General features: G+C 42.2%; 9 protein-coding genes and 6 non-coding genes across 26 annotated transcripts in view; 7 read left to right on the forward strand and 8 right to left on the reverse strand.

The window, feature by feature from the left end:
• LOC131475475 (uncharacterized) overlaps positions 1–11,979 on the reverse strand; it is a 12,177-nt gene extending 198 nt beyond the window's left edge. The window contains exons 1-15 of one of the 2 annotated variants that reach the window (XM_058653637.1): positions 11,811–11,979; positions 6,646–6,723; positions 5,319–5,762; positions 4,863–4,960; positions 4,669–4,775; positions 4,520–4,585; positions 4,273–4,430; positions 3,741–4,186; positions 3,149–3,470; positions 2,263–3,031; positions 1,968–2,180; positions 1,556–1,872; positions 1,001–1,254; positions 613–864; positions 1–480 (exon numbers count right to left, since the gene is read on the reverse strand). The exon at positions 1–480 is cut by the window's left edge and continues 198 nt beyond it. In XM_058653637.1, coding sequence (XP_058509620.1) covers positions 1–480; positions 613–864; positions 1,001–1,254; positions 1,556–1,872; positions 1,968–2,180; positions 2,263–3,031; positions 3,149–3,470; positions 3,741–4,186; positions 4,273–4,430; positions 4,520–4,585; positions 4,669–4,775; positions 4,863–4,960; positions 5,319–5,759 — 3,923 coding nt within the window. In that variant the 5' untranslated portion in view covers positions 5,760–5,762; positions 6,646–6,723; positions 11,811–11,979. Of the gene's footprint in view, positions 481–612; positions 865–1,000; positions 1,255–1,555; positions 1,873–1,967; positions 2,181–2,262; positions 3,032–3,148; positions 3,471–3,740; positions 4,187–4,272; positions 4,431–4,519; positions 4,586–4,668; positions 4,776–4,862; positions 4,961–5,318; positions 6,724–11,810 lie in introns of those variants that run through there. The other variant, XM_058653646.1, reaches the window with a different exon arrangement.
• Positions 8,409–8,479, reverse strand: trnag-gcc (transfer RNA glycine (anticodon GCC)). Its single transcript has one exon. It is a non-coding gene; the product is annotated as a tRNA-Gly (tRNA).
• A 7,435-nt stretch (positions 11,980–19,414) lies between the features above and the next one.
• On the forward strand, positions 19,415–23,247 carry LOC131476751 (uncharacterized). 5 transcript variants are annotated; one of them, XR_009243146.1, is made up of 6 exons: positions 19,415–19,809; positions 19,911–19,982; positions 20,078–20,769; positions 20,949–21,020; positions 21,147–22,155; positions 22,283–23,247. XR_009243146.1 is itself a non-coding variant. In XM_058654782.1 (6 exons), the coding sequence occupies exons 5-6, from the start codon at positions 22,119–22,121 to the stop codon at positions 23,047–23,049; spliced, it is 804 nt and encodes a 267-aa protein (XP_058510765.1). In that variant the 5' UTR covers positions 19,415–19,809; positions 19,911–19,982; positions 20,078–20,178; positions 20,949–21,020; positions 21,147–22,118; the 3' UTR covers positions 23,050–23,247. The 5 variants fall into 5 exon arrangements, 2 of the variants coding, with proteins under 2 accessions (XP_058510765.1, XP_058510764.1); XR_009243152.1 differs by having other exon boundaries at positions 20,148–20,178; positions 20,703–21,020; XM_058654782.1 differs by having other exon boundaries at positions 20,078–20,178.
• Positions 23,248–23,981: 734 nt separating this feature from the next.
• trnad-guc (transfer RNA aspartic acid (anticodon GUC)) lies at positions 23,982–24,053 on the forward strand. Its single transcript has one exon. It is a non-coding gene; the product is annotated as a tRNA-Asp (tRNA).
• A 1,246-nt stretch (positions 24,054–25,299) lies between these two features.
• On the reverse strand, positions 25,300–33,621 carry LOC131451719 (uncharacterized). Of its 4 annotated transcripts, XM_058622322.1 has the most exons (14): positions 33,535–33,621; positions 33,267–33,332; positions 32,345–32,428; positions 31,060–31,698; positions 30,850–30,912; positions 30,687–30,749; positions 30,458–30,580; positions 30,066–30,134; positions 28,908–29,003; positions 28,669–28,722; positions 28,458–28,526; positions 27,893–28,333; positions 26,584–27,725; positions 25,300–26,479 (listed from the first exon to the last, which is right to left on the reverse strand). In XM_058622322.1, exons 12-14 carry the CDS (start codon positions 28,048–28,050, stop codon positions 25,410–25,412), a joined length of 2,370 nt encoding a protein of 789 aa, XP_058478305.1. In that variant the 5' UTR covers positions 28,051–28,333; positions 28,458–28,526; positions 28,669–28,722; positions 28,908–29,003; positions 30,066–30,134; positions 30,458–30,580; positions 30,687–30,749; positions 30,850–30,912; positions 31,060–31,698; positions 32,345–32,428; positions 33,267–33,332; positions 33,535–33,621; the 3' UTR covers positions 25,300–25,409. The 4 variants fall into 4 exon arrangements, with proteins under 4 accessions (XP_058478305.1, XP_058478308.1, XP_058478304.1 ...); XM_058622325.1 differs by lacking the exon at positions 28,669–28,722; XM_058622321.1 differs by having other exon boundaries at positions 28,669–29,003.
• On the forward strand, positions 32,654–32,724 carry trnag-gcc (transfer RNA glycine (anticodon GCC)). The gene has a single exon. It is a non-coding gene; the product is annotated as a tRNA-Gly (tRNA).
• Positions 33,622–34,998: 1,377 nt separating the features above from the next.
• On the reverse strand, positions 34,999–35,070 carry trnad-guc (transfer RNA aspartic acid (anticodon GUC)). The gene has a single exon. It is a non-coding gene; the product is annotated as a tRNA-Asp (tRNA).
• Positions 35,071–35,695: 625 nt separating this feature from the next.
• On the reverse strand, positions 35,696–39,227 carry LOC131451766 (uncharacterized). Of its 2 annotated transcripts, none has more exons than XM_058622326.1 (7): positions 39,122–39,227; positions 38,961–39,032; positions 38,765–38,865; positions 38,174–38,240; positions 37,923–37,994; positions 36,785–37,795; positions 35,696–36,658 (listed from the first exon to the last, which is right to left on the reverse strand). In XM_058622326.1, exons 3-7 carry the CDS (start codon positions 38,819–38,821, stop codon positions 35,892–35,894), a joined length of 1,974 nt encoding a protein of 657 aa, XP_058478309.1. In that variant the 5' UTR covers positions 38,822–38,865; positions 38,961–39,032; positions 39,122–39,227; the 3' UTR covers positions 35,696–35,891. The 2 variants fall into 2 exon arrangements, with proteins under 2 accessions (XP_058478309.1, XP_058478310.1); XM_058622327.1 differs by having other exon boundaries at positions 38,765–38,795; positions 39,122–39,223.
• A 3,708-nt stretch (positions 39,228–42,935) lies between these two features.
• trnag-gcc (transfer RNA glycine (anticodon GCC)) lies at positions 42,936–43,006 on the forward strand. The gene has a single exon. It is a non-coding gene; the product is annotated as a tRNA-Gly (tRNA).
• Positions 43,007–48,630: 5,624 nt separating this feature from the next.
• On the forward strand, positions 48,631–48,736 carry LOC131455680 (U6 spliceosomal RNA). Its single transcript, XR_009239829.1, has one exon. It is a non-coding gene; the product is annotated as a U6 spliceosomal RNA (small nuclear RNA).
• Positions 48,737–54,118: 5,382 nt separating this feature from the next.
• gemin8 (gem (nuclear organelle) associated protein 8) lies at positions 54,119–57,927 on the forward strand. 2 transcript variants are annotated; one of them, XM_058653479.1, is made up of 4 exons: positions 54,119–54,209; positions 54,410–54,475; positions 55,939–56,272; positions 56,450–57,927. In XM_058653479.1, exons 2-4 carry the CDS (start codon positions 54,473–54,475, stop codon positions 56,701–56,703), a joined length of 591 nt encoding a protein of 196 aa, XP_058509462.1. In that variant the 5' UTR covers positions 54,119–54,209; positions 54,410–54,472; the 3' UTR covers positions 56,704–57,927. The 2 variants fall into 2 exon arrangements, with proteins under 2 accessions (XP_058509462.1, XP_058509468.1); XM_058653485.1 differs by lacking the exon at positions 54,119–54,209 and adding an exon at positions 54,239–54,257.
• Positions 57,928–58,607: 680 nt separating this feature from the next.
• LOC131450049 (neuronal membrane glycoprotein M6-b-like) lies at positions 58,608–92,229 on the forward strand. Of its 2 annotated transcripts, none has more exons than XM_058622179.1 (7): positions 58,608–58,738; positions 83,179–83,365; positions 84,328–84,487; positions 85,687–85,873; positions 87,192–87,265; positions 87,371–87,436; positions 89,425–92,229. In XM_058622179.1, exons 1-7 carry the CDS (start codon positions 58,735–58,737, stop codon positions 89,575–89,577), a joined length of 831 nt encoding a protein of 276 aa, XP_058478162.1. In that variant the 5' UTR covers positions 58,608–58,734; the 3' UTR covers positions 89,578–92,229. The 2 variants fall into 2 exon arrangements, with proteins under 2 accessions (XP_058478162.1, XP_058478161.1); XM_058622178.1 differs by lacking the exon at positions 58,608–58,738 and adding an exon at positions 67,512–67,881.
• Positions 92,230–95,703: 3,474 nt separating this feature from the next.
• LOC131455467 (ras-related protein Rab-9A-like) lies at positions 95,704–105,265 on the reverse strand. The gene is made up of 3 exons (XM_058623114.1): positions 105,171–105,265; positions 100,577–100,743; positions 95,704–97,164 (listed from the first exon to the last, which is right to left on the reverse strand). The coding sequence occupies exon 3, from the start codon at positions 97,122–97,124 to the stop codon at positions 96,522–96,524; it is 603 nt and encodes a 200-aa protein (XP_058479097.1). The 5' UTR covers positions 97,125–97,164; positions 100,577–100,743; positions 105,171–105,265; the 3' UTR covers positions 95,704–96,521.
• LOC131455466 (transcription elongation factor A N-terminal and central domain-containing protein) lies at positions 100,740–105,151 on the reverse strand. The gene has a single exon (XM_058623112.1). The coding sequence runs from the start codon at positions 105,008–105,010 to the stop codon at positions 104,024–104,026; it is 987 nt and encodes a 328-aa protein (XP_058479095.1). The 5' UTR covers positions 105,011–105,151; the 3' UTR covers positions 100,740–104,023.
• A 35,141-nt stretch (positions 105,266–140,406) lies between the features above and the next one.
• LOC131455660 (thymosin beta-12) overlaps positions 140,407–142,323 on the reverse strand; it is a 2,114-nt gene continuing 197 nt past the window's right edge. The window contains exons 2-3 of the mRNA XM_058623468.1: positions 141,356–141,464; positions 140,407–141,276 (exon numbers count right to left, since the gene is read on the reverse strand). Of these exons, the coding sequence (XP_058479451.1) occupies positions 141,251–141,276; positions 141,356–141,455 (126 nt within the window). The 5' untranslated portion in view covers positions 141,456–141,464 and the 3' untranslated portion in view covers positions 140,407–141,250. The remainder of the gene's footprint in view (positions 141,277–141,355; positions 141,465–142,323) is intronic.

A 142,323-nucleotide genomic window follows, 5' to 3' on the forward strand; every position in this document is an offset into this window, starting at 1 on the left:
CGCCTGCACATGAACTGGGGAACCTTCTTGTAGGGCTTTGCAAAGTTCCCTAGCTCCTGGGCACGACGCTCCATCTCAGCATGTACCCGGCGCCTCCAGGCAGTAGAGCGGGGAATGGCTGGAGCGATGGTGGCTGGAGCGACAGTTGGAGCAGTGGCTTTTGTCGAAGCTGTGGAGGTGGTGGTGGTGGTGTCCGCTGAGGAGGAGGAGGTGGTGGTGGCTGACGCTGAGGAGGTGGTGGCACTCTGGTGGTCGACAATGAGGTCAAACAGTTCCGGGGCCAGCGGCCCTCTGATAGTGACAGCCAGGCCCGAGGCATCTGCGGGCACGTGGTGCTCAAGGGGCTGGTCTGGCTGTTGGGGGTCCTGCAGCGGAGCCCGTGGGGCAGGCAGGCGCTCCGCTGCAGCCTGGGGAGCGCTGGGCCCCGGAACTGCGAGGGCGATGGTGTCCCTCATCAGCGCCTTGCTCCTCTCATTGTGCCTTACAAGAAATAAAAAACAGACAAGAAACAATGCGTGATTTGTCATGACAAAGATATTAATCACGACAACAAACAAACACACACACACACACACACACATCAGTGCTGCGAGCCAAAGCATATTGACTTACCACATGGACAGGGTCCGTTGATTGACATCAAACAGCTGGATGCGGGTGCACGCCATGAGGGCAGGACAGTTGACCACGTTGTGCCGGATCTGCTTATAGTCCCTCATGATGCCAGCCCAGCGGTTGATGCGGACCCCGGCGATCGTCCTGGTGTCCTGGGTGTGAATGCGGCACAGCTCCAGCATGATGGCTTCAACAAGCCTGCTGACTTTAGGAGACTGTGCCGCTCCTGCGCCCTGACCCAGGGCAACACTGCAGAGAGAGAGAGAGAGAGAGAGAGAGAGGGAGGGAGGGAGGGAGGGAGGGAGGGAGGAGAATGTGTTAGTTACTGACTATAGCAGGCTGTAAAAAAAAAAAAAAAAAATAACTTAATGCAGTGACTTTGTACCGCTTCACACTCTCCACTCCTGGCGTGTGAGCGTGCTGGTTGCTGGTCTTGAATCGACCTTTGACCAGCCTGTCCTGGTGGTGGCGGGGGAAGGTCACCGGAGCCTTGTCCCTCTCAGTCAGCTTCTCCCAGAGAGCGACAACCTCCCTGGACTGACGAGCGGTGACAAAGGCGTGGTGACGCAGCTCCACGAGGCCGTGGGCCAGGGCCACCACGTGATGGTAACCGGGGTGACCGTCTGGCCCAACGACGTCCTGAAAAAAAGCACAACACACAGACACTGCACATGATGCGACGCTGCAAGTTTCTTGAGAAAATCAGCTAAGTTTTGATCTCGGTACATCAGCTATTGTTACAGCAAAAATGGGAGTGCAGCACACTTAATGTTGGATCAATACAAAAGCAGTTTACATTTATGAAGATATAAGAAACACAGTATATTTATAAGAATATAGATTATTATTATTATTGTTATTATTAACTTGATTGTCGTTATTTTTAGACTGATTTTCCTCTTCATGAATATGAAACGTTAACAGGCAACTGTCCACTCACTTCATCCTCCTCCGCAGCCTGCTGCACCTCCATCCTGTCGTCCTCGGGGGGTACGGGGGGTGGTGGAGTTCCCAACTGGGATGACGAGGCCTCACGCACAGGCACACTGTGGGGCTCCTGGAGGAGGAGAGCGTCGTGATGGGCCAGGAGACGGATCTCCTCCGGCTCCTCCTCCTCAAAGCCCTCGTCGGTCAGTGTGCCGCCGTCGACGGTGTCGTCCTCGTCCTCGTCCTCGTCGGTCCCTTCCGGAGCGTTGGGAAACTGCTGCAGCACAGCGCCCGACTGGGAGTACAAATACTCTACCCCCAAGAGTTCCCCTGCAGAGAGAGCGAGCGACAGACACACACAAACACACATGAGCAGATGCTATGAGACAACAGCAACAAACGCTCTGTCGCTGATCTCTCTGTACCTGTGTACTCCCTGGGCTGGGTGTAGTCGACAACCGGCTCGAGCCCCTTGAGCCGATGGGCCAGCCGGTTGAACACGCTCTGCTGCTGGGCACTGTAGCACTGCAGCGCCGATCGCTGACCTCCCTGGACTGCCGCTCGTCCGCGGTTTTCATTCCACCGCATCAGGCCCTCCAGCAGGTACACCTGGAAGTGTAAGTCACTCGCAGATGTACCTGTGAAGGAAGAGAGCAAAGTGTAAGTGAGAAGCAATGTATAAAAAAATGTCTATGTAAATAAAAATGTAAAATGAATGACCTGGAATGAAGCGGCACCGGTGCAGGTGGAAGGACTTGAGGGAAGTGGAGCCACGTGCGCACCGGTAGACGGGGAGCTTAACACCGCCCTTGGTGAGCTCACCTGTCTGGGCGTACAGCTCCAGCCCCTCCGGGTCCTGGATGCAGTGGAGGTGGCAGCGCTGTGTGCTCCAGATCTCCTCCATGCGGTCGCGGTCGATCAACGGGACGCCCATGCTGTCCGTCAAGTCCCAGAAGGCGTCCAGCACCTCCCGGAGGAGCCGCTCTGTCTCCGCCGCACCCCTCGTACGGCGTCGACAATGCCGAGCGAGCTCCTTGGCGGACAACTTGATGTGGGCGTCCTTCCCCTCCACGGACTGCTTGGCCTCTCTCAGGCGGGCGACGTCTCCGGCGTCCCACTCGAAGATGGCAAAGGACAGCCTCGCCATGAAGAGGCCGTAGAGCTGGTGGCTGTCTGTGGTGACACCCCTCGCAAAGCGTCGCATGAGGTGCCAAACGTCGAGCCTGACCACCAGCTCGTGCCACTCGTGGTACATGTTGTGTACTGACGACGTACCCACGGCGGCACAGCAGTCCCGGTCCACGTACATGACCTTTGGAGGGGCCTTTCCGGCTTCGCGGTACCTCCGCATCAGGCCGGCCGCCATGTTGGCCAGTCCGTCCCCCTCGGCTGCCGTGAGGACGGACACGAGTACCTGCCCGTACTCGTTGCCAACGTTGGTCATCCAGGCGGCCGAGCCAGCGGCAGTGCCTGCAAGCTTTTTGGTGATCTGCGAGACAAATCACAAACACACATTTAGACACACGACGTCATACAGGGTGAAGGCACAGTGGAGAGAGGGAGGGAGGGTGAGTGAGTGAGTGAGTGAGTGAGAGAGAAATCTCACCTTCTTGGTGGAGTCCATCTTAAGTATGTCACCAAAAATGGACGTCACCTTAGCCTTGGTCGTGTCCAGCCTGGTCATGGCATCCAGGACGTACACCCACCCGAACCAGGCGAGTCCGGGCACCTTCATGAGCTCTGGGAGCGACCCCTCTTTTGGTGCCGCTCCAGGTGCCATAAGCTTGTCAAGCACGGAGAGGTACTTGATCGTCCGCGCCATCCACTCCCTGGAGTGATGCTCCACCAGGGAGGCACGGAGGCGAGCCACACCGTTGCCCAGGGTGCGCTCCTTCAACAGCCCGATCACCGCCATGTCACAGGACAACCTGGGGTGGAAACAGAGAGTGTACAGACAACGCAGACAAATATAGTTAACTACTACTACAACAACAACAACAACAAAAATAATAATGCATTGTCGAGGAAATAATAATAATTATAATAATAATAATAATAAATGTAATTAATAATGTAATAAAGAGCCTTTCAGGTCACTCAAGGACACTTTACAATGAATTAAAATCACACAATTACATAAAAACCAAAAGAGAAAACACATAAAATCAACAAATGTTGAATGCCTTAAAGTGACGTACTTGTACGTGAGAACAGCTGGAAACTCATTGCGGTGCGCGAGGTCCAGCTGGTCTAAGATGTCCCGTGACCAGCTCACAATCTTCTTGTGACAGGCGGGGCACTCAAGGTACTCTGTGGCCATGAAGTACCACCCGCTCATGTCCAAGACCCTCCGGACGGTCTTGTACAGTCCAGCGCCCATCAGTTTCCGCCCATCGGCAGGGCACTTCAGACGATATGCCCACATCCGATAGGGCATCCACAGAAAGAATGGGCGCTGGAAGAAGTCGTGAGCATTGGCGGGGAGCTGTGTGTAGAGGGGCCGGGGGCCAGGAGGGTGCCACCACAGTTTGAGCGGCGTGGTGAGGACCACCTTCCCGCTGCTGGGTTCCCTCTTGAACAGCGCCCGGCCCACCCACTCCTGCTGCTCTACTGGCAGCGTCTGCCTCCAGCTGACAGGAAGCAGCTGAAACACACACACAGCATACAGCAGAGACACAGTTAGTGAGAGTGCAGCAGACAGGCACACATTAACACACACGTCATACATACCTCTTTGCCAGAGGCAGGTTTCTTAGGCGCCATCGGTACTGGCCCTGGCCCTGGCTCTGGCCTTGGCCCTGGCCCTGGCTCTGGCCCTTCCAGTGGCTGCTCGGAGGAGGAGAGAGAGGAAGAGGGGACCACAGCTGTTGGGGTGTCCCTGGACGTGCCTGACAAACACATGTCAGTGTTAGGGCGATGCATTACAAGTGCATTACAAGTGGATTACAAGTGAATTCACATCAAAATGTACACTTACTGGGAGAGTCGACCTCGGCGACAACGGCAAGCATCTTAGCGTCAGATAGGTCACAGGAGGAGGTGCCTGGTGGCAAAGGACAACATAGATGAAGCACTGGTGTACTGTTGAAAGCACAGGCTGTTTTGTAGACAGTGCAGTGCAGTTACCTGGCTGTGGCTCTGATTTTTTGTCCCGGGCCAGCACATAGTTTTGGAAGGTATGCATCCTGGACCCAGCTCCTAGCTTCTTTTGCTTGCGTAACCAATCGACATAGCTGTAACAGAGCAAAGAAATACACACAAAATCAACACACAGACACACATGCAGTACATACACACACACACACACACACACTACTTACGTTCGACTCTCCCGGTCCCTCGCATTGTACAAGGACTTGTACGAACGGTGCGCGTGCTCACCAAACCCCAACAGCGTGTCATCCACCTCATTTGTACTCTGAAGAGATAAGATAGTCCTTTATTTGTCCCGCAGAGGAGAAATTTGCATTGTTATAGCAGCAAGACAGTAAAGATAAAGATGATAAGTAATAAACATGCATGACCAAAAAAAGAAAATTACAACATACAAACATGTTAACACTGACTGCAAAAAATATGTTAGAAATAGAATGTAGGACGTACTTTATAAACAGCACAATATACACAGTATGGACTTGATATTTGCAGTATGAATATGTATAGGTATATTGCAAATTGACAGTATATTGCACGTGGAAGCCTGGTTATATGTGGTCTACTGCGAGCAGTGTTTGTTGTACAGTCTAACAGCTGCAGGAAGGAGCGACCTGCCATACCTGCTTGGAGCTCTCGCCCAACCTACGCCTGGCAATGGCTGTCACCATGGGTGGGAAAAGCCCTGCGTAGGAGGCAAGAGCGTCCTTGTTTGCCATGAGGGGCGTTCTCATGGTCATCCCTTCCTCTCTCTCCTTCTTGTGGGACGCCAAGATGGAGACGGCGTACCCCACATCGTTTTCCAGCAGCCACCGAAAGGTTTGGCCGCAGTACTGGCCAAACTGGAGCTCAGTCTCAGCCAGCACCATTTCGTCAGAGCCGTCCCCCTTTTGACAGGCTCTAGCCCTCGCCTCAGCCTCAAGGACGTCAGGCCTCTGTGTCCTCCTCACAATGGCAGTGGTCTGCTGGCGGTGTTTTGTGGCCAGGGCCACCGCCGCAGCAGTAGGACGAAGGGTGAGATCATTGGAGGAGGGCTCGAAGTGGAAGGTGGGAGAAAAAAACATTTTCTGAAAGACAAGAAGCAGCTTAACAGTACATTATAATACACTTCACTGACTAATTGCACTGTTGTTACACACATGACCTGTCTACACCCCCCCAGGGTGTTAGAATAACACTGTTTATATCGATGGGGTAATGTCAGCATATCAGCAGCCCATTAGGAGTATTAGGGTAATACTGTCAACTTTAATCAGCATATCAGACATTACAAATTGACAATGGCTGGTCAGTGACCTACTGTCTCGCGCACACACACATACACACCGCGAAAGAATATTACTCGGAATATTTGTCAAATTATATCAAGAAATTCACAATAATTCGTTCCAGCATTTATACCACACTTAGCCAAGAGTCTATAGAATATAAAACCGTCGTCCGAACTCAGTATTTGCATGTCTCGCGCACACACACACACACACACACACACCGCAAAAGTATATTACGTCGGGATATTTGTCAAATTATATCAAGAAATGTACAACAATTCGTTCCAGCATTTATACCACACTTACCCGAGAGTCTATAGAATATAAAACCGTCGTCCGAACACAGTATTTGCATGTCTCGCACGCACACACACACACACCGCAAAGTATATTATTGGAATATTTGTCAAATTATATCAAGACATTCACAATAATTCGTTCCAGCATTTATACCACACTTACCCGAGAGTTTATAGAATATAAAACCGTCGTCCAAACACAGTATTTGCACGTCTCGCGCACGCACGCACGCACACACACACACACACCGCGAAAGTATATTACTCGGAATATTTGTCAAATTATTTCAAGACATGAGCAACAACAGTAAAGAAATAAAATCACACAGAACACTAATGCTGTATTGTGCTGTTATGAAGACAAAAACGGCATAACTTACGTGATGATGCTCAACGACTACTGAACTTCGCCTGCGACAAGTCCGTCTGGGGGAGGGTGAAACACAAACGGCTAATGCCTGTAGAGGAGTAAAATAGAACAGTCCAATGAAAACATGCATGGTTTGCACTCTGTGTACACATTATTTAGAACCTTCCAGTGAAAACACGATTGCGCTGCTGGGAGGCGAGACTTAAGGAATTAAGACATTTAGGACAGAGGAGGTCCTCAAAAATATATTACATCCGTAGTGGTTTAGCACTACCATAGAGAATGAATAGGAAACGTTTTAGGGCCGTTTAGCTAAATAACTATGGGCCCCATTCCCGGGCAATGCAACATTTATTTGCAACATTTATTAATATTTAAATGAATCAGAAACTACTTGTGGTCAAAAATATATTACATCCGTAGTGGTTTAGCACTACCATAGAGAATGAATAGGAAACGTTTTAGGGCCGTTTAGCTAAATAACTATGGGCCCCATTCCCGGGCAATGCAACATTTATTTGCAACATTTATTCATATTTAAATGATAAATAATCAGAAACGTTCATGCTGTGCCACCTCTTCTTTCCACTCAGAAAAGACCGTCTCCTTACTGTTCAGCCAAGCGGGAAACAGCGCCGCCAAAAACCTACTTGTGGTCAAAAAATATATTAAATCCGTAGTGGTTTAGCACTACCATAGAGAATGAATTGGAAACGGTTTACGGCCGTTTAGCCAAATAACTGTGGGCTGCAATGCACTGGCCCGGGTTCGATTCCCGGCTTATGCGACAATATTTATTTTTCCTTACGTATTCTGGCATTTGATATTGTAATATATACATGTAGAATAATAGATAATAGATAGATCGCTACCACTGCAATACCTATTACTAATAATATTCATATACTAGATATATTGAAATCTAAATACCACTGTAAAACCTATTAATAATATTTAAATAATAAATAATCAGAAACGTTCATGTTTCTGGACACTGACAACAATATCACCGAACAAACCTGGTACCAGTTGATATAAAACAGTCTTCATCCATGCGAATAAAAAGCATTAATTCCCTATTTGAACAAAAAAGCTTCCACTTAAAGTTAAAAACATGAATGAATGGCAAACGTTTCAGGGCCGTTGCAAAGCACATTGGCCGGGAATGGGGCCCATACTTATTGAGCTAAACGGCCATAAAACGTTTCCCATTCATTCTCTATGGTAGTGCTAAACCACTACGGATGTAATATATTTCTGACCACAAGTAGGTTTTTGGCGGCGCTGTTTCCCGCTTGGCTGAACAGTAAGGAGACGGTCCTTTCTGAGAGAAAAGAAGAGGTGGCACAGCCGCAGCGGAGAAACAGAAGACAGCGTCTTTTTTCTCGTTCCTCGACATGTTTTACGAACGTTTTGTACTTTTCAAAGTGGAAGCTTTTTTGTTCAAATAGTGAATTAATGCTCTTTATTCACGTGTATGAAGATTTTTTTATTATCTTTTATATGTTTTATAACTTTTTCCAATTCTTAAAGCGATAGACCACCTGGAATCTGTTTAGAGAGTCAAACGTCTCCCAGCTGGCTTTAAACTTGAACTCAACCTATAGTTTAAACCTATAAATCTATATGTCTGCTGTGCAGCTCTTTCTACAAGCCTTACATACAAACTATATTATCAAATAAAAGTTATGTGTTACGTAAATGAAAATAATAAATAACTGCAATGGTGAAAATCAAATGCCAGATACTTAAGGAAAAGAAAATCAAGATTGTTGCATTGGCCGGGAATCGAACCCGGGCCTCCCGCGTGGCAGGCGAGAATTCTACCACTGAACCACCAATGCTTGTTGTTCCAACCATGTGACCCATGATTTTCGATTGTCCAATGAGATGCGTCGTAACATTTGAGAATTGTGTGAAAATACCTGTCGTAGCATCACCTTCTCAATAATCTCAATATCTTCTCAATAATCCCTTCTGAAAGGGGCAACCAGAACAAGTATGGCGGGCATTACATTACATTACATGTCATTTAGCAGACGCTTTTAGCCAAAGCCACCAACAATAAGTGCATTTAAACATTTGGGTACAAACAAGAGCTAGAAGTAAGTAAGAGCTTCAAGTAAGCCAAACTATAAAGTGCTAGCTATCTATCTATGTCCCGGTGTCAATGGGGAGCTCGTTCCACCATTTGGGAGCTAGGACAGAGAACAGTCTCGAGTTCTGTGAATGCCTCTGCGATCCTCTCAGTGAGGGGCAGAGTGGGCGGGCTGGGGTGTAGGTTTTGATCATGTCCTGGATGTAGGCTGGACCGGATCCGTTTGTAGCATGGAAAGCAAGCACTAGAGTCTTGAAGCGGATGCGAGCAGCTACAGGAAGCCAGTGAAGGGAGCGGAGGAGCGGTGTAGTGTGGGAGAATTTGGGTAAGTTGAAGACCAGTCGAGCTGCTGCATTCTGGATGAGTTGCAGAGGTCGTATGGCACACGCAGGGAGACCAGCCAGGAGGGAGTTGCAGTAATCCAAGCGTGAGATGACAAGAGCCTGGACCAGAACCTGTGCCGCCTTCTGGGTTAGAAGAGTCCGTATCCTTCTGATGTTGTGCAACATGTATCTGCAAGATCGAGCTGTTGCAGCAATGTTGGCAGTGAGGGAGAGATGGTCATCAAGTGTCACACCCAGGTTCCTTGCAGTATGAGAAGGAGCTACCACAGCGTTGTCGAGGATGATGGACACATCTGTGGTGGGAGAGGCCTTTCCTGTGAGAAAAAGTAACTCGGTCTTGTCGAGATTGAGTTTCAGGTGATGGTCAGATATCCACTGAGAGATGTCAGTCAGACAAGCGGAGATCCCAGTAGCTAGAGGACAGGGTTCCGACACAGATCCTCTCCAGGTTACTCTGTATGTTCGGTTTTGAAGGTTGAGGATGAGAGTAGGGTAAGTGCAAAGCCTGAGACACCTAGTTCTTGAAGGGAGGAAGTAAGGATCTGGTGGTTAACTGTGTCAAACGCTGCAGAAAGGTCCAAGAGGATGAGAGAGAGGCAGCCCTGGCAGTGTGGAGTTGCTCAGTGACAGCAAGAAGTGCAGTTTCGAGAAGGTTGTTCCAGTGAAGGTAGGAAGAGAGTTGATTAAAGATAGCACGCTCCAGAGTTTTGGAAAGAAAAGGAAGAAGAGAGACAGGTCTGTAGTTATTTACTTCAGACGGGTCAAGGCTATTTCAGGGGGTCCACAGACTATGACAATGAATTTGTTTCTCGACCAATGAATTGCAATCTGAGTTTCTTAATGTTAAAATGTACATACTAAGCACACAGGAGATCAGATTTGTGTGTATAATTTGCAGTTTATTAACAATGTACAAAATGTAAAACACAACTTGGCAACAATTTTTCAATAATGACATCATTTTTACAAAAATGATGAAAATGCTCTCTCTGGTACTCACTCACAGTTACCCACTCACACACACACACACACACACACACTGGACACAGCTGGCTCCGGGTCTGGCTCACCAACATCTTCGTCAGAATCAGAGGTTTCTGTGTCCTCCTTCGATGGAACTGCATTGTATAAAAATATTAATATTAGAAATGCAACCGTTATTGAAAAAACAACCCACATCAGTAACCAACATTTCAAATATCTAAAACTTAACTTAAAATTACTGAACTGAGCATTTGATTGTGACTACGACTGCTTCTGTAGATGCTCTGACCTGGTGATGATGGGCTGTGTTGTGCCTCACATTCTCACTCCTGACTAGTCACAGGATGGAAGCTGCAAGGACTGCTGATCTCAGAGCTGAGTTCTTTCTGTCTGTCTGTCTGTCTCATCTTTGCCTGACTGTCAAGTATCTTGTCCCCCTGACTTTTCATTCTCAACTGACCCTATATTTTAGTTTCAGATTTATGTAATGTATACAAACATACCAGTAACGTATACCAACAGTATAGAGACATAACACAGGGCAAGACGTGAAGGATAAACAGAACATGAAACAGCTAGCTGGCTGATTGTCTGCTAGTTTCAGTCCTCTAAAATCATCGGATAAACATGTAAATGCATCCTAAGCAGCAACCCGAATTAAATGTAACGTTAGCCGTTGGAAGCTGACACTGGTCATCTGTAGACACCATGAGATGTAACTTAATGTTAACATTGTTAACTTTATACCCGTGGCTCCTAATGAGTCACTGTCAGTGCCTTATTACGACACCCCCGTAAAACTTACTTTAGAATGAGGATTTCACTGTCCATGAAGTCTATTTATCCTACCTCTCTTCTTCTTTTTCGTCGTGTCATGTGTTGATCCGCTGTCCTGTTCTCCTGGCTCAACACACTCCAGCAACGATAAACGGTTCTCTTCTTCTAATAAATGTGGATTACAACTCTTTGCGCCAACTAGTGTACAGGAGGGGCTTAGCAGTCAATAGGCGTCACTGATTTAAAAATGCAACTGGCTCCTTGCGACAAGACGTGCGGTAGCGTAATATGTCAATCATCTGGGGGGCGCACCTGGGGGGTCCAATCAGATTTCAGGGGGGTCCAGTGCTACCCCGGCCCCCCCTCTAGCTCGGCCTCTGACTGGCAGTTCCACAGGCCCCCTGCAACAAGATGGTGGATGTGTGTGGAGCGGGTGGGATAGATAAGTGAGGACAGATTACGGTGATGCTGTGAGTGAATGTGAGGTTTGTAATATCTGCGAGAAGAAAGAAAAAAAAAGTGCACATATATGAAAGGTAGAAAAACAATTGCAGGCAGGTACTTAGCCTCCTTGTTAGCCTCCTTGTTAGCCTCCTTGTTAGCCTCCTTGTTAGCCTCCGGTTTAGAGTCCTTTGTCTGCCACTGAAGCTGCCGCTTCAAAGTGAATGCTGCTTTTTTAAAAGACACCTGATTAGGGGCTGATTGGTTACAGCTGTGTTGGCCACTCCCCTGTAGCCAATGGAAATTCAATGAAGTTTTTTTTTAAATACTTAGCTTAATTCCAGTAGTCCTATGAGATACCCAGAACGTCCAAATGCACACTGAGAAATGCTGGTTTGGGTCTGGTTTAAATCTTACTCAGCTGTGTTGGCTACTCCCCAGACAAGTCAAAAGTCAAGCAACCCAGCTAGATACAATAGCAATTAATGAAAAAGCAACAAAATAAGAAAGACCTACAGAAGTGATACTTAGCTTAATTCCAGTAGTCCTATAAGATACCCAGAAAGTCCAAATGCACACTCGACTGTCTTTCTGAAGGTTTATTTCACACACACACACACACAGTTAGCGGAAGCTAGACAGCAGTTAAACAGCAGTGAGACTCGTCAGTTAGTCAGTAAAACCGACAAGTCGCACAGGTTCTGATGATAGTAGATTTACAAAGGCACATACGAAGGTTAATATACAACAAAGGGGCTTTGATAATGCACTTTAAAGGCAACAGTGCTTTGATACCAGTTATGTAGATTATTATTTGGATGCTGGCGTACACAGGCTGACCTTAGTCTTCTGTCAGAAAAACTGCAGCTACTCCAGAGGTTTATTTAACCCTTCTTTATTTCTCAAAATGGGAACAGTGTACAGGATGTGTTGTTGTGTGGTTTCCTGAGATATATAAATAAAGGGAACAGTAATGTATTAGTACATTATAATGTAACATAGTTGTGAACTAAACACACAAATAGTACTATACAACAAATGCAGTGAGAATGATGACAACAATGGTATTCTCTATTGGCCACACGGGGGCGCCTCAGACCGCATCATGACAATTTATCACCAGCAACTGTAATAAACATTAATTGTGTTCGATGTAGAACCCATCCGTGGTATAACACACACAATCAAACGGCGTTATGTGTCTAGGACACATATATAAGGTAATCTGAACATATTAACCAGCCTGTGTTAATATATCTTACATTATTATGTCGCGCGCGAGAGTAATAATCACAACATGGCGGCCGGTCCAGGCTCACGCCAGGTATAGCAGGAGACTGCGTACTACTTAACAGTGTGTATAAACTTACGTCTCACTCACGCACGATGAACACAATATAACGGTGGGGACAACTACAGATTCAACTCCATTCACTACCGTCACTGCCGTAGAATACGTGCACAGCACTCCGCGTAACTTCACTGACTTTGCTGGCTTCGGGGTCACTCGGGACTACTCGGGTCTTTCCGGTATCGTTCGGCGCCGTGACTGTGGCGTTCTGAACACGGCAGAGCAGGGAAGTTTGCACAGCCGCCCCCAAATTCCCCTGGTGAATTTGCAGTACTCCAAAGGTCCCTGCTGTTCCGTACAATCAGTCTCAGTCCTCTGGCATTGCTGGCAGGGGGATGAGTTTAGCCACAGGCCGTGTGTATGTAGATCCTTTGATGTTTATCTCAGCTGTACGTATCCTGCCGTCATCACTGGGGATCACTTTGGTGATTCTTCCTATTGGCCACCGAGCTCTTGGCAGCTGTGGGTCAATAATCATGACCACCTGATCGGGAGTGAGGTCCACCTTAGGACTATGCCACTTCCGACGGTGTTGAAGGTTGGGGAGATAATTCTTGGTGAACTGGAGCCAAAAGTGATCCGCGAGCACCTGACTGTGTTTCCAGCGGCGGCGTCCAAGCAGGTCACTATTGTGATACACAACTTGTGGTAGTGATGCATCCCGCCGCCCCATGAGTTGGAGATTTGGCGTTATGGGGTCAGGATCTGCGATGTCTGATGTAGCATAGCCAAGGGGCTTAGAGTTGAGAATTCCCTCGACTTCTATCAGGACCGTCCTGAGGACTTCCTCTGGGAGCACTTGGTCTTTCAGGACAACTTGCAGGGAAGCTTTAACGGATTTGATCTCTCTCTCCCAAACACCTCCGAAATGAGGTGCAAGTGGTGGATTAAATCTGAAGCTGATGCTCTGTTCAGCAAGCTGGTCCTGTAGTGCTGGTTCAAGTGTGGCGAAGGCTTCTTGCAGTTCTCTATCTCCTCCTCGGAAATTAGTGCCTCGGTCACAGAGAATCTCGAATGGCTTCCCTCTTCTTGCCACGAAGCGTCGTAAGGCAAGCAAAAAGGAGTCAGTGTCCATACTGCACAAAAGGTCCAGATGCACACAGCGAGTGGTGAGACATTTAAAGACAATACCCCACCTTTTCTCGCGTCTGCGGCCTATTTTGACGTTATACGGGCCAAAACAATCTACCCCAGTAGACCAGTATGGGGGTTGGTTGATGCGCAACCGTGCAGCTGGCAGGTCAGCCATCTGAGGAATGACAGGCTTGCTGCGCCATTTGTGGCACTCTGTGCAGCTATGCTGATGTTTTTTGACAGCTTGACGTCCACGAATGATCCAGTATGTCCTCCTTATTCCTGCAAATACACGGTCAGGACCTGCATGAAGCAACCGGTTGTCATAGTCCTGTATGAGCAACTTCGTGATATGATGGTTTGGCGCCAGGATGATAGGATGGATGGTGTCCTCTTCTAGAGTCTCTGCCTTTCGAAGGCGACCTCCGACCCTTATCAGCTCCACATCTTTGTCGTAGACAGGGGACAGAGACAGCAAGCTGCTATTAGAGCTGAGAGGTTTACCTGTTTGTAGGGCAGTGTACTCCGCTGGGAAACTCTCCTGCTGTGCTCTCTTTAGGATAGCAACTTCTGTGTTTACTCTGTCCGCTGCTGTCATAGGAGGGACTGCCGCCCCCTGTAGGGACTGGAACGTGGCATCTACCAGTTCTGACCAGGATTTGGACTGGGTTACATCTGAGACGGGAAGGCTGCTTGCTGTGATGTTTCCACAGAAGAAGGTATCACGGGTTTCTTCAGCTGGTGTAGATGTGGAACTTACAGCGGGATCAGTTGGCCACTGAGCTGGTGGCTGGAAAAGGAAACTTGGGCCACATGTCCAGCGGTTGGGCTTCACTAGATCCACCAGAGATTTTCCACGGGTGATATCATCAGCAGAATTGTCTTCTGAAGGTACATATCTCCAGTCGTCTGCTTCAACTAGCTCTTGGATCTCTGCTATCCGTGTCCCCACAAATACCTTGTACTGCCGAGATTCGGATTGGATCCAGTGCGAAACAGTCGTGGAATCTGTCCACAGTGTTGTTCTCTTTACTGGCAGAGTCAGCTCTGAGTGCAAGACCTTAGCCAATTGTGCACCTGACAGGGCCGCACACAGCTCCAGGCGAGGTATTGACAGTTGTTTCTTCGGCGCTACACGGGACCTTGCCATCACAAATGCTACCTGTACCTCTCCGTCACTATCTTCGACCCTCATGTATGCTACAGCACCGTAGGCTTTCTCTGAGGCATCGCAGAAGATGTGTAGTTCAACAGGGGTGTCAGCAGGAACATTGGCAGTGTAGCAACGTGGCAATGTGATGTGTTGAAGGTGTGAGAGTTCACCTTCCCATGCTTGCCATACAGGGAGGAGGCTGTCCAAAATGGGCTCATCCCATCCTCTCTCTTTTCTCCACAGGGCTTGAACAATGACCTTGGCACGTGTTGTATATGGAATGATGTAGCCAAGGGGATCATATTGACTGGCTAGAACCCGATATACATATCGCATGGTTGGTTCAGTCACTGGGATGGTTCGGTGTTTGTATCCAAGAGTGTCAAGTCTGCAGTGCCACAGGAGTCCAAGTGTTGACTCCTGTGGGTCGGTCTTATTCGCAGTCAGCCATAACTCGCATCCTGCTGATTTGGCTTCAGGAGGTAGATGGGCGATAACATCAGGCATGTTGCTGGACCACTGTCTCATATCAAAGCCTCCACTGGCAAAGAGAGCTCTCATCTTGTCGATGAGCTGTCTGGCTTGATCCTGAGACTGTACAGACTGGAGACAGTTGTCTACATAGAATGCCTGCAGCACAGATTGGACCACGTCTTCATTGCCCTCACTGTGTTCTTCCACATGACGCTGTAAAGCATAGGTTGCACAGCATGGGCTGCAGGAAGTCCCAAATGGCAAAACACGCCACTCATAGACATCTGGGATGTGCTCTCTCTCACCATCACGCCACAGGAAGCGGAGGAGTGGCTGGTCTTCAGGGAGGAGGCGCACCTGATGAAACATGCCGCGAATATCTCCACTGATGGCCACAGCATGTTCTCTGAATCGCAGTAGCACACCAAGCAGTGGTGCACTCAGGGTAGGACCAGGGAGTAGGTTGTTATTAAGGCAGGCTTGGTGATAGTTGAATGAGCAGTTGAATACTACTCTTGCTTTACCATTATGGTAAACAAGATGGTGAGGGAGAAACCATGATTCCTTTGTACTGTTCACCTCTTCAGCGTTGATCTTGACAACATATCCAGCTTTCTCCAATTTGTGTATCTCCTCATTATACACTGCAGATTGTTCTGGGTCAGTAGCAAGGCGGCGCTCTGTTGCTCGGAGGAGAGCCATCGTGGCCGTAGGTGGAGCATGGAGCGTGGGTGAGTTTGGTTTACGCAACAATGGAGTAGCATATCGGGACACACCGTCGACTGTGACTCTGATGGTCTTCTGCTCCAGTTGTTCTATAGCTGCTTTATCCTCACCAGAGCGTGTCACCTCCTTACTGTTCCTGAATGGCAACGTGTCCAACTTCCAGAGTCTTTCAACATTTTGATGTAGCTCTTCCGAAGAGGAGAGGAATGAAGAATGAAGGCAGCTGTTCTCACCTGATGAATGCTGCAGGAAGGTAGCAGGTCCCTGCACAGCCCATCCCAGAGCCGTGCACACAGCTACAGGTCCACCTATGGGGCCAGACCGGACTGGGAGTACTGGTGTTATCAGGTGAGGGTTGTCAGAACCGATGAGTAACATAGGCTTGGCCTTGTTGTAAGAGTGCAATGGAATGTCTCTCAGGTGTTGGTAGCTTCGTTTCAGGTTGTCAGCTACACATGATTGGTCAGCCAGATTCAGCTCTGCTGCTGTGAAGGCATGATGAATGTCGTATGTCGTACCTTTCTTCGTCAAGGATGACGCTTTGAGTGAGACTGTAGCTCCCTTTAACTGTACCTTGTCCTGTCTGATTGTTCTCAGGGACAGGGTTTCTTCTTTCCCCTTTAAACCAAGGTGATGTACAGCTGCCGGTAGGATGATTGTTCTTTCAGAGCCGTCGTCAAGGACAGCGTACGTATCGAGTGTTTTCTTCCCATTGTGCAGGCGTACTGGGACAACTTTCAGCATTACTCGACCTGAATGGCTGATTTGGTCCATGTAAACCATGCTGGGGGATGTACTCACAGTTAGGACAGTCTCTGTTTGAGCCACATCATGGAGCACAATGAGGTGTTGTTCTCCACAAGTGGAACAGGGCTTTTTTAAAGTGCAGTTGTCAGGGGTGTGTCCTCTTCCACACCTCCAGCATCTTTTCTTCTCTTTAATCCAGTCAGCCTTTGCATGGTTTGTAAGTTTAGCAAAATCACCGCAGACATTGAGGTAGTGTTCTTGATTGTTACAGTACGGGCAATAAGGCTTAAACCTGTCACGCTTCTTAGACTGTAGCGGGGTGTTGGATGCAGGAGCTGGATTAGGTTGCTGAGCCCCCTGGTGGTTACCAAGTAGAATGGTTGTAGACTTTACCCTTTGCTGTTTCGCTGATCTGCGCTCCCGGCTATCAGCATGTGTGGGTTCTGGTTGACATGCACTCATCCGACGGGACACTTGCAGAGTCTGGACTTTCCTCTCAAGCCATCCTGCCAGGTCAGGAAGAGTATATGTCCTGTCGCTGCCACTCTGGATAATTCCCCTATTGAAGCAGTATTCAGCGAAGGCATCTCTGAAGTTAGCAGGCAGTTTCGTAAGCAGTGTGTCAACATGAGAACCACACAGCAGTTCTGGAGATAAGGGACCTTGCATCGTGCTTAACATGCCCACAAGTGTTCCAACTGCTGCTGCAAAGTCTTCAATACCTTGATAGTCTCCAGCCTTCACCAGTGGAGGGTTCAATATGGCATTAAGTTCTCCCTGTACAAGCTGTCTAGGCTGACCATATCTCTGCATGAGGGCTTGCATGGCAGTAGTGTATGGCGTTGCACTGTTGATGAACCGCTTGGCTATTTGAAGTGCAGCAGGGAAACGGAGATGGTCGATAAGGACTTGGTACTTGTAGTCTTCGCTTAAGTGTCTGTGGGGCCCGAGGACACTGTCCAGGCCCTTTTTGAGCAGCAGGAAGTCACTCTCCCTCCCTGAGCTAAAAACGGTCAGTCTGGGCTTGGGAATGCCATATGATGAAGCAATAACCATCTCTAGAACTCCTGGTGCATTATCTGGAGGCCGCACCGGTGCAGTGGGATGCTGAGGATAATAGTGCTGGACAGGGGGAGCAAGATATTGTGCAGGAGGATAGGGATATTGTTGAGGGGGGGGCTGCCAATATCTCGACGTGCTGTATGCTGACTGTGCTGGGGCCGGTGCAGTCTGGATCGGCAGGGAAGGAACTGCGGAGACTGCAGGTGGCACCAGTGAGGTAGTGGGTGTTGGTCGTATCATGTTGCCTGGGGGCACAGGTTGTGCAGGCGTGGCCCATGATACAGGGTCGACCTGGTCAGCAGCAGCTGATGAAACAGAATCCTTACGTCTCGTCTGTGACATGGGAGCAGATTGTGTTGTCTCAGCCTCTGATGCTTGATCCACATCATCTGCCAGCGATGCGAAGGATGCTTTATCCGCTGCCTTGGTCAGTGTAGCAGAGGGTGCAACGCAAACCGATGAGGCCGTGGCTGTGTACTGATCTTGATAGAGGGGCACCGACTGAGCTGGAATGTGTGATGCAGACGTATACTGTGCCGTCCTAGCAGGACTGTGACACATGTCGATCCTCTCTAGATGGGGAAGGCTACTGTACCGAGACATATCCGCAGCATATCGATGTGGGCGATGTGTAGGGTGAGTATAGCCGACCTGCGGGTGAGGAGTCAGTCTTACATTGTCCATTTCAGCTTCCAGCTCTTTCATTTGGTGTCTTATAGTCTGCCAGCGTACCTCTAGATGCTGAAGTCTCTCATCAGGGCTCTCATGGGTTTGATATGTGGGCCCTGGATAGGGAAGGTTTCCTCCCATGTTGGGTGGTGCTACATATGTGGATGTCACCGGCGACACTGTCCCTGTCATAGTGGGATGAAGGGGTTGAAGCGGGTAGCTGAGCTCGTAGTCCTCCAGATGTCCGGGAATGCGTCGCACCCTGCTGGGACGGGGACTCGGTGGCTGCTGCCCATCATAATATCCTCTGCTTGTAGCCATGGTGCAACTTGTGTACATCCGGCTCGAAGGACCACTTGTAGATTATTATTTAGATGCTGGCGTACACAGGCTGACCTTAGTCTTCTGTCAGAAAAACTGCAGCTACTCCAGAGGTTTATTTAACCCTTCTTTATTTCTCAAAATGGGAACAGTGTACAGGATGTGTTGTTGTGTGGTTTCCTGAGATATATAAATAAAGGGAACAGTAATGTATTAGTACATTATAATGTAACATAGTTGTGAACTAAACACACAAATAGTACTATACAACAAATGCAGTGAGAATGATGACAACAATGGTATTCTCTATTGGCCACACGGGGGCGCCTCAGACCGCATCATGACAATTTATCACCAGCAACTGTAATAAACATTAATTGTGTTCGATGTAGAACCCATCCGTGGTATAACACACACAATCAAACGGCGTTATGTGTCTAGGACACATATATAAGGTAATCTGAACATATTAACCAGCCTGTGTTAATATATCTTACATTATTATGTCGCGCGCGAGAGTAATAATCACAACATGGCGGCCTGTCCAGGCTCACGCCAGGTATAGCAGGAGACTGCGTACTACTTAACAGTGTGTATAAACTTACGTCTCACTCACGCACGATGAACACAATATAACGGTGGGGACAACTACAGATTCAACTCCATTCACTACCGTCACTGCCGTAGAATACGTGCACAGCACTCCGCGTAACTTCACTGACTTTGCTGGCTTCGGGGTCACTCGGGACTACTCGGGTCCTTCCGTTATCGTTCGGCGCCGTGACTGTGGCGTTCCGAACACGGCAGAGCAGGGAAGTTTGCACAAGTTATAAAGCAAAATAGAATGAATTTTTATTCCACCTGCATTCATTAACATCCAACTACAACTCAGCCACGAAACATATGCTCATTTTAACCAAAATGTCACAGCACTAAGGAGCTACTAGAGTGTTGTAAGTCATTTTTTTTGCTTGGTTTTTCTATTGACTCAACATTCAAGATTGTTATTTAATGAGAGTCTGCTATACTAATGAATCTTTGTGCGTACTGCCAGCTGCTGCTGCTCCATTCTCCTCATCGTCGTCGTTGTCAGCTGAACTGGGTCGAGCCACGGCAACGAAAACAGGTATAGTGAAAGTCCACACCTGTTGGATTGAGCCACCATGAATTGCTCTCCAAAATCGAACCATGAATTTAACCGTTCTCTTTGTGTGTTTTCAGTGTTCCGGCCATGTTCTGGCCTTGTTATATAATATTGTGTTTGCATGATGGTGTTCCTACTAACCAATAGGGTTCGTGAATTGATTTCCTCAACGTTGAGGGTAAGTACCCATTTTTTTCTTCTTCATGCATGTTAGACAACATCAGAATTCATATTGCTTCCCCTGCTCAGACTAATACAGGCTAAATATTGTTATAACTGAGTATCAATCCATACACAAGTGTGTTTATGTGTGTATGAATAAACTCTAAAAAATAACTAACACAAACTAGGGGTAGTATAAGCATGAGGGCAAAAGAACAACAACAACAACAGCAAATCAACAAATCAATCATCAACAATAACGAATCGATCTCTATATATTAACAACTAACCTAACTCCATAATATTAAAAACAAACCAACAAAAACAGTGAGGGACTTTAGAAAAACAAAAGCACACCATCACACTCAAATGAAAATTATGACTCAGGGTCACAACAGTACCCCTTGAATTTGTAAGACTTAGCAGGTGAAGTAATGAGTATATATACAAGTATACGTATGAGTGATATTTGCGTGATTTCTGCCTTTAGCCAGACAAATTGTGTCACTTTTGTAACTGACATTTAAATGACTCCTTAAGTGCCTTCCTTCACTGTCAAGACCACCTGCTGACACTAAAGGGAAAGAAGACAAGACGCTAGTGGATGGTATTTGCTCTTGAATTTGTGCCTCCATCTTCAATGCTGTAATCCGTCAATCTATTACAAGTTGTACTTAAATGTTACAATTTGTCCTTTTATTACACAGTCTAAAATAAAAAGAATAAAAAGCACAAATGTTATGACATCTCACTAATCTTTTTCATTTTCCACCCTTGTTCTAACAGCTGGTCCTTCTGTTGTTGTGCCCCGACTGACACTCAGACCAACCGCTCATACTACACCTGAGCCGCCACCCAGTAAGATGTTACTAGTACTACTCTTAACTACTCTGGAGATGTTACTCTACCACCACATTGTGTCCAATAAAAATGATTGCATCTCACTTACTACTTTTTTTTTGTCTTTGGTTCTCCTTGCCACAGCCGAGCCCCCTGCCTTGGCTTCCCCACTGGCACAGATAGCAGATGAGGACATAAACAGTTGGAGCTGCTCGCATCATCAGAAGACTTGGATGAGGACAGAACTCCAGTCTCTGGGACTGTGGCCTGGGTTCCAACATATGCTCAAGCCAGGGCCCGCGCTTTCACTATGGCGTCTCCCCCCACAGCCTGAACTCATGGACACGGCGTCAACTCTCCAGTCCCGCAACCTCTTCCAGCTCCATCCGTTTTTTATCTGGAAACCTGAGAGCGGCATAATGGTGAGGCTGAGGGATAATTATGTACTCCCTTGCCTTCACGGTTGTCCAAAGCCAGACGTTGTCTCAGCCGGTGTGGGAAGGCCTCGAGTGATTGTCGGCACCAACAGACAATACTACATCTTTGCTTCGCGACTTTGCTGCAAGATGTGTAAGCGGATGTGATTTGCCGACAGTCCTCGGTGGCTGGACAAACTGCCAAAGCGCTTCACAAACATTGTGCCAGCATTCCTGACTTACAAGAAGGCCTTTTGTAAGTCTGTGCTTCATGAGCTGAGGCGCACTGGCAGGTCTGTTCTGACATGGCAAAGCAGGTGAAAAAACTGCTGCATCTCAAGTATGAACGAGCTCGACTGGCATACCTCTGCAGCATTCAGAACACCTGGGACGCCGAGGGTGGGGTTTGTGGGAAGGAAGACGCGCCACTGTCTTTTGGAGCCTATGATGACACGGATGGATGGTGTGGAGTCTCTGTCTCTGCCTCCTACTTATCAGACTGCCTCACTGATGAGTGCAAGCTCCTGCAGCGCACTTCTGGACAGGTCTTACGCTCTGACCACACCAGGAAGGATGACTCACTGGTTCCTGTGTCCCCCCCCCCGGCCCGACACCATCCGCAAACCTGACCCCGTCAACTCCTGCACCTGTGGCCCAGCTCCCCCAGCTTCAACCTGCTGAGAGCCATAATGTACAGCCGATGTCCAAAGGAAGCACGGGACATCCAGCTATAAAGGGTAAGTCAGTACCAGTTTCGAGCAACATTTCAAATGCCACTGTAAATGACTTTATGTACTTACCGACATCAGCTGAATAAACATGGGTAAAATAATAATGTTCTTAAAATGCTTTTCTTTGTTCCAGAAACCTCACCTCTGCCACTGGAGACACGGAAGCCGTGGCAAACTGGGGGAAGTGAGACTGTCCATGTCCCCGTTGTGGTGCTGCCACCAGCCACTGTCAATCCAGTCGATCCGGACCATGTGCCACCTGAAAAGCCATTGGCAGAGGACAAAGTACAGAAAATGTTACAGGACATATTGCAGCAGCAGCAGCAGTTTCAGCAACAGCTACAACAGGTACAGCTGCCGCGGCAGGAGCAGCAAGAAAAGCCACGGCAGACCAAAACATGTCGTGCGTGTGGGCAGCCGATGTCACGCCACCAAAATGATGGATCGTCGATCCATCATTTTTATCAACAAGGTCCTACACGCTACCACTACTGCTCCACAAAGGTCTTCCAGAGGTACTCTGCAGAGGGCCTGACAGACTCCAGGATGCCCTTTGAAGCGTTTGCTCAGACCGCATTCTTTCGGCGTGAGCTGCAGCTGACGAAGGGCAGAGTGGAGGAAAAGGCTGCCAAGAGGAGGAAACTGATGGAACCTGTGGCTCCTCAAACGCAGGGTAGAATGTGCCGCTTCTGCCATACGGCGCTGAAGCAGAGCCCCCACAGCAAACATATCCACACGGGGTTTCCTGGAGTGGCAGGTAAGTACATTTACTGCCCTCTGAAAGTCCTTAACCTCTACAGACCACAAGGTATGCTGAAAGAAATGACATGGAGGGAATTCCAGGCCTCACCCTTTTATGCCATGGAAAAGGAGAGGTGGACAGTGGAGAGAAAAAAATAGAACATGTTGGATGTAATCCTCTCACCATAACCCTAACCACAAACACAAGGAACAGATTTACAGACTTACATGTTCTGTACAGGTGGACTCTGTCATTGGTTGTGGGGAAGGAGTGTGTCAATTGTGTTGTGTGCTTGTGTTGTGTGCACAATGTTGTTATGTTTCATTTTTGAAGGATAAAAAAAAAGATTAAACTTGGACTTGAGTCTTATTTGTCCACAAAGAAATTCTAATCCAAATGTTCTGCTTATTTCTAATCTGAATAACAGGTCAAACTGGTAATTAATAATTTTTTTGGATGCAGCAGAATATCAGTCTTGATTTAAAAAATATGATTTTTGCTGTTTAATATTACATACTATACTTTAACAGTCTCTAATCCATGGTGCGAACTAGGGGGAAGCCAGGGGGGTCTCAGCCCCCCTTGATGAGACATGAGCTCCCCTGGAAACAGGATTTGTGAGATTTGGGGGGGGGGTCTCTAAAATATTGGCAAAATATAGTTTTTTGATTGATTTGATGCATGAGTGGAGGTTGGAGTCGATATGTGGCGATATGTGCTGACATCTCAGAGATATCAGCACGATATCTGATTAGTATGAAGTATCATCTGATAATTATGGGATATTATGCGGAAACTGGCTTCCATAAATAACATAAGTTCAAAAAGTTCGACAACGAAAGATTCTCACTCACTGAAACATGCAGGCGTCCTGACTTTAACTATGAAAACGGGGAAACAGCGCCCCCCAAATCCCGTTAGTGTCCAACAATATATTCCATCCACAGTGTTAAGAAACTACCATAAAGAATGACTAGAAAATCTAGAATCTTAACAATACGTGTGAAAAATAGTGATTCCTCTTGCAGCACTAGCCATCCAAAATTGTGTTGTGGTTAAAAAAGTTTACTGCAATACTGAACTACGCACCTCCTCGTTAGTATAGTGGTGAGTATCCCCGCCTGTCACGCGGGAGACCGGGGTTCAATTCCCCGACGGGGAGATACATTTAGCCATTTTTTTTTCCATGTGGACTAACAAGGGTCACTTTAGACTTGGATTAGTATTATTATTGAAAGCTATCTTCTTCTTGTCAATAGGTTTGGACAGGACGTTATTGTAGCCGAAGCCAGGGCTCTTATTTTGAAGGCCAGAGTAAAAGGGAAAGTGAGGACTGAAAGGAAAATAAATCTAACTTATATGTAAATAAATAAACGAATACTGTGAATAGTAGCACACAATAGTTGTTTTTTTCCAACAAAAGTAAGTATATAAGTAAAGAGACGTTTTAATGACGGACTTCAGTTTACTGTTAAGCCAAGCGGGAAACAGCGCCCCCAAAAACCTACTTGTGGTCAAAAATATATTACAGCTGTAGTGGTTTAGCACTACCATGGAGAATGAATGGGAAACGTTTTAGGGCCGTTTAGCCAAATAACTCTGGGGCCCAGGCCTAAAGAAAAGTTTGAGTAAATTTCACAATAGGACTGCTTGGTTTGGGCCGTTTAAGTAGAATTAATATAAAGGAGAGAATATGGGCTCACTTCACATTAAGAAGCGGCTGATTTGACCACGGAAAACCAAGTGACTGGCTTAACCGCAATCAGTAGCTTATACAAGACAGCTACTCCACCTGCTGGTTTTCTTATCCTTTTATTTATTAATACACCTTTGTTTATTTATTTATTTTTTTACATTCGGTAAAGTTCTTGGTATTCCTATCAATTGGCGATCCGTCTAATCGTAGAAGGTGATGCTACGACAGGTTATGTTCGTTAGTTTAACTCAAATATAACGGAGCATCTCATTGGGCAAATTGATTGGTCACGTGGCTGGAACAACAAGCATTGGTGGTTCAGTGGTAGAATTCTCGCCTGCCAGATACAGGCCGGGCGTGGTTAGCTGCAATGCACTGACAGCCAATCAGACGGCAGCATTTTCATGTATGCTGCTGTCCCCTGATCATTGGTGCTGATCTGGTGCATTAGACATCTAAATCTCAGGATAGAGAGTTTAAAATTGTATCATTCACAGAAGAAACAGAAGTATAAGTAAAGTAGGAAATATTAAACTATAGTAAATATTATGTTAAATATAATATTAAATAATAGTCCAAATCGACTGATATTCTGTTGCACCCAAAAAAAATTATTAATTACCAGTTTCACCTGTTAATTACATTGGAATTAAGCAGAACATTTTAATTAGAATGTCTTTGGTTTGTGGACAAATAAGACTCATAGTTCAAGTTCAAGTTTAACTTTTTATATACTTCAAAAATGAAACATGACAACATTGTGCACACAACACAAGCACACAACACAATGGAGACACTCCTGGATTGTTCATTCAACATGTTCTATTTTTTTCTCTCCGCTGCCCACTTCTTCTTTTCCATGGCATAAAAGGGTGATGCTTGGAATTCCTTCCATGTCATTTCTGTAAGCATACCCTCTGATTTATACATGTTAAAGACCTTTGAAGGGCAGTAAATGTATTTGCCTGCCACTCCAGGAAACCCTGTGTGAATGTGTCTGCCGTGGGGGTTCTGCTTCAGCGTCGTATGGCAGAAGCGGCACATTCGCCCCTGCGTTTGAGGAGCCACAGGTTCCATGAGTTTTCTCCTCTTGGCAGCCTTTTCCTCCACTCTGTCCCTCGTCAGCTGCAGCTCACGCTGAAAGAATGCAGTCTGAGCAAGTGCTTCAAAGGTCATCTTGGGGTCTGTCAGGCCCTCTGCAGAGTATGTCTGGAAGACCTTTGTGGAACAGTAGTGGTAGCGTGTAGGGCCTTGTTGGTAAAAATGATGGACCGATGATCCATCATTTTGGTAGCGTGACACTGGCTGCCCACACGCATGACACGTTTTGGTCTGCCGTGGCTTTTGTTGCTGCTCCTGCTGCTGTAGCTGTTGCTGCTCCTGCCGCTGTAGCTGTTGCTGAATGTCCTGTAGCATTTGCTGTATTTTGTCCTCTGCCAATGGCTTTTCAGGTGGCACACATTTGACATCGACCGGATTGACAGTGGCTGGTGGCAGCACAACAACTGGGACATGGACAGTCTCACTTCCCTCCGTTAAGTCTTGCCACAGCTTCTGTGTCTCCATTAGTTTTTCTGGACTGGTGTTCAGAGAAGAGCTGGTGTTCAGTTGTTTTGCCAGGTGTTTTGTGTACAGTGTAATGTGATGTTTGGTGGTGGGGTGAAGGAGACTATTTGGGTCAGAGGCAGATTGATGGACCATGGCAGCATAGTCCTTGTCCACAAGTTTTACCATCTCTTTCTGCCCATGGTAGGTGTTTAGGAGGCTGTCTATAGCTGCCTTCATTGGTGACGGCCAGCGCTTGTGGTCCAAGACAAAGACTCTTCCACCTGTCTTAATCGGTCCGGTGCGGGCACTCTGTGGGGAGGACCTCAGTGGCAGAGGTGAAGTTTCTGGAACAAAGAAAAGCTTTTTAAGAAAAAGATTGTTTTACCCATATATATTGAGGTGATGTCCATGGCATTTAGAATGTTGGCAGAAACTGGTATTGACTTACCCATTATAGCTGGATGTTCCATGCTTCCTTGGGACATCAGCTGTACATTACGGCTCCCAGCAGGGTGAAGCTGGGGTGGCTGGGCCACAGGTGCAGGAGTGGATGGGGCCAGGTTTACAGATGGTGTCGGGCCAGGGGGTGGAGGCACTGGAACCGGTACATCATCCTTCCCTTTTGACCTGTGTTTGTTCCAGTCTAGGGGAACTGGGCGGCACTCTGGCTCAATGTACTCGAGTCCAAATCTCTCTCCTGTGTCCCTATCAGAGAGGCAAAGTAGAGGGTACTTCTCCTTTCCTGTCACTCTCTTTGAAGCAGAGTTCAGCTCCATTATGAGCAACGGATCAAAAACAGGCGGGAGAGTCACATCTGGCTGCTTCAGGTCCAGAAGCCGCTTGTAGTTCCATCTTGCCACCCCTGTCATGCCCTGAGCCTGGAACAGTTCACAGGACACATGAGTCCCAGTAATCCACTGGGACTGATGGAAATGGTAACCCTCCTGCTGTGAGGTCCCCCTGACAGGAATCCAGATGGGGACTTTCGCACCGTCACCAGGGACGTGGTTCAGCTGCAGAGTCCCCCCATACCTGTACAGGGTTCCCCCAGGGAGCTGGGGGTCACTCAGGCACCCACGCAGAATGTGCACCCTCTGGATACGCCAAGTCTTCAGCATGGTATGTTTGAAGAGAGGTACATTGTTTGGGTCTGTGGTCAGGTGGAAATGTCGAAGAACTTTCTCCACTCTGTTGACTAGTTCTGCTGGCGCTGGGATCAGGGTTCTACAGTGTTCTCTGATATGCTGTTTTGTGGGATTTGGCGGTTGAATTCCACAGAACTGGTAAGCACCTGTCAGTTTCTGTAGGTCCTCCTGATCCACGACAGAGAAGGCAGAGGAGAGGAGTTGGCAGAAGGTGCTGTAGAGGGAATGATGCTCTGAAGTGCACTCCCGAGTAAAGCGCCTCATACAGCGGAACAGGTCCAACTTGACCACAATGTTGCGGTTGTAGTCTGTACGAGACGCACAGGTGTTCTCCAGAGCACCAACTGTGGCCTCGGCAACGATGGACTCTGTCGTCTTCCAGGCATCCCAGTTAAGGCACTCTCCGTGTTGAAGGTCAGGTATTCTGAATGGCGCACAGCAGTCCCTGAACAGGAGGAGGGGATTAGAATAAAAAAAATGTCAAGAAGACGATTTCAATACTGTATTATAGTAGTGTGTATTGTACATGTGTTGTAGTGTAAAAGCTGTAACATAAATGTTATGACCGTGAAAGTGATTTGAACCAGTTTATTAGCTGCAGATATTTCTCACCTGTCTACCCAGTGGTACTTGGCCTTTTCCACCCCAGCATCATCGTACCTCTTCGCTAACCCCTGGTACATAGGCGTAAGCGATTTCTCTGTTTCTGATTGCACCATGACCCAGGAGGCGATCATCCAGTTCTCGTTCATGATGGCATAACTGGACATGGTGCCTGATGACAGGGTCACTTTTCGTGCCACTTTCCTGGTGTGGTCAGAGCGCACGACCTGTCCGAAAGTGCCCTGCAGGAGCTTTGTGATTGCTGGCTGTTGGCGCTGATACTCATCAATGAGGCAGTCAGCTAAGTAGTAGGCAGAGACAGAGACTCCACTCCATCCCCCTGCGTCCTCATAGGTTCCAAAGTCTAGTGGTGGGTCTTCCTTCCTCACCAGGTGACCGAGTGTTCTCTGCCCATAAACCCCAGCCTCAGCGTCCCAGATGTTCACAATGCTGCCAAGATATGCAAGGTGAGCTTGTTCATACTTAAGATGCAGCAGTTCGTTCACCTGGTTAGCCACGTCAGAGGGCGACATACAACATCAGTAATTAAGAGTAGTTAGGAGTAACATCTTACTGTGTGGTTGCTCAGGTGTAGTATGGGGGGTTGGTCTGAGTGTCGGTCGGGGCACAACAGAAGGACCAGCTGTTAGAACAAGGGTGGAAAAAGACAAAGATAAGTGAGGTGTCATAACATTTGTGCTTTTTGTTCTTTTTATTTTAGACTATAATAAGAGGACACATTTAGGGCACAGTAATGGTTGGGAAGAGTTATGAGAATATCTTACTGGGCAGTGGCTCAGGTGTGTGAGGAGCAGAGGAGGTCTCAGAGGATGGGAGGGCTCCGGAAAAGACAAATGTATGGTTCCATTAAGGCCAATAAACTTTTTACTTTATCATCACATACTTACATAATTACCATATTTGTTACCACCGCTGCACAGCCTCGAAGGAACTCATATGGGCAACAGTATAGACATTGTTCATTAAATGAAACTGCATATGTCAGTCAGCCTGTGATACACACCTGGTGCAGAGACAGTCCTCTCTAGCTCTTTGACCATAAACTGCAGCTCAGCAGGAAGGGGCACAGGTGTCTTCACTGTCGGCAAGGCAGCGGGGGCTAGATAGAAAGACAACCAGGTAAGAAAAAGCATTCCACATTAAAATCATTTAAGTACAATGTGAAAGGGTGGTATTGCACCCCCAATTCACACACGGGATGGGACGCCACAAAGTGCAAAAACAGGACACAGCTTCGAGGGTCAAGTGAAAAAAATGGTGCTGGTTTATTGCCAAGTGCGCATGTGCACAAAAAATAATAACAAAAAAACAAATAAAGAAAATACTTGGAAATAACAAAAATCCAACAAGCCCTTCATAGACAAAACAAAACTACCTTGTAGAGGCACAAAAAAGGCAACCTCGCAGCAAGCTCACCTACAGCCATATGGAAGCACACACTCCTACCCCGTCTCCCCACTAGCTTTAAATAAGGCCACCAATCAGCTACTCATTGGGAGAACTCACTCTGATAGGTAACACCTCTCTAAACACAATCATTATAATAGCCATAGACAATATAGTTAACACCATAATATCCTCTCATAATACCTATAAATCCCCATACATATTTCCCCCTTCAAACATACCCTTTAAATACATCATATTAGCAATAATAATGATACAACGAATTATTCACGTCCACTCACCCCCCCCGTCATTAGCAAATACCAATTGTACTGTCCTGGAACAGAATAAGGATCTGCATCCACTGTGGCTCGCGTTTCCACCCGGACCTATTTGCGGACGGACCTGGGAGACCGGCAGTCGACTCGTGAGTGTGGTGTTGCGTTTGATAAACTAGAGAAAGTATTGTTAACTAAATGGAATATGTAACTGAACCAGTGGGTAACTCACTGTGCGCTGTGTTAAGTAAATAAATGCCGTTGCTTGAACCGACGTGTGTTGTGATTGTTTGTAGCCGTTAGCTTCGCTTAATATGTTATATCAAATATGCTACGAAACTCGGCTTGGAAATGCCGCCCGTGGACAACGCTGCCGGCCGGCTCCGGGCTAGATGGTAAGCTCTGGGAAAACGAGCCCCTCGCTTTTCACATACAACTTGTAATGGATTGACTGATTTAGGCATTTAAGATAGAGGCACAAATTCAAGTGCAATTACCATCCACTAGCAGCGTCGGTTGTTTTTCTTTAGTGTCAGCGGGTGGTCTTGACACTGAAGCAGATGTCACTAAAGGAGACATTTAAATGTCAGTGAAAATTGTGTAACAACTTGTCTTGCTAGAGACAGAAATCACTCAAATATCACTTATACATATACTTATTACTTCACCTGCTAAGTCTTACAACAATCAAGGTTTTTTTACCTTGAGTCATTATTTTCACGTGTGATTGTGAGTGTGATTGTGTGCTTTTGTTGTACTGTACACACTTGTGTATGGATTGATATTCAGTTATAACAACATTTAGCCTTTACTAGTTTGAGCAGAGGAAGCAATATGAATTCTTGTTTTACATAACATGCATGAAGAAAAAAAAAAAGGGGGTACTTACCCTCTACGTTGAGGAAATCAATTCATGAACCCTATTTGTTAGTAGGAACACCAGCATGCAGACACAGTATTAGTTGGACATGGCCTGAACATGGCCGGAACACAGAACAAGGCCAGAAGATGGCTGGGACAATAAAAACACACAGAGAACGGTTAAATTCATGGTTCCATTAAATTTTGGAGAGCAATTCATGGTGGCTCAATCCAACAAGCGTAGACTTTCACTGAACCTGTTTGTGTGGCAGGGGATGGTCGCACTTCAGCTGACAATGACGATGATGATGGAGCAGCAGCTGGCAGTGCACACAAAGGTTCATTAGTTTAGCAGACTCTCATTAAATAACAACCTTGAATGTTGAGTAAATGGAAAAATCAAGCACAAAAATGACATACTACACTCTACTAGTTCCTCAGTGCTCAGCATTGCTCTCTCCAGCTCTTCATCGTCATCCATCACTGTGGAACAGACAGAATTAAGAGTGCTGTAAAGACGACATTTTGGTTTACATAAGCATATGTTTTGTGGAGTTGTACTTGGATATAAATGAATGCAGGTAGAACATGTAAAAAAAAAAACATGTAGTGCATACTGAAAAGACCTACTCGTGGCTTGTTCAGGTGCCTTCTGAACTAGTGGAGGGACGGAGGTTGAGTGCTTCATGAGGTACTGCTGCAGCCTGTGCATCTGCGACCCCGGAAAGCACTTGCTCTTCAGGATGAAGGCTGCATAGCCGTCAGCCCTGCTGTCCCACACCTCCCGCCAGGTGCTCTTCGAACGAGCGCCAAAGCCCACCAGCTGCTCATCCTCTGAGGCTGCTTTAGGGGGGGGCTGGTAGCTCACAAGGGATGTGAGGTCGCGAAAGCTGCAGGCATATCTGACAAAGGACAATATGCTGTCCTTGTTGTGTCCCTGGGTCATTGACACTCCTGCAGCCTCTTCTTTTTCCACATGTTGGATGAGGTAGATGGTGTACCCTACATCATTCTCATCAACTGCAGGATGTACTCTCCCAGTACCTCCGTCTTGTCTGAGGCATCCCCTCCCCTCACACGGACAACAGTCAGGGCATTCTCCCTCACAGCGTCCTCCCTCAGAGGTGCAGATTTGTCCTGCAGCGAAGGGTTGTCCTTAAGGAGCTTTGCTGCATCACTTGGTTGCTGAAGGAGGTACCCCCGAGGACCCCTACGGAAGGTCACTGTTTTCCTGCCAGGAAAAATGTTGTCTCTCTGCTGCATGATAGCCTGAGAGAAATCAAACAAATATTAGAGGTATAAAACGTGTATATCTTTTCAAGTTGTAAAAGGTTGAAAGCACTTGATTAGCCTTTAGGTTGAACACCATCATTTGAAGGTGAGGTGTTTACTCTCATTCATTGATCTGGTGAGGTGTGAAACAACTAGGACTTGAACTCGGGGTGTGAAGTCAGCAGTATAGGATGAAAGGAAAAACAACAAAGAGGAAAGAGGGGTGGGGGGACAGCACTTATCATACTGTAGCATGCAGTTTTGTCATGACTTCACCACTTACATATAGTATTTTCTTGACAGTGTTGAATCATTATCATTCAAAAAAAAGACAATTTTCACATTATAAACGATATATGTGCCATGTAAGCATTAATGATAAGTTTGACCGTACAAGTTACGTCTCGCGGACACACACACACACACACACACACACACACACACACACACACACAGACTTAAACGAAAATATTAAAAACATATAGAGTATTTACGCGTGATACCGACACAAAAAACGAAGGTTTCTTACATACATTTCTGAAAAGTTGCGCGTCTCGTACGAGATTCAAGCTGTAAATACGTAAATATCTGCACATTATTGATATAGTCCGTCATCAAAACATCTCTTTACTTATTTACTTACGTTTGTTTGTTGGATAAAACCAAGTATTCTGCGATAAATGTCGTGCGCTTCGGATCTCCAGCCGTCTTTCTCCAGCCTGTCACACTGAATGAAGAAGTGTTTTGCGTGAGGAAGGCGTGTTTACAGTAAGCGGGCGGGCACAACAGCGCCAAAGGTGCGAGTGGCCGGGAGGAACATTACACCCGTAGTGGTTTAGCACTACCATAGAGAATGAATGGGAAACGTTTTAGGGCCGTTTAGCTGAAATTTAGGGCCGTTTAGCTGAAATTTAGGGCCATTTGGCTGAAATTTCCGTCATTGCGCTATCAAGCATTGGTGGTTCAGTGGTAGAATTCTCGCCTGCCACGCGGGAGGCCCGGGTTCGATTCCCGGCCAATGCAACAGTCTTTTTTTTTTTTCCTTAAGTATCTGGCATTTGACATTGACTTAATTTTTTTTTTTCATTCACATTACACATAACTTTTATTCGATAATATAGTTTGGATGTAAGGCTTGTAGAAAGAGCTGCACAGCAGACATATAGATTTATAGGTTTAAACTATAGGTTGAGTTCAAGTTTAAAGCCAGTTGGGAGACGTTTGACTCTCTAAACAGATTCCAGGTGGTCTATCGCTTTAAGAATTGGAAAAAGTGTCAGTGTTTCTGCCAATGCAACGATCTTTATTATTTCTTTCCCATATCTGCCATTTATAATATTTACATTATTACCATCTACATTACACACGTCTTTTATTAGATCATATAGTGTGCATGTAAAGTTTGTAACACGATCCAATGAATAAGTGTTTCTTCTTCTTTGATTTGTGCAATTAGCAAAACATACTATTTACGTAATATCAAGTAATATTTATTGAGTTCTGAGTGTTAGGGGAGCGCTGCTCAGTAGTTAGCGTGAAGCTGATTCACACCATAGTTAACTCACCATGTTTGGAGGTCCCTCTTCCTCTGTGGTCTCTCTGCTAACTTTACCTAACGTTCAGCTAGCAACCTGTGTGTGTGTACAAATACAGATCCACGGTATTAGCAACATGCTAACTCAAAGTTACACACTGTCTGCGTTCATGAATACAAACGGGATAACTGGTGAGTTGTAGACAACGAGGAGACTTGACAATAAACGATAACATGTTGTAAAAACTCACAATAAGGTCTGTGTACAAACAAATAATCTCTCATTTCTCATCATTTACCTCTGTCCAGTGACACTTCCGTAGCGGAAACTTCCCAGCATCCTTAGAGCCACAGATAACTAACGAGTAGCTATCGCCATCTCGTGGACACAGCGCAAACAAACAACCGTAATATCGCAATATCAATGAACACAACCTTTTAAAATTGTATTCATCATGCAGTCGTGTTTGACAGTATATCTGCGTCATTGCGTGGCTCGAGGCGTTTAGAGAAAATTTAAAAGACAAATGTGAAATATTAAGTACTTTTACTGTATTCTCTTGGAGTAATCCAGGGTCAAAGTTCACTTTTTGCAGGATTATCTTCCATTTTTGAAGAGGTATATAAAATACACCGTTTTCAGTAGTATTTATTAGCAATTTAGTTCTACCTCTTGCACTTCATACGCAAGTTATATAACGTATATCTCAGTATACTTTTGGAGTAATCCAGGGTCAAAATTCACAGGGTTAGTACTTCACAAAACGTGTGTATGAAGTACAAGATCATTCAAACTAATAATTATTTTCAAAGAAATAAAACAAGACAAGATAAAATATTATTTTATTCTGTTGCATCGAAGAAATTACCAGTTCAACCTGTTATTCGCATTGGAAATAAGATGAACATCTGTGGTTTGTGGACAAAAAAAGACTCAAAGTTCAAGTTAGAGAAAAGTAGCTTATACAAGACTGTACGTTCGACGCTGCTGCTGTCCTTAAAGCAACCCACCACCATTGCAGCGTGGAATGTGACTATGTATGCTGGTGGAAAGACAGCAGTGATAGCAGAAGAGATGAGGAGGTATGGGATCTCGCTCCTTGGTCTAGGTGAAGCCAGGTGGCTTCAGTCAGGGCAGGCCAGACTGGCGAGTGGAGAGACCCTACTCTACTCACGACATCCAGATGACTCCGCTCCACACACAGAAGGTGTAGCGTTCATGTTGTCCAAAGCAGCACTGAGGGCTCGTGTCTGGTACTGCATTATGGGTTTATGCACCTCCTCGTTAGTATAGTGGTGAGTATCCACGCGGGAGACCGGGGTTCAATTCCCCGACGGGGAGATACATTTAGCATTTTTTTTTTTTTCTTTCTGTCCATGTGGACTAAAAAGAGTCACTTTATATGGAGGACGAAACCTGACTGATGTATAAATAAATACAGAAATAAATAAATAAATACAGAAATGTAGAAATAAATACATACATAAATAAATAAATGCATAAATAAATCAATGACTGTGTCTAAACGGAAACAAACCGATGTTCTGCACGTCTCCGAATCTCGTTTATTATCAGTTAGATTTAATTTCCTTTCAGTCCTCACTTTCCCTTTTACTCTGGCCTTCAAAATAAGAGCCCTGGCTTCGGCTACAACAACGTCCTGTCCAAACCTATTGACAAGAAGAAGATAGCTTTCAATAATAATACTAATCCAAGTGTAAAGTGACCCTTGTTAGTCCAAATGGAAAAATGCTAAATGTATCTCCCCGTCGGGGAATTGAACCCCGGTCTCCCGCGTGACAGGCGGGGATACTCACCACTATACTAACGAGGAGGTGCGTAGTTCAGCATTGCAGTAAACTTTTTTAACCACAACACAATTTTGGATGGCTAGTGCTGCAAGAGGAATCAATATTTTTCACACGTATTGTTAAGATTCTAGATTTTCTAGTCATTCTTTATGGTAGTTTCTTAACACTGTGGATGGAATATATTGTTAGACACTAACGGGATTGGGGGGGGCTTTGTTTCCCCATTTTCATAGTTAAAGTCAGGACGCCTGCATGTTTCAGTGAGTGAGAATCTTTCGTTGTCGAACTTTTTGAACTTATGTTATTTATGGAGCCAGTTTCCGCATAATATCCCATAATTATCAGATGATACCTCATACTAATCAGATATCGTGCTGATATCTCTGAGATGTCAGCACATATCGCCACATATCGACTCCAACCTCCACTCATGCATCAAATCAATCAAAAAACTATATTTTTGTTACTGTTAAAGTATAGTATGTAATATTAAACAGCAAAAAATCATATTTTTTAAATCAAGACTGATATTCTGCTGCATCCAAAAAAATTATTAATTACCTAATAATTAATGTGACCTGTTATTCACATTAGAAATAAGCAGAACATTTGGATAGAATTTCTTTGTGGACAAATAAGACTCAAGTCCAAGTTTAACCTTTTTTTTTTATCCTTCAAAAATGAAACATAACATTGTGCACACAACACAAGCACAAAACACAATTGAGACACTCCTTCCCCACAACCAATGACAGAGTCCACCTGTACAGAACATGTAAGTCTGTAAATCTGTTCCTTGTGTTTGTGGTTAGGGTTATGGTGAGAGGATTACATCCAACATGTTCTATTTTTTTCTCTCCACTGTCCACCTCTCCTTTTCCATGGCATAAAAGGGTGAGGCCTGGAATTCCCTCCATGTCATTTCTTTCAGCATACCTTGTGGTCTGTAGAGGTTAAGGACTTTCAGAGGGCAGTAAATGTACTTACCCGCCACTCCAGGAAACCCCGTGTGGATATGTTTGCTGTGGGGGCTCTGCTTCAGCGCCGTATGGCAGAAGCGGCACATTCTACCCTGCGTTTGAGGAGCCACAGGTTCCATCAGTTTCCTCCTCTTGGCAGCCTTTTCCTCCACTCTGCCCTTCGTCAGCTGCAGCTCACGCCGAAAGAATGCGGTCTGAGCAAACGCTTCAAAGGGCATCCTGGAGTCTGTCAGGCCCTCTGCAGAGTACCTCTGGAAGACCTTTGTGGAGCAGTAGTGGTAGCGTGTAGGGCCTTGTTGGTAAAAATGATGGACCGACGATCCATCATTTTGGTGGCGTGACATCGGCTGCCCACACGCACGACATGTTTTGGTCTGCCGGGGCTTTTCTTGCTGCTCCTGCCGCGGCAGCTGTACCTGTTGTAGCTGTTGCTGAAACTGCTGCTGCTGCTGCAATATGTCCTGTAACATTTTCTGTACTTTGTCCTCTGCCAATGGCTTTTCAGGTGGCACATGGTCCGGATCGACTGGATTGACAGTGGCTGGTGGCAGCACCACAACGGGGACATGGACAGTCTCACTTCCCCCAGTTTGCCACGGCTTCTGTGTCTCCAGTGGCAGAGGTGAGGTTTCTGGAACAAAGAAAAGCATTTAAGAACATTATTATTTTACCCATGTTTATTCAGCTGATGTCGGTAAGTACATAAAGTCATTTACAGTGGCATTTGAAATGTTGCTCGAAACTGGTACTGACTTACCCTTTATAGCTGGATGTCCCGTGCTTCCTTTGGACATCGGCTGTACATTATGGCTCTCAGCAGGTTGAAGCTGGGGGAGCTGGGCCACAGGTGCAGGAGTTGACGGGGTCAGGTTTGCGGATGGTGTCGGGCCAGGGGGGGGAGATACAGGAACCAGTGAGTCATCCTTCCTGGTGTGGTCAGAGCGTAAGACCTGTCCAGAAGTGCGCTGCAGGAGCTTGCACTCATCAGTGAGGCAGTCTGATAAGTAGGAGGCAGAGACAGAGACTCCACACCATCCATCCGCGTCATCATAGGCTCCAAAAGACAGTGGCGCGTCTTCCTTCCCACAAACCCCAGCCTCGGCGTCCCAGGTGTTCTGAATGCTGCAGAGGTATGCCAGTCGAGCTCGTTCATACTTGAGATGCAGCAGTTTGTTCACCTGGTTAGCCATGTCAGAAGGCGACTTGCCAGTGCGCCTCAGCTCATGAAGCACAGACTTACAAAAGGCCTTCTTGTAAGTCAGGAATGCTGGCACAATGTTTGTGAAGCGCTTTGGCAGTTTGTCCAGCCACCGAGGACTGTCGGCAAACCACATCCGCTTACACATCTTGCAGCAAAGTCGCGAAGCAAAGATGTAGTATTGTCTGTTGGTGCCGACAATCACTCGAGGCCTTCCCACACCGGCTGAGACAACGTCTGGCTTTGGACAACCGTGAAGGCAAGGGAGTACATAATTATCCCTCAGCCTCACCATTATGCCGCTCTCAGGTTTCCAGATAAAAAACGGATGGAGCTGGAAGAGGTTGCGGGACTGGAGAGTTGACACCGTGTCCATGAGTTCAGGCTGTGGGGGGAGACGCCATATTGAAAGCGCAGGCCCTGGCTTGAGCATATGTTGGAACCCAGGCCACAGTCCCAGAGACTGGAGTTCTGTCCTCATCCAAATCTTCTGATGATGCGAGCAGCTCCAACTGTTTATGTCCTCATCTGCTGTCTGTGCCAGTGGGGAAGCCAAGGCAGGGGGCTCGGCTGTGGCAAGGAGAACCAAAGACAAAAAAAAAAGTAGTAAGTGAGATGCAATCATTTTTATTGGACACAATGTGGTGGCAGAGTAACATCTCCAGAGTAGTTAAGAGTAGTACTAGTAACATCTTACTGGGTGGCGGCTCAGGTGTAGTATGAGCGGTTGGTCTGAGTGTCAGTCGGGGCACAACAACAGAAGGACCAGCTGTTAGAACAAGGGTGGAAAATGAAAAAGATTAGTGAGATGTCATAACATTTGTGCTTTTTATTGTTTTTATTTTAGACTGTGTAGTAAAAGGACAAATTGTAACATTTAAGTACAACTTGTAATAGATTGACGGATTACAGCATTGAAGATGGAGGCACAAATTCAAGAGCAATTACCATCCACTAGCGTCTTGTCTTCTTTCCCTTTAGTGTCAGCAGGTGGTCTTGACAGTGAAGGAAGGCACTTAAGGAGTCATTTAAATGTCAGTTACAAAAGTGACACAATTTGTCTGGCTAAAGGCAGAAATCACGCAAATATCACTCATACGTATACTTGTATATATACTCATTACTTCACCTGCTAAGTCTTACAAATTCAAGGGGTACTGATGTGACCCTGAGTCATAATTTTCATTTGAGTGTGATGGTGTGCTTTTGTTTTTCTAAAGTCCCTCACTGGTTTGTTTTTAATATTATGGAGTTAGGTTAGTTGTTAATATATAGAGATCGATTCGTTATTGTTGATGATTGATTTGTTGATTTGCTGTTGTTGTTGTTGTTGTTGTTGTTCTTTTGCCCTCATGCTTATACTACCCCTAGTTTGTGTAAGTTATGTTTTAGAGTTTATTCATACACACATAAACACACTTGTGTATGGATTGATACTCAGTTATAACAATATTTAGCCTGTATTAGTCTGAGCAGGGGAAGCAATATGAATTCTGATGTTGTCTAACATGCATGAAGAAGAAAAAAATGGGTACTTACCCTCAACATTGAGGAAATCAATTCACGAACCCTATTGGTTAGTAGGAACACCATCATGCAAACACAATATTATATAACAAGGCCAGAACATGGCCGGAACACTGAAAACACACAAAGAGAACGGTTAAATTCATGGTTCGATTTTGGAGAGCAATTCATGGTGGCTCAATCCAACAGGTGTGGACTTTCACTATACCTGTTTTCGTTGCCGGGGCTCGACCCAGTTCAGCTGACAACGACGACGATGAGGAGAATGGAGCAGCAGCAGCTGGCAGTACGCACAAAGATTCATTAGTATAGCAGACTCTCATTAAATAACAATCTTGAATGTTGAGTCAAGCAAAAAAAATGACTTACAACACTCTAGTAGCTCCTTAGTGCTGTGATATTTTGATTAAAATGAGCATATGTTTCGTGGCTGAGTTGTAGTTGGATGTAAATAAATGCAGGTGGAATAAAAATTCATTCTATTTTGCTTTATAACTGGTATCAAAGCACTGTTGCCTTTAAAGTGCATTATCAAAGCCCCTTTGTTGTATATTAACATTCGTATGTGCCTTTGTAAATCTACTATCATCAGAACCTGTGCGACTTGTCGGTTTTACTGACTAACTGACTAGTCTAACTGCTGTTTAACTGCTGTCTAGCTTCCGCTAACTGTGTGTGTGTGTGTGAAATAAACCTTCAGAAAGACAGTCGAGTGTGCATTTGGACTTTCTGGGTATCTCATAGGACTACTGGAATTAAGCTAAGTATCACTTCTGTAGGTCTTTCTTATTTGGTTGCTTTTTCATTAATTGCTATTGTATCTAGCTGGGTTGCTTGACTTTTGACTTGTCTGGGGCGTGGCCAACACAGCTGAGTAAGATTTAAACCAGACCCAAACCAGCATTTCTCATTGTGCATTTGGACGTTCTGGGTATCTCATAGGACTACTGGAATTAAGCTAAGTATTTTTTTTAAAACTTCATTGAATCTTCATTGGCTACAGGGGAGTGGCCAACACAGCTGTAACCAATCAGCCCCTAATCAGGTGTCTTTTAAAAAGCAGCATTCCCTTTGAAGCGGCAGCTTCAGTGGCAGACTCAGGAAGACAAAGACAAAGGACTCTAAACCGGAGTCTAACAAGGAGGCTAATGAGGCTAAGTACCTGCCTGCAATTGTTTTTCTACCTTTCACATATGTGCACTTTTTTTTCTTTCTTCTCGCAGATATTACAAACCTCACATTCACTCACAGCATCACCGTAATCTGTCCTCACTTATCTATCCCACCCGCTCCACACACATCCACCACCTTGTTGCAGGGGGCCTGTGGAACTGCCAGTCAGAGGCCGAGCTAGAGGGGGGGCCGGGGTAGCACTGGACCCCCCTGAAATCTGATTGGACCCCCCAGGTGCGCCCCCAGATGATTGACATATCACGCTACCGCACGTCTTGTCGCAAGGAGCCAGTTGCATTTTTAAATCAGTGACGCCTATTGACTGCTAAGCCCCTCCTGTACACTAGTTGGTGCAAAGAGTTGTAATCCACATTTATTAGAAGAAGAGAACCGTTTATCGTTGCTGGAGTGCGTTGAGCCAGGAGAACAGGACAGCGGATCAACACATGACACGACGAAAAAGAAGAAGAGAGGTAGGATAAATAGACTTCATGGACAGTGAAATCCTCATTCTAAAGTAAGTTTTATGGTGGTGTTGTAATAAGTCACTGACAGTGACTCATTAGGAGCCACGGGTATAAAGTTAACAATGTTAACATTAAGTTACATCTCATGGCGTCTACAGATGACCAGTGTCATCATTCATTTCGGGTTGCTGCTTAGGATGCATCTACATGTTTATCCGATGATTTTAGAGGACTGAAACTAGCAGACAATCAGCCAGCTAGCTGTTTCATGTTCTGTTTATCCTTCACGTCTTGCCCTGTGTTATGTCTCTATACTGTTAGTATACGTTACTGGTATGTTTGTATACATTACATAAATCTGAAACTAAAATATATTAAAAACGTAACGTGGAGATGGTGATGCTAGGAGTAACAAGACTGGATTATTTTTTCATAGGGTCAGTTGAGAATGAAAAGACAGGGGGACAAGATACATGACTTCTTCTTAAAGAGAAGCAAGTCAGGCAAAGATGAGGGAGGCAGACAGACAGACAGACTCAGCTCTGAGATCAGTAGTCCTTGCAGCTTCCATCCTGTGACTAGTCAGGAGTGAGAATGTGAGGCACAACACAGCCCATCATCACCAGGTCAGAGCATCTACAGAAACAGTCGTAGTCACAATCAAATGCTCAGTTCAGTAATTTTAAGTTAAGTTTTAGATATTTGAAATGTTGGTTACTGACAGTAACGGTTGCATTTCTAATATTAATATTTTTATACAATGCAGTTCCATCGAAGGAGGACACAGAAGCCTCTGATTCTGACGAAGATGTTGGTGAGCCAAAAGAGCCAGACCCGGAGCCAGCTGTGTCCAGTGTGTGTGTGAGTGTGTGTGTGTGAGTGTGTAACTGTGTGTGAGTGAGTACCAGAGAGAGAGAGCATTTTCATCATTTTTGTAAAAATTATGTCATTATTGAAAAATTGTTGCCAAGTTGTGTTTTACATTGTGTACAATGTTAATAAACTGCAAATTATACACACAAATCTGATCTCCTGTGTGCTTAGTATGTACATTTTAACATTAAGAAACTCAGATTGCAATTTATTGGTCGAGAAACAAATTCATTGTCATAGTCTGTGGACCCCCTGAAATAGCCTTGACCCGTCTGAAGTAAATAACTACAGACCTGTCTCTCTTCTTCCTTTTCTTTCCAAAACTCTGGAGCGTGCTATCTTTAATCAACTCTCTTCCTACCTTCACTGGAACAACCTTCTCGATCCTCTGGTCCGTCTGGTTTTAAAGCAGGTCACTCGACCGAAACTGCACTTCTTGCTGTCACTGAGCAACTACACACTGCCAGGGCTGCCTCTCTCTCGTCCTCTTGGACCTTTCTGCAGCGTTTGACACAGTTAACCACCAGATCCTTACTTCCTCCCTTCAAGAACTAGGTGTCTCAGGCTCTGCACTTACCCTACTCTCATCCTCAACCTTCAAAACCGAACATACAGAGTAACCTGGAGAGGATCTGTGTCGGAACCCTTTCCTCTAGCTACTGGGATCTCCGCTTGTCTGACTGACATCTCTCAGTGGATGTCGGACCATCACCTGAAACTCAATCTCGTCAAGACCGAGTTTTTTTTTCTCACAGAAAAGGGCTCTCCCACCACAGATGTGTCCATCATCCTCGACAACGCTGTGGTAGCTGCTTCTCATACTGCAAGGAACCTGGGTGTGACACTTGATGACCATCTCTCCCTCACTGCCAACATTGCTGCAACAGCTCGATCTTGCAGATACATGTTGCACAACATCAGAAGGATACGGACTCTTCTAACCCAGAAGGCGGCACAGGTTCTGGTCCAGGCTCTTGTCATCTCACGCTTGGATTACTGCAACTCCCTCCTGGCTGGTCTCCCTGCGTGTGCCATACGACCTCTGCAACTCATCCAGAATGCAGCAGCTCGACTGGTCTTCAACTTACCAAAATTCTCCCACACTACACCGCTCCTCCGCTCCCTTCACTGGCTTCCTGTAGCTGCTCGCATCCACTTCAAGACTCTAGTGCTTGCATTCCATGCTACAAACGGATCCGGTCCAGCCTACATCCAGGACATGATCTAAACCTACACCCCAGCCCGCCCACTCTGCCCCTCACTGAGAGGATCGCAGAGGCATTCACAGAACTCGAGACTGTTCACTGTCCTAGCTCCCAAATGGTGGAACGAGCTCCCCATTGACACCGGGACATATATAGATAGCTAGCACTTTATAGTTTGGCTTACTTGAAGCTCTTACTTACTTCTAGCTCTTGTTTGTACCCAAATGTTTAAATGCACTTATTGTAGGTGGCTTTGGCTAAAAGCGTCTGCTAAATGACATGTAATGTAATGTAAGGCCCGCCATACTTGTTCTGGTTGCCCCTTCCAGAAGGGATTATTGAGAAGATTATTGAGATTATTGAGAAGGTGATGCTACGACAGGTATTTTAAACACAATTCTCAAATGTTACGACGCATCTCATTGGACAATCGAAAAATGATGGGTCACATGTGCAGGACAACAAGCATTGGTGGTTCAGTGGTAGAATTCTCGCCTGCCACGCGGGAGGCCCGGGTTCGATTCCCGGCCAATGCAACAATCTTGATTTTTTTTAGTATCTGGCATTTGATTTTCACCATTGCAGTTATTTTTTATTTTCATTTACATAACACACAACTTTTATTTGATAACATAGTTTGTATGTAAGGCTTGTAGAAAGAGCTGCACAGCAGACATATAGATTTATAGGTTTAAACTATAGGTTGAGTTTAAAGCCAGCTGGGAGACGTTTGACTCTCTAAACAGATTCCAGGTGGTCCATCGCTTTAAGAATTGGAAAAAGTGTGTCAGTGTTTCTCCAGTTTCATTAATGTCGGTCTTAAATGTCATGATGAGGAGGTATGGGATCTCGCTCCTTCGTCTAGGAGAAACCAGGTGGCTTCAGTCAGGGCAGGCCAGGCTGGCGAGTGGAGAGACCATACTCTACTCAGGACATCCAGATGACTCTGCTCCACACACAGAGGGTGTAGCTTTCATGCTTCAACTCTCGGATCATCACAGCCAAATTCCAAACCACGCATAAGAAAACAAACATCCAAGTGGTACAAACGACAAACGATGATGAAGCCAAGGACCAATTCTACGACCAACTACCAACCATAATCCAGGCCAGGAAAGGAAAGGACATCATGATCTTGATGGGAGACATGAACGCCAAGATAGGGGCAAACAACAACGGCTTTGGGTCAGTCATTAGAAAAGAAGGAGTAGGGACCATGAACGACAATGGTGAGCGGTTCACAGCAGCGTGTGCAGACAACAACCTGGTCATAGGTGGGTCAGTATTCCAACACAAGAACATCCATAAAGCCACCTGGGTGTCTCCTGACCACACCACGGAAAACAAGACAGACCACATCTGCATTAGCCAGAAGTTTAGGCACACGTTGCTGGATGTCAGAGCTAGAAGACGAGCAGACGCAGGCTCTGACTAGAGCTGCAACTAACGATTATTTTTATCATCTTTAATCAAACATGATTAATTGTTTGATTAATAAATGTTGATTGGTGTTCGTCAAACCTGGAAATGATGATGTTCTCAAATGTCTTGTTTTGTCCACAAACCAAAATGATTGACTTAATAATTTCTTTGTTATCCAGAGCAAAGAGACGGAGAAAATATTCACATTTAAGAAGCTTAAACAATCAGAAATCTAGTTTTAACCATGAAAAAAGCTTCAAACCGATTAATCAATTATCAAAATAGTTGTCGATTAATTTAGTAATCGATTAATAATCGATTCATCATTTCTGACCACCACCTCCTCACAGCAAAGATCCAGATGAAGCTTCAACACACAGCTTTTTACGGATATAGGTACATCAGAACTCTGTGTGGCACAACTGGTACCAAGCCCTAGATATAGAAAACCCAGGCACAGTGGAGGGGATATGGACAGGTCTAAAAACCTTTGAAAAGACGAAGTGATCGGGAGAAGGGAGACCAACAACACGCCCTGGATATCCAAAGACACAGACAGAAAAGTGAGTGAGAGGAGGGCGATAAAAGAGGCAGAAGAAATTCATCAAGGATTTAGGGATGAAGGACGAAGGGCTGTTGTGGCAACATCTGGAGCAAAGGGCCCAAGACCGGAGAGGATGGAAGAGCTTCGTCGATGGCCTATGTTCCTCTAGGAACTTAAAGGCCTGAGAAGAAGATATATTGAAATCAAAATATCACTGTAAAACCTATTAATAATATTTAAATAATAAATAATCAGAAACGTTCATGTTTCTGGATACTGTCAACAATATCACAGAACAAACCTGGTACCAGTTGATATAAAACAATCTTCATACACGTGAATAAAGAGCATTCATTCACTATTTGAACGAAAAAGCTTCCACTTATTGAAAAGTACAAAACGTTTGTAAAACATGTCGAGGAACGAGAAAAAAGACGCTGTCTTCTGTTTCTCCGCTGCGGCTGTGCCACCTCTTCTTTTCTCTCAGAAAGGACCGTCTCCTTACTGTTCAGCCAAGCGGGAAACAGCGCCGCCAAAAACCTACTTGTGGTCAGAAATATATTACATCCGTAGTGGTTTAGCACTACCATAGAGAATGAATGGGAAACGTTTTAAATAGGGAATGAATGCTATTTATTCGCGTGGATGAAGACTGTTTTATATCAACTGGTACCAGGTTTGTTCGGTGATATTGTTGTCAGTGTCCAGAAACATGAACGTTTCTGATTATTATTTAAATATTATTAATAGGTTTTACAGTGGTATTTTGATTTCAATATATCTAGTATATGAATATTATTAGTAATAGGTATTGCAGTGGTAGCAATCTATCTATTATTATCTATTATTCTACATGTATATATTACAATATCAAATGCCAGAATACGTAAGGAAAAATAAAGATTGTCGCATAGGCCGGGAATCGAACCCGGGCCAGTGCATTGCAGCCCACAGTTATTTGGCTAAACGGCCGTAAAAAGGTTTCCCATTCATTCTCTATGGTAGTGCTAAACCACTACGGATGTAATATATTTTTTAACCACAAGTAGGTTTTTGGCGGCGCTGTTTCGCGCTTGGCTGAACAGTAAGGAGACAGTCTTTTCTGAGTGGAAAGAGGTGGCACAGCATGAACGTTTCTGATTATTTATCATTTAAATATGAATAAATGTTGCAAATAAATGTTGCATTGCCCGGGAATGGGGCCCATAGTTATTTAGCTAAACGGCCCTAAAATGTTTCCTATTCATTCTCTATGGTAGTGCTAAACCACTACGGATGTAATATATTTTTGACCACAAGTAGGTTTTTTCTGATTCATCATTTAAATATTAATAAATGTTGCAAATAAATGTTGCATTGCCCGGGAATTAGGCCCATAGTTATTTAGCTAAACGGCCCTAAAACTTTTCCTATTCATTCTCTATGGTAGTGCTAAACCACTACGGATGTAATATATTTTTGACCACAAGTAGGTTTTTTCTGATTATCATTTAAATATTAATAAATGTTGCAAATGTTGCATTGCCCGGGAATGGGGCCCATAGTTATTTAGCTAAACGGCCCTAAAACTTTTCCTATTCATTCTCTATGGTAGTGCTAAACCACTATGGATGTAATATATGTTTTGACCACAAGTAGGTTTTTGGCGGCGCTGTTTCCCGCTTGGCTGAACAGTAAGGAGACGGTCTTTTCTGAGTGGAAAGAAGAGGTGGCACAGCATGAACGTTTCTGATTATCATTTAAATATGAATAAATGTTGCAAATAAATGTTGCATTGCCCGGGAATGGGGCCCATAGTTATTTAGCTAAACGGCCCTAAAACGTTTCCTATGCATTCTCTATGGTAGTGCTAAACCACTACGGATGTAATATATTTTTGACCACAAGTTCTGATTATTTATCATTTAAATATTAATAAATGTTGCAAATGTTGCATTGCCCGGGAATGGGGCCCATAGTTATTTAGCTAAACGTCCTAAAACCTTTCCTATTCATTCTCTATGGTAGTGCTAAACCACTACGGATGTAATATATTTTTGACCACAAGTCTGATTATCATTTAAATATTAATAAATGTTGCAAATGTTGCATTGCCCGGGAATGGGGCCCATAGTTATTTAGCTAAACGGCCCTAAAACTTTTCCTATTCATTCTCTATGGTAGTGCTAAACCACTATGGATGTAATATATTTTTTGACCACAAGTAGGTTTTTGGCGGCGCTTTTTCTTGCTCGGCTGAACAGTAAGGAGACGGTCTTTTCTGAGTGGAAAGAAGAGGTGGCACAGCATGAACGTTTCTGATTATTTATCATTTAAATATGAATAAATGTTGCAAATAAATGTTGCATTGCCCGGGAATGGGGCCCATAGTTATTTAGCTAAACGGCCCTAAAATGTTTCCTATTCATTCTCTATGGTAGTGCTAAACCACTACGGATGTAATATATTTTTGACCACAAGTAGGTTTTTTCTGATTATTTATCATTTAAATATTAATAAATGTTGCAAATAAATGTCGCATTGCCTGGGAATGGGGCCCATAGTTATTTAGCTCAACGGCCCTAAAACTTTTCCTATTCATTCTCTATGGTAGTGCTAAACCACTACGGATGTAATATATTTTTGACCACAAGTAGGTTTTTGGCGGCGCTGTTTCCCGCTTGGCTGAACAGTAAGGAGACGGTCTTTTCTGAGTGGAAAGAAGAGGTGCCAAATGTTTAAATGCACTTATTGTCTGCTAAATGACATGTAATGTAATGTAATATACGTATGAGTGATATTTGAGTGAGTTCTGCCTTTAGCCAGACAAATTGTGTCACTTTTTTAACTGACATTTAAATGTCTCCTTAAGTGCTGTCAAGACCACCTGCTGACACTAAAGGGAAACAACACAAGACGCTAGTGGATGGTAATTTCTCTGGAATTTGTGCCTCCATCTTCAATGCTGTAATCACCACTTTGCATTTAGCTTTGTATTACTAGAATATCATATTCTAGTTTATCATATCATATTTCTTAGTTTAAAATACTACCTGTATTCTGAATATGGGTAGTATTTAAAAAAAAATGTGCTTCCCAACCTCAGTTTCCCCTGAGTCGAGAAATATCTTCATTCTTTTTTTTGTTACGTGCCCACCAGTTAAGTAAATACATGATGATAAAGTAAAGAGTTGCTCGCACACCTGAGCCACCACCCAGTAAGATGTTTTCATAACTCTTTTCTGAAGCCTGACTGTGCCCCCAATTTGTCCTTTTATTACACAGTCTAAAATAAAAAGAATAAAAAGCACAAATGTTATGACATCTCACGAATCTTTTTCTTTTTCCCCCCTTGTGCTAACAGCTGGTCCTTCTGTTGTTGTGCCCCGACTGACACTCAGCTCATACTACGCCTGAGCCACCACACGGTAAGATGTTGCTACTACTACTTTTAACTACTCTGAAGATGTTTCCACCACTTGTTACATGTTACTCGAGCCCCCTGCCTTTTCTCCTCCACTGGCACAAACAGCAGATGGGGATATAAACAGTTGGAGCTGTTCGCATGATACTTATGTATACATTTAAGGTCTAATTTTGGATTCACTTTGTTAATATATGTCCTTTTGCAATTAGACATCTTGCAATCCATTGAAAGAAGTACGACTCGCCGTTCCAGTCCAGACACAACAAACCACATAATGCCAAACTCCGCCAACTCACAAGCATGGCCAACGCAGTCCGACACTGACGCTCTGTGGACATTTCGAGGTACTGCACGTTCATGTAATCAAACACACAATAGGACAAAAAAGGCTGTGCTCAAACCCATGAGCAGATATTTCAGAGGGAATCGGTGGTGATGATTGCTAAAGCTTAAAAGACGTGGGAAATTAGGGTTTGTTGGTTGTTTTTTCTGCAGTATGCAGACCACCTGGTGGATTTCGGAATCCATATTACCCATCAGTCCACATTACCCATCAGCCCCGGGAGCTGGCCAACAACAAACCCGTAAAATATACAAGAAAAACGGTAACAAAATAAGTCTTGTACAGACACCATTTGTATTGAAATGCTTAGAAACATGAGGCCACTGTTTTAGAGTTTCATAAAAACAAACTTAACATTTATAATGTCCGTAGACCTGCAACCATGACTGAACTACACAGTTAACCTTGAGGCCTATATTAGGCTCACAGAGACTCTCCTATAAACGTGTTACTTCGGTAACACATATACTAAAATTGGAACGATACAGAGAAGATTAGCATGGCCCCTGCGCAAGGATGACACGCAAATTCGTGAAGCGTTCCTCATTTTGAATCGAGAAATATTATTATTGTTTTTAAAAACAATACTACCATACTTTAGCACTACCATAGAGAATGAATAGGAAACGTTTTAGGGCCGTTTAGCTAAATAACTATGGGCCCCATTCCCAGGCAATGCAACATTTATTTGCAACATTTATTAATATTTAAATGATGAATCAGAAAAAACCTACTTGTGGTCAAAAATATATTACATCCGTAGTGGTTTAGCACTACCATAGAGAATGAATAGGAAACGTTTTAGGGCCGTTTAGCTAAATAACTATGGGCCCCATTCCCGGGCAATGCAACATTTATTTGCAACATTTATTCATATTTAAATGATGAATCAGAAAAAACCTACTTGTGGTCAAAAATATATTACATCCGTAGTGGTTTAGCACTACCATAGAGAATGAATAGGAAACGTTTTAGGGCCGTTTAGCTAAATAACTATGGGCCCCATTCCCGGGCAATGCAACATTTATTTGCAACATTTATTAATATTTAAATGATAAATAATCAGAAAAAACCTACTTGTGGTCAAAAATATATTACATCCGTAGTGGTTTAGCACTGCCATAGAGAATGAATAGGAAACGTTTTAGGGCCGTTTAGCTAAATAACTATGGGCCCCATTCCCGGGCAATGCAACATTTATTTGCAACATTTATTCATATTCAAATGATAAATATACCTACTTGTGGTCAAAAATATATTACATCCGTAGTGGTTTAGCACTACCATAGAGAATGAATAGGAAACGTTTTAGGGCCATTTAGCTAAATAACTATGGGCCCCATTCCCGGGCAATGCAACATTTATTTGCAACATTTATTAATATTTAAATGATGAATCAGAAAAAACCTACTTGTGGTCAAAAATATATTACATCCGTAGTGGTTTAGCACTACCATAGAGAATGAATAGGAAACGTTTTAGGGCCGTTTAGCTAAATAACTATGGGCCCCATTCCCGGGCAATGCAACATTTATTTGCAAAATTTATTAATATTTAAATGATAAATAATCAGAAAAAACCTACTTGTGGTCAAAAATATATTACATCCGTAGTGGTTTAGCACTACCATAGAGAATGAATAGGAAACGATTTAGGGCCGTTTAGCTAAATAACTATGGGCCCCATTCCCGGGCAATGCAACATTTATTTGCAACATTTATTAATATTTAAATGATAAATAATCAGAAAAAACCTACTTGTGGTCAAAAATATATTACATCCGTAGTGGTTTAGCACTACCATAGAGAATGAATAGGAAACGTTTTAGGGCTGTTTAGCTAAATAACTATGGGCCCCATTCCCGGGCAATGCAACATTTATTTGCAACATTTATTCATATTTAAATGATAAATAATCAGAAAAAACCTACTTGTGGTCAAAAATATATTACATCCGTAGTGGTTTAGCACTACCATAGAGAATGAATAGGAAACGTTTTAGGGCCATTTAGCTAAATAACTATGGGCCCCATTCCCGGGCAATGCAACATTTATTTGCAACATTTATTCATATTTAAATGATTAATCAGAAAAAACCTACTTGTGGTCAAAAATATATTACATCCGTAGTGGTTTAGTACTACCATAGAGAATGAATAGGAAACGTTTTAGGGCCGTTTAGCTAAATAACTATGGTCCCCATTCCCGGGCAATGCAACATTTATTTGCAACATTTATTAATATTTAAATGATAAATAATCAGAAAAAACCTACTTGTGGTTTAAAATATATTACATCCGTAGTGGTTTAGCACTACCATAGAGAATGAATAGGAAACGTTTTAGGGCTGTTTAGCTAAATAACTATGGGCCCCATTCCCGGGCAATGCAACATTTATTTGCAACATTTATTAATATTTAAATGATAAATAATCAGAAAAAACCTACTTGTGGTCAAAAATATATTACATCCGTAGTGGTTTAGCACTACCATAGAGAATGAATAGGAAACGTTTTAGGGCCATTTAGCTAAATAACTATGGGCCCCATTCCCGGGCAATGCAACATTTATTTGCAACATTTATTCATATTTAAATGATAAATAATCAGAAAAAACCTACTTGTGGTCAAAAATATATTACATCCGTAGTGGTTTAGCACTACCATAGAGAATGAATAGGAAACGTTTTAGGGCCGTTTAGCTAAATAACTATGGGCCCCATTCCCGGGCAATGCAACATTTATTTGCAACATTTATTAATATTTAAATGATAAATAATCAGAAAAAACCTACTTGTGGTCAAAAATATATTACATCCGTAGTGGTTTAGCACTACCATAGAGAATGAATAGGAAACGTTTTAGGGCTGTTTAGCTAAATAACTATGGGCCCCATTCCCGGGCAATGCAACATTTATTTGCAACATTTATTCATATTTAAATGATAAATAATCAGAAAAAACCTACTTGTGGTCAAAAATATATTACATCCGTAGTGGTTTAGCACTACCATAGAGAATGAATAGGAAACGTTTTAGGGCCATTTAGCTAAATAACTATGGGCCCCATTCCCGGGCAATGCAACATTTATTTGCAACATTTATTCATATTTAAATGATTAATCAGAAAAAACCTACTTGTGGTCAAAAATATATTACATCCGTAGTGGTTTAGTACTACCATAGAGAATGAATAGGAAACGTTTTAGGGCCGTTTAGCTAAATAACTATGGTCCCCATTCCCGGGCAATGCAACATTTATTTGCAACATTTATTAATATTTAAATGATAAATAATCAGAAAAAACCTACTTGTGGTTTAAAATATATTACATCCGTAGTGGTTTAGCACTACCATAGAGAATGAATAGGAAACGTTTTAGGGCCGTTTAGCTAAATAACTATGGGCCCCATTCCCGGGCAATGCAACATTTATTTGCAACATTTATTAATATTTAAATGATAAATAATCAGAAAAAACCTACTTGTGGTCAAAAATATATTACATCCGTAGTGGTTTAGCACTACCATAGAGAATGAATAGGAAACGTTTTAGGGCCATTTAGCTAAATAACTATGGGCCCCATTCCCGGGCAATGCAACATTTATTTGCAACATTTATTCATATTTAAATGATAAATAATCAGAAAAAACCTACTTGTGGTCAAAAATATATTACATCCGTAGTGGTTTAGCACTACCATAGAGAATGAATAGGAAACGTTTTAGGGCCGTTTAGCTAAATAACTATGGGCCCCATTCCCGGGCAATGCAACATTTATTTGCAACATTTATTCATATTTAAATGATAAATAATCAGAAACGTTCATGCTGTGCCACCTCTTCTTTCCACTCAGAAAAGACCGTCTCCTTACTGTTCAGCCAAGCGGGAAACAGCGCCGCCAAAAACCTACTTGTGGTCAAAAAATATATTACATCCATAGTGGTTTAGCACTACCATAGAGAATGAATAGGAAAAGTTTTAGGGCCGTTTAGCTAAATAACTATGGGCCCCGCCTCCCGCGGACCCAGAGTTATTTAGCTAAACGGCCCTAAAACTTTTCCCATGTATTCTCTATGGTAGTACGAAACCACTACGGACGTAATGCGCCTCCCGGCCACTCGCACTTTTGGCGCTGTAACCGCTTCAACTCCTCTCTACCATACCCAGAATGAATGAACACTTCTTCATTCAATGTGACTGATAGTGATGGGAATTCCCGGCTCTTTCGGCTCCCAAGTGGCTCCTAAGATTTTTTGTTACTTAAATCAATTTATTACCAAATTATGTGTAAAATTAATAACTAATGTGAAAAAAAAAACCATAAAATATAACATATGTATAGTATTTATATGGCTTTATTAATAAACTTAACGTAACGATTCCAATGGTAGTGCTAAACCACTACGGATGTAATATATTTTTGACCACAAGTAGGTTTTTTCTGATTATTTATCATTTAAATATTAATAAATGTTGCAAATGTTGCATTGCCCGGAGGCAGACCGGGGTTCAATTCCCCGACGGTGAGATACATTTAGCAAATTTTTTTTTTACATGTGGACTAACAAGGGTCACTTTACACTTGGATTAGTATTATTATTGAAAGCTATCTTCTTCTTGTCAATAGGTTTGGACAGGACGTTGTTGTAGCCGAAGCCAGGGCTCTTATTTTGAAGGCCAGAGTAAAAGGGAAAGTGAGGACTGAAAGGAAATTAAATCTAACTGATAATAAACGAGATTCGGAGACGTGCAGAACATCGGTTTGTTTCCGTTTAGACACAGTCATTGATTTATTTATGCATTTATTTATTTATGTATGTATTTATTTCTACATTTCTGTATTTATTTATTTATGTATGTATTTATTTCTACATTTCTGTATTTATTTATGTATTTCTGTATTTATTTATACATAAGTCAGGTTTCGTCCTCCATATAAAGTGACTCTTTTTAGTCCACATGGACAGAAAGAAAAAAAAAAAATGCTAAATGTATCTCCCCATCGGGGAATTGAACCCCGGTCTCCCGCGTGGATACTCACCACTATACTAACGAGGAGGTGCATAAACCAATAATGCAGTACCAGACACGAGCCCTCAGTGCTCCTTTGGACAACATGAACGCTACACCTTCTGTGTGTGGAGCAGAGTCATCTGGATGTCGTGAGTAGAGTATGGTCTCTCCACTCGCCAGTCTGGCCTGCCCTGACTGAAGCCACCTGGCTTCACCTAGACCAAGGAGCGAGATCCCATACCTCCTCATCTCTTCTGCTATCACTGCTGTCTTTCCACCAGCATACATAGTCACATTCCACGCTGCAATGGTGGTGGGTTGCTTTAAGGACAGCAGCAGCGTCGAACGTACAGTCTTGTATAAGCTACTTTTCTCTAACTTGAACTTTGAGTCTTTTTTTGTCCACAAACCACAGATGTTCATCTTATTTCCAATGCGAATAACAGGTTGAACTGGTAATTTCTTCGATGCAACAGAATAAAATAATATTTTATCTTGTCTTGTTTTATTTCTTTGAAAATAATTATTAGTTTGAATGATACACACGTTTTGTGAAGTACTAACCCTGTGAATTTTGACCCTGGATTACTCCAAAAGTATACTGAGATATACGTTATATAACTTGCGTATGAAGTGCAAGAGGTAGAACTAAACTGCTAATAAATACTACTGAAAACGGTGTATTTTATACCTCTTCAAAAATGGAAGATAATCCTGCAAAAAGTGAACTTTGACCCTGGATTACTCCAAGAGAATACAGTAAAAGTACTTAATATTTCACATTTGTCTTTTAAATTTTCTCTAAACGCCTCGAGCCACGCAATGACGCAGATATACTGTCAAACACGACTGCATGATGAATACAATTTTAAAAGGTTGTGTTCATTGATATTGCGATATTACGGTTGTTTGTTTGCGCTGTGTCCACGAGATGGCGATAGCTACTCGTTAGTTATCTGTGGCTCTAAGGATGCTGGGAAGTTTCCGCTACGGAAGTGTCACTGGACAGAGGTAAATGATGAGAAATGAGAGATTATTTGTTTGTACACAGACCTTATTGTGAGTTTTTACAACATGTTATCGTTTATTGTCAAGTCTCCTCGTTGTCTACAACTCACCAGTTATCCCGTTTGTATTCATGAACGCAGACAGTGTGTAACTTTGAGTTAGCATGTTGCTAATACCGTGGATCTGTATTTGTACACACACAGGTTGCTAGCTGAACGTTAGGTAAAGTTAGCAGAGAGACCACAGAGGAAGAGGGACCTCCAAACATGGTGAGTTAACTATGGTGTGAATCAGCTTCACGCTAACTACTGAGCAGCGCTCCCCTAACACTCAGAACTCAATAAATATTACTTGATATTTCGTAAAAAGTATGTTTTGCTAATTGCACAAATCAAAGAAGAAGAAACACTTATTCATTGGATCGTGTTACAAACTTTACATGCACACTATATGATCTAATAAAAGACGTGTGTAATGTAGATGGTAATAATGTAAATATTATAAATGGCAGATATGGGAAAGAAATAATAAAGATCGTTGCATTGGCAGAAACACTGACACTTTTTCCAATTCTTAAAGCGATAGACCACCTGGAATCTGTTTAGAGAGTCAAACGTCTCCCAACTGGCTTTAAACTTGAACTCAACCTATAGTTTAAACCTATAAATCTATATGTCTGCTGTGCAGCTCTTTCTACAAGCCTTACATCCAAACTATATTATCGAATAAAAGTTATGTGTAATGTGAATGAAAAAAAATAATGTCAATGTCAAATGCCAGATACTTAAGGAAAAAAAAAAAAAAGGAATTCTACCACTGAACCACCAATGCTTGATATCGCAATGATGCTTCCCATTCATACTGTATGGTAGTACTAAACTATTACGGCTGTAACTGCTTCAATTCAGTCTCTACCCTCCTGACAGTGAATTAACAGTTATTCATTCATTGTGAATGACTGCTGTATGTATGTGTATGAAGAATAAGAAGTACTCCACTAAACTAGAAGTACTATCCAATAAAACTGAAACAATAAATAAAAATGAGACAAGATCCCACACGGGGAAATTTGCAGTGGTACAGCAGCCAAAAAGGTAGAAATAGAATATATTATAAATACACACATACAGTGTGTGTGTGTGTGTGTGTATTTATATACATATGTATATTATGTATGTTGAAAATGGTAAAAATGTGCAAAGAAATGCGTGTATCCCTCTTATCGCACATGCACCAGAGCTTATGCTAACTTGCTAGATCCAACGAGACAGTTTCAGCAACGTTATGGCAGAAAAGGTGGCAAAAACAGGTGTTGGTCACAAACGAAAGACAGTTTTTGGTAAAGCTACTGCCAAGAAAAGCGATCCAAGACCTGAGTGAATATCGGTGCTGAAACAGAAACTGAAAGCCCAGAAAGGGCTGCGAAGTGATGACATGGTGGCACTTTTTCTAATGGACCGGTAGGTTAACTTTATGTCTTTGTGAACTTTTTTTTAAGTATTCGTTGTTTTTCATCATCACATTTTCAATAAAGTATCCAAAATACCAAGTGTCATCGAAAAGTACTGAAAGTTACCAATGCTGCGCAGTGCTTGTGAATCCGTGTTTGTTCGCGTTCTTGTGCTCTGAATGCGTAGCTTCGGAGGGAAGTCGGTTTTCCAGTTTTTCCGACCATTTTGTGAGGTTTGGCTTGATGCAATGGTATGCACATCAAAATTTATCTCCTTTGCAGGAGGACACAAGCACTGTGATGTCGTGGTTTTCCAGCCCCGTGTACAACCGCTACTGGCAACACTACTACCAGGCCATGGCTTGGCACCAGAGACACAGACGTGCCTACCGTAAAGCCCTGGAGGCCGCCTATGGCCCCGGCTACAGCCAGGAGCAGTTTCCCTGCAGCCCGCAGCGCTACGCAGACTGGCACGCCCCAAAGAGTGACAAGGGCGACGAGGGGGATGAGGAGAGCAGCTCTGACAGCGAGATCGAGTGCGATGTCAGTAACATGGAGATCAGCGAGGAGCTACGGCAGTACTTTGCCCAGACGGAGAGACACAGAGAGGAGCTGAGTAAGAGAACATTGTTCTTTATTTCCTGCCCTTTGCAGTGTCACCATTAGTTTCTTACACACTGAACCTTTAATTCATGATAAATTTCTGACAAATCTTGCCTGCACAAGGTGAGCACATAACAGGCTCTCCCAGAGCGAAAGTACCTAAAAATAATCTGTCTAACTGTCCTTCAAGAGAAGCAGATGGAGGCCGAGCAGCAGGACTGCTACGTGCTGGCCGACCAGGACCTGCGCAGCGGCTCCCAGAAAAGCACCGGAGCTCCTCCCATCGAGCGACCGGGTGAGAGACGCGTGGCCGAGATGAAGAAGCTGTACGGCCAGGACTCCGCCAAGATCTTGGCCATTGAGACGGCAATGCAGCTCACGTTTGACAGAAACTGTGACCGGAAGCAGCCGAAGTACTGGCCTGTTATCCCTCTGAAACTGTGACTTTGCTGCAGGTAGAATCATAAAATTAAGTTATTTTAGGCACAGTTGTGGATTAGTAAACATTTCGTATATATTATCGTGTTCTATCCTCACAGAACCAGCATTTTGGGAGCTGATAAAATGCTTTTTTTTTTGGAAAACAGGTCCCAGAGTAAAACATTTTTAAATCGCCACCTTTGAGTTTTCATAGATAAAATTATCATGTCACACTTTTATAACCCTTAACCACACTATACGTACCACATACAGGCCTGGAGTATATATACCTCAACATTTAGAGTTGTTTTGTGTGCATGAACACATTTCGGGAAAGTTTTTAAAAATAAAAAGTATAGGAAAAGTTCAGTTTCCATGTGGATAAGGACTAAAAAGTGACTTAAATTAATTAAATCTCATGGTTGTCATAAAACATGCAACACTGAGTCTTATGATGTTCTAAATGTGTTGCGTATAAAGGCTAACGCGCAGTACCTAACCTTAAAGCTTTTTAGGACAGAATCAAATTAAGCTGAGTGTGTGTTTCCCTCTAATCTGTTGTTGTTATTTACCTCATAGCTCGCCGATGCTTCATCCTGCAGCGGCTCCTCTCATAACCACAACTATTTATACACAAATGTTTCAACACACTCAGTGATGTGTAGTTCCTGTTGTGTGTTTAAGGAGAAATCTTGAATATTCTCTTTTTTTATATACTGAAGTGTGTTTGTTTTTACATAATAAACTGTTACTTGTTTGGATAAAAAAAAACAGCGTGTGGTTCCTGTTCTCGATGACACGCTGTGACTGCGATTCAGCTTTTTCTACATTTAGAAACTGGGTCAGTGTTTTGTTAGTGTATATTTCATTCAGGATTTCTAATGCTGAATCTGCATTTTACGGAGATATTTGTTCATCCAGAGAATGTCCACAGTGTCTGTGTAATGTTTTATCTTACCAGTGATGTTCATCTTGAGTCACTGACCTTCTGACCCCACCTAATACCATTATGTAATGGGTCAAACTGACGTATGTCCTCGCAGATTATGTTTTATTTTTTTATGCAAAGACAAAACAGGAAATGTTCAAACTAGCTACAGTCATGCTGGATATGTTAGCCTCCATTTTGTGTAATTTTTTTAAATTTAAAAGTTTCTGTTTGACAAATTCCTTTGCCAAATTATGTCAAGAAACAATATGAAAAAGGAAATATGTGTTCACTATATACAATTGTTTTCATTTAGTGTATGTAGTCTCAAGTGTTTTTTTTTACTGTGTATATATATATATATATATATATATATATATATATATATATATATTATATAAACTTGTGTTTTAAGCCATTTTTGAAAGCTCACTTTACTTGTATTTAACAGTTTACTTTCAAGTATCCTACTTCGCTCCATTTTATCACAACTGTTACTGAGTTGTTGTTTTTTAAAAAAAATGCAATTAAAACTTTATGTGTACTTAAGTACATTTATTTCTGTAGTAGTACTTTTACTTGTAAGTGTAAATGGTGGTAGATTGAGGCGTCTTTTTACCATATGGTAAAGGGTTTGATTCCCAGGTTGCCTCTGACTTTATGTTCTTAATGTAAACGATATTTAAAAAAAAAAAAAAGTTATGTTACACATATACTACCGTACAGTGAATGTAATATTAGACTAATGTGTATTACTAATGTGTACAATGCTTTTTATTTGACATGTACGAAGAGATACAGAGTAAAACATGCAGGGAAAATTATTATATTATTATATCATAAATACAATAAAAAGATAATGCTCATATATTTCATGAAGGAATTAAGGTGAATTATTTAAGACGACGCTTGGGGTATAACTCCACCCCACTCGACCCCCGTCCTCTTCACTTACAAAGCCGGACTGCCCCTAAACTAAACGCACCACCACCACACTTCACTTTCTCAAACGACCAAGTGGACAGCACGTCATCTGGGAGTTGTTGGGGTTTGTTATTTTTTGTTTTGTTTTTTAAATCCCTTCTTCTTCTCTTCTCGGTTTTCCACGGGAGCTGAAACACTGAAACATGGGTGAGTGAACCTCCTGTTGTTTCCACGTTTCTCTCTTTTCGCTTCACTTCAATTTGCACATGTCTGGTAATCAGTTTAAAGGCTCAGAGGCTCCCGCGTCTGTTAACCCCTGGATTCTTACACTAATGTGCACAACAAATGGAACAACACAGTAAAAAAAAAAAAAAACATTATTTTCTGCAGCTGCTTGTTTGCGAGACTTTTTATGATTACTGTGATTACTAAGTGCAGTGTGTGGACCAGTGGTAGACTGAGGTGTCTTTTAATCCTAGGGGTTGCTCCTTTGACTGTATGTTATGATGTAAACATTAGCATATTTCTTGGTCTGTGGAGTGCAGTGTGTGCTGGACACAGGGAGTTTGAAAGTTTCCACACACTGCTTGTGCATACGTTTCCAGATCTTTCTTTAAATGTTGAAAGCATTTTTGAATGTTTTACCAGAACGTTTAATCCCATATCGATGCTCTGCAGTGCTCAGTCATTTTGGGAATCTTTTGTCTCGTGTTGCAAGGCAAACTAAGCACCTCATCCTTTGCATGTCGACTCCTAATGAGAGAGCTGATTGGTTTAAGAGGGAGTGTGGTTCAAGCAAACTGGACAAGTCTGAAACGAGGGAAAACATCTATTACAAAACATTCAAAATCATAATTTGACTCTATCAATATCTTTAGACCTTTAAAAACAGATTAAGTACATGAAAACCAAATGGTTTGTGTCGAGTACACAGTGAATGTTGCTGCATGGAAAGTCCAAATCGAAGAATCTTCTTTGTTTCTGCCCCTCGCTCTCTCCCTCTCTCTCTTTCGCTCCCCATTCATAACATCTGTTTCCAATAAGGGAGCAGGTCTGTTTATCGCCTTCAGGGCCCGGTGAGAAGTTGAGAACAGACAGGATGTAGCCAAGTGACATGATTTAGTGCCACGCAGGAGCTGCAGACCTTTTCCTGCGGGGAGCCATCGTAAAAGAAACTTCTCTCGTTTCGGCTCCGGTGTCGGCTCGGCACCGTCGCTCCCCTCCAAAAACCTGCGTCTTCTGTCTCATCATCTTCAGCATCAGCATCTTTCATGTGCATCTGCTCCTCTCATCATCTCCCTGCTCATTGTCTTCATCATCATTCTCCTCCTCCTCCTCCACTGACATGAATTCACTCTTTGTGCTCACTCTTTTCTCTTTAGCATGTGGAGATTCATATCCTCTTGCATCCTCTCCTGTGGATTCCAGCTGCGGTATGGATACTGAGAGCAGATGGACTTTAAAGTCCACATATTTTTGTTCTGCGGGAATAACTGATCACTCCGCTAAAGGGGGGGAATGAGAAGTGGTATGATCCATTCACCAGATTACTACTAAATCTGTGACATAATAAAACATGATTATTGTTACTGAGTATTTTAAAAGCTGGTATTTTAAGACCAGAGGTGATGACACCCTAGGATTGTATTTTTTTAAGTATATACTGAACTTCTTACCCTTAAAACTGTAGGATGATAGGTCTGATAGTATTGCATGACAGAGCCTGATTTCAGAGGGAAAAATTAATAACATTGAAAATAGACAATAAAATCTGCACACTGTGTCTTTAAAATACTTGTGCGGCTATAAACATTTGATTTTCTAGCATTAAAGGTCTGGTGTGTAACATTCTGCAGGGTTTACTGGCAGAAATTGAATAAACTAACAATATGTGTAAGTGTATAATCACTTTAAAATAACAAAAAAAAAATATTTGTGCATATGAAGCAAGATCTTTTATGTTTTTACAATCTGCTGTCTCACCATCAGATGTCACTACTTCTCAAACACTGCGCCTTTGACAAATACATCATCATGCTTTTGCTCAAAGATCCAGTGATATTAGGAATAAAGGCCTGTTGTTTCATGCACATGTTGTCCAGGTGCATGAAAGCCAACACATGGTCCTGAGGAGAGTAGCTTCCTCCTCAAACCTGTGTGCAGTTGAAGTAATGATGAAAGGCAGGTAACGCGGAGGTCAGCTGCAGGTCAGGGAGGATGGAGCTCGGTCTGGAATGACATGATAGAAAGTGACCAGCAAATAAAGAAAGAAAAAAAAGTGATAAAAGAGCGATCCATCACAGTGTCTTCTGCCATCAACATGAATCACTTCCTTTAGTTATTTAGACACTGTCATCTTGTTCTTTTCTACACCTCCAACTCCTCCAGCAGCTCTACTTCATCTTCCTGTCTCTGAGTCCATGCTGTGATATCTCTGATCTCCCTCAGGGAGCCAATCATATCACAGAAATTGACAGCCAGTTTCCTCACAGCAAAATCATTACTTGGCTTTCTGTTTTTTCTATATGTATTATCGATTTTGCGAGAGATTTAGTTTTTGTGTGAGGCTTTGAAATGTGTGCGCACCACATTATTTGAGTGGTGCTCTGACAAAAAAAAAGGGATTTTTTTTTTTAGGCAATAGTTCAAACATACATCTTCGAGCTCAGTCCAGTGGCTACTCTGTGTTGGAGACAATCGATGCTGTGAGGACCAGTTGCCATGGCAACACAGCGATGAGGAGGCCTCAGAGGCATCTCAAATCCGGGGCACATGCGGACCCTGTGATCACGCTGGCCCACGCAGGCAAAAAATAGATAGTACGTTCGTATGTAAATGAGCCACAGGCAGCAGGGGATTGGCGTTATCTGTCATTTCCTGCTGCCGCTCTGACACCTCTGCAGTGATGATGATGGTGATGATGATGATGATGATATTGAGTCCACGGTGCTTCGTATTTTCTCCAAACACTGATTGCTGTTGAGCCCCGAAACCTCACTTATCCCCACATCGCTGCAGGAGGAGCGGCTGCACCTCAGTCACAGGTGCAGCCGCTCCTCCTGAGTCACATGACTCATGTCACATGGTACAATATTGCCCGTATGTATGTGTGTGTGTGTGTGTGTGTGTGTGTGTGTGAATGACGGCATAACGTCATGCGAAACAGACTTTGGACCAAATCTGGGCCAGCGGGATTAGAAGCTTGTCGGATAAATTGCGGGATGGACTGGGGATGGGTGTGTAGGACAGTGTGTGTGTGTGTGTGTGTGTGTGTGTGTGTTAAGCCGTCCCTACTAACAGGAGTCAGATATTAAAAATAAGGCATGATATAGCAGAGATTCTCTCTGATTTGACCTTTGCACATGGCTCATGTAGAGGGTGGGTGTCCACTCAGGTGCTGGGCTTTGTTTACGTGAGACCAGCCGGTCGTCATTTGGACTAAAAGCAGGCGTGAATGAATGAAAATTTACATTTTTAAATATCCTAGGTATGGTTCAAAGTTCAGCAAAGTTCAGCTCTTTGCTGCATTGCTGTGTGTAACTTGTTAAATTATTAAAAGTCATCAAATTGTCAGCGTTTGGAATATCCCTATCCTTAAAACTGACCTGGAATCCTCAGCATAAGTGTTTGTCTGTGTGTGTGTGTGTGTGTGTGTGTGTGGGGTTGAGGTGGATTAACCTTTTGTCAGAGGCATCTGACGCCTCTGCACCGCGGGGGCGAGCGGGAAGCGTCTCCTTTGGTGACTGTCAGCTGAGGGCGTGTGTGTGTGTGTGGGAGTGGCCGAGGGGAAAGTGGGTCATCATTACCACAGATTAAGGGCCTGGATCTCAACACACACACACACATACAGTATATATATACATATATATATATATATATATATATATATACGTATATATATATATATATACATCTATGAGAGGACATTTTCAGGTGAGAGATGGAACAAAGGGCAGTGCTGCTATGTCGTGCTCTGCCAAAGAGGAATCCAGAAGCTCATTAAAATGGCAAGGATTAGACTAAAGTGACAGTGGGAGTCTCATAAAGCCTTCACAGAGACACTTGGCTTGTTTCTGTGTGTGTGAGTGTGTACACCAGTGTCTTTTTGTATTTATGTTTGGCCTGATTCCAGCATGACTGATAAAACTGTTTGATTTGACTAATGGAGGCGGAGGAATAAGCAGAAAAGCTTTCATTGTTACACGTCTGAGAATAATGTGCAAAGTAGACACTTGTGCACAATCTTCTTCATGTTGTAGTTGCACACCTGTAACAGCAGAAGGATCTGTGCCACAGGTGCACCCACGATAAATTGCTGTGGGAATAATAGATAAGTCCTTATATGGACATCCTGGGCGTGTGTGTGTGTGTGTGTGTGTGTGTGTGTGTTTATAGGTCACATATGCAGGCTTTAAAAGATGTGTTTTTTCCGTCTTCTTATATGTTGTTGAGTCAAAGTTATGACGTTCTAGTGGTGATATAAAGTAGTAATAATTCTGCAGAAGTCACAAAATAGACAGTTTTTCTTTTCTTTTTGTTCATAAAAATGAGCCAAGTGAACTTTGAACTGTGACATATTTCCCAATTTTCACAAATTCAATCCAATTTTAAACATTATGAGAGTACTTCCTGCTCAGGTTTATATAGTTGGTGAAAATGAAACAAATGTTTCATCAGTTTGCCTATATTTATCATTTATACTATTATTATTATTATTATTATGAAATAGTTTTTCCTCAGTTCCTTGTTGTTCTATGCATTAGTTTAGCTATGGTCTGACCTCTGCGTTAAAGTAACACAATGTGGTATTTGCTCTTGGGGTCCCCCTACAGTCTAAAAACGTCAACTGTTGCGAAAATATATGTCGTGGTAACACGTGCATTTGTTGACAAACCATCGATACTGGCTAACACTGAAGCAGGACTTCTAATGTGCAATCAGACCCGTTACAGTAGCCTTTATGATAGGATTTTATACAAAAAAAATTTAACGATAGTGCTTCAGTTAGCATAGTTTGTGTTTTCAATCCAGTTTATGTATGTGCTGTAAACACAAGAAACACAGAACCAGAGGAGAGAGCTGGATTTGCAAGTGTCATTGATGTAGTTAATGAAATATAATATGGTGTCAACACAGGGGCTTTTATTTTGAAAAACAAAACAAAAACTGGTGCTTAATGCTGTATCTGTGTAGTCCTTGCTGTTCCACTCGTGCTGAATTCCACCGAGTGCTGTGTTCCGTCATCCAGCACAAATTTCAAAAAGAAGGCTACATTAATTTTCAACACTCTTCTATATACTATAATAGGTTAAATCCCAGTTAACTCATGTGTTGTAAGCACTGTTTGTATTCTGTATATTGGTAGTTAATTTTGCTGTGACGCAAATGTATATGTTTTTATTGCAAATAATTCTTATTCAGTGATGCAAATCTGTTCTTTTTCGGACTGTAAAACTCCCTTTATATGAAATATTTAGTTACACTGGTAATTATACATGAAGTTATGAATATTATATTCCTTGCATCTAGCGACCTGCACAATGCCAGCTAGGATTGGCTTCAAACCATCACGAATGAGCTGCACAGATTACTGTTTCCCAAGCTTTTTATATGAGGACCACTTCCAAGATATATATATATATATATACTGTATATAGTATGTTGGATAAATGTTTTAGGTCTTTCTTCAGAAGCTCCGCCTCCAGAGCACAGGAGTGTGCATTTGTTTATGTGACAATGCATTAATTAATTGGTTGTGAAGAGGATTTTAAGCAATATAGTAAAATGCTTCAAGTAAAAGGCTTGAAGACCCAAAATGAATCTCCTGTGACCCACCTGTGTCTTTGGGACCCACTGGTACACATAATGGATGAGTGGATGTTAAATTTCTGTCAATTCAGGCTCTGTTATTATTCAGAGGGATTACCATCTAGTACGTGAACATTAATCGTGTTTACTCATTTACAGTCTGCTTTTCCCTCTCAGATCTGAGCCCTGAAACACTCTCTGCTGCTTGTCAACAACCACAAAGCAGCAGTCGCTCACAGGAGAATAAATCATGTCACTGACGGGACAATGATGATAAGATTCTCCTCAGTCCCGCCCTCTAATTAATTTGGTTTTTATTATCCGTGCAAGTCACATTAGAACATTTCCAAGGAACTGATAGCATCGCTGCAAGATGTGAATCGGCACAGCCCGTGGAACGCCGCGGCTCCATGGCAACAGCAGAGTCTGAGACGGGACTGCTTTGATGTGGGGGGGGGATGTGAACGTCATGAGTGTTTGATCAAATCTTTTTTTGATGAGGTTTAAAAATAGTTTCAAGCCATTCAGAAGTTGGATGTGCAGAGGTTTTCTCTTCTTGTTATTTGTAGGCTACTCCTTTTAGCTAAGAGGTGATGTTTGTAAACCTCTCACCATTGAGAAAATCACACATTTTACACCACAGGAGTTGTTGATCCACTGCTACCTCTAGCAGTAATCTTATTCTGTGACTTTGCGTTTGAAATCCGTCAGTCAGATTCCCCTCAGTGACACACATTTACCAAACGTGTCACCATGAGCTAAAATCGCTGGTTTTATCTATGGGCTTTGGTGTGGGAGCTTTCTAAAAACCTGAACTGTTCCTTTAAGGTTGAAACTACAGGTTGTGTACATGGAGTGAGTGTTTATCTGTGTGTGACAGGGTGATGGTGAGGAGTGCCAGAAAACGCTGGATCTCATCTTCTGGACTAGTCCTTAATCTGTGTGACCCAGCAAGGGATTATAGGCATTCTGGGAGAGAAAAAATGGGGGCTTGGATTACCCTGTAAACCTGACAACTGACTATTTAGAGCATTTGTGTCTATTTATGTGCGCACTTTGTGGATACAACACAGCTGAGAATTGAATTATTATTATAAATAAACCTGCCTCGGGTTTTCCTCCACTTTCGTTTTCTTTTCCATTCTTGGATTCATTGATAACATCAGAAAGGAGGTGGCAGTTTGCTTTGATGTGGTGATGATTTATTAAATTAGGTCTATCATTGAAGTGTCCCAGGAATCAGTCCAGGGAGAATATACAACTGTGTTTTAACCCGAGACTGTTATTGCCAAAAAAAAAAAAAAAAGTGTAATAGAATCGGGTTTCTTCGTGGCTTGCATCCAAATCAGTGCAGAGGGCGCCGACCCTCTGTGCTCCGGCAGCATACGCTGGTGTTGGTTTCAGCCCTGCGGGGAAACGGATCCACTAAATGTCATGGATGTCATGTTTGCTGCTTCTGAGGCTTTGATGTTTTTTGTTGGAGGAACATGAGGGGCTGCTACTGCTGCTGCTTCTGTTGCTGCTCCTGCTGCTGCTGCTGCTCCTGCTGCTGCTGCTGCTGCTGTTGGTGGGGTTCACCTCTGTCTGCACAGTGTCTGGGGGTGTGAGTGTGGGGGATTTCCTCTTTTCCTCTTCCTCCGTGGGGCAGAGCTTTGTCTGAAACAAGGCCACGTGGGTCCGAATTAAAACCTCGTGTAAGAGGATTCGGGGCAGATGGCATCCCATTGTTTGAGGATGTGTTTATTATTATTAGGGAATGGGGGGGCTCCACCCCCTCACCCCTTCATGTGGCTAATGCTGCGTCCCGTTTGTAGTCGGAACTCTGAATTTCCAAGGTTCCTGAAGAGGGAAGAGGGATTTTTAACTCGGAAACTCGCAGCAACCTCACAGAAGCCAACATCATAATATGATGCTAATGCTAATGAGTTTAAGATTCCAAGATGGCTGCCACTATACAAACACTGCTACTTTAACAGTTATTACAGGCCCCGCCCCCTTTACTGACGACCAATGATCACTTAACCCCCAAACCGAACAACTCATCTGTATTAAGTTTTTTTTTTATTGTTTTAGAGTGGTGAGAGTGTAGGTCAGGACCATTCAAATAAGTGACGGTGTAAATTAGCAGTGCAATTATAATACACAGAAAACAGAAAAATAAGCACATTCCAGTGGGATTAATATCTTCACAGCAATCAACAAGTGATGCTGGACCGTGCTGGAACACGTTCACTCACGAAACCACATCTCCACTGTCGTGGTCATATCTTAAGTTCTTACTGTTGTGCCCACACATGGATGACAAAAGACAACGGCAACTGCTATAAAATCCTGTTTCCCCTGTGGGAAATTTGGAAACAGTTCAAAGTTCCCTTGGCTGTTTTTTTATGAACAAAAAGAAAAGAAAAACGGTCTAATTTTGTGACTTCTGCACAATTATTTACTACTTTATATCACTACTAAAAATGTGACATAAATTTGACACAACAACATACACAAACAACAAACAAAACGCATTTTTAAAGCCTGGATATGTGACCTATAAACACACACCTCCAGGATGTCCATATAAGGAGTTGTTTGTTATTCCCACGGCAATTTACCGTGGGTGCACATAACGATATACCACATGGGATAACCAGTGTTCTTTGACTGATATCAGGAGTGAATAACTTAGTGTTAGTAATGAAGATATAGAGATAGTAGCACTTTGGTTTCAGGGCCCCCTGAGCCCCGAGGCCTGTTCAATAATCCATCCCTGCCACTAATAATATCTAAGACCATGAATGTCAGCCTTTTATTATTATTATCTGTCATAATTTGATTTTTGTCACTTCTTTCCTATATCTTCACACCCACATTCTCACTACACACACTTGCACTCTCCTTTTAGCACTCTTCTTCTTCATCGTCTTCTTCTTGTCTTTTTTTCCCTCTCTTCTCTCCTCCCCTCCCCTCCCTGACTCTCTCAACTCACCAGATGGAGAGGGGGTGGTGAGTGTGTGTGTGTGTTCTTGCATATACAGTATATGTGTGTGTGTGTATGTGTGTCCATGCATGCATGGTTACCCATGAGTTTGCATATTTACACCTCCCCTGCACATTTTGTCCTCATTTCCTCCTCTGCTTCTCTGAGGTGCAGCATGAAAAAGATCAGAACCTGTTTTTTTTGTATGTTTTTTTTGTGAATAATGGAAGTAAAGACTCTGTTGTGATCAGAATATCAGCACATTTCCACAATTCTGAAGTGTTGTCTTAATGTAAGCTCACAGGGCCTGTGCATTTTGAAGCTGGATTGTTAATAATAAAGAGGGAGGCAGAGCTGAGCTGTAAGGGAGAGAGGGAGGGAGAGCGAGAGAGAGGGAGGGAGTGTGTGTGCAAGAGAGAGAGAGAGAGAGAGCATCAAGTCACCAGAACAGCCTCCACCATCCTCACACTCACTCACACACGGAGACTATATCCCTCTGAGATAATGGACGGGACAAAGCCTGCCATGGAGTCCAACGCGGAGGATACTCAGGACGAGGGACAGGAGAGCAAAGGTACAATCTTTTTTTTTTTTTTTTGCGCACAGCCAAATCAGCGCATTGGCTTTAACGCATACTTGCAGTTTCTCTCTCTCTCTCGACACACAATAGCGGTGCCTTGCCTTCCACTGCCTCTGGCCTCTCACCTGGTTTTAACAATCCCCGCCACATGCGAGTGACAGGAGATTATTCCTGCAAATCCCTGCGCAATTTGACCGTTTCACGCGTTGCCGTGCGCCATAGAATGGGAGGATGTGGGCGGGTCGGTGCGTTTGAAGAGGCTCGATTTGTTGAGCATTTTTCTGGAGCATATTAATGCCATTCTTATATATATTTTTTAAAACACTGCTGCTCTGAAAGGGGGGTTATTTCGGCGTCATGGAGCTGAGTGCTGCTCCGCTCCGCGCGCGCCATTGTTGTCCGTCAGGTGCGGCGGCGGCGGCGAGAGAGGCGCTGCCATTCTCCTTTTCTTCTTATGATTATTAGTAATATTATCATTTATGGCGGATGTGTCCTCAGGTGGTTGATTGTGTCGAGTGTGTTGCATGTGTGGCCGCGGTGATCGGATTCAGGAGAGCTTGACGCAGAGCCTGAGTCCTGTCACTCGAGCCTTTAATAAACGATGCTCTGTGTGTGTCTGTTTGTGGCTCCGCAGTGGGACTGGGAGCCCTTGTTTGAATCCAGCCTTACACTGTGTGTGTGTGTGTGTGTGTGTGTGTGTGAATCCTCTTCAAAACACACAGATGCAAATGCAATCCTGTTTAATATGCATGCCAGATTAAAGCTAACAAAATGTGTCAGATTGAGTGCAAATATAATGCCAAACTGTTGCTGCTCAGTGTGTGTGTGTGTTGTGTAGGCGTGTCTATATAATGCACCCACACACTGGCGAAAGATACATGGAAATGATTTCACTCTAGTAAAATCCCAGCCTTCAGTCCAGAGATGGTTAAGAGCAGCTTCCCTGTGCGATTTTGGGTCAAATTTGATCCACAAAAAAAAAATCATAAAGCAAATGAGCTCATGATGTAATCCAGACTAAGAATCTGAACATTAAACTGCTCAATCCTTTGCATTGAACTCCATAGAGGAAATCTGTGATTTGTTGATCCACTGCGACCTTTATCACTAAGTTCAAATGTTTTATTTTGTGACTTCTATGTTTGAAATCCTTTGTTCCCATTTAACCCCACATTTACCAAACACAGCAGCAGTAGACCAGCAGCTCATGTTGCCCCCACGAGCTAAAACATGTGATTTTCTCTGTGGACTTTGGAGCCGGAGAGAGAGAAGCAATTTACAAACATCAGTTTCCTGTTGGAAAAATGCCCTTTCTTACTTTGAATTATTCCCCACTTCCATTGAATCTCGAGCCTTACTTTAGTTGGTTCTGGTCAAAAATGACCATGATAGAAAACATTCCCATTCAGTACACATCCACAACTGTCACTTGTTGCTGAGGCGTTCGTGTGCCCAAGTTGAACCTCACCTGTCAGAGCATTTTAAGACATTTTAGTTGTGGGAACCTGTTTTCTGCTTTGTGTTTTAAAATGCCCAATTCTTGCACCAAACTCATCATCTCAAATCTGCGGGTTTTGCACCACAGCACCCATGGTAGATTGCCGTGGGAATAATACACAACTCCTTATATGGACATCCTGGGTGTGTGTGTGTGTTCATGTGTTCACAGGTAACATATTCCTGTGTTAAAAAATGTGTGTTTTTTTCCATCTTCTTTTTTCCAGCACAGGTGTGTTTATGTAATTGGTGAAAATGATGATTTTTCGCCTAGGTTGTGCTGAAAAAAAGGATATAAGACACTTTATATTGCACATGCTTATCGCCTCTGTATATACTGTACGTTTAAATATACTAATAGAAAAAAGCAGCCGAAATGCTCTGTGCTCCAAGGGATAATGTTCAAGTTTATTGTTTTATTTTACCTGTATTTAATATCCCGACTCGCAGACATAGTTATATATTTGTATGTATACAATGACCGACATTTAAATATAGAAGAAGAACACAGTTTACGTTTGAGAGACGCGACGGGGAGGAATGTAGGTGAATATGGGAAAAAACTTTTCGCTAGCACTCAACAAACTACACTACCACACTTGTTTTGCCCCAGTATTGGTCTTAATTCTTCCTTTTTGAGGTCTTAAACGTCATTAAAACTGGTTCTGCAGATACTGGGGCATTTTACACGCATCCCTTCACTCAGCATGAACACACTTCTTCATCACTTGCATTTGAGAAACCCAGAGTTTGACCCCCGCCGCGGTGCTACTGCTCCGTCACAACAGTCTGCGACGTAAGTCCCTCACATGCGACGCTCTTTAAAAACATTACATCATCCTCTCTGGAGGCACGCTGCTGCTCACACATGCAGGTGAACAGCAGCCAGAACACACACCGCACAACAAGCGCGTATGAGCGGCCTCCTCGAGGACGGGCGGCCATATTTATGGTCGGCAGTTAACCCTCTGAATCCCTTAATCACCATTTTATGTGGAGGCGGTGCAATTACAAGCCAGTGAAACCTGTGCAGCCCGGACAGCTGTGCTCCAGGTGTGAAACCAAATCTGCCCATAAAAGCATATACTGCACCAAAACAGCTAGGAGGACGTGTCTGTGTGTCAGTGTAATCACTGGACATCTGGATTGTGACCAGAGGCTTATAGCAACCATCAAGACGCTGGAGATTTACAGTGAGGGGGACAAGAAGACGAGAGCTGTCCTGTAAGGAGCTTGTGCCGCTGCTGCCGCGGTGTGTGCCAGCAGTGCTGCCCTCTTCAGCTCCACAACAACATGTGTGTGAGTCACAAAAGCAGATGGTGGAAAGTTTCCAGTGGTGGAAACAAAAGTACGAGTGTACATGACTCTCTGTACTTATTATACTCCACATTTAAAAGGGGACTCATTCACATTTTACTACATTCATTTGTAGTTTTGATGATCACTCAAAGTTGTTTCGCATGCAGGAATCGAACCCTCGACTTTTGGGTTAAAAGATGATTCAACCTACTATCCACTGTCACTTAGTCGTTACTATATACTTGACTGAATACAAAATCAAACCAATTTAAGCGGTTAAAACATTAATATAACACAAAGTGATGTAAACAATGGTTATAATTTATAAAATGATAGGCGTAAATCAAAGTTTGGTTTCTTGGTGATCTGTTTAATATACATTAGGGCTGGATGATATGTGATGATAGAGTTTTAAATCACTCAGTATCCATAAATATAGTGATGAATAACCTAAGATTGCTTTTGCTCCTCGGCGAAAGTTGAAGAAACCAGTGAATTATGCTTTAAATCTTGTTTGTGGACAGAAAATGGAAACATTTAACACATTTAATGTTGTTTTTCAGTGTGTTTCCACAGCACATAAACATTATATCATATAATATATAACGTTATATATTTAAAAAGAAATGTTCTGTTAATATTGAAGAAAGTTACATACGTGATATGTGTTGATAATGAATTATCGCTCTGCCTTGTATATATAATATTAACTTTATATATTATTTTAATTTAGAACATATATAAAATAGACAGTTTAAGTGCACTAACTATAATTAAACTGGTTGAGAAGTCGGAAACACAAATGTAACAATTAAATCTCTACATTGTATTTTGCGCACACAAACAGCGCAGCAACATGTTTACAGTTCGCTGTTTAATGTTTGGCTGATTTACTGTGAAACGAACACAACAGAAAACTGCGCTTGTGAGTGAATGTGACACTCACACTGTCTACTTGCAGCCTGTCCTTTTCGGGGTACACAGGGAAGTATTGGCTCAACAGTGTGAACATTTCTTGCAATTATCGAGCTGCTGGCTGAGTTGTGACCCTGTGTTGCAGAAGCTGATCAAGCGGCCCGAGTTAGGTCAGTTGAGGTCAACTAAATACCTCAGCCCCGCCACCCAGAACGAGCTCATTTCCATTTTTTCCATAATTATCGCTGCTCGCTTCAGTCTCATTGTGCTCCAGACTTCATATTACTGTACAAGTGCTCGCCTATTTATCAAGTAGGAGTGCTGTTGTGTTAAGTTATTGCTCTGCTCTGCTCTGCTCACCATTTTATTTATATAGCACCTTTTGCGCCAAGAAAAAACAGTAAGAAGCGTTCCACAGTCTGGGTGCTACTGCTTCAAAGGAGCGATCACCTCGCGTCTTAAAACGGGTCTATGGGACCACAAGTAACATCTGACCTTTATGGAGCAGCTTGACCATGCAACGCTGTAAAAGTTAGGCTCAAGATTTTTAAATGGATTCTAAACATCGCTGGTAACCAGGCGTGAGTTCAGGTTAAAGGCCTTGCAGCAGAAAAAACAATATTGGTCGACATCTATTACCGAAAACCTCTATGGATTATTTTAGCCCTATAAATAACAAGAAACTGAAGAAAGAAAACAATTATATCTTCAATAACCAATCATAGTAATAGAATAATATCCTAATTTAATACCTTGTAGCAAAAATTTGGCCAGTAGCTATAATAGAGATTTTTTTTTCTCCATAAGCAGCAGCAGTTGTGACACGTTGATTAGCTGCGACGACGTTAGCCGCCGTCGTTATGCTAAACTGTCCATGCTCCTGATTGCGCGGCTGTTGTGTCGTTGTGCACGGAACGCAGGTGTGTTTATAGGTTGTTGTATTTTTTTTGTTTTTTTTCTTGATTGCGTCATATAATCCCTAATCTGTATGTGTGCACAGGTATATATCAGAGTGGCTCTAAGTTCTTTTTATTGATGTGTATGTGTAGTTTTGTTCACACACACCTTCCTTTCCTTCCTTGTGTGTGTGTGTGTGTGTGTGTGTGTGAGAGAGACCACACATCACTGGCTGTGTGTCCTTGGCTATGATGTGCAGATCAGAACCAAAGGAGATTACATCACAGTCTGCAGGTTTTGTTGAATTTTCTGCATGAAAGGACACAGCCACTGCTGCTGCTGACACCAGCCATCAGAATAAAAGGAATAAAAATATGTCCTGTAAACATACCAATCCAAAAACGCTGATCTGATACTGCCCATTCGGAAGCAAATTTCCCAAACTTTCTACATAGTGACCTACTTTTTAAAGATGTCAAACTACCGTGACCTAAATCAGTCGTCACAAGAGCACATTTTTGGGGAAACTTCTGCAAATTTGTTCACATAAAAGTCGTGACCCAGACTTATATTTTTAACAAAAAAAGCTTTTCAAATGTGATATTGGCTGGTTCCCAATCTAAAATGTTAAACAGCTTTGGTTCATAATCTCCCTTCAGACAAAACTAAAATGTCTCTTTTATCTATAGTTTTTTGTTGAAACCGAACACACACCATTCACCCCAGAGGTGTGTGAGGTTGCGGGTCCCCAAAGCATGCTGTCAGCCTCCAACTGGCTGTGTGTGTATATTTGTGTGTGTGTGTGGGGAGGTCAGTGACCAATTGTGGTTCAGATGGAATGTCTGTGTCAGTGCTTTGAAAAGTCTTTATTTTTATGTGCATGTGTGGGGGCGACAGCGTGTGTGTGTGTGTGTGTGTGTGCTTTGCTGCTGTGTTCACATTGGGCCTCAGTCCTCACTCTGTGGTCACATTTAAATTCAAAATCATGTCGTATTGGCGTTTTCCACTACATGGCACATTTTCAGGAATGTTATGTCTTCTTTAACTGATCTACAGTTCGGCTTGATTCTTGTGTCTCCACGTCACACGTAGTATTGGCTCAGCTCGCTTGGAACCTTGCCTGAGCAGGTACTAAAAAGAACCAGGTACTATCGCTAATGGAAAAGCAAATTAACCACGCCGTGCCATGCCACGATCTGCCGCCTCTGACCCTGAAAAGTTGCGTTCAAGGTGCGTGTACACACCACTTTGTGTGAGTACGCAGTGAGTCGTACGTTTCTAAACTACGATTAAGTTCTACTCGGCCCTTAGCAGAGTCACTAAAAGCAGTCACCTCAGTTGGAAGCCTGGTCTGTGGTGGGTATACAGTATGAATAGCAGCGAGTGGCAGGTTGGCGCAGCATGTCTTGTTCCTGAGTCATGCCAACCTCCTTTGGCGTTCCTCCATCGCCCACTGATTCCCAATCTGCTCTTCTCATCGACAGCCTATGAAGTGTGTGATGCTGATTAGCGCTCATCACAGATACATGTGAGGATGGCACGATACCACTTTTTCCTGTCCAATATCACTCCACAAAACGCGAGTATCTGCCGATATGGATACCGCCACATTTTCACAATCTGTGCAATGCATAGTAAAACATGTGATATGTAGGATTGTTGGATTGTATCTGTCCGATATCTCATCCAGGGATTTTATCGGACCGATACCGATACTGATACTGAGTATCATATCAGCTCATCCCTAGTTACATAAACAACTGAGCTTGAAGAAGTCATTGTGTCGTAGCTCCATAAATCAAAGAATTGATTAAAACCAACTCTTAATAAAACAATAATATGTATAATGATAATTTGAATGATGGCTTCACCTGCCTTTTACTTTCTCTGTTACTCATTAATCATCTTTATTTGTGATAATTTGAAGTGTGTCGTATTCAAGTTTTCACAATTCAGTATACAATCATACTGGAAAGTTAATAAATACACTGCAAAACAGCCCTAACAGAAATTAATATTCTTGAGTTTATTAAATTAAAGAATCTGCCATTGGGTTAAGCAAATTCTGCTTGGCTAGAATATATTAAACTCATTTATCTTGTGAATCTACAGTCACCCTCAGACGGTAAAGTGTCTTAAAACAAGGAAAAATAGAGAAAACATGTAAGAAATGTGTCTTCCTTTACTTGATTAAGCTGTAAATCTTATGAAGACAAAGTTTAATAGTTTGTTCCTTAAAATTAGATTATTATTATCATTATTATGAAAAACCTATTTGCTGAGATATTTTTTTCATTTTAAACCAAAAACATTAAGAACAAATTCCCATAAACGAGGCTTGTTTTACTTCCTTAAAAATATATTTGTTTGCAGTGTGAACTCTGCCGTGTGATCGGGCTCACTTCATTACACAAAAAAGCCCCAAAGGGAATCAGATACGGATCGAAATAAACCAGAATTTATCCTTTTATTTTTATCATCACGAACATTTCCGAGGTGGAAGCCCTTTTCTGCTAAGAGGGGGAAATAAAAAATCTTTTTTTTTTATTGAACTAAGCCTTTTTCTCATCTTGCCCAACTCTACATTTTTTTCTTCTCCTTTGGGCAGAAGGGGTGTCTCACATCCTCCTGAACTTTCTCTGTGGTCGTCCTTCTGCTTTTTTTTTAAGCGCATCTATTCTTATTTTTGTATGTGGAACCTGCTGAAAGGGCAGCTTTATACTACTGTGCTGCTTCCAGCAAGAGGATCTCTGTGGAGATTATTTTCTGGACTCAAATTACAATCTGGGTCTGCCATTAAAACTGATTGGACCATGGAAGATATAAAGCAAATAGTAACTGTAATAATTCCTTATTACAAAAAATGGATTCCAGCCTCTATTGTGAGCATTTTCTGCTTTACTTAACATAATTGTGAAGGAAAATCTCCAATCTTCAGCCTGTTTAAATACTGCTAAATTCATATACATGTAGCTAACTTTACCTTAAAAGGCTACGTTAATCACACTTAGTCTCCAACTAGTTGCCTGTTGTTCCCAAACTCGTGTTGAAGGGAGCTGATTAGACGCAGAAATTACGCTCTAATCAAGGTCGTCTCCACAGAAATCAGAGCTCAGACAACAAGTCTGGCTGCTGTTTGCTGGCATAGTCGTGGATTTCTTCTTCTTAGCGACAGAGTGCTTTTTAAAGTTGCCTCGACTCTCAACGATCGCAAGGGAGTGAAGTCTTCTGTAAATGTACCAGCGTTAGCATTTGAGCTCATTTTCATCCCCGTTGATGGAAACAGGAGTTTAGATACTGGTTGAGCGGAGAGTTCGTAGCATCCAGGTGCTAATGAAATATGTTAAGGTCACAGACACATGATGGATCAGCCCTGGCAAGCTGCTTGTTAGAATGTGAGGTCGTGTACGGCTGCGTTTCACGGCCTCTGTTCTCCTCAGTCCTGAGCTCTGGCCTTGATGAATTCTTCAAACTTAACCGTTAGAACACAGAGCATTTCGTGCTGCTTTTTTTCCATTACTATGTTAAGACGTACAGTACGAACAGAGGCTATAGGAATGTGCAATAGAGAGTGGAAAAAGTACTCAAGATGTTTAAAATCGATTGAATTTGTGAAATTTGGAAATGCAGTTCAAAGTTCATTTGGCTCGTTCTTTATGAAGAAAAAAGTAAAGAAAAACGCTCTATTTTGCACAATTATTGCTACTTTATGTCACGACTAAAAATGTGATATAAAATGAATCAAAACTTAGACTCGACAATCTTTATGTGACCTATAATCACACACTTCCAGGATGTCCATATAAGGAGTTGTGTATTATTCCGACGGTAGTTTACCATGGGTGCACCTGCGGCACAGATCTGAGTCGCGTGAGCACTGAGGGTTAAAAGCCTTGGAAACTCCATAACAAGAATAAACTGGGCATCTTATTGTGGACAGTTTTGAAGCAGGTTTTCCATTTTAATTGTAGGAAGCTTCTGCTGCTTTCAAGACAATGAGGGCATGACATTTTCACCATTTAAAACAAACTTTCCTGTTTTTAGCTGGTTTAGAATGTGCTGTTTCATGTTTCCTGGCAACATCTAAAAGGGTTTCATCAAAGTTTACAGTGTAAAGTATCTGTAACCATCTATCCTCCCCCATCTCTCTTTTCTTTCACGTTCCTACACCTCTCCTCTCTTTCCCCCACTCTCTCTCTCTAAGGACCTCTTCAACTCCTGTTAGTCTACCCACAATGCACTATGAGCAAATTGCCCCATAATGAATACAGCACTTCGAAATTGGAATATGGCCGCAGGCAGGAACCAGACTGGCCGCTGAAATATTCACAAAGCTTTAATGCTGTTACTCCTGGCAGATGCACTCTGCTCCCTCACAGTTGGTGATAATCGCGCTGCGCCTCTGACTTGTACAGTTTACACAAATCATCAACTAACAGGACAGTCGATATATAATCTCTCTCTCTGACTCCCTCCTCTGCTCTGAATTTATATTTAAATCTGCTTTATAGACATTGACAGGAAAGGAAATCAAACCTGCCAGAGAGATACGGCACATAAATCCAGACCGTTTTATTGAGAGATGACAGACAAACACATTTTTTTGAATTAATGCGTCTATGTATTCAAAATACAAACGCAACCAAGGGAAACCTCCTCGCTTCTAGTCGTGGGTGTCAGCTGATTGACGGGAAGCAGAGAATAATCACAAAAGATGTCAGAATTCATCATAAATCCAATCAAACAGCATCAAAACATATTTGTAGTGCAGTAAAACCAGAAAGTCAGGGTATTACAACAACAAGATTATTGTGCTTGTGTAACAAAACCCGGACTTTTAAAATACATGTAAACACGTTTGACCGACTGGAATTGCACCGTACTGGATTTCTCAAAATAATGTAGTTTTGTGTTTAATTACTATAGCATGTATACGTTTGTTTATATACGTTCACCTAAAGGACCTAAAGTCCCCTGGACTTATAACTAGCTGCTAATAACTAGCCGCTGCCACCTACAGCTGTTTTGGTCTGTGTTGTAATTGTCACTTCCTGGTTTTCAATAAGCCAGCTCGAGCTGTTCAGCCGAAGATGCAGAGATGTTCTAAATATATATATATAATATAATAATATGGAGAAGTTACCAAGATTATTTAGTGATGAATTATAGATTTAAACACAGGCTGTGCACAGAGGGATGGAATTTTAGGCCACTTTGAATCCCTTAGGGCTGCTAACTACTAAAACAACTGCTAAAAGTCAATGTAAACGTGGACCGGAAGTTTTAATTACTTACATTATCTTACAAAGTTTGTCCTCAGTGTCAAGTGACAGGAAGTTAAGGACTTTTAGCGTAGGATTCTTTTTATTTGTTTTCTGCTCATGTTTTAATTTCTCTTAGATTTTACACCACTGGACCTTTAAGTTCTCTTTCAGTCATTTGTTTACCCTCTCTCATGTTTCAGGGACCCGTGGCTAATTTGTTTACTTTCACATCACTCTGTGTCACCACAGACACGAAAAACAACCCACCGCTACACAGAGAAGAGTCATGTAGAGCTACAGTTACATACTACAGCTTTAAAACCTCATTTAAATCGGCAAAAACGGCGACTTTTGAAAACGATGAACTACACGGAACCGTATTCACGTCCGAATTGGTTGTGTTTTCATCATTGTTCCTTTTTAGCAGATTTTTCTGAAAACACTAGAACATTTGCCTCAGGAATTGTGTCGAGACCAAACTTGAAGCTGAAAGAAAGACGAGGATTTGCACCTCTGCTTCACATCTGTTGGATGTGAGCTGACGATGATTCGAAACCGTTGTCACTTTTTAGGAACAGTCTTTTTTTCAAATTTGCGAATGAGCATGTATCACTCCTCATCAGTGTATGTGTGAGTGAGTGAGTGAGTGAGTGAGGAAAGAAAAGCGGCAGTGAAGGTCTATGCTAAAGCTGAACTGGGTCGTGGGTAACTCGTTGCTATGGCAACTGATATTTGCCGGCCCTGGGGCCAGGAGCTGCTTTTCCCTTACACTTTCTTCCTCTCGTGCTCTCATTCTTTTTTTTTTCTTCTTCCTTGTGCTCGCTCTGCCTTTTTCTTTACCTTCCTTTCCTTTTGTTCTTCTGCAATCTTTCCCTCAATCTGTTTGCTCTTCTGTCGTCTTTTTCCTCTCTCAGGCTCCCCGTCGCCTCTCCTTCATCTCACACTCTCATTCCTTCCTTATGTATGTGGACCAAAAAAAAAAAAAAACCCAAGCTATAAATTGAAATAACAATTTCATTGATTTTAATTTAAGCAGAAATACATTTATCGCTTTTGTCCAGAAAGCTGCAGCAAAAACTGCAGCCACTCGTGAGACTGTTGAGATGATATGTGATGTAGAACCACAACAGGAGCTCATCGTATTGTCTTGGTGATTAAGTCCAGCTGGCTCACTGTAAGTACAGTGTGGGCATGTGGTCGTATTTCAGAGCGGGAGTGGAGAGTGAGACAGGGGCAGAGATAGAGGCTGCGGCGATGCAGCGAGGTATGAAACAAGAGCAATGGGCCGCTCTCCGTGTGTCATCTAAATTCTACTCTAATGAAACGTCCATTGATTTCCATTAGGGCCGGCTGCAGCTGACCACCCGGGTCTGTCTGTTTCCCATTAGCACACTTTAAAAGTGAGTCTGACAAACAGCCATCACAGCCACAGCCACGGGCGCAGCAGATGAGAGAAGAAGAAGAGTAACCAGCGGAAATAATACAAGTCATTCACTCCTGTTTTCTCTTAAAGTGACAAGGACATCGCTGATCCCCCCCCTCCCTTTCCCAAGTGTGAGGGAACTACGGTGGCTTTTACACAGAAAAAAGGAGATTAGCATTCTCCTGTTCTACGTTTTTTTAGTGCATCAGGTTGTGTTTCCATCATGTTATGGTACGGTTTGGAATGGTAAAGCTGTGGGTCAGGCTTGTGTTTCCATTGAAAACAGCACCTTTACTTGGTAGGCGGGGTGTGGGCCGCGTAGTGTGATGTTTGTGGCTGTTTGTCTCAACAAGATTTCAAGCTTTGTACGAGATTAGACTGTGGCGCGTTGAAGAAACAGACCTTATTCAGTGGCGGAAAACCCTGGATTTAAGCATTTACGGGTTATTGTTACATTCATATTGTTCAGAAATGATTAAGATTTGAAAATAAGGCATTATTAGTGTGTTACATTGCAAACATTGCAGACATTATATAATTTAGACAATCAAAATGGGTTTAAAAATAAATGAGTTTCCACGACATAAAACCAATGATTCGAGACTAAAGTAGAGAAAAAAGATCGAAAAAATCGAATTGCGACCTTAAAATCGAAAATCAATTGGATTTGGAGAATCATGACACCCCTAATGTTTATATATATATATATATATACTGTATGTATATGTGGATGTGTACAAGAATAATTGGGCACTGAGTGGGTTTTGATTTAATTTAATTTAATTTTTAGGTTTTTTTCCCCCACATTTCTTTTTCTCTTAACGTTGTACTATGTCCAGTGATAACGCATGCTGTGATTTGCCACTATATAAATAGAATTTAATTTAATTGATTTGGGTATGTTATGTACTATAGTACAGTGTATATAACTAAATGCATTAGTGCATTGCAAGTTTAAATTATTAAAAATAGAGGATTTAAATTGCAGCAAGAGTACATTAACTATCAGCCAGTTAGCACACTTTAAATAAATAGTTTTTCCTTAAATAAAGGAGTGGAATAAGTTAAAAGGCTCTTCAAAAAAAAGGTGAGGTTTATTTAAAAGTGTGATAATTATCACATGAGAATTCTTGAGTTGCATTTAAAAAAAAGGGAATCTCACTCGGGGTAAAGTTTTATTTCGGAAGACCAGCTCACACCCTCCCTCCCTCCCTCCATCCCTCCGCCTCCTTCCAAAACTTGGCCTGTTTCTCCACTGTGGGATTTTAGAGGCATTTTACAGCCTTATCAACTCCCTTCCATCAGCCTGTTTCCTTCATTAACATTAATAGGATTTGGATCTATTATGCAAAGAGGCTCCGCTGCGTTACACAACCGACTTCATCTTCATCACTGATCAGACTGAGAAAACAGCACAGAGTTTACTTTATCTTTGTTTCTATATTACATCAAACATTTGCCGCCCGCGTTTTGTTCATCACCTTTATGTGCTCATATACTTGAACTGAGAAATATAAAAAGACCAATAAATAAATCATAATTAAACATTCTAAATCAATTAAAATATTTGAAGTACATCGTCCATCAGACTCTCTCTGTCTCTTAGTATAGCAGTGTTTCTCTTCCCAGCCCACCCCTGCTCTGCTGCTGCATACACACAAACACTCCCTTGGTCAGGTCTGATAGTATTGCTTGACAGAGTCCTTTTTCGGACAGAACACAGTAATGTTGTTAATGTTGCTGCAAAGCAAAGAGATTGTGAATGCTTGTGAATGTGCTTGTGAATGTGTGCACCAGTTATTCTCCACTATCACTCCAGCACCGGTTGTTTGAGCACATTCAGGTTTTTAAAACACATCTCATGTGTTCACTTGTGTGTTCCAGGCTTTACAAAGTGAAATATTTAGCTTCTGAGTATGAAATAATGATGCTTTGGAGTTGCCGATTGAGCAGGTTGTCATGGGAACAGCAAAGTGGTGCACTCAAGACCCTTCATTTTGTCTTTATTCCCCCCACCCACCCGCAGTAACTTCCTGCTTTGCTGAAGGAGCTATTTTTATCAGGCATTATATAAGACACAACTCCCGTGTTCAGTGCAATTCTTATTTTCCTTCCTTCTCGCTCGTCAGTCCTGACTGTGATGAGACTGCGGGATGCATCGTGTTTATCTTGCGCATCTCGGTCCCTTAAATCACAAGAGAAGGCTTGTGAGAGAAGTCATTCATCGTCATAAAGGGAGCATTAAAGATCGTTCGTGAAAAATGAGAAAGACTGGAAATGAAAAACAGGTGTATGAAAAGTGAGAGGCAAGATAGTAGAAGTAGGGATGTCCCGATACAACCTTTTCACTTCCAATACGATACCGATATTGCAGCCTTGAGTATTGGCCGATACCGATCCAATACGATATTAGCACGAATCATACATACTTTAATTACTTATTTTGTAGTGTGGAATGTTAGAATATGCTTGATCAAGTGATATTACTTAAACAGAGAACAATAGTCAGCAACAGTAGGTATGAGAAAAACTGACCATTTATTATTAACCAATGGGTTACATCTATTTTAACCTTCTTCATAAGAATATATTTTTTGCCATGTTAATTTCATAATTTCATCAGAAGGAAAGTACCAAGTGCTAATGGGGGTGTTTTCAGAGCACCCGTTTTTCACAGGTAACAGTGTCTTCAGAGAACACCCCCCTTGTTTTCACTATTTTGGAGTAGCCCAACCCACACAGGGTGAGTGACTCGTCCCGCAGGTAAACCCGGAGCCCGACCCCGCAGGCATACTTAGCCCCGTGTGTGGAGCCTCAGGGCACATTTAAACCACACAAAGCTCTTGGCATGGCTGGTTTTTGGGGTATAATTAACAAACGGAGGCAGTTGAAAGTCGACAGGTGGCGCTGGTTTATGAAATAATGTTTTAGCAGCTCGTCTCAGGATGAGCTAGCATGGTGCTAACGGCTAACTCGCGCTCCCTTTTCGGCTTCGTAGGTTAAAGAAAAATATTTCATAGGTTAAAGAAAAATATTTCATAGGTTATTTCATAGGTTAAAGAAAAATATTTAACCTCTGAAATAGCACAGTAGCACACATGCTGTTGTTGTGATCACGTGGGCTCTACGTGCATCCAACACGCAGAGCCCACGTGATCACAACGGGCGCTGACAGGCACGCTGACCATGCTGGAACCACTTCTCCACTGTCACCACCGACCACGCCACGCTCACCACGGTGTAAGTCCCCGCTGTGGGTGGGGTTTTGGGGTTAAAAGGGTACAATGTGTGAAATATGTACAGCAGTGGCCACTAGGGTTTAAAGCAAGTACTGCACTGTTGTGTAGTTTGATCCTGGCATATGACATGACATGATATGATAGGATAAGATAAGACAATCCTTGATATCAGATTGTCTTCAGTATAATTTGATTAAGTCCGGTTCCCTAGTCATTAAGTTTACATTATTTATTTAGGATTAGATCATGATTTATTCACGCAATCTGGTCTTAAATGTGTCTTTAAAGACAAACAGGAGAGAGCGGGTTTTACGCGAGCTCCGCTGACATTTAATATTCAACATTCCCAGCTGAGCACAAAGTGGAGGCGCACTAACTGTGAAAGACACTACGATTAGCTGCTCGACATGGCTGACAGCAAGTACTGTTGTTTGTCTTTCTGACACACACACACACACACACACACATATATGTGCCTGACTCAGCCTCAAACAGTGTGATCTTGAATCTTCACAGCACTGAACAAAAGGCCTGAGTTTTGCACAGTGTGTCATCACCAGTGCTGTTTGAAGTCTCTCCTGCACTTTAAAGCAAACACTTTGTTGTGCCTTCAGCAGTACATTCTCTTTCAGGTCTGACCTGGATTGTTTATTATTGTTGTTTGTTGTGCCTGTTAGCTGTCTGGGTCATTTTCTTGCATTGCGATGCAACAGGAGAGTGTTTAAATGAGTCCTCCTCTTTCTGTCTCCCCCTGCAGGATGCTTTGAGTGCTGCATCAAATGTCTGGGCGGGGTTCCCTACGCCTCCCTGGTGGCCACCATCCTTTGCTTTTCCGGCGTGGCTCTGTTCTGCGGCTGCGGCCACGTAGCGCTGACAGGCACGCTGACCATGCTGGAGAACCACTTCTCCACAGTCACCACCGACCACGCCACACTCACCACGGTGTAAGTCCCCGCTGTGGGTGGGGTTTTGGGGTTAAAAGGGTAAAATGTGTGAAATATGTACGGCAGTGGCCACTAGGATTTGAAGTAGGTACTGCAATCAAACTGAAGAATGAAGCAGGTGACTTACTCATGCTGTGTTGCATTTATGTCGGAACCTGGAACTGGGAGTTCGTCAGAAACTTCAGAGTTGCAACTACAAAAAAGGAGTGCAGTGCTGACTGTGACATTGTTGGCACAGGTACTGCAATAAAATAGAACATCATTTGAATAGGGATGATACAGTTTAGCATGGTTCCAATACAAAGAATGCAACTGATGTGCTGTACATGTGGTAATTTTCACCTCTTGTCCCTAGTTGGGCTTATTTTAATATGCCTGCAACAGGTAGCGGTTGATAGTCAAATTGTGTCTGCAGCAGAAGAGAATAATCACATGATGAGAGGAAATGAGGCAAGAATTAAACACTGTAAAAACTATACATGGCCCTTCTACAGTAGCTATGCATCAGCAGAGTTGTTATTTTCCCATTAGCTGACTAATTGATTCAGTTATGACTAGTCAACTGTGACTAACTACTATCAATAGTTGTTAGCCGCAGCCTTATTATTGAGTGAGTTAAGTTGAACAGTGACTAATTCATTGTTTCCGTTGCTATCTGTGATGCTAGTATTTCAGTTTAAGGGTTAGGGTAACCACTAAATCACTCCTAAATCACTTTTTTCAGGTGAAAACTTTATAGTTGAGTGTCAAGTATCGAAATGATACATGCCGTGATAAAAACCACTCAGCTCTCAGCCCACGTTTTTCAAAATCAGGCATTGGAGCGGAGATAGCAGTAGAAGAGGGGGTTTAGTTATACTTGTATGTTTCCTTTATCTGTGATCCATATTTCTTACATAATAGCCAAGCATTATGTGTGTGGGTTTTTTTTTAATGACAACGTCCGCTCTGCTTGTGTTCAGGATCCAAATCTTTCAGTACATCATCTACGGCATCGCCTCCTTCTTCTTCGTGTACGCCATCATCCTGCTGGCTGAGGGTTTTTACACCACCAGTGCCATCAAGAAGGAGCTGCAGAGCGACTTCAAGACCACCGCCTGTGGACGCTGTATCACTGCCTTTGTATGTCCATGCAATTCACATGCTCACAAGCACACCATAACATCCACTGACCTAGGACACTCACAATATAAGACCGTAGATGGGATTTGATTATTATTGATGTTATCAATTAATCTGCAGATTATTTTCTTGATTCATTGGATAAAATGCTGAAAATGGTGGAAATCCCAAATTATGTTGATTTCGTTTCCTGTCATAGACGAGCAAAGAAACCGGAACATATTCACATTTCAGAAGCTGAAATAAAAGGAAAAATAATAATAAGAAGAATATTTTGCATTTCAATAATTTAAAAAAACCCTCAGTTAATTTAGTAAGCGTTTATTCATAAGTCATTGATTAATCATTGCAGCCCTAGTAAAGATTAAACAAAACTTCCTCAAACAGAGGTCTGGAACAACAAATATCAAAAAATGTATAATTAAATAAGGTTTTAACTGTAAAGGCCAGTTAGAATACAAACACTCACATCAAAACAGTTAGTAACCATTGGTTACTAACATTCATTACTATGAGGCTTAAACCTTAGAACACAGAGCATTTTGGCTGTTTTTTTTCCATTAATACATTAAAACGTATAACGTTTATAACGTAGTATAACGTAGTTTATACAGAGATTATAAAATTCGGATTGTATTTGTGAAATTTGGAAATACGTCACAGTTCAAAGTTCACTTGGTTCTTTTTTATGAACAAAAAGAAAAAAAAGTGTCTATTTTGTGACTTCTGTACAATTATTCCTACTTTATATCACTTCTAAAAATGCAATATAAAATGAATCTTAACTTTGACTCACAACACATAAGAAGATGAAAAAAGCCTGAATATGTGACCTATAAACACACCCCCCCAAGATGTCCATTTAAGGAGTTGTGTATTATTCCCACGGCAATTTACCATGGCCGTGTGAGCATTAAGGGTTAAACAGGAAACAGTGATTTATTATTTTTTATAAACCACACATTAGAAGGATGCAAAGTCCTGTGTACACACATGTACACACTTAAAAACCCACTTGAGCCTTGAGGGTAAATCTGGCCCAGTTTCTCCTTTCCAGCTTGTTTACTCTGATCCCTCCATTAACATTAGCTTCAACACAGACTGTGACTGTGTGCGCGTGTGTGTGTGTGTGTGTGTGTGAGAGTGTGTGGGGCTCGTCGAGTAACAGTGCAACTCAAACTTTTACTTTGCTCTTGCAGTTCATGTTCCTGACCTACATCCTAGCGCTGGCCTTCCTCGCCATCTTCTGCTTCACGGCGATCCCCGTGTTCCTCTTCTTCAACATGTGGAACACCTGCGCTGCCATGAGGTCACCGGATTTCTACAACAACATCACCGGTATCACCACCACGTTGGATTCCATCTGTGTGGATGTCAGGCAGTATGGTTAGTTCCTGTCACACACACACACACACACACACAGTGGAACAATTTACATTCACTGATGTGAAGCTAATACACCATAAAATAATGAATGATGCTATTTTTGTGACTGATTATTTCATATTAGCTCATATATAATGGCTGTTAAAGGTCCAATTAGTAAAAAATTAATAACATGTTATGGTTATACCACAATTTCTAAGTGCCTCTGGGAACTAGGGTGGCCTATGCATACCAAAAAGGATATAAACATTCTTTCACTTTTTCTGCCATTTTCTCGTTCTTCTTCACTGGTGTATGGAAAGAGTTTATGTGAGATTGTGCTTCAAATTTTAAAAATATTTTAAAGCAATTATATACTTATACAAACTGACAAACTTATACAAACAATTTATGGATTATTTTAGAAAAACGTTGTAACTAGGAGTGACGTACGTTGTTAGCAGTACCAGTTGATAACGACGCTCGACATGGTACAGTATTTCACGCACACAAACGTGTGCGTGAAATACTGTTTGTGTTTAATCATTTCCAGAGATATTTGATCGTCAGACAGTGGATCTGAGATACGTGTCTCATTCCCACAACAACAGAGAAGTTGGGATTGAAAAAAGTAAATCAAATTGACAAAAAGTCAACGTCAAAGTCACATAAAACCCCTACGCTGCTCTTTACTGTGTTTCTGTCAAGTAAGAATAAATAAATAAAAAACAAATTTTAGGTTTGCACATGAAAAGAAAACATCTCATCCCCCTTACATGTGTCGCGCAGACTCACCTGCAGGATTAAACACACACAGTTTTCATCTCCGGCAGTTTCCCGCATAAAGAGGAGATTTAGATTATTCACCACCTGATTATTGAGCGCAGTATCGCTCCCCTGTGATTGCATATCTGCTTATCTGTTTCATGTACAGTATGTGACCCACATTTGAAAGACAGCTGGCCCCGCTCGCAGACTAGGACGAGGACCACATATGCTTCACTGGCAGTCAGAACTGAAAAATATTAACCCCAATTACACCAAGCATCAAATTATTGATTATTTTTGAATCATTTTATATGAACAGAATAACTTTTTTATGAAAATGCATTTTTAAAAAGGCAGAAAATGTCAATTAAAGGGATTAAAAATGAAAAGAAAGAAAGATGAAGATCCATCTTTTTCCCGCAGGAGAGGCTCAAAGGCCTCGGACAGCAGCCGCCATGTTTCCTTTAATCTTTCATTCATAATGCCTTCAATCACACAGCGAGTCTCGGGGGAGAAGAGGGGAATAAGCTTCTTGTCCCACATGTGACGTTTCATCTCTGTGATCCTGCAGGTATTATTCCCTGGAACGCGACACCGGGAAAAGCTTGTGGAGCTACACTGGGAGACATCTGTGACACGAGTGAGGTGAGAGGACTCTGACCTGACCCTCTCTCACTTTCTTATCCCTCTCTCTCTCTATTGCTCCTTTTCATCCCTCACTGCTCTCCCTCTCTGTCTTCTCATCCACAGTTCTACCTTTCCTACCATCTCTACATCGTTGCTTTCGCCGGAGCCGGAGCCACCGCCATCGCATTGGTAAGCACCTCGTGTGATCTGCCGAAAGAAATATGCACGTTGCCATGGCGTGCTTATTGGTTGCCGTGGCAACGCCGCCTCTCATGCTTGTCGGCGTGCCGTCCTCTTGGGTTGAAATCTTACCCTGCAGCCTGGCTCTGTATGAGAATTGTGAGCTTTACTCTGCTGTGGAGGCGGACTTTTTTTGTGTGTTTCAGATAAGTGGGCTAAAAAAAAAAATAGCGAGAACAGAAGCACCTCTGCAGATGTTATTGGGTCAGTGCTGTGTAGTAGTTGACTAAATGTAGGCGGTGGAAACATGGAAAGGTGGAAAATTCACCGGTTGAACGGTTTTTTATGATAGTAGATCAGGTTTAACAAACTCGTAACCATTAGACCAGTGCCACATTTGTGTCCTGAATGACATAATAACAGCACAACAACATTAAATGGACTGTGTGCTTGAAGTTCTAGTCATTTTTGGAAATGTTAAGGATAATCTAAATATACAAGTTGGCAAAATGTTTAACATTAAGTCCAGTTTTAAGTTATTTTAACGCAATCTAAACATGACGTTAAATAGAATTTGTGAACATCACTAATGTCCTCTTGTATCTCTTACTTGCTGAGATGATTTTGTAATACTGTCTCATATGGATAAGGGAAGTACTGGTGCTTATGTTTCCCTACTTCACACACTGGTGACATCTAATGGTGAAACTGAGGATTGCAATAAAAAAAAACAAAAAAAAAACGGACCCCTCCACTCGAACCACCCTTTCCAAAGTGTGTCAAGCAAATTACAGTGGCCTTCACATACCAAAAATAATGCTTATTATTCTTCATTTGTGTAGCAAATCTTGCTACATGGAACATGTCGGCACAAGATCACGGCCTCCGTAAAGCGAGGCCCTTCCAGGACTGGACCTTTAAGTGAAATTTGGTGCCAAAAAACGTGTATTTAACAAATGTTTTGAACTATGTTTTTCTATATTCTTGACATTTATTACCTAAGTTGATCCTTAGTATTTATTTCAACGCCATTCTAGAAGGACTGTTACCATAGTAACTGGACGCTAATCACAGAGAGCAATTGTGTAATTTTACATGTAGGAATCATCTAAACATTACATCATCATTTCTCCAGTAGTGCCTCCAGGGACACGGTGGACAGGCTTTTTTTCATGGTGGCCATTTTGACAGATAAAAGCACACGTTTCCATCCATCCGTCCGTCTTCTACCGCCTTATCCTCCACATGAGTGTCGTGGGGAGCGCTGTGCCACTAATTTAATTTAATTTGAACAGAGCCACGGTTAATGTGCTGAAATTAAATAAAACTGCCGCCGTGAAGCAAGCCTGTAGCTTCTTTATGTGCAACTTAATAATAAACCTGGAGGGAAACAACCTGTCCAGCAGCAGAAAGCATTATACACTGCCCAATCCCCCATTACTCCCCAGGTGCAGACCTGGCATGTGTGTTCACTACTGGTGTGTAATAAGGATAAAGGGTTAAATTAACTATCACTAATTGGTGTGTGTGCAATAAAAAAATAATTTCTAATTGAGTGTAATATTTTTATAGACAGTTTTGAGTCATTTTAGAATTAGTTGTGATTAACTCTTAGTGCTAATGCAGCACAGAGCTGTGCAGCAGGTGAATTGCCATGGGAATACTATACAACTCCTTATATGGACATGCTGTTGGTGTGTGTTTATAGGTCACATACTGTATTCAGGCTTTAAAAAATGCGGGGGGGGGGGGGGGTTCCGTCTTCTTATGTGTTGTTGAGTCAAAGTTATGATTCATTTTATGTCGTATTTTTCTGTAGTGATATAAAGTAGCAATAATTGTGCAGAAGTCACAAAATAAACTGTTCTAGGCTAGAGTAAAATGATGTTTTAAGCCTCTGTGTATATACTGTACATTTTAACATAGTAATGGAAAAAAAAAAGCAGCCGAAATGCTCTGTGTTGTAAGGGTTAACAAAAGAAACCGTCTCCCATCAGATCCACTACTTGATGATTCTGGCAGCCAACTGGGCCTATCTGAGGAGTGCCGTCTCCACACACGAGTACCAGGACATCAAGACCAAGGACGACCAGGACGTAGAGGCCGAGGCGCGCTCAAAAGACGGCCAGAACTCCTCCTCCTACTCATAAGGACGAGAGCTCGTCTCCTGCCGCCACCCATCTCCCGTCCACGCCTCACACTCTCACAACACCCCACACACACCCCCGCCCTCCCCCTCAGTTTCACACAAACCACCTCGGTAATGTTTGATAGTCCCGCGGCCTCACGACTCTCCATCCTCTTCCCCTCCAGAGTGCTGAGTCACAGTTGTGGGAGCACGCCCCCCCACACTGGAGGGGAGGAGCATAGAGGGTCAGGAGAGGTGACGGGGTCAGACGGAGGCAGATGTTTCAGAGCAGTGGAGCTCGCCCTGACGACCGCCATCCTGCCCGCCAGCCCGCCGGGGTCAGGCTCATGTACGGGTACATCAGTTCAGAAGCGTCTCGCCCCCCACACCCCCCACCCACCCACCACCACCCATCCCTTCGTGCTTTTGGGCGGCGGCTCGTGAACATGGCCCCCGGCTGTGACGGCCTCGCGCCCTGAGCCAGCACAGCCTCGTGACACAGCCTAAAAACACACACACACATACATAAAAAAACATTGTTCGCTGTCAGCGACCACCTTCCTCCATTTTGTCAGTGTTATATATACACATATATATATATATATATATATGTATAAACACTGTTTCATATATATATGTATACATATATATATACATATGAATATATGGCGTGAATGTGTATGAATCTTGTTGTTGTTTTTAATACTCTGAAGCGTATGCCAGGTTCTTTTACGATCCTTTTCCTTTTAACCTTTTTCTTCTTCATCTTTAACCTTTTTATTGCTTAATGCTTGATACATGTTGCACTATTTAAGAAACTTTACATTTGAAAAATACACAATGAAACCGTGAGGTAGCTTAACCCTTTAACACCTATGCCTCAAAATGTCTGTCTGGACTTTTTCTTTTTGCTTATTTTAACCAGAAAAGGGCCAGAATAAGTTAAGTTAAGTGTGAATAAATACTTTTACGTTAAAATAGGGTATTAACAACTGTAGTTGTACACGAACTCAAGATTTGGCATGTTAATATTGAAATTTGAACAGTATAAAATATTTAAAACAACATTTGTTTGAGTCGATGTCCAAAAACAGAGATGTATAGGCGATTTTCCAATGCTCTCCTCTATGGCGACAAAGCAACAGCGCAAGTGACATTACCGTAGTAACCACATGTTGGCTTTGACGTGCAACTTCTCAGCTTTCAGGAACCGTTGGACTTTTTCCGATAGCACAAACCACCGCGTAATTACGGTAATGCAAACGCGCCGTCTGCGATACGCTCGGTGTTAAAGGGTTAAGGATTACGGAGACCAGAGGTGTCACGTTTAAAGGAATAGTGCAGGGAAAAATGTACAACATTCAACATTTAATATCTTTCTAAAGACAAAAACTATTCCTCTGGCGGTAAAAATGAAAAACGCACACCTCAGGTATGAATTTAGAATCAAATCCGATCTTAGCCGATTTTGTTCTTTCACTTTCTTAAACACTTAACTGATTGCGGACGCTGTCTTGTGTGTGAATTCTACGACATTCTACAACATTTTTTCTAGTATCCACTTGTAAATAACCAAGTTTACGGTTTAAAAAAAGGATTTACACACCTCTCAAAGGTGCCACGCTCTTCTATTATCAGTTTCCCCCCCATGAATATATGTAAATGTACCCTTTGCGATACGTGTTAGTGTTCAAAATACTAGCTCAGAATTCGATATAATAATTGTAAACGTAACATCTTGGATGGGAAGGATCCAGTGCAGTCATGATATGAATATGATGGAGTGAGATGCTTGTGATGTGTACATTTTAAAAAAAAAATTGAAGATTGATTTTTTTAATGTTTAATGGGTTTTTAGGCAGCTGAGCTCTTCTCGTGGTTCTGTATTAGTAACGATTTTTATTTTTTCCCCTCTTTACTTTTTCCCTTTTTTTAATTCTCAATGTCACACTTTCTCATAATTAGCAACAGATGCTGTTTTCTGGATGTTTACACTCTGAATAAAACAAAGTCAGGAATTTTCATAAATTGATTTTCTAATCAAATATTCTTTACAAATCATAAAAGTATATTCTATATGGGTCATCACTGGTTAGTTTACCCTTACAAAAAAAGAAAGAAAAAAAGCCTGAAGAAGAGTAGATTTCTTTTCTTTTTTTAACTTTGATGGGATGAAGCATGTCAGTATCGTCCATGTGTGCAGCTGTCTATTCTGTATAAAAAAGAAAAAAAAGGACTATATTGCCATGTGTGTTATGTTTGATAAATATACGTGCTTTTTTGCCGCCGGGTTGATGTAAAACGGCAAACTTCAATTTCCTATAAGACAATACTACGTGTCAGGGTGTTGTTGTTTCCTCGTTACTTTGCATGAAGGAGACATGACTTTGTCTTTGCAGTTTTTCAGGTGATGTGTAGTCAATTGTACTGACAACTATGGTAGGCGGTGTTTGCCCCCTTCTTCTTCCTCCTCTTCCTCTTCCTCCACGCCCTCTGACCTCTCCCCGCCCACTCTTTTCTAAAGAAAACTCCATTGTACTTTGATGACATTGTAGTCCCTGTAGGTGTTTCATTATGGTTTTTATTTTTTAAGTTTCAAACAGTTCTATGACTCCCATATAGTGATGATTTTTGTAACCTTCTCTAGTAAAACCGATATTTTTTATTATCGTGACACTGTTGTCTGCTGTCTCTTTTCTTGACTTTGGCTCTTGTGTTTCATAAAAGTTAAAATATTTATATTTATATATGTGGAAAAATACTCATTAAACCCAAGTGGCTTGTGAAAGTTAACTTTTTGTGTTCAATCAAGTCCAAGAAAATTCATAAAATAATGGACGACATACTCAAGTGTGACATTTTTGTCAAATTTTGGACGACATACTAAACTTTGACATTTTTGGTCAGGTTACTAAAGTATAATCTGTATTTCTGACAAAACCATTATACGGAAACAGCGCCCCTCTTTTCCTTTTTTGTGTTGAACCAAATACGGAAAAACGGTGGCAGCATTTCCTACAGGTGGTGGGTTTTTTTTCTCTGTTTTAGCAAAAATGTTTTGAAATAACAACAATTTCAGCTGCCAGAGGACATGGAGGACATGAACGTTGATTAATTACAGGTGGAGCTGCTCCTGCACAAGACACACTGATTTAAAAGCCTTTGTGTACTTTCCATGACTTGGTACATTCCACTCCTCCCCTCTGAGTCGATCTATTTGGAATGTTCCACTTCCTTTGTAGGAGGTGGAGCTTCTTCTACGCAGAGACAGAAACGGGAAGAGGACGAGGAGCAGGGGGGTACAAACATGTTGACAAACGTGCGGTAACTGCTGCTTAAAAATTACCCACACATTTCTTAGATTCTGTGTTGACGCTCTGTTCACACCCGACCACAGGTGTTCAGATTACACCTGCTAATGCTAACGTGACGTCACTGCTCCACAGCAAACACACGATCAAATATGAACTTTCCTACTACAGTATGTCATCAAAAACGTTAAAATATAAATTCTCCACATGTCCTCAAAGAATGACCTCAACAAAAAATGTCAATAGACCATTAAAACTGTTCAGAATGACTATCTAGTCTGGCCAGTAGCAGGTTAGCTGCTGCTAATGTGACGTCACTGCTACACAGCAAACGTGTGTCTTCAAAAAACTGACTTAGTGTCAAAGATATAATTATATAGTATGACGTCAACAACTGCCTTCATACTGTCAAAAGGTGTCCTAGTACAGTATGTCGTAAAAAACTTATATTATTTAGTAAACTATACAATTATAAACTGTCAAAAATGTCACTATACCATTAAAACTGTTCACAATGACTATCTAGTCTGGCCAGTAGGAGGCAGGTTAAGTAAAAAAAACTGTTCAGGAGCAGTGGTTTAGAATTTCAAAATAAAACTGTCCCTGTTGATATGGACCAATATATAGTTGACAATAAAAATGTTTTCATGTATTTTCCTCAGATTTCTTCACTCATTTACTGAAGTGAGCACATTTGAACACTTTAAAGTGCTTTGTTTCATCATGTCCTCTGACTGAACACCTGCAAACAGCTGCAGTTAAAGGCACAGTTCATGTGTTTTCAAGCATGGTTGAATAAGGTCATTATCATCAGAATTTAGGGCAATAATAAAAAAAAAAAGAAGCTTGATTTCATTCTTTAAAAAACAATAGTTTGTTGTTAGTTTACACCTGACATGGAAATGTGCCGGGATGCACGATATTATCGTTATGGGCAGATATTGGCTTTGAAAAGTTTTATGGGATATGTGCGAGGTCTGCCGATATGACTAATGACTGCACTCTGATATATGGGCTTATTATTATTATTATAATAATAAGAAATAATTAAAACTGAATATTTTTTGGTTTGTGGATAAAAAAAAAACGAAATTTGAGAGTCATCATTTGCAGGTTTGAGAAACACTGATCAACATTTTTCAAACATTTTCTGGCCCAAACAAATACTCGATTAATGGAGAAAATAATAACATTAACATTTCCTGGATTCTTTGTCTTTCTGTAACAATCAGAAAACAACATCATTTGTATGTGAAGAAAAATTAAATGAAAGGTGTGTTTGTTTATATGTGAAGCAGTGATGTCACATTAGCATTAGCAGGTGTAATCTGAACACCTGTGATCATATCCCTCAGGTCGGATGTTAACAGCAGGTGTGAACAGAGTGTCAACAGAACATCTAAGAAATGTGCGGATCATTTTTAAGCAGTGACCACATGTTTGTCTCCGCTGTCCTCGTTCTGCTTCTGTCTCCGTGTGTCGTGTCGAAAACTCAAAGTATAGTATGTCGTCCAAAATCACCTAAAAAAAGTCATAGTATAGTATGTCGTCCAAAATCACCTGAAAAAGTCATAGTATAGTATGTCGTCCAAAATCACCTGAAAAAGTCATAGTATAGTATGTGACCTGATCATGTGTCAGAGTCTGAGACTGAGACAGAGGCAGAGATTACGACCACATTTTACAATGTGGTCGTAATCTCTCGTAATACACTCAAACAGTTCACCATAACACTTGTTCCAGCATGAGCTATTCTTACTGACCTGCAGAACAACATGTTGCTGGTATTTTTAAATTCTTATGTTGGTCTAAAGTTCTAAAGTTGGAGGAAGTTGAGTTGATTGCAAGAGCAAGACTCCTTCTGATGGTGTGAGCCATTCATTATGATGATGATTCTTTGAATTACTTGGTGTACTTAACTTTCTCGTCCAGGTCAGAATTTTGAGAATTCTGAAATGGAAATAAATTTTGGACGACATACTAAACTATGACATTTTTGTCAAATTTTGGACGACATACTAAACTATGAAATTTTTGTCAAATTTTAGACGTCATACTAACCTATAACATTTTGGTGACTTTTTGGACGACATACTAAACTATGACATTTTTGTCAAATTTTGGATGACATACTAAACTATGACATTTTGGTGACTTTTTGGATGACATACTAAACTATGACATTTTTGTCAAATTTTGGACGACATACTAACCTCACAAAAGAATCAATAAATATCTATATCAGTTTCTGATATTTTATGTAATTTTCCAATTATTATTATGTGCTCATTATACTAATTTATTTTGAATTAGATGCTACAGATTAAAATAAAACATTAAATATGTGGGTAATTGGTATCAGGAGGAAAGAGCCAGTGAAACATACTATGAGCAACTGTAAAAAAGTTCCACAGGGTGACAATAATGCATCCATTCATCCATCCATTATCTACCACTTTATCCTCCATCGGAGGGTCGCGGGGAGCTGTGCCAATCTCAGCTGACACAGGGCGAATCCTTCACCCAATTTTGTTATCCTGTGTTTTCCCTTGTGAGGCAAATCACTATATCAATATTTAGTCACACATTAAGAAAAAAATCAGCTGTGAAACCACAAACTGGACGTTCACCTCTCACATGTTGACTCATGGACACCATCTTGTGGACAGAGAGGGTACATACAAAAAACACATAACCAGGTATTTTGGTTGTAGGAAAAAAAGCTTGATAATTTAACTGTCTAAAAAAAAAAAATGATTGAAGTCAAGAGGTCATCACATAGAGAAAAGTTCCTCTTTTTGTAGAAAATAAAAATCACAAATCACACTGAGGCCACATTCACACTAATACAGTCCCCTCCAAAAGTCTTGGAACAGTGAGGCAATTTCCTTTATTTTTGCTTTACAATGAAAACATATGGGTTTGACATCAAAGTTAATGTTTATAAGACAATATTTGAGCTTTTATTTCCAGGTATTTACATCAAGATGCTGTTTGAACCCAGCCATTTTTCAAGTGTGGAAAAATTAATGGAACATGTGACTGATGCATATTTTTGTTGTCCAGGTGTCAGAGCCGACCCAAGGCATAAGTGAAGTAAGCAGCTGCTCGATCACCAGGGTAGTGTGTGGAGAATTCTTTTTTTTAAGCATCTTACTCAAATCTAGATATTCAGATACATTTCGGTATCTAAATAAGTTTTGAAAACCAAAGTCATTAAATTGGTTTACTTGTTTATTGGTGGTTCAGTGTCATCACACTTAGTGCTTTGCTTTTAATGAACTGATTTTAATGATTCAGTACACTCAATGTTAGCATTAATTCCCACTGGCAACGGGAATATTCCAGGTACACCTGTTCATTTTAGTGTGAAAGAGGCTTTAGTTTCACAGAACACTAGGAACAGGAAACTAAACCTCTGAGCAGAGGCAGTGGAGATGCAACTGCTAAAAACATATCACAAAGCTAATGTCTCAATGTTTTCAAATGTTTTGTCCGTCCAGATTAAAACCTGAAAAAAAGCTTTCAAAAAGTTCTGCATTTCAGAAATTTGGAAACTCCTTTTTAAAGCTAAAGTGTATTAGCATGGATGTAGCCTCAGATCAATGGCATAACTAAGACATCATATGAACTCCTGCTGGGTGAGTCCCTCAACTCAGCAGCAGGTGGAATCAGTGTGAGTCTTTCTTGATAAATCCACCGTGTTAGTGTGGATGAGGTCGTCAGCTCTATCATCCGTCACAAGAATGCGGCGAATGGCCTCCTCGAAGGCCAACGCTACATTTGTAGCGTCCTTGGCGCTCGTCTCAAAGTATGGGTGTCCGCCGTTCTCACGGCACCACTTCCTCGCATCCTCTCCTGACACCTGACGTTCAGGAACGTCCAGTTTGTTGCCAATGACCACAAAGGGGAAGCTATCCGGGGCCTTTAAGTCTGCGTAATAAGTGAACTCCTTCTTCCAGTGAGCCAGGTTGAGGAAACTCTGCCCGTCGTCGACGCTGAAGGTGAGCAGGCAGCAGTCGGAGCCACGGTAGAAAGGCGTGCGGAGGCTGCGGAAACGCTCCTGACCCGCCGTGTCCCAAATCTGCAGAACGATGTGGTGGCCGTCCACCTCCAGCTCCTTGTTGAGGAACTCCACGCCAATGGTGTGGAAGAGGTGAGTGTTAAACTTGTTGGTGACGTAGCGGTTCATGAGCGACGATTTGCCAACGCCGCCGTCGCCCAGGATGATGACTTTCAAGAGTGACGACTTGGACATCGTGGAGTGAGCTTAAGACGGCCGGAGAGAGAAAGTTCACCTTTGGAGGGGGGGGAGAAACAATTATTTCAACAACGATAACACTTGAAGATAGAATAGAATAGAATAGAATAGAATAGAAATACTTTATTCATCCCCAAGGGGAAATTGTGCCTTGGACTTGTTTTTTAAGTTCAAGGGACGGTCCCTGCCTGCACAGGATGTGGCTGCATAACTGCTGAGCAACTGCTTTATTTCATTCACAGACTCTTAACCTTTGTCCTCACAGATAAAGGAGCCTGAGATACAAGTACAAAAAGCATCTTAATCAGCTGTCACTCTCTCTTTCGAACACCCACACACATTCATGTACAGCATTCTTAGTGAGGACACTCAGAGGCTCCATCAACTTCTGTTTAACATAAATCAATTGAAATAATTATGCTATTTAAATGATTACTCACACAGTGCATGGTGTGTACCATGGTAGTGCTTTATTTTTTCCTTCTTACCGCCCAACATTTGTAATGGTATATTCCCTAGCCTCTTACCTTAACCTGATCCGTCACAAATAAATGCCTAAAACCAAATGTTAACCCACAAAAAGGCCATTCAATGTGTATTTAAAGGGTTAGTCCAGCTAAATTGTCCTCACTTTCACAAAAAGTTATTTGTTCCTCACAAAGATGTGAGCACACACACACACAGGTTTGTGCAGCTATTCTAGTATTCTAGACACATTAATTCCCATTCATTTGGACAGGCTAAACAAAGCCTTAACCATAACCAGTCATCGTCCTAACCTTAACTAGTCCTCAGAAATGAGGTTCTGCCTCATTAGAACCAGGTTTACTACTGATAGTCTGCTTATATGTTCTCCTCACACAAGAACTGGTGAGAGTCAGATGAGCTAATCTGGCTAATCCCATCAAACAGCCACTGCCCACTGACTACCCAACGCAATTAATGAGCCCCCTACGCTGCATGTAATGCACTGCTGTGCATGAAATGATCCATGAAAGAGCCACAGGACATCACATGATCACACTGATCACAGGACCAGCGAGGCGTCCTCTGTCCATCCACAGCGTTGCGATTCAGTAACAACAGGGATCTGTTTCAGTTTTAAAGCTGTACATTCAAATATGTGTGAAGATACTGAACTCACTCACTGGCTCTGATCCTCAAAAGGAGCTAATGAGGGTTTAAGTGTGAATTAAATTCTGGACACAAGCTGAGGCTCATGCTAATCATCCTGTTCATCAAAGAAGACAAGGCTGCTATAGAGGGAGGGAGGGAGGAAGGGAGGGAATTCTAAGAACTGGTTTTGTTTCTGAATCGTCTCCTCCTGCACTCAATACTCATTATATACAGTAAAGCTATAGGAGGTGAGTGGGGTCACTGAAAGAGAAATGAATTAATCAAGCATTTGTCACAGTCACTACTTTAAAAAAATCAGCATTAGCTGGTTCTAATTTTTCTCAAATACATAGATTTGAAGCTGTGGTTTGTCTGATGATAATCTCATAATGAAATAATAACAAACTCTATCTTTCAACATTTCATTATCTAGCTTTCAACAATTAGTTGTGCCATGTCACAAGAGAATATGATCAAATAATAGTACTCGTCATCATTATTCCTAATTTTCTGTCATTTTATCTCCTCATCAAACAATTAAGTGGAATAATAGATTCATAATCTGGGCCACAGTGGTATGCAAATACATTTCAGGACGACAGGGGCTCAAATAAAAAAGTTTATTTATTGAAAAATAAATGACTTTAAAACTGCACATCTTGTATTTACATAATGGATGAAGGAAAAAACCTATTTTTAGTCGCTAGACCCAAATCACAATATCACAGTCACAATTTTTTTTGCATAATATAGCAACTACTTACAACCATATCTGTAAAGTTACATATAATTTCCGAAAGATGTGAGGTAAATTAGCTGAAAATTCACGTTATTTAAAACATATACACATCAATCATAAATTAATGGTCGGGAAAATTCATTAAATTTGTTTTGGGACCCAAAAAAACCTATAAAAAAGTATATTGATCTAGGTTAATAATCAAGATTACCTCGTTCCCTCTTTGACTAAACAGGAGGGTTCATGCAGTCTGTGGCCAATGAGGCGTAACTTGTTAGAGCCACTTTACAGAGTTTGAAGAGTTGAAATAGGTGAACATTTAAACCCTGATAAGGAGTGAAAGGAACATAAGCTCCAGCGTCACATGAACAGGCAGCAGGTTTACACAGTTTCAGCCCCAGGATCAGTGCATTAACAGAAAAATGATACTACTACTGTGGCTAAAAAACAAAGTGGTGCAGTGGCAGAAATGCCACTCACAGTCACACACCCAGCAGTCATATGCTTCATTCAGCTGAAAGGCTTCCATTTACACAAGAGGCTGTTCTTTGGCTTACTTCCAATAAGGAACAGACTTCAAACCTCATTGGATTAAAACCCACAAAATCTGTGGGACAATGCGAGCGAGTCAAAAGAGCAGGGAAATCAAACATTTCGCCAAGTAACACAATCAGTCTCAGATTTATCTCAACAACAGGTGTGACACTTTCATTTTATGACTCCAAATATCAGTGATACCAATAGGAACTAAACTTGGAGACAAGTTCAAAATGACTTGGACAATCTCTACCAGTGTTTCCCAAACTTTATACGAGGGGACCAACGCTTTAAAGACGGCAAACAACCGTGACAAAATTACAGCATAAACCATGACGAGAGCAAATTTTACACTTAATATAACTTTGAATTGGCAAACAAGTCATTCCCAAGATGTGTCTGGTACATTAATTAGATTTTAGGCATTTTATTTCATAAACAAATACATACTTTTTAACTAAAAGCTTGAGAAAATTCTCCTTATTGGCTTGGGGACCTAAAAAATATCTCCCACAACCCATGTGTGGGTCCCGCCCCTGTCTTTTGTCACCACTGATCTACACAGACATGTCACTTGGCCATACATTAATTTTTCTTTTTTAAAATCAATTTATTTACTTTTTGTTGTTGTTATCCTCCACTTCAAACTAAGTGGGGATGATCCTCTTAATTAGCCACAAAACTGTAACCAGTTAATAACCCATTCATTATTTTCTCGATTAATTCATCAGTTGTTTGGTAAAAGAAAGGTGTTTCCCAAACCTGGAAATGCAAACATTTTTGTTATATGGAACAAATTAAAGCAGAAATGATTCCTAAAAAGAAAGTTATAAATCAAAAACACATACATTTCTATTTATATGCTGAATCCTGCTCCAACTATCGGAAAAATCATAGAAAGAAGGTCTCTTGTCCGATAATGGAAGCTTTACTACTATAAATCCAAACCGTCCGATAATGGGCGCGCCAACTGATACGCACACACTCGACGCGTCAAACGACACGTAGTCAGATTTCTCCGCTCCTGCAATGAATGAATGACTGTGAGTGAGTTTACCTGTCACTGTGGTGCTTGCTGTCCGCCTCTGGTCACCTCATCCCTGCCTGCGACCCGGTCAGTGCCGCCGCTGCTGCTCTGTGGCACCGCTGAGCCGCTGCTGACGCTCATATGACCCGGCAGCGTCACGCCTCCTCTCATGTGGTCACTGCATCCACTGCACTGTTCTGTATTTATTATGTTTTTCAAAGAAGAAAATAGTGTCTTTGTCAGTGTTTTAAACACATGTGACAACTGGAGTTAACTAACCATGAAAAAAAACATTAAAATGTGTAAGAACAGTGGGGGTTTCCACTCATTTCACCACTTTAACAAATTGATCACTTCAAAGGTCCAGTGTGTGAGATGTATAGACTTTTTTAGTAGAATCTACAATGGCGTATTAGGGCAATATTTTGAGAATAATGTCACAATATTCTGAGAATAACATTGTAATATTAAAAAGTCATAATATTGCGAGAATAAAGTCGGCATTGTATATGGTATATACAGTATGGGTTTAATGTTGTTTTAAGACAATATGAATGTACTTTTTTTTTGTGTTTAATATGCTTTCTTACTGAGACCTGAAATTGAATATTACTAAAATATGGGAACAAATAAATAAACCTTATATAAATTAAGGTTTATAGCACTTTGATTATTATTATTATCATCATCATCATCATCATTATCTCACACTCACTTAACTATCATTTCAACCTTCTGCTCATGCACATGGAGGCGTGGAAGCGAATGCTTTGGAAACAGGAAATATCTCAGCTTCCTTACATAACTATAATAATAACTATTTTATTATTACTATCAGGTGTCAAGTTGTCTATTGTGCTATCGCGTGTTATATCTGACATGTGGACATAAAGTCTGAAACATTATCACAACATGTTTTCTGCTCTGCAACAACAACACACACGCAGATATTTTTATTAGCTGCGTGAAATTTGCTGCTGAGGCCTAAATTGCAGGCCACCATGAATGAAAAGCAACACAAGGACCAATACTGCATTCACACTGCAGGTCTTGAATTGTTAGAAGGCCACGCCAAAGGCACAAAACCTTGGCATGAGCCAACTGAGTCCTAGGCCTCTATTGTAGTAGTCAAAAGAGAGTCATGTGATCATAGATGGTGATATTAACGGGGGGCATAGATGGCACGCATGTATGCATGTACATGTGAATTCTATCGGCTTTATTTCCACACACCGTACTGTACGACTGAGGCGTGAAACCAATCGGCTGATATTTGACTCCATGTGCTTTCAGCCTGCTTTCACCTTCACGGCTCATATCATGACTTGTGCCACATGGGAGGAAAAGCTCAGACTTGGGTTAACATGAAGGATAAATGCAGCATCTGAGAGGAGACACAACACAGAGCTGACTACATTCCCACTGTATCTCTGTGTGTGACAACGTGCTGCTGAAAATAATCTTGGGAAAATGTTCGTCAAGGGTGAATAAAATAAGTTTTATACGCTGTTAAAAACAAACAAAAGAAACTGCTAGAAATTAGCCAAATATTCATACATTGATTAAATCGTTCCTGTTTTAAGAAAGACAATCTGCCAGTGGGGTAAATCTTTTTTGTTTTTTGCTTGCCTAGAATACTTAAAACTAACATATAATTCTGCAGCCCCTTTTAGACTGTAATGTGCAATAAAAAGAGGAAAGACAGCAAAAATTTGACAAAATAAGCAAATAAATTTACTTAAATTGAGTGCCCCTCTCTTCAGTTTGGTTCTAATAATACTCTGTCGTACTAAATCTAAATGTAGTTAACTTAAAATAATCTCATGGCCCAAGATACATTTTTAGGCAAAAAAAACCCCGAACTAAGCCTTTTTTCTTTACTTTCTTGAAAGTCTATTTTTTTGCAGTGTCACGGCTTTGTTTGTATGTTACATTTGTTTCCTAAAACTGATTTTAGCCGCTCACTGTGGTGCTACGATGACGTGTCAATCCCATCCACAGAGTTCACACACAGTGGGATATCCACTGCTCAGCAGGCAGATTACTGACTCACATGCTCACCCTTTACTCAGGTCACATGTCTCACCCACTCACTCCAGTTTGCTCCAAATGAATGGGATATTGTAGAAGGTCACAGGCATGTGGTCTTTCTTTTCTTTCATTCTTTCTTTTGAAAGGAATTTACCCAGCATTCATAGCAGGGATGGCTTACAAAAAAACACTTTCTGGATGAAGATTAATAAAATCAGCGTGAGCGAGTGAGGTTAACCTCAGTTGTTTCATATTGTTGCTAATAAAGTAAACGAAAGCAGCCAAATGAGCTTCTGTGAGGAAAAGACACACTAAACGGCATTTAGAGCGAGTAAAGAACACAGGAAATGATTCAGCGGCGAGAAGATGATGAGAGCTGCTTTTTCAGATGTTGCGGTTTTAAGTCTGCTGTGGCTGCAACTGAATGTAACGAAAGTATGCAATCTCTACTAAAAAATCCTAAGAATTTGTTGTTTAAACCACAAAAATGCAGCGTTCTTGCCTCTCTCTCCACTCTTGTTTCAGTGCTGAAGAAAACAAGTGGAGCAATGAACAAACTGTAGGAAAAACATTATTTTCCTTTTAATTTTAATTAAAAAAGTAGCAGTAAACTTAACACAGAGGCTTTGTGATATTATTTAGGTTACTTCTAGGTGCCTATAGTGTAAGGGTGGGCTGAAAATTGAAATTCGATATTTAGGTGGTTTTAGAAATCTTTTCCTCATTGATGAACAGAAACAGCTAAAAGTATAGCAGTGGCCAGTTTACCTCGGAACATGTTGGACGTTCAGTTCATCAGTGTTTTCAAAATCCAGACTTTTTTTCAGTTTTCTATTTATTTTGGCCCGGGATTTTATTTTCTAAATGTAGCAGTTACCCTTACAAAATCTGTTGTACATATTGTATTCAACTGTACCTTTTTTGTTTGGATAAAAGAGAAGATAGAATAATATGTAAATCATATGACTCATCGTCTTAAGACACGTATCATTAAATTTTTATTTTTTATTATTAGTATTATAATACTGTATATTGGTATTTAATTCCTATTTCTATAGTATGTCATTCGTAGTTTTCTCCTGTATACTAGTGTATTTGAAAATTATTTTTCTTAGGGGTCAGCCAATATAATATATTATATGACATTGATCAAAATCACTTGATATTGGACAGATTCAGAAAATCCCATACAATCCAGAAAGCATATGCATACAAATGTACAAATACAAATCAGCAACATCATCTTAGCTGAGTCTGATGTTGTGTGCTGTTTATTTCTTCTTCATGGGAGAAGAGGATTTGTTACACAACTAGCTTTAAATGGCTAGCACAAACGCGTTGTTAACAGGTTTAAAATGTGACATCGGTATTGTTAGATTCTCAAGTTTGTGATATCGGTATCAGACTCGAAAAAGTGGTATTGTGCCATGATCCCTAATTCCTAATCTATAGACAGATCCAGCCGCTGTGGTACCACTGCTTCCCACAGTCGCTGCAGGTCACAAAGGTCATTGCATCCTCGTCAGGGCCGCCCCGCCTCACCCACGCCGGCAGGAACAGTGCACCTCTGGACACCTGCGTCACCCTACAGTCCGACCCTCCACAACCTTTGCAGCGGATCTTCTGCGTCTGCGTCCCCTCGGTCCCCTGTGGAAGCTGCCTCTCGCTCAGTCCCTGCGACGAGTACGCCTCTCTGAGCTGCCGCAGCTCTGCACTCGCCATCTCCTCTGCTGACATACATGCGAAGGCCTCGGGCGAGAGGGAGCCGCTCAGGAGGCTGAGGCGTAGGTGGCCGTTATTCGGGTTCCTCAGGTTGGCCACCTTGCTCCTCACGCAGGTTTTGTATTTGGCCTGGTTGGCTTTGTGGAGTGCATGGATGTGTTGCTCTATGTTGCCGGCCAGCTGTGCAGCCACATCCTGATCAGAAGGTTCGGCACAGAGGGCGGTGAGGAGCAGCTGAGCACATTTGGCCCTTACGGAAGGAATATCAGAAGATACAGATGTCTTCTCTGCAGCCTGGAGGCCGTCACCTCCCTCTGAGGCTGTAGCAGCACCACTGCCACCTGCCTGCACTGAAGCAGAGTGTGGGGAAAGTCCTCCCTCCTCATCTTTGTGTGGTCCTGAAACCTTCACAGAGGCACCCCGTGTGTCTCTGCAGTATCGTCTCCACTTGCACAACAAGTGCTTGATTTTCTTCTTCACACTGACGTCCGAGCAGCTTTTCAGGACCTTGTAAAGAACTCGGACAACGTCTGTTGTTTCCAGCTGCTCTGTTGTGACTCGAGTCTTATCAAGGTCACTGAGGATGGTCAAGATGTTCCCATAGCTTCTGTCTGCATTGAATTTCTCCATCTGCAGCACACACTGGTCTATTGCTCTTGTATCCATGACAACTAGAGAAATAAAACACCCAACATCATAACTCCTACACATAAAGATGCCGAATTTCTATGGAAAATACCAAAAGAAAAGGTATTATCATGGCCTTTTGTACTGGCCACAGACTGTAAAAGCGATATGCTGTTGTTCTAATTTGCAGTATTCCCTCAGTGATCAGATTAAAACTTCAATGTTTCTGTGTCTGTTGGTTTACCTGCGCTCCTGAGTGGTTTACAGCTTCCACACAAACACGACAGTCCCCAGGAAACGTCTACAAGGGAGCAGCCATGTTGGAAACGTCTTCAAAACAGTGTCACCACCAGACTCCACCTGTAGGTGGTGCTGCAGCCTCACAAAACCGAACCCTCAGCGTGACCGTGCAAGTTTCTGGTAAATGGAGATGCCAAGCACTCATCAGAACTTTTGTTTAGGGAATTCAAATATGGGATTGTGTTGTCATCAATGGAGGGTATTTGTATGTAAAAGCACTTTAAATTAAGCTTTTCAGTTTGTTTACACCTCATCAGTCCACTATAGTATAGTTATGGAACAGCTTTGCATTGAATTCCAGGCCTCACATGAGCAGAGCCTACGGGCTGCAGCTTGCCAACAGCCACCAGACAAGAATTCCATAGTGGTAGGTATCTCACAACAGGCCGAGACAAGCCTTTTTTTTCAGCTGTTATACATTGTGAAAGGGGGAGACGAATGTGTAGGATAATGCATTGCTGTCATGTCGCAACGACGAGAAATGTTTCCGTGCATCACAACAAGAATGGCCTTTTATTCCTCTTTTACAGAGGATTTTAATCCACCATAATCTGACTGAATATTGGTGGAAAAGGCTCCAATAATCCAGCTGTTGATCTTATTCGCCGCGATATTCAGATTATAATGCCGCTGCAAGCAGAATGTTCTATTAATATACGTTCAGGATAGGATCAGGATACTTTTAAAAAATGCTGCATGTGACAGTCTTGTTGAGATTATTGCTTTAATATTGCTGCTACACTACAACAGCTCTATATAATGTAGTGTTATTGTCTACCACTAATTATTTAAAGAAGTATGACAAATTCCTAAAGGTTAACAACACACATTAAATTGCTGTTTAATATGAACAGAAAAAAACGAAACTAACGATTGAAAAGTTATCTTTTGTTTGTGTGTGTCATGACTGTGTCTTCCTCTCCCATTCTGTGAAAAGAGAAATAAATGGATGCTTGTCAAAGGTGCAGTTCAGGGGCCAGAGGTCACCACAGTTAAGCTGGGGCGTGATTGACATCTGCAACCAAGAGAAATACAGTTCGTCCCAGCAAAATGAGTTCAGGCCTAAAAACGTTGTTGTGTTCACTTGTTAACAGTCGTGAACATGAACATTGACAGCTGGTAACTGGTACATGACTGGCCGTGTGGAATTTTAACTGCACCAAATCACGGTGCCATAATTGCAGACAAATGATTAGATACCTCTCCCGAGTATGACATCACCCTATGAAACTTTTGCTTTCGACATTCAGTGTGCAGTCAAGAGCAGCGGAGGCCCTGAGGGAAAACGGATGCAGTGTAATAGCTTCTGGCTCTCACGTCCCCACACTGCAGATCTGAAGATGGAAATGTAAGCTTCCTGTGAGGCTTTTAGTCGTGTTGATGTCGAACTTTCCTCTCTGAAAACAAGTGTGTCGATGTTGATAAAGTGTGTGTGTGTGTGTGTTTAGATGGGTGCGGTTCAGCTGAGAATTCAGTAAACATACGTTTGAGAAGGGGGAAAAAACAAAAACCCTCTTTCACCAGTCAAGATACCAAAGACCCCCCTGTGTTTTGTTCGTCCAGATGATAAACGACTGAAATTCCCGAAAACACTTTCAAGGCTCCACAGATGTTATCAAATAATGGAATGGAATTTTACCAGCACGCCTCAGATGTGGGGCACTCTCGCCAGGAGGTGGCGCTCTCTGCACTGGACTGACTTCAGTGGCAGTACTGCTGTATCACATCCTGCTTTTGTTGTCTCCCCCTCTTGTGCAGACCACGCCACACTTGATGGTATGTACACATGACCGTTTAGCCGCACACACACAAACACACGTATGCTACCCCCGCCCAGAGTTTGAGAAATCCTAAGGACAGAGGTCATCGTGTTAAAGTGGTCAGTTTCTTCATGGACAAACATTCACAACAACACGTTAAGTCAACACACACACACACACCCTGAAAACCAAGCACAAAAATGTGCCTTTTTCACTCTCAGCAGCCATTTTGACATGTTTTAACAGGAAAAGCACAGGTGTTACCGATCACACCAACTCTTCAGTTCATGTCAGTCAAGACAGTGGTGCAGCAAGTACTCTGAAACTCAGGAAGCTAAAGGCAACGCAGCACTCAACTGATTTGATTATTTAATACCTGTAATTTTCCTTCTATGTATGACCTTTCAAAATGGCCGCTGTCCAAACAGTTCATTTAAAGTGTTTGTCAACAAGGTGTTAGCTAAGCACGAGCGTTACAACTTGTTAACCTTTGGGGGGGTTAACAAATTTAAATGCTTAAATTCAAATTTGTGTTAAACAGTGTTTATTGGCCAGTATCACACAACAACTGCGTTCCAAAGAGAAGTCGGGGGAAAAAAACATGGACGCAAACGTATCCCAGGCTAGCATTTGTTAGCAATACAGCACCATGTGACATGTACATGTACACAGATAAAAAATTAAACAACAGTATGTGTACAGTTGATTTACTGTGATGCAAATACGACACAACACAAGCGCCACAAAACAAGAGGATGCTAATGAGGAAGCTAACCAAAAGACGGCATTGGTTGCATCAGCTTTATTATTTCATTTCATTAACATTATCATTATTACAACGATAACAACAACAACAACAACAATAACTGTTGCCTTTCGATGATTTCATACCAGTCCGGTCATTCTCCCCCTCTGTCCTCTGGCATCAACCACAGAACCGCTGCTCACTGGATATTTTGGACCATTTTCTATAAACACTATGAACACGTTGGATCCGCAGTTTTCTGAAATACTTAGACCAACAAACTTTGCCACGTTCAAAGTCATTAATCACTTTTCCTTCCCTCATTCTGATGCTCCGTTTGAACGTCAATAATGCCTGCACCAATAAAAGCATTCACATAAACTGTACAGAATGTGTACCTAATAAAGTGGTTAAAGAGTTTCATAAAATGGACCCAGTAGTTATTACTTCCTAAATTAAGGTGTTTGTATACATTTTTGTATGAACATTAATGTGTGAGTTAGCTCTTGAGTTCTTTAATGTTTTTTATAGAGATATTAATGACAAAGGAAGTTGTACAAGTGAAGATTTGTGCGTACATTTAAGACCGTCTTGTATTCAGTTGTTGATGTTGTGTGTGTGTGTGTGTGTTTTCACAGCTTCTCCTGTTTCACACTGATGTGATGTGAGCTGTGGTTTTCATGCTGTCTACCTATATTTTCTATGTGCTCTTGACAGGGTGTGTGGTGCGTGTGCAATAAAATGTAGGTGTGTGTGTGTGTATATGTATGTAGTGGCTGCCTCCAGCTCCCACCCACCCAATAACACACTCTTCATGACCTAAGGGGGTTGATCACAGATGACTTGTGCTGTTTTCCTGTTTCTTTTCTGCTCTGGGGTTTGTTCTGTTTTTTTTTCTTTTATTTCTCACAGTACAGTGTGGGTTTTTTCTATAGTTTTCTATTTCAGGCTCTGTACTGAAATGTCACTCTCTCAGGCTTTATCTTTTACCTCATGCAGGAAGTGGGGACTCTGAAGATATACAACCGTTTCGTGTGCTTCGTGACTGATCATAATTTCCCTGCTGAAACTCTGGTCAGAACCAGTGGTTCTTTAATTTAGCAAATAACTAACTGTGTTAAAACATCATACAAAAGTATTGACTTTAATCTCTCACACACAACACATGCGCTCTGAATCCTCCCTGCTTATGACCATGTGTTCCCTGTGCTGCATTAACAATCATCCACATTGATTCATCACATTTGTTTTCCCATAACCCCCTTCTTTTTTTCGTCTGTCTCTGGGAAATCCACCGCTGCCAAGACTTACAAGGGGGTTACAAATAACCACATCCTCCGCTTGCAGTTGTGCAGCATCAGGCTAACATTTGTAATGTGATCACAGTGAGTGGAGGCAGCGAGGTTGAGAGGGTTAAACTGAGAAGCTGTTGGATTCAGCTCTGCCAGAGAGAGATGGTGCTCAAGTTAAAATGGAACCAAAAGATTGATGGGTAAACTAGCAGTTAAAGCTGAACAAATGTAAACAAATTGGTTCACAAAAGTTTGATGAGTGCCACATGTTTCTCAGTAGAGCAGCGTTTATGTCTTGTTTTGCCTGCTGCACACAGGAAGTGAAGTGTGGCTACTGCAAACAGGGCTGGAGTATGACTCAAACTAGCGCACACCATAAGTTTGCAAAAAACAAAAACAACAGTCGTACTTCTTGTCTCCACCCATATACACACAAATGCCCCCTCAGTCGGGTCTGATAGTATTGCTTGACACAGTTTGTATTTGTGCCTCAAAATGCTTATTTTAACCACAAAAGGGACAGAAAATAATCCTGTGACTAGGTGCTTTTGCCCATTTCTCCAGAATAACTTTCAATATCTGGCAGTTATTTACAATTTACTGCATATTAAAACAGGGTTTTCACAATTTACAATGAAATTTGAAACAGTATAAAACATATTTAAAATAACATTTGTTTGAGTCTTTGTCTTAATGTCCAAAAAACTATGTACAAGCATTTTTCCAACTCTCTCCTAAGTGCATTATTCATCAATCATCTCTTTCTTTTGGTTTTCCTTTTCATTTATGAGATGGACAATACAGACTCCAAATGCCATGACATGGCATTGGTCCGTCCTTTGTGTCTGTCCCCGTCAAAGATAAGGTTCCGTATGTACGTTTTCATTACACAAAGTGGTTTCTTTCTGGAAGAACTGCAGGTGATTTTGGATTTACAAGACAAGACGTTGTAATAATTCACCCACAACAGCCACACAGCACTACTTCTCTACTCATTGCCCTCCTGGAATCCACAATAATTCATAAAAGCCATGACATCATGTGTACATAACTCCCCTTGTTCCCGTTTTTTTTTTCTCGCCCCCTGTGTGCACACAGTTAAACATCCACCTGTGTGGCAATGTTCAAACAGGTGTGCTGTGCTGTAAATGGAAGATAAGAGCTGAAGGTGCTTTTGTACAGAAAGGGTGGTGCTCTGTGTGTGTGTGTGAATGAGCTCTATAACAAAAAGTCCTTTCTATGCAGTGTGACCTGCTCTGCACATTAATCCTCTCATTCAGTTAATCCCCCCCCAAAAAAGTACACTGTTGCTGTTAAACATTAGAGATAATGACCATAATCATCGAATTAGCATTTCTGAGTGACGTGCGTTGTGAAAATAAAGACGAGGAACTCATCTCTTCACACGAGTTATGAGTATTTTTTCCCAGCGAGGACAGAGACAGCATGTACTGTCCTCTGTACATTTTTAGCCTGCAGTCCCCCCCCCCCCCCCCCCATCAATGGTAATTTCCGTTGTGTGATTGAGTCTGAATTCCAGATATCCCACAGTTAAGATTCATGAGCCTGCAGTGTTTGTGCAGAGGACTGTTCTCCACAGGGCTGGCCCAAGCCTTTATGGGGACCTAAGCTGAACTTGATGTGACCCCCTCAGTGTCACCTATGCTTGACTATTATTGACACAAATGTAACTTTATAAATTGCATACTTTGTGTTATTGTTGTGTTATTTACTCCAAACCAGTGTCACTCTTGGTTTTTTTTATTGGCAAATTTGCACTAATGTAGAATGTTCAACAACCAAATGAAACCAAATTTAAGATTAACATTATTTAGATACATAAATGTATCCTCCCCCACACACACACATGCTATGAATCGATGAGTTGTGAGAAAGACAGAAAGGACTGAGAGAGAGAAAATGTGGTTTTTAATACTCTACTACAGACTCTTCCTCTTTTCATCACAGTTGCAACTTCAGCTGCTGCAGCCAAACTTTACTATGCCCCCCCCCCCACAATTGTTACACTGCATTAAAGCCTCACGCTGGTGACCACTGACTCAGCAGAATCCTGGGCAAATTAAGGCAAATCTACCAGGATCTTCTACGTGCAACTTGTGCATGGCCACACTTGCTCAGCAAAAGTCACATAGTGTCACTTAAACCATGACTTAAACCAAAAAATGCAGAATTTTTAACTATATGCCTATTTAGAAATGGAGGATTAACCCTTAATTTATGTTTCGGAGAGCAGAGGAAGTGTATTTTTTTTTTTTTTGATTTTACACCACTATCAGATATGGGTTTTAAGACTTCTTGATTTCAGTCAAATTACAACACGCATTATCTCAAGGCACTGCACATAGCAAGGCAGAAAACTTCAATATAACAATATTATAGAGAGAAGAGAAACCTAACAGTTAACACAATGAGCAAACACTAGGCATCAGTGGAGAGAAAAAAACCTAAATTTTAACAAGAGTAGAAATCTCTGACAGAAGCAGACTCAAAGATGTGCGGCCATCTGCCTCGACGGGTTGTGGTGAAAGGAAAAATGGGCGAGAGAGGAGAGAACAGAAGAAAGAGACCAGTAGCAGAAATATAACAGTTGTGTCAGCTTTAGACACAACAAGACATTTCTGAGTCAGTTATGACATGTTTATAGAACTACAATTTATACAAACACCAGCATAGATTGTTGAAAAGAAATGATACTGATAATGATGACAATACTACTACTAATAACAATAATCATAGCCTTGCAACTGGATCTGGATCCTGCAGCCCAGACCTCATCTGCAAGATGATAACAAAGATAAGGAGAGAAAGGGGAAGGAAAGGCACAAAGTAGGGAAACAAGGTTGATGATGTAATAAAGTCATATTTATACTCTGAATGAGGGAGTGAGTGTGAGTGCGTCACAGGCACAGTGCAATATCTCAAGTGCAATATTTTACAAGGTTTACACTGTAAATATTATGCTTCTGCTGTATATATTCTGGTCGTAGCCCGTACGACACATTATATTTTGAACTGTATATAAATAAAGGACTATCTTATCTCAATATTTAGATTTCTGTCCATTTCATGGTGAAACAGTGAAGTTTAAGGTATTTTTTTTACTGCAGTCAAAAGTCACAACATGACACGACAAAATCGGACCCAGCGTTGCTTCTTTTTGGTGGCACCGTTAGCATTTAGCTGGAAATCCAGCTTCACACAGAGCTGCTGCTGTGACTGTAGACTCTTTATCAAATCTCAGCGAACGAGCCAAAGCAAATGGAACAGTCATTTGATCGTTTGGTGTAATTTGAACTCAATTTCGCTCATTATTTAGTGAAGTGAAATCCAATTTAAGGAATAAAGGCTTTCAGAGCCATGGGAAAAAAAACATTGAAATCTGAACATTGCAGACTCTGACTCAGTTCAGAGGGTGAAAGCTGCACCTTCAATGATGTTGACATGATGAAACACACCGAGCGACAAGATCTGAGAGCAGAGAAAGGTCACGTCTCTTCTTATTCCCCTTCGCTTTGAACCAGAGTCTATTGTCACTGAGCTGATAGGAGGTAAACCACCGCATCTCACTTCCTTAGCACAAGGGGAACTTGTCCCAACATTGTTCTGTAGGAAGTAACACTAAACAGGAAGAAGGTGAGGGAGTCCTTCCAATGAAATGGGAACGGCTGAAAATGTGAAATATTCAATACATATTTTCATCATATTCACCCCTGTCATTATAAGGCATTTGTGTTGTTTTTTGCACAATAATCTAAAACGCCCCCCAAAAACTGAGTGACTTTTACTACCTCTGTAAAAAGAATGCACTTACGTCAGCTGCTGTGAGCTGGAAAATGACCATTTTAGGCCTTTTTTGTTCCTCTGAACATTCAAGTGCACACAAGTGTGTGTATGGATGATACAGTTGGTGAAACACAGCAGCTGTGGCCAGCAGAGGAAAAAGGGGAAATGTTTTTCTCCGCTCAGTGCAAAGGTTCACAATCTCGCTCTGGCCGCTTTAATAGAGTTACATAACATTGAACATGTGAGAGAGCAAAAAGAGAGAGAGGGGGAAAAAAAAGACTGAAAAAATGAAGGGAAATATGAGAAAAAATGGGGGGGGGGGGGGGGGGGGAGGGAGCAGATGATGTCATGCATTTCATAGTAAGAGAAGGAGAGAAAGCACGCAAGCATCACTGTTTGGTTTTTTTCCTCTCATTCTTTGAGTGTGGAGTAAACGCCGAGACGTTGAACGACAGCTACAACGCCGGCCTCGGATTTCAGCCCATGTGGCGAGAACTGGCCTTATTTGGCATCATAGGGGAAGGGAAAAAAAGGAAGGAAGGAAGGAGGAAGGCAGCGAGGGCCAAGAATTCCACATGAGGTTTTTATCAAACTAAGACTGATGTGGAGTCAGCAGCAGCAGCAGCGGCGGCGGCGGCGGCGGCAGCAGCAGCAGCAGTGGCCTTTCAAGCTCGATTTGTCTGCTTTTAAAAAGGCTGAGTCACAATATCAGGTCGGCCATTTTAAAGGCCTTCAGGCAAACAAAGCCACGTTTATGGCCTCTGTATACTGAGATATATGCTACTTTTAGGGTCCAGTGTGTAATCTATGGGTAGAAATTGAATATAATATATTGTATAGTCACTTTAAAATACTTTGGTACCTTTAATACAAAGGTTTATGCGTGGGTCTTGTTTTATGGAGGCTGTCATTCCCACATTCCCTCATAGCAAAGGTACATAAATATATAAATTGCCCATTTGACATATAAAAATGGATGATTAATCCTTAATGAATGTATTTTCTTTAGGTTTTACACCAACCAAGGCACTCTCATTGTGACATTGTTAATATCCCACTTGTGCTCAAATACACGAAACCACAACTTTCCTGCCTAACTGTACAAAAATGTGTTGCAGCTGTGCATACATTTTAAAATATTTACATTTTTGGTGGATTTTGAGTCACTTTAGGACAATTTCATGCTGAACCAATGACATTTAAGCTGTCAAAATGTCACGTCTGACAAAATCTGACCCAAACACTATGTTCGGGATAAGGATTTGCTTCTTTTTGGTGACGCTGTGAGCATTTCACTGAAATGATAGCTTTACACTGAGCTGCGGCCTCCGTAGTTCTGACACATTTGGGAAAGGGGTCACTCTTTCAGACACACTTGACCTTTAATTGTACAGGTTGTAAAGAAGTTGTGACGTTGAGGAAGAAAATATGAGGGAATGAGGAGCCAGAGTCAGTATGTCACTGTCTCACAACTCAAACTCTTCACTTTGACACATTCAGCCGTTCACATCTGACAAAACAAGCAACAGGAAACAGAACAGACACCTCCTTGTCTGCTGACATGCTCGCTGCTTTCAAAAATAGCCGCCCCCGCTGTTATCAGGCCCGGGTCATACTTCCTGTCTCTCTGCTGCACTTGAGTTTCGCTAAAAGGATTCTGGGTAACAACTATAGTGGGAACACACACACACACACACACAAGCTGTGTCTCAATAGTCAAGGCTATATCCTTCAAGTGTGCAGCCGACAGGACCACAGCACACTTGAAGGAGACGACGTAAGATGCTGTGAGAAATTAGGTTTGACCAGGTCAGGTCAGGTCAAACAGTCTATATTAAATGAAAAAAAAGGATAATTCAGTGCACAGGTGCATTTCCGCCAACCCAGAATTCTGGGAGAGAAACACCAGATGTATCCTTCAAGTAAAGGAGCCGACGATTCATGTGACGCCTGGGACAGCCCACGACACGGTGCTGTGACGCATTCTGAGGAGGCAGCCTTGACTATTGAGAGAGAGAGACACACACACACACACACACACACACCGCATATAGTGCACATAGGTATGTGAGCAGCAGGAAGTGCAACGCTCCCACTTCCTCTTCGGGCAGGAGCAAATGCAGAAGTGGAGGTGGTACAGGCTGGAGAGAGGTCGCTCTCAGTTCTCTTTCTGAGCAGCCTCTTCGTCCTCTTCCTCATAAGTCTTATCAGTGCTCACAAATAAAGGGCCTTTTACGTTATGTTTTTATCTTTTTTTTTTTTTTAAATTCCCTAAATCTTTTGTGCTGATGCTTATATACAAACATAAACACACTTTAAACAACTTCTCTCTATTAAAGGACGCAAATCTAATTCTAAAAATGTGGGTCGAGCTATTTTTGAGAAAAATTCTAACCATAACACAACGTAATATGTGACATATAACACGGTGTGACTTGTTTTGGAAACCTCTCATGCATGTAGTTTCACTCTCGTCTTGGTTATTCAGTGGCTACGAGGTGTTTGGTGTCAGTGTTTGTCTCTGGGGGGGTCGCTGTGGACTCTCTGACCACGGAGCCAATTAAAACGAGCCGTGTAGTGCTGCGAAAACACAACAGCAAGGATGTGTCCATAATCATTGACGGAAAATAGGTATGTAGCAGTAAAAAAAAACCTCTCTTTGGCATTTCCTTTTTAAAAAAAAAAACAAATCTGACGCTGCTCGTGACATTTCAGGCCCAAGTTTATGTCCTCACCTTAATAAACTCACCAGTCCTCCCACATTCCTCACATAATGGCTGCTCTGTGTATCAAAAACATTGGTTCTACAGTGCAGGGAAGAAAAAAAAATCCCTGCTTGATGTGGTCATGTATTGTCCCTGTAATGTGCAGGTTATCAGGCTGGTTTCAGTGCAGCAGAGGAAAGCACTGACCACATTCTTTAGAGCTGACCTCATGTTTAAAAAACGCTATTCCTGCACGACACACACCGAATGGTGGGTAAGTGTAATCTAACCCAGAGCTGGTGAAACCAAACATTTTTAAACATCTTAAAGAAATAGTGTTGAGGAATTTGGTTTTATTTTGTAGTTGAAGATTTGAAAACTTGTTTACTTATTTAATTCAAGTTCAGTGTCACCACACCTAGTGTTTCACTTTGAATACAAAAGTGCACTTTTGTGATTTTACTGCCCTCTAATGCTGGGGTTCACACCACATTTGACAACTTTACATACAAAGTCCATGCACAGACGCGATATTCGCATCAGCCGAATCGTGTCCGACGCTGGAGTTGTCATTTTTGAACTTTTGCGTAAAACCGTGCTTTCTTCTGGTTAAAACACGTGACTAGACTTACGGCCAGCGCTCCCGTCACTATCAAATGTACAAAACATGACAAATCACATCCAGAGTGAACATAGCAAAAATTAAACTGGTTTGGTGTAAATGACACAACTACAAATAATGTCATTTCTAGTCTTCAATAAGTTACCCCAAGGTGGTGGGAGGGGAGGCCCCATTAAGGCTTGGGCCGGCCCTGGGGGCGACGCACAGGTTTTTGCACTTTAAAGAGCATCAAATCTTAACAAGGGCTCTTCCTGTCTGAATACACAGAGGAAGAGACAGAGGTCATTATTTATTTCTCACTTTCTTCCTCTCTCTCCTCCCGCCGTAGCTACGACTAGCAAAGGCCACGTTTAGAAAAGTCCTGCACACAAAAGGACTCATGTCCAAATATGGTCGCGTGCTGGCACTTGGCGAGAATGAGGTAAAAGCAACAGATACGAGCTCATGCCACAGTGTGTGTGTGTGTGTGTGTGTGTGTGTGTCGCACCCCCAACCACCACCCCCACCTCAGGTGGAGCCGGTGATGGCCCCTTGCTCTCACACATCTTCTCTGACAGTCTCATGCATATTCATGTCCCTCTTTTATGTTTAACCTGCCACAGTCGATTCATCACACTGCTGTGCGCACACACACACACACACACACACACACACGTGCGCAGGCACAAAATGAACAACATGGGCGGCTAATGAGCAGGAATGTTCTCAGATTCACAGATCACAGCAGGGGGTGAGAGGGGCGAGAGGGTCTTCTCTCTCATTGCTTGTCTCTCGTCCGCAGCCAACGGCGGCCATCTACTCAGTACTTTGTACTGTGAGTACAGTGAAGGAGCAGATTGAGGGCACTGGAGTCACTTGAGCAACAAAATGGACTTTGTTGCCACTTAAATGTTGCAGACTGTGTTATCAGTAGAAGGATACAAGCAGATATGATATCTTAACATACAAAAAGTTGCACAAGGTTTTTTTAAAGGCTACTTCCTGCTTGGGGGGAGCGGTCACAGAATCATTTACAGAATACGCTGCCAGGAGTTATTAAGTTATTTGTATACATACAGTACATATGTTGTGTTGTGGTGGCGGGAGAAGCAAATATCCTTTTTTTATCATTACAAATCAAAGAAAGGCTTTGGATTGCCTTATTCAAACTGATATAAAAGTAGAATTTGACTGAAATGTGAAGAGAGCGGTGCACCCAGGTAAAAAGCAACAAACACATTTTGTGTCATTAGAAATAAAAACGAACTCATGTTATATCTTGAGCCAAAACTGGCCCGCCAGCTTCAATTTCAGATTTCTTATCTTCGCATAAAAACAAAGTTCTTTTCTTTTCTTTTTTTTTCTGGAAAAAAAAATGAATGTGAAAGACTGTACTGAAGATATTTCAAGACACTAGCAACAGTCGCTGTTTGTGACTTTATTTTAAACCAATACATTTACTAAATGAGTCTTTTTACACAAGATTGAATCGTTTAGAAGCGACAATGTTTTGGCTCCATATTCAGTTGCTTAGGAAAAAACATTGGCCCTAGGCCAAAAGTACTTGCTGACCTTTGGTTTGGAATGTCCTACATTTGCACACACACCGATTTTTGACCAATTTGACTTGTATTTTAAAGCTAAAAGTAAACAGTACTATCTTAAGAGTACAAAGTTAGATAGTCCCGTTTCTTGAAATGAGATTATTTTCTCAAGTGAAAAACTTGCTTGCCAAGATTAATTTTTCTTTTTACTTCACCAACTGTGACCACAAACATCTGTAAAACAATTTAAATGCCATACAGTCTTCCGCCTCGCAGCATTGACAAAACAGTCTGCATTCATAAGAACACACTGTGTTCTTACACACAGACTGTGTGTAAAGTCACAAGTGGTTATAGTAAGTCCCATCATCTACTGCAGCGGCTCGGTGTCATCTCTGAGGAACGCACAACTCTAAGAGGAGGAATCTTAACAGTTAAGGCTGGTCAGAGTGGATTGGAGGTGTGTATGTGGTTGTGTGTGTGTGAAGCTGGGGGTCGCCTTAACAGAGAAATCTCCGTCACTGACAGATTTTATTCTACCATGATGAGAAAATCTGAAGGCGCTTTACCGTAACTTCAAATAAATCACACGCAACACCGTCAATAACCACTTATATATATAGATACTACAGGACCCTGATGCACGAGTATACCAGGGTCCGCGTTATGCGATGTGCACGCAGGTGGACATACAGGCCTTCTCTATTTTGAAACCTCAACTTCAGCCTTCAGAAGAACATTCAAACGACCACGAGAAGTCGTCTGCCCGACGGCAAAAAGGAAAAATAACGTAAAGAAACAAACTGTGTGAGAATACCTCATAATGATTGTAATTCTGCTCATAGCCACACCCATTCTTTAGATTGCTGGGAATGTCTAACATGTAAGGACGGATGAGAGCGGCAGGCCTGCACATGTCCTGTCCCCTGTCCTTTACCCACACACACCTACACACACGGCGATCGAAACGCAAACTGAGAACAAGTCCAAACACTCTCCTGCTGCGTCTGGAGCAAATCAGCAGATCAGCTATACTTTGACTCACAGCCATCAATTTTCCTCGGGCCATCTGCTCACTTTTGGCCCCCGCCAGCAATTTCCATGACAACAGGGTGTTGATAAATGGAGGACGGTCTAATTTAAGTCTGCAGTCTGTTCTGCGATGAAGTCAATCCTGCACCGTTTCCCCCCCGCTGTTTTTATTAAAATGAATACCAGTGAATACCAGTACAGAGACGACCTGTAATCCTGGATCAGCGTGTGCAAAACACAAGAGCAACTTTTGTGCTGTTGTTTTCATTTTTCAGGAATGAGGGGGAAAAAAACATCTCCATGGGGTTTGATCACATAGAACGGGAGATTTAAGCCGTCAATCTGCAAAAAAAAAAATACATATCCCTATCTATGCTCCCATTCCCATGAAAACACTTTATTCCTTTTGTCTGCGAGGAGATCCTCTTTCATGTGACCTTTTCTCCTGCGTTTAAACCACAGGGTTTTCAATTCCTCAGGAGGTTTGTCCGCTCCCACTCAGGTGGAGTCTCTTTATGCACAGATTACAACCTTCTGCAACACTGAATAGTGCTTCATTCAAACGTGCTTCAAGATTGTAGACTACATTTTAGTGGGATTAAACTAATTACAGAATATTTTAATTACATAGGTTTTTTTTTATTATTATTTCTTCTAAGCTATCAAGCCTCTCACTGTAGCTTTAAAAAGTCTCCCTGAAACGGATAATAGATCAAATCCAGTTGGTTTACGTCAGTAAAACTGCTACGTCACTGCAGTTATTCCACTTCCTGCTGACTCAGCTTATAGTCTTTGGTGTGTCCGTTTATTGAAACTAAATACTTTAATGTACGAGTTAATCATTTTAAAGCAATCAGCATTGATTGTCTGTTCACCATCAACCATGGCCGAATTGACTTAGATTTTAAAGTAACACAATATAGATTCTTCTCTCACAGGCCCCCTACAGTTGGGAATTTGTATAGTACTTAGTACTTTTCAGTGACGCCAATTTTTTTTTTGTTTAACTGACAACGTGATGATGAAAAACAACAAATACTATTAAAAGTACAAAGATATAAAGTTAACATGAAGAGGAATTTAAGCAATAGAGTAAAAAAAAAATACTCCAGAAACTGATCTCCCACCCAAGCCTTTAATTTAGTCTCACCTCCGAAGAAGAAGAGTTAGTTTGTATAGCCCCGAGGTATCTTAAATCTTATCTGTGTGTGACTCACTGACTGACTGACAGCTGCCAGGAGTTATGTTAGAGCCAGCCTCGGGGGCCCACATAGACACGTACACAGTGCATGAGCCTGACAGGACCTGTACACCCATATCTATAGTATTTGGCAACAGCCTCTTCTGTCTGATCAGCATCTTGTCCGCCTGGATACATGTGACTCTGTGTGTGTGTGTGTGTGTGTGTGTGTGTGTGTGTGTGTGTTGTCTTTGACAGTGTGGTGGGATCTCTTCCAATTTGAACACATGTCATGGGCATGTGAGTGGATTTCCCCGACAAAACTCCTCAAACCAAAACCAAAACATCCTGTCAATTATATTTAAAGCAGAAATTTGCAAATTTCTCTACAGAGCTCCAGCCGTAAACATCCATCCATTGTCGACCACTTCATCCTTCCTCACTGTCGCTCCCCTGTCCTGGCCATGTGCATTTGTTTTCAATGGAACCCTGCAATAAAATATCTGCCTTGATCTTATAGCCGGTACCTGGCTAAGGGGTGTGTGTGTGTGTAGTGCCGTGAAGCAATTCCTGATGTTGCAAGGCTGGTTTTCCACTAACAGAGAGTAAGAGGAGTGGACACAGCTCCCAATCTCCCCACAACAGGCAATTTCAACCATCACAATGACTCAGAAGCTGCTTGCTTGCCTCCCGGACCGTGTTTAGTTTGCAGCTCATGCAGGAAAACTTCCAACACTTACAATCATCTTAACTAAAAAAGCATCCTAAGCTCATGCCGCCTCAATCACGACTGGTGGCTACAATCACCATTCGTTCTATTTCATTGGCACAAAACTCACAATCCCACCCAACCGTTTCATCCCCGTGGCAGTAATAGCACTCTCACTGCCGAGCCCTGATATGACATAGATGTGCAGGAAAGAGCATCCATTTGGCAGCACTGTTCCCATCACTGTGCTAATTGATTTGCAGCTAATAGCCACAGGCTGCGCTCAGGCCACTCTGTCTGGTGGAAGCAGGAATGTGAGAGGCTGTGAGTGTCTCACATCAGCCTTTTGTTTTCCAGCTGATAGAGACAGCATTGTGGCGAGAGCATGAGGCAACGCAGCGGAATGTAAATCTAACAATCTGAAATAAAATATTGATTTCCTTTGTTTAAAGCATCTGTGTGAGCCGTCGACTGCGTCAGGCCAAGGCTCCTTAAAGCTTCTCCAGTGTTTATCCTCACTGAATGTCAACACACTTTGTATTTAACCATGTTCCTGATTATTTAAAAAGAAGAACAAAAAAAGACACTGTATACACTCCGGAGTCATATTACCTGCCGCGTTACAGCAATAAAACCAGTTTGTTTGGTTTAAGATGTATAACTGTGTTTACTTTGATCACATGAGCAGCTTTTACCTACAGAATGAATAGGATTTCAACTACTGTAGCTATTACAGTACAAGTTTAGGTGACAGAATTCTAGCTAAATGTGCTCACCCAATTGGCAGCACATTTAAATAAATGTAAAAAAAAAATAGTTGGCCTATTTCTAGCAGGGCTGTTTTTGCAGTGTAGAGGAAGAGTGTTTCCTGAAGTAAACACTAATGTAGGCCAAACACGCAGAAAGACATGTAGTAAACTAGAGTCATGAGAAAAATACACAACACTGACTATAAGAGTAAAGAGCAAAATGCAACTTGGGCTGTAGCTCATGCACCACTGAGAGGAACTGATGCTGTGGCAAATAAGACTGCCAACGAAAGCCCTCCTCCTCCTCCTGCTGCTGCTGTCCGACCCTCTCGTCATTTATTACTATCTGACAGAAAACGCACACTTTTAATTGATCGTCCGGTTCACTGTGAGTCCTGTGTGTCTTAGCAACGGAGACGCAGCGAGATGTAAAGGTAAATTGGCGATACGTGAGGGGCAAGAGGATACTGTGGGTGGAATGCGTGAGGGATAAGGACTACAGAGCAAATTGCATCGTCTGCCTCTGACGTGTGGAGTCTGATCTCAAACAGTATACAGTAACAGTAACAGCAGCTGGAGAAAACAACATGAGGAATGAGAGGCTATTGATTGATGTGAAGCTTCAGTGAAGAGGACCTATAGTGGAATACCCTTTTTCTTCCGAAAGGATTCCATTTTTGACGTGCTAAACGTTGGTCAAAACGGACAAAAATTGGCATGCAAATCAGAACTGGTGAAGAAATGTTATAAAATAAGGGTAATATGTTGTTATAAGTGGTGCAAAATTGCTCAGTAGCACCCCCAAAGGTGAAACCCAGTAGGACAAACCTAAGTTGCACAAAATTCCACGAAACTTGGTGGAAAAATGTCACAGGCCAATAAGAACAAAATGCATTGGTGTCTTCTAAGGTTGCTATAAGGTACAACATTTCTTATGCTTGCTGTTAAATTTCAGTCGGTTTTGGCTCGTTTTTTGTCCTGTTTGTCCTCATTTTAAGGCAAATTACAGTCTGAAAGTGGCTAGAGATGCAAGCTAGATTTAAGTATTTGAGCCAAGCTAAAGATTTGCTTACCCCATTGGCAGATAAAAACTTAAAACAAGAAAAGGACTAATAGTAGGGCTCTTTTTGCAGTGTAACTAACATTGAAACAGGTGCATCAAGGACCCAGTAGCAGCACAAATGGCAGAGAAGTTTGATTCTTAAATGAATTAAAGCAAAAGTAAACAGTTCAATGGAGTTTGGCGGCAGACTTGAGAGTGAAAAGCTCTGGATGCAAAGTTCTGTAATAGACTTGTTGAAAAGGGATGATGACATAAATGACTACTGTAGCCTTTTTGTGGGTTGTGGGTCTCTAACCCAGAAGCGGCGCATGAGCGGAGATGTGGGGTTACCGACAAATGACAAGCAGGGGACACGTCGGCCGCGATGACGTGGTACCAGAGGAATCCAGACCAGCCACAGGAATGAGCTGCCAGAAACCGAGAAAGGCAGAAGCAAAACTCGGAGTTAGGAATGGAAGGCTGTTGTAATTACCGGGGCAACGACGAGTAGAGTGGGTCAGGAACAGGTAGAATCAATGCTGGAAAGTGTTGCATGAGAACTATCTGGCAGAGAGCTGAGTTTTCACACGATAATTAGTAGGTATACGTGGGATTATTAACTCTGAATGAACCAGTTTAAAAAGTACATTAAAAGTATTCCCAATGCCAGTGATTGTGACATTTAAGGAAGCATGCATGGCCCTCAGTGATTTAATGGTGGCTTTTATTTCATATCTTTCACTTTAGTGTTTATAAATCAATCGTTAATTCATTAACAAATGATATGCTAACAGCTATGCTAAACTAGCTATGTTCACCTGGGTTTTAATGTTTCCACTGATGCAGATACAAACCCACATGCTATTAAACACATTCACACTGGTGGAAATCCCACTTAAACACAGGATTAAATGGGTTTGACCCAGTGTGAATGGGAAAATATCGTGGCTTGATTGGACATGGAGATGCAGAGAAAAGTGTTCTACTAGGAAAAATTTAAATAAGAAATAATAAAATAAAGTAAATAGATGATTAAAAAATTATAATAAGGAGGATCAAACACAAACAAAAGACGCCTTCTCTGGTGAACCAGTCTGCAGCAGCTTTAATAAAAGACGTGAGCCAAGAACACTGAAGCCCAGATCATCCTAGTTTCACACTGACATCTGGGCCAGAGCTGAGTCATGTGTGGGCCACAGAGGAACGCTGAGTGATTCCAAAAAATTATATTACATATTCAAATATTTAAAGACTGATGAGTCATGCTCAAGTCACTTCATGTCCAAGATATTTCATCACAACAGACAGCGACAATGCAAAATCCTGAATTCTGGATTGCATGTTAGCTTTGTTGTTATTTTTATTTAACACAAACGTGTTAAATAAGGAACACTCAATAGAAATGGTTTGCACTCCACATTCTGTTGCTGTGTGAAAACAATGTTCGGGGCTCTTGGCTACGAGTCCTCGTGTGTTTGGAAGATTTGTTATGGAAAGCCGGAGATGGAGGGTGGGCCTGTTTCTGAGAAGTAACCCTGCTCTGACCTCTGGGGAGGAGAAGAAAGGGGGCAGGGTGGATGAAAATGAAGGAGGAGGATTATTTGGGATTGTGGCAGCTCCCTCTCTCTCCCTCTCTCTCTCTCCCTGCACCTCGTCCTCCTCAGCCTTATTTTCTCTGTATCTCATGTTAATTACACGCCGTTTTCGTTATAATGTTTATCATAATCAACAGTATGGAGACATTTTCCTTCCTAATCCAATAAAAACAACACGGGATTGAGCTGGGATTCATTCAGCTGGTTTTTAAAATGAGAGGAATGTCGTTTCCCTGCACTTCAATGTCTGAAATCATCCAAGCATCATGCTTCTTCTTCTTCTTCTTCTTCTTCATAGATTTGTTATTCCGGCATGGCGGGGGCACTGGGGTTCACACAGCTCAAATTCCCTGCCTTCCCACTTCAACTTTTCCTGCCTACATCCATGCAGTGAAATCCACCAGAAAACGAAACCATGTTCAGTTTCCCTCGATGTCATTCTAAAACAGAAGAACTTCAGAAAATGAGGCCTGTGTTTGTTTTTGCTTTTTTAAACTTCCTCTCACATGTGGTTTACCACTTTTTATTCTAATTTTAAAATTTGGCCTTTTTTTCTTTTTTTTGACTCATGACAGACTTTGACAGTTATGGGGTTTTTTTCTGTGGGATTTGCTTGGGTGTTCACCTGGAGTGTGTGGTCAGGGGTTTTGAAACATAAGAGGTCCAACAGTGTTAAGCATCAAACAGTGGAGTAGAAAACTGTGACCAGGGCCCAGTTTGAACCCTGTACACTTGAAACATGTCTTTAATATGTTATTATTCAGGGGCGGCTCATCAATAGGGGGCACCAGGGCGCCGCCCACATCAACAATGCAGACAAAAGAAGGCAACTTCTGTTACACATAAATGAATAGATGTTCCGTCCACATCCTCCCCTGACCAATTAAATGACACTGTGTCTTAAGTGAGCAGAGTGTCAGAGGACTACGTTTATATGCACATGAAGTATTCCAGTAACACGCCTGTGACTCATTTAAGCATTACCCGAATAAGCCCTTATTCCGACAATCAATAACCCAAATGAGCCCTCCTTGGCTCGTACACCTCTACAGCTGTTTTCTCTCACTCCTCCTCCTTCCCCTTTTTTAATCGAACTTTTGCGTTCCCTCGCAATAGTATTCCCTCCTCGGTGCTACCCAGAGCTCCCCGGCTCTCCCCGTGCCTCAGGTGGCAATGCCCCCACCTATAGGGCACTTGATCTCTGTGAGAACTCCCCAGAGCTCAGCACTCATACCTCACAATAACGTTTGAGTTCTCTCGCAATAGTTTTCCCTCCCCAGGTGCTCCCTGGCTCCTGCACGACCATGCATGGCACTCGCTCCCTGCAAGAACTACCCGGGGTCTCCACGGCCCCAGGCCAGAACTCATCCTCCAGCTAGTGCTCAACAGCTCCAAGCACACGCATCATCATCTAAGCTGCTCGCCTTAGTGTCTTAAAATCACTCTGATGCCAATTCATTTGAATGAGGGAAGTAAAGAGTAAAGATACAGAGTAAAAAATAGAAAATATAGAAGTGTGACATCACACAAGTGAAAAACAGCCCATAAGGCAGAAAACACCCTGGCAACAGGAATACTGTAAAAATACCTGCTAAGTTTAGTGTGAAACAGGCTTTATAGTCAGTCTTTGGAAAGAAGCTCATGACAATTACTGATACCATTGTTGTTGTTGTAGTTGTTGTATCGCCTGTGGTGCAGGGGATTTTTTTTGGGACCAAAATGGGGAACAAGGAACAATAAAGGCGTGGGTGGCGTTTGGAGCCGGGCCCACACTGCCAGTTGCCAGTGCATGGGTCATGTGCCAGATCGGCAGACAAAGAGGGTGAGTCGGCACTCATCTGGGCGGGAGGCCAGATGAAGTTGGGAGTGGGAAGGCAGAGGTGGGGGATGAGGGAATGCAGGCACACGTCTGACCAAAGCCTTTATGTGTCGGAGCGGCCCCAACGGACAAAAAGACACAGGGACCGTCTGTTTGTCTCCGCTCAGACGGAGGGGGGACCTGGGCATCTGGGATTCTATTCACCCAGCAACGGCTCCAATCTAAAAAAAAGTGAGCGTTTTTAGGGAATTGCAGCATGCACATGTGGGCCCCATAAGTGTTGTCCGAAGCAGGTTTGTCCATGGTTGCGCCAACCATATTTGCCCACTTCAAGCCCATGTCCACTTAGTACCCTTTCCAGGCTACCTGGGTACTAATGGCGCTTTTCCATTATACAGTTATAGCACTACTCAGCTCTACTTTACTCAGTTGGGTATCAGTCACGTCGCTTTCCATTACTGTAGTGCCTCCTCAACAAGGGGCGAGGTCGTCATAGCACGGCTGCACAAAACTGCCGTGACGTCGATTCATAAGAATCAGTTCAATAAAAGATTAGTTCAGAACTTTCAGCATGATCTGGCTCACGACCGCCGGGTTTCTGCAGTGCCGTCGCTAAATACACCAGACTCTGTTAAATGTTGAGATTTGAGGCATTTCCTTTCTAAATGGTGGAGATTAACGCATGTTTTCAGGATTTTAACTGTCTTCAGGATTTTAGTCTTTTTAACTGATCTGCAGTTCGGTATTGTTCGGTTTGATTCCTGTGGCTGGCAGTCTGTCAACGTCACATTTTAGTATTGGCTCAGCTCGCTTGGAACCTCACCAGAGCAGATACCAAAAAAGCAACAGGTACCAGGTGCAACCCTAATGTAACAATAAAAAACCATGTCGAGTCGAGCTGAGCCGAGCTGTTCTAGAACTGTATAATGGAAAAGTGCCATAAATGGGTACTAGTACCCTTTCAGGACTATCTGGGTACTAAGTGGGCACTAAGTGAAAATGGGCTTGAGTGGGCAAATTATGCATCTAGTCCTCACGTACAAAGCAACTTTCATGCGGATTACAACCACTATAAACAAATGTCCTGCCAGCAAACCTCCACAATTCATTAACCTCAGAAGAACACACGTTCACCTTTGATACACAGATGCAGGAAACTTGGCAGAAATGAGTGCCAAAACCTTGCAACCCCAAAAACAGGAAGAGCAACCAGCTCCTTGAACTTCCTTGTGCTGCAACAACGGCCAGGTCTTGTTTTGGAGAACAGGCCTTGAAGCTGTTAAATACTTAGAAATGGCTTCACACAGCCTGTGCACGGGGAGCTGTTATGATTTGTACCTTCCATTAAGGACATGACACTGCTAACCTGTTGGCTCAGAAACCCAGATTTAATCTTCTTTTCTTTTCTTTTTTTATCTGCTGAGATTATAAGCCTCAATAACAATCTATACTTTCAGTATCAAGGTGATTAAATGCGGTCTTGTTATCTTTATTTATTGGGTGTTCACACACTATCAGTGAATCACAGTCTGGAGAGATTGTTTCTTTTTTGCTTTATAAGGACAACTGTTGTGATTGTAGTCTGTGACTGTTGAGTCATGTGTGTGTTGTGATATGATGGATCAATGAATAACAGACCCAAAAAGAACGATGTGGCTGGAATACGGCCTCAAACAGCAGGCTGTATAACTTGCATCCAAAGTGAAGAGGACGATTTTTACTGCAGAACCTGTTTCCACATCATTTCCCTCCCCTTTGACACACACTGTTGATTCAGTTGATTCCTCCCTCAGGATGTGATGTCCTGAGAGAGAATAATTTATTGTTTGGCAGTCAAACAACATATCAACCACAAATCCACAGCAAACATCATACAAAGAACTCTGGCAAGAAAAAGTATGTGAACCACTTTCTGCATGAATTTGCCAGTAAAAAAAAAGTGATTTGTTCTTCATCGAAGTCACAGATATAAACAAACACAGTGTGCTTGAGTGCATAACACGAAAAGTAGGTGCACCCTTGGATCCCAAATGGCAACTGGTTATGATGTCACCCATAAGAATCTGGCTTCAACTACAACTGGGCTCGCATTATCCCATACCAGCTGTCAACCACACTGTTGTCCGCTAATACGTGCCTTAATGCATTATCTATTTTCTTCAAAAGAGGAAGAAGAAGAAGAAGAGGAAGAAGGGCTAAAACTAGTGATAGACAGGATTAACTCTTCAGGAAAATGTTTACTGACATTATAAATAAAGTACTTTGATTAAAACTGGTGGGTATTCAATATATTTTTACTTCCTGATTGACTTCAGAGACAAAACCAAAATATTTTGTCAATTTTTTAATATATACAGTACATTGCATATGGTTGACCCTACATTGGCAGCAACAACCTCAACCAACCAACGATATTAGCTGTCACTCAGGCTGGTGTTCACTCATATACCAGACTCTATCATCTATTTTCATTCAAATAGGACCTTAATTTAGAAGATTTACATAACTTTCCATTGAAGAAGGGCTGAAACTAGAGGAATATGTTTACTGATGAAAAAAAAGAAAAAGATAGAGACAAAGAAACTAATTTTCCTATAGACTTCAATTAAACCTACTTGTTTTGCCCCCTGGTGGCTATTATATATATGTTTACTTCCTGAATGACTTCACAGAGAAAACCAGGAGACTTTTTTTATATTAATGATATGGTTGGACGTCCATTGGCAGCAATAACCGCAAAGGTTTGGGCTCTGATTGGTGCACTCCAAAAGTTGTTGAAGTCAGTCTGTCATTGTGTTTTTGTTGCATCACCCAGCTTCTACAGAGCTCCAGCTGAGGAAAAGACACCCCTGACATTTTCTTTCTAAGATTGCTGGATGAATTAATAAAGTACTGACAAGCTGTTCCTGGCCCTGAGGCAGCAAAGCAGGGCCAAATCATCGCGTTCCCTCCCCCTCACCGCATATCACCATTTTACGCAACATGTAACACTGTGTGTTCTTCCCCAAACAGCGCTTAAAACATTTTCCCGGGTGCACTGTGGAGTGTCCAGATGCTCTCTGGCAAACCTCAGAGGCACAGCAGTCTTTTTTTTGGAGAGTAGCAGCTACCTCAGTGGTGTCCATTATGCTTGTTCAGTGGTTTGTGTCCAGTTCATTCATGAACAGAGGTGTCCGCCAGTTCTGATGGTTCCTTTTGGTGTTTTCTTTTTTATGTCTCTCGCTGAGGATACTGCATCAAGCCTTTGAAGTCATTTTGACTCGTTGCCAATTTCTAGGCAGAGTTGCAACAGTGAGACAATTTTGTTAGCAGCTTTATACAAATCACCAGCTCTTGATCGTTAATCTCTGTCACCTCTTTTGTCAACAAAATCAAGATGTTGGAGTGTTGTTGTTTTTGATCACAGTAGTTCTGGACGTCACCTCCTTCATTAATGTGACACCAGCTTTGCCAAAATCTGACTCTAATTAGCTTTTGTTGAAGTTATTTGTCTGGGCCTGGACAGCACAGTAGGTGGGCTATGAAAGTTAATTTAATATAGATAAATAAATATGTTTTTAATTTTCAGTTTTTTTTATTGAGTTTTAAATTGCTGTAAAATATGTCTGATAAACTTTAAGAAATACTTTTTCACCACCCCTGTTATTGCATAGCACGTTTATTAATTACGTTGTTTTGCATCTTCATGTACCTCTACATGTTCCCGTCTTGTGACATTTTAAACTGGAGGTGAAACTGTTTATAATATCAAACAATCTAGTTCTGTAACAACGGATATATTGAGAGAGGAAGTCAAAGTGCAGCCAGACTTCCCTTTTTGGACAAAGCAACGACACAAACGGCCTTATTGATTAAATCACACACACACACACACACACACACACAGTGCTGGAAAGGCATGCTGGGACATTCAAGAGGCAGGAAAAGCTGAGCAGTTCCTCCACATGGGGTAAAAACCCCTGAGGATACTTGAATGGAGTAGGCCCAGAAAATAATTTCTTTGGCCGCACCAAACTGGACAGAGACCTAATCTGAGAAATCATAACTCAGATTTAGTAACTTGAAATGAATTTTGCAATCTACTGCAATGATGGTGTCACTTGATCCCTACAGGGAAATTGGACACAGGCTGAGATTTAGGAGATGCAAGGTTTCCTGACAATCAAGGCTTAACACTTGCTGTTAATGTTAAAGTTATTTCCACGCTGCTCAAATGTGGAATTTCCTCATTAATCGTGCGCCACACGTGGAAACTCCATCTTTGCCGTCTTTGATGTCTCAATCATATCTGCATTCCCGGCATTCCTGTTTTCATCGCCAAACAACAATGTTATCGCTCGGCCAAATTCGCTCTCCTCTTCCTTCAGACAAAACAACAGGTGGTGCAGGATTCTTGACATACTCTGCAAAGTGCAGGTTTTGTCTTGTTCATGCGTCTGTGCTGTGACATCCTTGACATCCGTGCACTGGGATGGTTGGACGCAGCAGCTGACCTCGAGCTCAGCAGACTGTGGACCAGGAAATATCGTGTGACGAAAGGAATGTAATTTGGATTGGAATTCATTTGAAAACCCAGTTGAAACACAATCAGCTGGCCAAGTTTACAGCGCATAAGTACAGAAAACAGATGCTACACACCGCATCGTGTTACACTGTGTTCAAACTATTTATTTTTTATGAATCCACAGAAAAAAATAAGTAGAGAGAGTACGCTAACCTTGGCTGAAGTGTCCCGTCTTCAGCTTCCTCTGTTTTCATTAATCATTACTTTAATGCACCTCCACTGCATACTCTTGTGTTTCCTCTCCTGTGGTTGAGATGTTTTTGAGAGGTGTGCTGAGGCTTTTGAGATTCTGCATTTCCTAAGCTGCTCGCTACTCCCTCTGCTGGCCTCCTGTGTGTCAACATGTTATTGGCTAGAGTTTTTGGGTGGGTGGAGCGACAGAAACACATTAACATGTGTGTGACGACAGATGAGTTTTCCAGCATAATTTATCTCTACGTGCACAGACGGTATATTTTCGCCTCATTTCAGTCCATCTCTGAGTCCAGCAAACCCCGTAAACAAAGAGCCACTTATGCCCTGAGGCAGACATTTCAGATATGTCCTCACATAGCTTTAAACTGTTTAGAGGAATAGTTCCGTTAATTTGCTGTACACAGCTCCATGTGCTGTTCAGTGAGCTGCTTTGTTCTTGTTGCCAGTGCTTCGAGTCGACCTTGGCTCGTTGCAACACGCGACCATGCCAGCGGGCGTTATCACCACTGCACTGACCTCGCAAACGGGAAATAAAAAAAATAAACACTGCAATACACAAATATTGAGATTGGGACGAGAGATGAGATTGAGTGGATTAGGGTTATGTGGCGGCTCCAAGGCATGGGAAGGAGGAGACTTAAAACACAAACACTCTATATATACAATCACTCTTCAATGCATTTAGACATGGCAAATTGTCGAATTTCAAATTCAATCTGAGCATCAGAAGACGAAAAAGTGATTTAAAGCTGCAGTGTGTAACTTTTAGTGCTTGCTATAATGTTGTCATTCTTTTTTTGGTCTTTGTGAACAGAAATAATATAACTTTTTCTAATTTTTCTTCTGAATCCCCTGAAAAAGGACGCCGTTAAGCAATACTAGGGAGTTTTTGTGCGTATACAGCGGCAGCACAGGGGTGGTTGAGGACAAAAGCCATGACTGAAACTTTCTGTGGGACCTTTTTTGTGTTCTCACTCTTACTCCTACCTGTTTTCAGTCATCTCGCTTTACGAGTGCAATGTTGCAGTTGCCTCTGTCTATTTTGACGTAAAACAAACCACTTCCTGTGTGCAGTGCAGTAACAAATTCCTGTCTGAAACTTTCTGTGGGCACTTTTTTATGTTTTCACTCTTACTCAAGCCTGTCTGCGCTCGCCTCGCTTTACTAGCACAATGTTGAGGTTGTCTTCAACTGCCTGGACCTAGTGGCAACCAGTCGTGACGTCACCCTTAAGAGTCCGATTGTTTTGAAGCCTCCAGAAGCCTTCAAACCTGAAGCTCATGTGGCTCCCCCAGGTTGTTTGAGTTTGAGACATCATATGATGTAAAACCATGTGGAGACTTCATAGATGCCCTGCAGTAAAGATGAAGAGCATGTATACAGTTATCTGGAGCTGCACAGCATGGGCACACTATTAACCTGTGATGCGATGTATGTGTATCAATTCTTACAATAGTAAAACTTACTATGACCTAAGGTTATGAGGAGCAAAGGCTTCAGGGAAGTGTGTTGTCAGTAGCCAGTTGCTAGGCTAATAGACGCTACGTAGCTCTGTGTGCGACATCTAAGTTTAACAAACCAGTTAATGGAACGGAGTAATTCATGACACAACCTCAGAGCCATGTCACAAAGATAATGAGGCAGCACAAAGCTCTTTTGTCACACTGGTTGTTCATGTGTGCAGTAATAAACCCGGGTGTTGAAAGGAGGCAAACAGAGGAGAGAACACGGACACAAAACGCACTAAATTATCAGTACAGTTCTGCACTGATAACACGACACACAAAGTGATGAATGCGTGCACCTCGTGCAGTCAGATTTCATCTGTAAGCATCAACACGACGACAAATAAATAACCCGCAACTCTTCTTAATTGCAGAACAGGAGAGGAGCCACTTTATCAAGGACTCGAGTCAGGACGGTGTGAAAAAGCCCGGGCTCCTTTCCAACGCTGACTCATCAATCAGCATCAGAGCGACACCAACACTGCAAGGCTGAAAAGGTTTCCATGGGGCCTTTTTCAGCCACATATGCTGAGCGGTGGTGTCATAAGGAATCCTACCTACAGACGATACAAGCTGGAACACATCCCTGTCGACTGGAATTTTATCTCCTCATACTGATCGTGGTACAGACACAGCAGGTTAAACTACAAAATGCAAGATTTCTCACCGTCTCTGAAATGTAAACCCACGGTTACATTAACTAAATGTTTGCCCTTTAATTAATTATTGTATGAATTGTTGTTGTGTTGTCGTCTTTCACTCAAAATGACTACAGACATAAATTAGAAGCTTCTGCTCACATGGGTATATTAGCATGTCTGTGATGTTCATTAACACATAAAATACTTTTCAATAGAACAAATGTCAGTTAAACTATGAGTTCACACAAAGGTGATGAAATCCACACGACACTGTCTGGGTTCCTCGGTGTAGTGGTGTTTAGACGTCGTGCTGCACACAGGAAGTGACTCATTTTATGTCAAAACAGACGGAGGCAACAGTAACGTTGTACTAATAAGGTGACTGCAAACAGGCTGGAGTTTCAGAGGTGATTTTCGCTGCTCAAAAAACACAGTCGTTCAGCAGTTTGACCCCTGCACTGCTGTTGTATACACACATATCAATCAAATGTTATTTATATAGCGCTTTTCATACAAGGCAACGCAACTCAAAGTCCTTCACAGGATAAGTGAGGGAATCTTCAGTGAGGGAAAACACTGGAGACTAAAATACTAATGGGAGATCTAAACAGGAGGTAAAAGAAAAATTAAAAACAAATAGTAACATAAAATGTAATGAAATTGATGTGCGTTAAAATCAACCACAAAAATTGACAGAAGTTGTGTCCTGCAGCTTTAAATACATATTAAAAAACAAAACAAAAAACAGCAAACAAACTCTTAATAAAGTTTCATAAAGTTTTTTGTTACATGAATTTCATACATGAAATTTCACATGTGCTGCTGGACCTTGATGTTGAGGTCATTATTTATGACCACAGAAGCTGTGATTAAATTTACTTGCAAATGCAACCTACACAAAATGGACATTAGAAAATGGCTTGATCTTCAATCTGCACATGCGGATGAGCACTTAAGTGCAATTTTTTTTCAAACGGTGTCGCTATACTGTCGAGTGCATACCAGCCCTTCTTAATCGAACCCTAGCTTGTTTGCTCCGAAAGTCTGGTTCGTTTGGGGAGGTGTGAATGCGCACCAAAGAAGTGAACTCTGGTCTGGAACTCCCGGTCTCGGTTAGCTTCAAGTGAACCAAATGCAGGAAGCGGACTACAAAAACACACGTGCATATAGAGATTGATAAACTTCACCTTCCTTGCTCTCCTGTTTGTGACCATTAAGGCTCTAATCAGAAATGCCCACCCATAAATATCCTCAGTAAGAGCTAAGGCAAAAAAAAAGCTTGAAGCTCTGGTTGGTTTCATCCTGATCAACAAACCCCTAAATAAGAACAGAACATGGTTAAGCTTGTTATTACCCAGAGACTGTAATTAAGTAGCTTTCTCCTGGGACGGCCCGGGTAATTAACTCTACTGATTAACATTGTTCTGAACCTGGAGTTCTCCCTCTCAGGACTTGACTGTAACAAAGCAGAAATAGCTGTTTTCTTGATTAATGTTAGGGCTTTCTGGTTCCACACATGACTGTAGCAAACTTTGTTTTGGGATTTTATGCAAAAACATTTTTATTTACCATTTATTTCTTGTTAACTCAGGTTTTGCATGAGAATATTTAAATCAATGTAAAGGACAGTGGGTCAGTTGTATAAATACACGTGAAAAGAAGACGGCATTGTCTCAACAGCCAGAAATGTTTGTCTCTTCTCCTTCTGGCAAAAGAAGAGGAGACGTAGTGAGTGAGTGACCCAGATCTGTGCCAACAGCGAGTGCTGAGGCCGAGGAAATGTCAGAACTGTCACTGCGTATCAAGCCTCAGGAGAGCAGCCACTGAGTGCTCCTCCATGTTTACACTGCACGGAAGCACCAAGATGATTTCATGCACCCACTGGTGTTGCCGCAATACGACACTTTCATACTCAAAGCTGATATACTCTCAATCCTGGTTCTTGGGACTCACTGCTCTGCATGTTTTAAATGTTTACCTTCTTCAACACACCTGATTCAAACGCTCAGCTCATCACCAAAAGCCTGATAACAGTCTATTCATCTGAATCAGTTACCTTCACTAGGTTGCACACAGTCCACTTATTTAGGTTCAATTACTTTTTCTATTACAGTTCATATACTGTACATTATTTATTTATTCAGTTCCTTTATATTTGACACATATGTATTAAGTCTTATTTCTACATGAACGACTAATTAGGCTAACAAATTACTGACATAGACAGAAGTGTAGATTCGTATGGGAACTCAATGTACAAAGTACCAAGACAACATAAAATGCAGTTTAAATAATGTTGTGTAGATAGAGTAAATAAGCAACCATGAAAAAATATGCATTAATAATTTTAACTTTTCCAGTTTTGAGTAGTACTTTTGTTCTAGTTCAACTGTTTTTCTCCAGTTTTTAGTTCCCAAGTTCAAGAGAGTTCAACATCCTACCACAATCTGCAGAGGACATGGTCCTTCCTCCTTGTTCTTGGGGTTAGCTTGCCATCATAATGCTCCTCCAAAGGAACCTGACCTATAACAGGTCAAAAAGGTATAATTAATCATCAACCCTTTAAATGAAATTTGTTTATGTTCATAATATTCAACAGTCATTCTTGTAAGCGATCAAGTCAATCAATTAACTGTCAATAAATCCAACAACAAATCATTCAGCTCTAAATAAACAACACTGTAAACATTGTTACATGTGTAAACAATGTTAATTCTGTAACGTGAGGGTTCGATGTGTGGTGGTTGGATCCCTCTAGATGTGAATGAACAGCAAGATGGAGATGGATATTTTCTTTATTGTTCTCCACACTTCAGCAGCTTCACAACAACCACACTTCCTGTTTACTTCCTTGTTATGCATCACATGTGTCTGAAGCAACCACTGAGAAGCTAGAAGGAATTAGACAGGTAAATGTGAGTCAGAACCACAAAGGCAGATTCAGCTAATTATTTAAAGTTGTTAAACATGCTGCTGTAAATATTTCAACATGTAAATATGCAAATAATAATTGGGAACATAAATGTGTAAATAGCCAACTGTATAAACAATTTCTTTTTAGCAAATTAACAAAAATATATAAACTAACAACTTGTAAACCTTACAATTCTATTTTAACAAGCCAATTCCAACAGGAAATGCTAACATACAAAGCTATTTGGCTTACATACAAATGCTAACATGCTAACAACCAAAAAGCTAATGGCTTACATACAAATGCTAAAATGATTAAAGAAAGCTAATTGGCTAACATACAAATGCCAACATGCTAACAAACAAAAAGCTAATGGGCTAACATAAAAATGCCAACATGCTAACAAACAAAAGTTAATGCGCTATGCAAATGCTGACATGTTACAGTCAGGACTTAAAATCAAAACAGAAATCAACAACTCACCTCTGACTGGTGAAAGTTCTATGCTACACACAGGTAAGGAAGTGACCAACATAGTAACAGGAAGTGACATCACTTGACCCGGAAGTATCTCAACATTTCTCAACACCTTTAGCACTATTCATTTATATTTTTAAACCTGGGTTACACATGTGTAAATATTGTATTGTATACAATCTTTATATATATATTTTTCTTAGTATATCTTACCTTAGTTAATATCTTAGTATATGTAGTAATCTCTGTTATTTTCTCTTCTTGTTTGGAGTAGCTGATTTTCTGATTCTGATTAAAAACGGGCATTTTGGTGTCTGACACTGGTCTGTCTGAACGTACACATGCAGTAGTAGCTCAACCGATAATCACATTTTACGGTTGTTGTAATTTGACTCTGATTATGAAATTAAACCATTTCAAAATGGTTTAAAAGGGTGAATTTCAAAAGTCCCACTGACACAGTACATTGTTGGTTGGTGTTGTTTTTTTGTAATGTCATGTAAACACACCGACTAATGACTCAACCTAACACTCCGTGAGCCGTCTGTGCATCAGCAGCAGTGGATCTGTGTGTTGTAGCTGATGCGTTCACAGGGAACAGCATTGATCGGGGGCTTCCATCTGAGGCCAGACTACCAGAGCATGTCTGGAATAATAAAGCAACACTTGCCCACGGGCAGCTGATGAAAGTGCCTTCTGTGTAAAGCGAGGAAACCACACCTTCACTTTGCAACAAAGCGTCTGTGCATGTAGCCTCTGTTTGATGTTGTAATTAGTGCTCATACAGCTGTTACACATGTTTTTTGTTGTTGTTTTTTTAACAGTTATGCTCCTGTGTGTGTTTTACTTTGTTGTGCTTTATTAAAAAGAAAATATGCTATAAAAATGAGTTCCTATTTTCACTGCTGCTGAAAAGACAACATTTTATTAGGTACAATCTTTAAATGACTTATTAACTCAAATCAGCCAATCACATGTAGATGCGGTCAAGACGAGCTGCTGAAGCTAAGGCGGAGCTTCGGAGGGAAGTCTGAAGAAAGGGGCTTGGACTTTTGAATTCAAAATGACTTCTTTAAGTCACTTCTTCGCCTTTAAATCTACAGTTTCTTACATATTTTATTGGCATTAGTTTTGCATGCTTCTGTGCTCTTGCCATTCGAAAGACGCCAGTTTATTCCTGTGTGGCTCCTCGCTCTGTCACACAGTCATTTCCTCTTCCAAACTGCTCATCTACTGGCATTTCCATGCACAACCATCTCTAGAATTTACAGAGATATAGATCTAACACAAAAGGACACAGGGGAGAGGACAAGATGGAGGCAAATGATCCTCTGTGGCGACCCCTAAAGGGAAAAGCGCAAAGAAAAAGAGGAAGCAGGTCAAAAAGAGAAAAGAGGAAATATCCAGGGAGCATAAGTTCTGTGGGAGAAAATGCCTTGTTGATGCAAGAGGTCAGAGGAGAGTGACTGACTGGTTCAAGACAGTCAACAGAAACTCAAATAACCACCAAAGTATGAAGAAAACACAGCCACTTTATTTTCTATCTGTCCTGTGTACCCAAGTGGCCTCTTTTATATTATATAACATCCCTGTGTCTTTATCCCATAATAATCCTTTTTTATTTCATGTAACACTGCAAAGCAGGGGTTTGTTTTAGATGTTTCCGGGCTCCAATACACCTGATTAACAAATAAAAATGTACTGTGTGTATAGATTGTGCTATTCAGTCCCTGTACGAACATTTTCCTGGAATCATGAGTTAGTTTGCGGGCAGCTTCAGATTTATTGTTCATAAGACCATGTGGTGCTGATCACTGTATTACATTACACTCTGAAGTCACATCCTATGACACACACACACACATATATTCTCTCCCAGCATTCTTACTGAGGACATTCACCCTAACCCTTAACTGTCAGAACTAAATGCTTAACCCTAACCTTTAACCTCAACCTAACTCTAATCCTAACCTGTAAAAAAACAGCCCCAAAAATCCCTTTAAAGTTGTGAGGACCAGACAAAATGTCCTCACTCCCGATGGTTTATCCGTTTTTGGTCCTCACCTTGATACACATACAAGAACACACACACACACACACACACTGCAGCCTCTGACGCACAAACATGGCTGCTCGCACCATATACTCTGGTCATCACCATATGTCGATAAAGTCTCTGGTATCAGATGAAGACTGAGCAGATGGTGCCGAGAACTTCTGTTCTTTTGTTCTCTGCTGACAGCTGAGCTCTCCAGCACTATAAATAAGGCCGTTTTCATCTTCAACATATCTCTAAGTGCACTGAAGGTCCATTTAGGAGGTTTTATTGGCAGAGATTTGAATATACTACCTATAAGTATATTTGTATAAGTTCAATACAAACACAGGCAAGGGCCTTACTTTACCGAGCTTCTAGCTAGCGCATGGTAGGCCCGTTACGCTATGATTTGTGGCCGACACACAAAATTGAGGACAAATCGGTATTTTTGACTGTATTTGTGTAATAATCCCAGGTGTATTGAGTTTCTTGGAGCGTTCAGTTAATTGTTTTACTTATTTAAGTTGATTTTTACGAGCATTGACATTGAAATTCTTGCCATAGATCGCGCACACATCGGCAGGAGTACCGTCGACATTCAGCCACAAAACTCGCAACATTAGCAACACGTAACAAGTTTCCTCCACGAACAAAGGCGCTCCCATGTCCATCACTGCATAGCAACTGCCAAGCCCTGGTGATGACGTTAGCAACCATTCACCAAGATACAAAGGTATAAAAATTACCCATCAAGAATATATGGTGTAAAAATAACAATGTTCCCCTTTGGGTACCCTTAGAACCCTTAGAATGGCCAATTTTCACCTTAAATGTGATGTGGCTGGTAATCAGAATGTAGCCTAAATATCTCACACTGGTCCTTTAAAGACAGTGGGCTGGTATTGATGTGTGTCCGATGGAGATGTACTGTAGCTCCTGGATGGTCGGTTGCCTTGGAAAAGTAGCCGAATCAGTGATTGTTTGGTTTTGCTGCACAAAAAGCATTAACAATGCAAGATGAAAAAGGGATTTCAACATTTATTTCACCGAGCTAACAATAAAAACTAACCACAGCTCTGTCTATTCCTTAGGCTGAGAGATGTGTGAGAGTTTAGTGGTTTGGAACGGTCTTCACCATCTGTCAGCTCAAACCGGGATGTGACTCAGCAGCAGCAGCAGCAGCCGCAGCAGCAGCTGTTGCCATGGGTTACCAGGCAGGACACTCACTGGATTCCAACGAGCTTCGATGCTGACACATCCGATGCACCTACCCCCACACCCTCACCCACAAACTCATCCCCCATCTGCTGCCCCACCTTAAATCCTCCTGCACTTTCTCTGGAGGTGGTGCTGCAGAAGGAGGACGAGGAGGAGGAGGAGGAGGAGGAGGAGGAGGAAGAAATGGGAGGGGTTAATCCCATCTGAGGGCGGGGACCTGCTACTAACCTGCACTTCCTCCTCAATGCAGATTAATACCTCATTAAGAGAAAGTGACTTAACACCAATCCACTTAGAGCAAGATCTTGGATGTGCAGAACAAGGCCTGAGATCCACACACACACACACACACACACACACACACAGTTTCCACAAGATACGTGTAGCGTCAGGAAACATCTGCGCAATTCAATACTGCAAAAAAAAAAATGTCGACTCATGTCACTCTTCAAAGGCAAAGTCATCACTGCGTCTGTGGCAACTCGGGATTCCCTCCACTGAAGCCGGGTCACGTTTCAATTATAGTACGAGCTGCTGCAGTTACACACAAGCCACAGTATGGGTTCTCTGAACACACCGCCAAGTAACGGTGATGTCACACTAATGACATTAAAGATTTTGGATGTGGCTGGTGGCTAATTTAAGGGACAGGCAAATCTCTTGGGTCACAGCACGCCATCCCATAAGCCACTGCCGACAAATGCATGAAAGCAGCTGGTGCACATTTGCCCGAGGGCCTTTGTTGGAGGTTTTGTGTGCAACAAGGAGTACTTTTTTGCTTTCTGAGCTTCCGAGGCCTGAAATGATCAGTGTCCCCCTTACCAGCTGCATCTACTTCCTGCATTACAGGGAATGGTTGCCCTGTGGTTGGAGTTTGCAGCATTAATCACTGAGCTTTGGCGTATGACAGGTGGTCAGACATGTTTCATTTCCATTACTCTAATACTCACTAAAAGTGAGTTGCCACTGAAAATTAGGCTGACAGCACCTTTAAAGTGAGATGCATGATAAAAGTGTGTGTATTTCAGTGAGAAAATAACTGTACTGCAGATTTTTTTTTTAGTAACAAATTATTTTTTATTACAACATTTCATGTTTTTTTTCCCCATTTCTGGCAATGGTTCTGTGGCAGAGTAACATGACAGGGAATTTACAAAAAGAAAAAAAAAAATTTAAGTTACGGTTTAAAGCAAACACACTGAATCAATCACTGGTGGTTTTCTTCCCTTTTCAGAGGCAAAACTTAACAGAGACGATATCATGATTTACTCCGACATATGTGGTGCAATTTAACCGTAAATAAGGTCCGTTTGTGCATCTCCCACAACTAGATGAAACCTGTTACACTTTTTTCCTTTAACCTTGTGTACAAAAGAAAAACAAACATGGTGTGATTTTTGGGGCATTTACATTTTGGCCAGCATACAATCAGAGTTGTGCATTTCCAAAAAGAAAAAAAAAATTAGACAAAGAAAGCTTGACACCTCAGCCACAGGAAGTTGGGTGTGTTTTCTTTCATGTGTGGCGGCAATGATGACGAGCTTCCTGGGACAAAGACTGCGCAGGCCACGCCCTGTGACGCCAGTGTTGGACGTAAAGGTGTTAAGAGACGTGCATCTTCTGCCGTCCGTTCGTCCCCCTCCATTATGGACAAAGCTTCATCACCCCAGATGTTGACAGTGCCGTTTCTGCCGCTGAGGAGGGTGGACAGGGTGGTGGTGGGGGGGAATGGAGCCCCCTGAAAGCATCATCCATCCAACAGGTGGTGCAGCTCGGTTTGTCGTTTTCATGATTTCAGGTTATACAAAGTTATACAGCTAAAGAGATGTGACTGAAAACAAGGCAATGCGGGAGGAGGAGGGGGCGTGTACAGTACATGGTGAGAGGGAGGGGCTTCACGACTGCTTTTCCTGCTCGATGGCTGCGGGGGGAGAAGAGAAGATGAGTGAGCACATAGACAAAAAAGGGGGGGTTAAATGTGACGCAACATCCACACTTACTCTCTTTTGTAGGTAGTGGATTCTTCTCCTGCGTCTCCGTCTTCTTCAGCTTGCTCTTGTCGAATTTGGTCACCTCAGAGATGTCGGGCTTGTCGGACATTGTTGTAGTCTGTAAAAATCAGAGTAAAGACAAAATGTCTCAATAGAAAACACACGTATATACAGAGAGAGATAAATCACTCCATATAATGTAGATAATGTCAAATATTTGTAAAAAGACTTTGCAGTCTGTGGGCGTTGTCTCAATCTCAGTGGTCAAAAAAAAACAAAAAAAAAACAAAAAAGGTTTGATTCCCTGCGCAGCCGCAGTAGACTTCTCCCCTAACGAGCCCGGCTGCGTCCGCCTGCGGCTCTGAGCAGAGACATGTGCCCGTTATCCAACGCAGCAGCCCCGGGGAAGCTGCACGCCGAGGACATGCTGCTCCACACAATGCAGCCAAGTCTGAGCTGAGGCGGTTCAAATCCCAACATTTACATGACAAAAGCGACCGGAGAAGAAAAAGAGGACACGGTTTTGAGTGAAGGAAAAAAAAATAAAAATGATGTCTCATTTTCTGGAGGTAAACGTTGATTTACTGGTGTCCAACATCCGCATTCGCTTGTCACGTACGTGTCCCCTTGGGGCGCCATCAACAGCAACCACCGCCCAGTTTGGCTTTCTGCTCAATCATCCCTCGTGAAATCCAAGTTCAACTCCACAAATAATAAAAAAAAAAATTTAAAAAAAATAGTTGGCGTCATTAAAGGCAACGCTCACAAAAACAGAAGCGCCGTGAACGCACCACGGCATCGTTTTAATAACGGGACCAGGCGCGTGCAGCCCGAGCACAAAGGAAACATGAATGTGAGCGGTTTTAAGACAAAGACACACACGCACACACTCACAGCTGCATTCCACTCACCTAATTACACACCCAGCTCTTACATTTTTTTAACAAAAACTCATGTTTTGGCGTAAAAAAAATAAT

Source organism: Solea solea, chromosome 2, assembly GCF_958295425.1.
Source record: "Solea solea chromosome 2, fSolSol10.1, whole genome shotgun sequence".
Classification (NCBI taxonomy): Eukaryota; Metazoa; Chordata; class Actinopteri; order Pleuronectiformes; family Soleidae; genus Solea; species Solea solea.

Excerpts from the sequence above, each read along its gene's own strand:
- LOC131476751 (XM_058654782.1), top strand. The coding sequence starts at position 22,119 with ATGTCCAAAGGAAGCACGGGACATCCAGCTATAAAGG. Across the intron at positions 22,156-22,282 it reads GGGACATCCAGCTATAAAGG|AAACCTCACCTCTGCCACTG; the intron begins GTAAGTCAGTAC and ends TCTTTGTTCCAG.
- LOC131451719 (XM_058622323.1), bottom strand. The coding sequence starts at position 28,050 with ATGTCCAGTTATGCCATCATGAACGAGAACTGGATGATCGCCTCCTGG. Across the intron at positions 27,726-27,892 it reads AAGTACCACTGGGTAGACAG|GGACTGCTGTGCGCCATTCA; the intron begins GTGAGAAATATC and ends CCTCCTGTTCAG. Across the intron at positions 26,480-26,583 it reads GGAACATCCAGCTATAATGG|AAACTTCACCTCTGCCACTG; the intron begins GTAAGTCAATAC and ends TCTTTGTTCCAG.
- LOC131451766 (XM_058622326.1), bottom strand. The coding sequence starts at position 38,821 with ATGATGGTGTTCCTACTAACCAATAGGGTTCGTGAATTGATTTCCTCA. Across the intron at positions 37,995-38,173 it reads AGACAAGACGCTAGTGGATG|CTGGTCCTTCTGTTGTTGTG; the intron begins GTAATTGCTCTT and ends TTGTTCTAACAG. Across the intron at positions 36,659-36,784 it reads GGGACATCCAGCTATAAAGG|AAACCTCACCTCTGCCACTG; the intron begins GTAAGTCAGTAC and ends TCTTTGTTCCAG.
- gemin8 (XM_058653479.1), top strand. Across the intron at positions 56,273-56,449 it reads GAGACACAGAGAGGAGCTGA|AGAAGCAGATGGAGGCCGAG; the intron begins GTAAGAGAACAT and ends CTGTCCTTCAAG.
- LOC131450049 (XM_058622178.1), top strand. The coding sequence starts at position 67,812 with ATGGACGGGACAAAGCCTGCCATGGAGTCCAACGCGGAGGATACTCAG. Across the intron at positions 84,488-85,686 it reads GACGCTGTATCACTGCCTTT|TTCATGTTCCTGACCTACAT; the intron begins GTATGTCCATGC and ends TTGCTCTTGCAG. Across the intron at positions 87,437-89,424 it reads GAGCCACCGCCATCGCATTG|ATCCACTACTTGATGATTCT; the intron begins GTAAGCACCTCG and ends GTCTCCCATCAG.
- LOC131455467 (XM_058623114.1), bottom strand. The coding sequence starts at position 97,124 with ATGTCCAAGTCGTCACTCTTGAAAGTCATCATCCTGGGCGACGGCGGC.
- LOC131455466 (XM_058623112.1), bottom strand. The coding sequence starts at position 105,010 with ATGTGTAGGAGTTATGATGTTGGGTGTTTTATTTCTCTAGTTGTCATG.